We start from the raw sequence: 144179 nt of genomic DNA, 5'->3' as shown, positions 1-144179 counted from the left end.
GAAAAGCATTTGTGAATCGCTTTCTTTCCGTGAAGGTAAGGGAAAAGCCGTTTGTGGTACCGTTACCCATGGAAATGGAACACTTTGAACTAAATATAAACATTTGAATTGGAAAAATTATTTCCCAGCCTAAACCACCAACATTTAGAGTGATCCTGAAGATAAAAGAGTTTCAAATGGGGGAAGCTTCAGAAAAGACTTGAAAGTTTATTTATTTATACACTGTTCTCTCTCTCCATGTTTACATATACATGTGCAATTGATACTTGAACAACACAGGGGTTAGGGTACTGACCATCCCCCCCCACAGTTGCAAATCTGAGCATAACTTTTGACTCCCCAAAACTTAAATACTAATAGCCTTAAGAGATATTATATTGTGTTGGGAAAAAAAGTCCATGTATAAGTAGACCTGTGTAGATCAAAGCTATGTTGTTCAGGCGTCAACTATGTGTGCATATACATACATATATTTCACTGTAATGTACAACTCTGATAGTGAAAGTCCCTGAAACTCACCTTCTCTCTTGTCCCAGAAAAAAAGGGCGTAGTTTGATATATATATATATATATATATATATATATTTCATTCAGCTATCTTTTTTTCCAAAGAAGCAGTGACCTAGAACCTCTTTAGGATGCCATGATGAGCAGTGTAGTCAATTCTAAAAGATGACTCAGCTTTCACCTGTAATAAGAGATCAGGGATTTTTGGTTCTTAACTAGCTTGTATTAATTTCTTTAAGGCCTTAATTTGATTTGCTGGTCAAGCTTCTCTTGGATCACAGTTAATCTAAATATGACCTGGCTCATCATCACCTTTTCTCTTAAAGTAAAATCATCCATAGTGAAACCTCCTGAGACTTTTAAATTTTTTTATTTTTTAAAAAGATTTTATTTATTTGAGAGCAAAAGGGAGGCGGGGGAGAGGGAGAGCAGACTCTTCACTGAGCAGGGAATCCAACGCAGGGCTCGATCCCAGGACCCTGGGATCATGACCTGAGCCGAAGGCAGACACTTAACCGACTGAGCCACCCAGGTGCCCCTAAGATTTTTTAAATGATAGTATGTCATGAATTTACAATGTTTTGGGCCTGAAGCTAGTAATAACGGTAACTTTAAAAATTGGAACACTTCCTACTTGGCTTGGTAGGATTTGGACCTAAATATACAGAGTAGGAAGTTTCTAATTTAGAAGTTAAGCTACTGTTAGAGTTCATTTTGTGTGTTGTCTTCACTGAACCATAGGGTACCCAGATATCTGATTAAATATTTTTTTGGACGTGTTTGTGGAGGTGTTTCTAAATGAGATTGACATTTGAATGGGTAGACTGGGTAAGGCAAATAGCTCTCCCCAGTGTGGGTAGCCATCAACCTAATCTTTTAAAGGCCTGACTAGAACAAAAAACTGAGTAAGGAAGAATTTGTTCTGACTGTCTTTGAGTGAGGACGTTGGTCTTCCCCTGCCTTTGGACTCCGACTGGAGCTTATTCTATCAGTTCCCCTGGTTCTCAGGCCTCAGGCCTTGGACTGGAACTATACCACTGGCTCTCCAGCTTTCAGATGGCAGATCTTGGGACTTTTCAGTCTCCATAAATGCATGAGCCAATTCCTCATAATAAACCTGTGTGTGTGTGTGTACCCATACCCATATACATATATTTACTATTGCTCCTGTTTCTCTGGAGAACCCAGTCTGATATCGCTGCTTATTTTTTATCTTTTGAAATTATGAACTAGTTTAACAATACAAAAATTATCACAGACTCTGTGATATGATACACTAAGGACACAGCATCACTTCTGTGGTAGTCTTGCCCATAATGCATAATCACAGCCTAAGAATGAGACAGTATCAGACAAACCCTGATTGTGAGCCATTCAATGAAATAACTGACAAGTGTTGAGGTCATAAAAGACAAGGAAAGACTGAAAAACTGTCAAAGACTACAGAACACCAAGGAGAAATAACAACTACAAACGTACTGAGGGGAGCACCTGGGTGGTGCAGTTGGTAAATTGTCTGACGCTTGGTTTCAGCTCAGGTCCTGATCTCGGGTTGTGAGGTCCGGCCGCCTGGAGACCTGTGGGCTCTGCACCCAATGGGGTGTCTGCTTGAGATTCTCTTTCTCTCTCTCTGTCCCTCTGCCCCTCCCCACTCCTAAGTAAATAATAAATTAAAAAAGTACTGAGGGATTCTGGGTAGGATCCAAGAATAGGAAAAGGACATTAATGGAAAAAGTAGAGTGATTTCAATATGTTCTTTATTTTAGTTAATAGTTTTATAATGGTATTATATCAGTTAATTTCCCTGTCTCATCATTGTCCTCGTTGCACAAGATATTGGTATTAGAGGTGGGGGGATGTATACTGTGTTTGCAACTTCTCTGTAACTGTAAAACATGGTCAAAAATAAAAATTTTTAAAAAGAATACATAAAAATATAGTAAATAAGAAACACCTATATACTTACAACTCAGTTCAGTCAAGTCTTAACATTTTTCCTATTTAATTTAAAAAATTTTAAAATTTATTTCAAGATTTTATTTGAGAGAGAGCATAAGCTGGGGAGAGACAGAGGGAGAAGCAGGCTCCCTGCTGAGCAGGGAGCCCGATGCGGGACTCAATCCCAGGACCCCGAGATCATGACCTGAGCCGAAGGCAGACGCTTAACCAACTGAGCCACCCAGGTGCCCCTGATTTTTTTAAAGAAAAAACATTTTACATAAAACTTAAGACCCTTTGTATTCCTCCCTTTCCCCTTCTACCCAATTTTTCCCATGATCACTCTCTTGAATTTGATGTTTATTCACCTTAGACATATTTTAATATCATCTTTACATGTTAATATATGGTTTTATTTTTGGAGACAAAAACCAATGTAAATACGAATTAAATTTTAATACTACTGAACTTTACACTAAAAAATTGTTAAGATGGTAAATTTTGTGTTGTGTGTATTTTACCACAAAAAAAAAAAAAAAAGTTGGGGGGGAACTCAGTGTAAATAGACAACAAGAGATGTTCTTTAGAAAACAGGAAGTCCCCTTATTCCTGTAGCTTGTTTTGTTTTATAAGAATTATTGTGACAAGAGCATCCTTCTTCTAAACCAAATTCTTAGCTCAAATATTTAGTGTTTATTTTGGGGGGTAGGGAGAGGACACTGTACAATTTCCTACACTCTAGTTACAGGTTTATTCCCAGACAAAACCTTATCAAAGCTCATGTACCTAATTCAAGGAGAACGGTGTTTTGGTGTAAAGCAAAGTTCAATGTTATTAAGCCTTTACCGATGCTACATACTCTGCTGGGAGCTTTCACATGCTTGGTCATTTAATTTCCATGACAACTGCCTGAGTTGTGTATTTTTATCCCAATCTTAACTTCTTGTACAGTTCAGATTACCCAGATCTGCCTTCAGAGTCCAGAGGCCCTCTGGAGGTAGGCTGCTGAGAACCAGCCCCAGCTGATTATACAGCTGGTGGACAGTGGCAGTAGATGAGGGCTGTAGGTCTCCCATATGCAAGCATTCAAGAGCAAGCAGGCACAAGAACTGCACACAGCCTCCTTTTGTAAGCTCCGTAACTGCGCCATCCGACAGAGCAGCTACTAGCCACATGTGGCAATTAAAATTAAAATCAAATTAATAATTTGGTTCTTCAGTCACACTAGCCACATTTCAAGTGCTCAGTGACTGCCTGTACCTAGTGGCTAGCTTATCACAGGGCAGACAGAACATTTCCAGCATTGTAGCGAAGTTCTGTTGGACGGAGCTGCCTTAGAAGGTCTTTATGCTGTGTCCTTTTGTGTATTTGGGTAGCACTCTGAACAAAAAGTTTCCTTAGAGGCAGATGGGACAGTAGTCTAGCATCAGGATTTGACTTTCTTGTCAGGATCAGGTGACAAGATTTCCTTCAAAGCATCTAGAAAGAGGACTGGTGTCGATCTCCAGCAAGGGCACCATTTTGAAAAGTTTAGACAGCTGGGTTGGATAGATTCTTATTCCCACTTCAGCATAAACAGAATATATCTGTACAATACTTATAGCCCACCATGAACACCCTTTGACTGATGAAAAATCATTTGTGGCAGCCATTAGACTAAGCAACAACGCCCTGGCGTTCAGCAGATAATTGACTGGATTTTCTGTTCACGTAAAAGAGGGATAGAGAGGGAGGTGGAGAGGTAGTGGGAGGAGCAGAGGAAGAGAGAATCCCAAGCAGCCTCCACGCCCAGCACCGAGCCCTATGTGGGGCTCGATCTCACCACCCTGAGATCATGACCTGACCCCAGATCAAGAGTTGGATGCTTAACTGGCTGAGGCCACCCAGGCGCCCCTGTATGAGCTTCTGCGTAGTCATTCAAATGCTAACTGCGCCCAGAGTGTAGGTTAAAAATAATAATCCCCTTTGTGTCACAAGTGCCTAGGTTGAAGTATCTTGAAAAATAGCGGGCACTGTTAACAGCCTGTGTATATTTCTGTCTCATTCAGTCCTTGCAACAGCCCATCTCATTGGCATTGCTGATATTAACGTCATTTGGGTCTGACTTTAATTCCCCAGGGGCCTGTGGCCAGACTCTTGCATGATGGAGACGGTTGCTTCTTTATTTGAGAACTAAATGCAGATTATTTATACAGTCGCCAAACAGATAGGCATGTAGCCTTTCTTGTTTTATTTCCTAATGTTAGGGCTTATACTTACCTTGGGCCAAAACTGGTAGTGCCTCCCACAACACCAAATGCGCGGAATCCATGTAGTCTTCTCCTAGCTCTCTGTTAAAATACTTCCTGTACTTTTCCAGTTTTTATTAATTTAACAACTGTGTGCCTACCAATTGGGTGCCTGTCAAATTCCAGATCACTTCTAGCAACAGCAAATCCGTTTTTAACTTGGCTGTGCTTCATCTACAAAATAGAGATAATCTTTTCTTGTAGAGTTTTGGTAATGATTAGAGATTATATATGTGGAATGCATGGTAAATCGTTTTTTTTTTATTCCGTAGTTAAGGAAATTGAAACTACTTCCTCTTTCATTGGCACTGCTTCTCTGGAGAAGATGTTTTTATTTTATTTTAAAATTTCAAACATAGGGGTGCCTGGGTGACACAGTTGGTTAAGCGTCCAGCTCTTGGTTTTGGCTCAGGTCATAATCTCAGGATTGTGGAGACTGGGCCCCTGAGTCTGGCTCCGCGCTCAGCGAGGAGTATGCTTGTCCCTCTCCCTCCCTCTCTGTCCCCACCCTCACTGCTCATACTGTGTGCTCTCTCTCTTAAATAAATAAATAAAATCTTTTTAAAAAATTTCAAACATAGACTTGTTTCCAACTCTGTGTATCAGAATCCTGTGTGCATTTAATAATTATACTTGTGTTTATATGATTATCTGACCATCTCCTTCCCCTGGGCTGGAGTGTCCACAAGAGAAAGGTGGATCCTTGTGGTTGTCAGGCAGTTTCTACATCCATCAGCTTGGTGCCTGGTCTGTGAGCCCCTCCAGGATTCTGACGGTCATAAGGAACCACCGTAGTTATCATCCTTTCTCAGTGTTTCACTTGGGAACTGCACTGGAGACTTTCCATTTCTAGTACATTTTCCAGTCAGGGTAGAAATGCCTGGAAGGGATCCTTTTGGGGCTAAGCAGAGGCCTGGTGAAATGAATCCCATCCAATCTGGACATTTAGTTCTTCCTTTGCCATTATTTTGAATTGGGTAGATGGTTCTCTTGGTGGAGAGAGTTTTCCACAAGAAATCTTTGGGGTGGAGGATGGGGAGGATGTAGACTACTCCGCAGGTGCTTTTAGTTATCTCAGAGGAAACAAGAAACTACAGAGCCTAGTTGGCATTTTACTACAGTTCCTTAAAAGACTAGCAATAAAATGCTCAAAATGCAAAGGTTTTGTCCCGGTTCTCTGGGGTGTTGCAAAGGAAGGGGGCGGGGGAAAGTGGGAATGAGGTATAGAAATCTAGGGAGATGTGCTCAAGGTTGATAATCCAGAAGGACCCCGAGAGTTCAGAGGTAGAAAGACTAGCATGCAGCTCCCAAACTAACCCAATGGGAGAAAATGTGGATAGGAGGTGGCCTACATTGTTTTCCTTAAGTTCCGCGAAATCAGAAAGATGGTATGCCGTAACTGGAGAATGAATAAAGAGTGAATGTGGATAGAAGCAGAAAATGTGAATACCTATTACAAATAATGACTAACTTCATTTTAATTAGAAGGGAATTAGGAGAAAAGAAGAATGGGAATAGGTGAGCCTAGGGTGGGGGCTTGGAGGAGATGCAGCTTGGATGTCTTGCTGCCTTTCTCTGGCCATTATCATTAGTCATCACAGAGCTCCCACTGGCAGACATTGCCCGTGGGCCCAAGCTTCCTGTCCTTGCTCCCCCTCCTACCTGTAAATGCTTTTTACATGTCTGTCCAACCTTTTCTTCGCACAGATAAAGCTTTCTCTCCACTTCCCTAAAGATAAATAAAATTAAGCTACAGTAGGTTCCCCACCTCTGGCTCAGATCTCCCACAGCATCTTTTTTTTTTTTTTTTTTTTTTTTAAAGATTCCATCCATTTATTTGAGACAGAATGAGAGAGAGAGAGAGAGCACATGAGAAGGGGGAGGGTCAGAGGGAGAAGCAGACTCCCCGCCGAGCAGGGAGCCCGATGCAGGACTCGATCCAGGGACTCCAGGATCATGACCTGAGCCAAAGGCAGTCGCTTAACCGACTGAGCCACCCAGGCGCCCCCCACAGCATCTTTGAGTAGAGCTGTTGTGTGTTTGCACAGTGGTCTCCATTCAGTTATGAACCACTTGTGCGTGCCTCCTTTGGAAGACCGTTTGTTACCCAGAATCCACTGGTGGTGGCGGTCCTACCAGCATTGGAACTGGTTAATGAAAATGACATTGGTTAATGAAAACTATAGGAAATGATCAGGCAAGGCATTTCCAGATCTTTCAAAGTTAAAGAACTATTTTTAGAACAGCGCAAGATGATTATGGAAAATCAGAAGATAGAAGACAAAAAGAGGAAATATTTTTTAGAGACGACCAAAAGAAAGACTTCAGGGTTAGAAATCAGATCAGTGGTTGCCAGGAGCTGGGAGTGGAGAAATGATATCTATTGCAAAGGGAGGAGAGGGAGCTCTTTGGGGGCTAGAAATAATCTCTAAAACATGGTCCAGTAAAAATGTAGTTTGAGCTACAAATGCAAGCCAGTAACTTTTAATTTTCTAATAGGCACATCAAAAAAGGAAAAAGAAACCAGTAAAATTAGTTTTACCATATTAATATTTAACTCACTATATGTAAAATATTATAATTTCACCATATATTAATAAGATCTTTTGTTGTTTTTTTTTTTTTAACCAAGTTTTTGAAGTCTGGTGTGTATTTTATACTTACAGTACCTCTAATTTTTGGAGGAGCCACACTTCAGGGGCTCAGTAGCCGCATGTGGCAACTCTAATGGGCAACATAGTTCACTGTTTTGGTGGTGGTCACACAACTGTGTCATTTATCAAAAATCATCAAATCGTATATACCTAAAAAGGGTGACTTTCACTGTATATAAATTACACCTCGATTAAAAAAACAGGCACTTTCCTGTTAGGCAGAATGAGCCATACAGGTTCCTTTCATGAGCATCTATTAAAATTATTCCCTTAAAATGAATCTCAGAAATAGAGTTTGGCAATTTTAAAAAAATGAAAGTGAAGAGCATACATCAGAACCACCCAAGGCAAGTACTTCTCATAGATTTCAGATGTGTGTGTATATGTGCCAGTTTTTCCATTACAAAGTTTAGAAAGAGTGAAAATTTAATTAGACAGTGCTGCAATTTTAAAAACAGATTTGCATGTGTTTGACAAAATAAAGATGAGCACAGACTGTTTTGAGAAAGACCCAATGCTAATTCTAGGAAAGAGCTTGTTGTTTTCCCTTCTGTTTCATAGCTACTTCTCTTGCAATGGTATTAAAAACCGCTTGTCTCTGGACGCCTTTCTGCTTCTATTATGTAACGTGCTTTGTAGTAACTATTTTGGCTGTGGATCTGTCTGCAGGCATTTTTAGAGTATGTGTGGGGGTTGGGGTGGAGCTCACGTACCCACTTGAGAGGAAGAGGTTGTGGGGCAGTTGTGGGGTTGTGGGGGAGCAAGTTTAACTTTCATAACTATAGCCAGGAAATATTTTTGGCTGTGCAACAATGTGTCAGTAGTTATAAATACTTTCATTTGTTATTTGGCAGCTATATTAGTGTTTTCTTTTTGCACCAAAAATTCCCTGTTTAAATTTTGTTGAGGCTAATGTAAACATTCACAATTTACAGTTGAGTAAGTCTAAGAGAAGTAGGTGAAAAGGATATCTTCTAAATGGCCGTGCAAAGCTCCGATATCTGGGCTGAACAAGATAAAAAGATTAAAAAAAAAAAAAGCTAAAACTCATTAGGTCTGAAAAGCAAATTCTGTAAGAGTGGGCTGGGAAATACATCCTGATAGTGTATAGAGAGCATGGAGTGTGATGTGGCTTTAAAACTTCACAATCTACAGAGTACATTTAGGAAGTGGACCATGGGTCAGGAACCAAATAAGCTCTTCTCATTTTGTTTCAACTTAGTTCAGTGTCCTGTGCTCAAGAAGCAGTTAATTTAAGTCTGCAGTTCTTGAGATGGCAATTCATCTACAGCAGGACTGAGCAAACTTCAGTGTGCCTTGAAAATGCATAGCCCTGTGCCCAGAAATTTCTAGTTTAAGAGACTAGAAATGGGGCTCAGTATCTGTACTCTTCCCATGTACTTACAGTAGACTCCACCTTGAGACACACTGATTTAGACCAGACGCTTAGACTTTCATTAGGTTTTCTCTGTATATTAGATACTGATGAGTGCAAATAAAAGGCAGGTCCCTGTCGGGGACGTGCTATAGCTTGCAAAACAAGGCGGTATTCCAAGCCATGCAGCCGGTATGAAGTGAAGGAACTCGGAGCAGGAGGGCAGGGACATCGACAATTGACTCAATGATATAGGCAGGATTCAGATTAGAGGAGATGAGACTGGGTGTCCAGACACCTTGAAGGAGATAGTGTGGCGGTCAAATGGGGAATGACATCACCTGGGGAAGGAGCTTTACGTAGACACAGACTGCTGTTTTGGAGTTCCGAAGAAATTTTAACAGGAAGAAGGATTATGGGCATTAGGAAGCAGTCGTGAAGGAAATGTAATTGATAGTGGTTCCTAAACTTGGGTGTGCACCCAGAGGACTGGTTAAAGCACTGAGTGCTGAGTCCCACCCTCAGAATTTCTGAATCAGTAGGTCTGGGTTGGGGCCCGAGAATTTTAATTTCTGACAGATTCCCAAGTTCTGCTCAGGCTGCTTCCTCTGGGGCCATGCTCTGAGACTCACTGCTCTTAATGAATTTGGTAACTTAATCTGTCAAAAACCCGTAGATGAGGATTGGAACACATTGTGGGGGCAAGTTGGAGGACGGGATGGTAGCCACAGTGTTTTGTGACCTAGAACTCCTACCAGATAGGCTATCTTTTCTCCCCTTTCTTCTGAGATTTACTCTCAGAGCAACTGGTCCAACCAGAAATACTCTGAATGTATAGACAAGAATGTGGTCATGGAGAGTAATTTGAGAACTATAGTCCTAGTCCGAGTATGGCCAGAGTGCTTCTAAACTCTGATTAAAACTGTGTTTCTATGATTTTATTAAAAAAAAAAAAAAAGTATGGTGTATCATACTTTAGTACCAGTGTTTACTAAAAGACATAGTAACCTGCTGTTTTATGGAAGTCTCAACTCTTAACACTGAACTCATGAGCTTAATCCCTCAAACTTGCTTCTCCTCCATTGTTCTTCACTAACAGCATCATGATCTGCCCAGTTCTTCATGGCCTGTGCTGGGAATCATCCTGGACATCATTCCTTCTCTTTCTCACTTTCAGCTCTGCGTCCATTCATTCACAGAGTCCTGGTGATTCCATCTCCTGTTTTGTCCACCCCATTGCCGTCTCTTTGTCTGTCAACCAACTCTTACCTGTACCTTCTACATCCTCTCTCGTTCCATTCTGATTCATTGTCTACATGGAGCCAGAGAGAACTTTCTAGAAACAAAAACTACATCAGGTCACCCCTGTGGTTAAGACCCTTCAATGACATTTCTTTGTATTTAGGATAATCTTTAAATTCTCAAAATGGCCACCGTCAACATCTCCAGCCTCATTTTGAGTCACGCCCTCTTTGTTCTGTAAACTCCAGTCCTACTGACTATTTCACGTCCTGAACTAAACATGTTTAAAAGCATTGCCCTTTGCTCAGGTGATTGTGGACCTATATCCCAAGGATGTCCACGGAGAAGAAGGTGAATGTGGCCCTAGTCCTGAGAGAGCTTTTGTGTAATTAGAAAATGGTGGCCCTGCAGGCAGATACAGCCTCTGGGCCCGAAGAGACCAGATTTCAGCCTCCACTCACCAGGGCAGGGCACCCTGTGCAGATCACAACCTGCACAGCCAGAATGGTGACCCTGATTCAAGATGTCAGGTGGTTTGCTTCCAAATTAAAATAGGTCTGTTTGTCCTATTTAGAAGCAGAATCCTGGACAACTTCTGGAAATCCCTGAAAGCCTAATGATTTAGTAATGATTGCAAATGTGAGAAGACTTTTACCATGAAAGCTATAGAAATTGTTCTTTGCATGAGGAGGATAACGTGTGTGTCTTCCCGAGCTGGCGTGGCTACATCTGTGCTGCTTCTCATCGCTGTGTCTCATAGTTGAAGATCAGGAGTGATTTATAATCTAGAATGTCTCTATCTGCTAACCAGAGAAGCACAACATTCTTTCATAGGGCATGTTTGCTCTTGTGAAAATTACTTGAAGTGTTTGAGACCTGGCAGGAGAAGAAATGGGAGGGGACCTCGTTCTTGCTAGGCATGAATCATCTTATAAACATTTAAATTGAACATTTTATTAAGCAGTTTCATTGTTGGTACAGAACGATTCATCAATCCTAGATTGATGTACACGTTAGATATCCACACGTCCTCTGCCGGGATCCTAGCATAAATCTCTCTCTGAACAAACACTGGAAAAATATCATTATGATAATTTTGCCTTTGATTTGAGGGCAGTTTTGTTTCTTTTTTTTTAAACTCGGTGTTGAATTTTTTTTTTTTTTTTTGTCATTTTTCAGAATTATGGAAGTGCCTAAATATTATAGGGGCGGGGGAGGGCCGTAAGGGAAAGTATGAAAAACAATCACGTATCTTCAGTACCTTGTCATTTCAAACACTGATGGGCTCTCTCTGAGAGAGGTCATTGCCAGGTCTCTCGGTAGGAATAGAATTTGAATCTGGCAGCAAATAATTGCTCTGTAAATGTTTGCTATGATATTGAAATTGCAAATATGCTGTCTCTAATCAAATTAGCTTATCACGTTCGTTACTGGGTCATAAAGGCAGTTGATGACTGTTGTCACTGAAAAGAATAGAACGTGGCCGGCCCATTGTTGCCTAGAAAACTTATTCTTCAAGGTAGAGCTGCAGCTGGATTTTCCAGGCCAGTTGCACTCTAAACTCCGCCTCATGGGATGCCCTGTGCCTTTGTGATCCTGGGTCATCTCACCCCGGCAGTTGGCCAACCTGCTGCTGCCACAGCTCAGTGGCTCTTGTTAGGCCTCAGCCCCCCATGATCGTTTGCTGGGGCTGCCAAACAAGGTACCAAAATGAGGTGGCTTAAACAACAGAAATCTATTCTCTCACAGTTCCGGAGGCTGAAAATCCAAAATCAAAGCGTTGGCGAAGTTGGAGCCTCCTGAGGGCTGTGAGGGAAGGAGCTGTTCCAAGCTTCTCTCCTTGGCTGGTAGACAGCCATCTTCTTATGTTTTCATATCGTCTTCTGTCCGTGCTTGTCTGTGTGTTCAAATACCCCCCCCCCCCCCCCCGGTTTTTTTATTGGGATACCAGTTATATTGGAATACGACCCACTCTAATGATCCCATTTTAACTTGATTATTTCTGTAAAGACCCTATCTCCAAATAAGGTCATGTCCCGTGGTCCTGGGGGTTAGGACTTAAACATAGGAGTTTTGGGGGAGACACATTTCAACCCATCACACCACCTATACTTGAGCCTCCATATACATTAGCCTCAGAAATCTAGCTGCACTTAATTGTGGAATATTCTATAAATCACCAAAAGAAATCTGTAAACTGCTAAATTTTAGCTCCTCTTTTTCCAATCCAGCATGAGTGCCTTAGTGTGGATGGTGCTGGTTCTGTAGTTCATGGTGGCCTTCCTTCTGTTCATTTCAGGAGTCATTAGATCCAAGTGTTAGGTAAAGGAAAACCAATATGACAGCAGCATCTTTAGCAAGGGGGCTTCAGCTGCTCCCTTTCTACCAGAATCCGTGGCCTATAAAATGTCCAACCCATTCCAAGTTCTGAGGATCTAAGATATAACACATTGATGTGTAGTGTGTTTTTACTTGACGCCTGTTTTAATTACACCATCTTTGCATATCCTTTAGTTTCCATATAAGTCTGGTTTGGCTGAGTGGTTTTGACACTCACAGCTCTCCAATGCTTTGACTGTTTATTCCGAGAGCTTGCAGCTGAATTTTCTGGCAAGTCATTGTGATACTATCCAGTGATTACTTCAGAGATGGAGGTTTTTTGAGCTGAAGGATGTCTTCCTTTTCTCCTCTGGGCCTTTTCCAGTTTCTGGAAGATCAAGGCATCTGCCACGCCTCTGTCTCCGCAGACACCCAGCCCCTGTCATGTTTGTTTACCCCATCTGTATTTTTAGGTTTTCCCCATTTCCCCGTTCCCAAGCGTGTCTTGTTAGTGTGACTGTTGTGTACCTTCTTAGGCTTCTGGGCTTTGAGTCATAACCCATACTTCATTTCTCCTGGCCTAAGAGACCAGGATGGATGGGAACTTGTCTCCCTTTTCTACTAAATGAGGTAGATTTTGTCTCCCTGCAAGTCTGTTCTAAAATACCAGCAGTCTGGGGGCTTCTGGGTGGCTCAGTCGTTAGGCGTCTGCCTTCAGCTCAGGTCATGATCCCGGGGTCCTGGGATCGAGCCCCATGTGGGCTCCCTGCTCAGCGGGAAGCCTGCTTCTCCCTCTCCCACTCCCCCTGCTTGTGTTCCCTCTCTCGCTGTGTCTCTGTCAAATAAATAAATAAAATCTTAAAAAAAAAAAAAAAATACCAGCAGTCTGTTAGTAAAACTGCATATCCTGCAGGAAACAGAATTTGGGGCTGGTTGGATACTGCATGGCATCATTGGTGTCCATACTTCTATAAGCTTGTAGAAGTGTGGAAGCCACCAAGGTCAAAGGTCCTTTCTGACTCTGTGTGAAAGTCTCCAGTAATCTTCACTATTAAGATGAAGTAGCAAATTATTTTTTTTAAGATTTATTTATTTTAGAGAGAGAGAGAGAGAATGAGCAAGCCACGGGGGTGGGGGAGTGGGGCGGCAGAGGGAGAGGGAGAGAGAATCTCCAGCAGAATCCCTGCTGAGCGTGGAGCCCGACACAGGGATGCAGGGCTTGATCTCACAAGCCAGATATCATGACCTGAGCCAAAATCAAGAGTTGGATGCTTAACCGACTGAGCCACCCAGGCACCCCAAGGTAAAGTAGAAAATTATAAAAATTTTTCTAAATACTAATACATATATTTCCCTGAGATAAAAGGTCAGTTCTCTATTCCTTCTTTATACAGCCGACGCTCCCTTTTTCCTTCCTGTGCTCCCCGAAGAGTGAAAAACTTCTAAACTGGGAGTTTCTCACAGGTGAAGGTCCTTGGTCAGCTTAAGGATTGCTGCTCTGTTTTTGCCAAGTCTCTTTAAGAAAGGCACCTCTTGGGGTAATTCTCAGTGGAATTGGAACAAACATATGCATCTTTCCTCCACCTGACCTCTTGGTGTTAAAAAAGATTTGAGGAATGAGAGTCATTTTCTCTGCCATCCTCATGAGGGATGGGTTTCTTGGCTGAAACAGGTTTTCTGCCACTTGCTACCCAACCCCCATGCCATGGGCCACATGTTTAACCAAACCAAGAAGCAATAAGTATATCAACCATCTCAGCTAGCCTTTAAAACGTTGATTTCTATTCTAGAAGTTTGTCTCTGACTGGTTTCTTTTTCTTCATGGAGCCTGGAGCTGATGTTGTACCCAAGCAAAGGAAGGCCTGGGACCTCATCTCTCCAGAGGTCCTAGATTTGGATCATTCCAGTGCCAAGAACCAGAACCTCTTTGTGGCTACAATTGGATGCTTCCTGATTGCCATGCCTGGCTTCCCATTGGAGGAAGTCCCAGAGACTCCCAAGAAGCTCCAGAAAGGAGCCCAAGCTTTCCAACATCCGCCTGGTAACCTGATGGTTCTGGCATTTGACCTCTTCAAAGAAGACAAGCCTAGGGGATCCCCATGAATTCCAGTGTCCCAGGGGACTAAAATACTCTCCAGGGACAAGGATGTTTTAAATATTTCACCTAGAGATCTGTAGTGTCAGGTAGTGGTCCTTTGGCCCTTGACATCAGTCCTCTGGGCTAGTTTTCCACTTTGGCTTAGAGATTGTCCTTGAGTAGTTATATCTCCCTCCTACCTCCTCTCTTTTTAGGGAGCGGGGCGAGGAAACTAACTCCCGCTCCTTCCTTTGGGTAAATAGCTACCCCATCTTCTTTGCAAGCTTTGTTAGAGCTCTGTGACTCAGGCCTCACTCCACAGGTCTAAGACATTTCAAGTGGCCGCTGAGGTTTCATTTCTCTTTCTAGTCCCTGGTAAGATGTTTTCGCAGAGATTTATCTCTGGCCTCTCTTTCCCTCTTGTCACTGTAGGAAGACTTCCTAACCTCCTTTAGCTTTTCGCCTGCACACTGGAGCCTCCGGCAACGTGCAGACAAACTCAGGAAGCTCCTGAACGGTGGCGCTCATATACAGATGACAGTCCGGGGGCATGTGAATGGTTGGTTCTGCTCTAGCTGTGAGACGGGCTTCTCTGTCTCTTCACCGTCAGGGTCCTCGGCCAGTAATGCTCCAGTTGTCACAGTTGGGCAAGCATTTAATACAAGTTATTTTCTGCTTTCCATTCTCCTTTTTCTTCCCTATTTCCCTCCTTCCTCTCCTTTTCATTCTTCCTTCCCTTATACTCTTATTTCCATGGTTTTTAAGCATAATATGTAAGGTAGGGGATTTTTCCTGGGGTAGGGGTCTGTCGTGAGAAAATATTTATGGAACCAGCGAAGGGTGCTGAGCTCTTTGTAAAGATCAGATCAGCAGAAGGGGCATACATGAGAGGTTTTCAGTGGCTCCCTGGCAGGGGCAGAAATGGTAGTTACATATGCATTGTTTATTTGAATCCTTAAAATACATGAGGCCCACGCACAAGGCACGTCGCGCACATCTTCGCAAATCATTTTCTAAACTGCAAACTCAAGGAGCTGCTGCTTTCTACTGAAAAAGATCGCAGGCCTGTGCCCTCGTGGTAGAAATTAAGGGAGGACATGGGACTTCTGTCACCTTCAGCAGTAGGATTCTTTTATTTCATGAAAAACAGTACTGTTAGACCTCTGGGGATGGTTCTTCCCCGCCCCCCTCCGCCCTTTCAGTTTAGTTGTGTTGCACCCATATTCTATGGAATTTCTCTTATATTCTGATAAAAGGTGGTTTTTCCATCTTTGTTTTCAGCTTTTTTTTTTAATTGAGTATAACTGACCACAACATTATATTAGTTTCAGGTGTGCAACATAATAATTCAATATTTGTATGTATTGTGAAATGATCAACTCTTAATAGCTTTCCAGTATGCAATACAGTATTATTAACTATAGTCATCATGCCAGCAATTACATTTCCATGACTTATTTATTTTATAACTGGAGGTTTGTACCTTTTGACCCATTTCGCCTACGCCTCAACTCCTTGCCTCTGGCAACCACCAATCTGTTCCCTGTATCTATGAGCTTGGTTTTGTTTTGTTTTTTGGGGGGGGTTGGATTCCACATATAAGTGAGATCATATGATATTTGTCTTTCTCTGTCTGACTTATTTCACTTAGCATGATACCCTCAAGGTATATATACATAATGCTTTCTTTATCCATTCCCCTGTTAATGGACACTCAGGTAGTTTCCCTGTCTTGGCCATTGCAAATAATGCTGCAGTGAACATGGGTGTGTGTGTGTGTGTATTTTTGAGTTAATGTTTTCAGTTTCTTTGGATAAATACACAGAAGTGGGATTGCTGGATCCTATGAAGTTCTATTTTTCATTTTTTGAGGAACCTCCATACTGTTTTCCATAGTGACAGCGATAATTTGCATTCACAGCAAAGCTGCATAAGGGTTCCTTTTTTCTCCACATTTCGCCAGAATTTGTTATTTCTTGTCTTTTTGACTCTAGCCATTCTTACAGGTGTAAGGTGGTATCTCTTTGTGGTTTTGATTTGCGTTTCCCTGATGATCAGGGATGTTGAGCTTCTTTTCATGCACCTGTTGACCATCTGTATGTCTTCTCTGGAAAAATTTCTGCCCATTTTTAAAATCAGATTTTTTTTTTTCTTTTTACTATTCAGCTGTATGACGTTATATATTTTGGATATTAACCTCTTATCAGATACATGATTTGTGAATATTTTCTCCTGTTCTGTAGGTTACCTTTTCTGCTTGGAAGCTTTTTAGTTTGATGTAGTCCCACTGATTTAATTTTGCTTTTATTGCCTGGAGGATTTTTTTTAAATTATAAGATGAGTAGATGGCAGCCAAACTGCAGTGGGGAGTGGGTGAAGCAGTAGGTGGGGACCATTCGTTTCAAGGATGTAATCGTGAAGAGTCAGAGCTAGGTCTGTAACTTATGAAGGGTAAAGGGAAGGATTTGGGAATTTTTTGCTTGTTGGTTTTGGTTAGGATTTTTAGGTCCAGATTTTCGACATTTTATTGGCTGAGCACAAGGGAATAGGTGAATGGAAGAGATTGAAGATAGAAAAGAAGGAGGGAGCAGTTGTTTAAAAGGCTGGGATGAGATCAATAAAGGTGGCAAGTTTTCTTTCTTTTTTAAGATTTTATTTATTGATTTGAGAGCGAGACAGCGTGAGCACCAGCAGGGGTTGTGGCAGAGGGTGAAGCAGACTCCCCGCTGAGCAGGGAGCCCAACAGGGGGCTCGATCCCTGGACCCCACGATCATGACCTGAGCCGAAGTCAGATGCCCAAGTGACTGAGCCACCCAGTCACCCCAAGGTGGCAAGTTTTCTTATGACAGAAGGCAGCAACAGGCAAGTAAGGTAGAGGAGAGCTCCCCAGGAGTCTCTGTACATTAGGGTATAAAGTAATCTACTGAGATGAAGCGTGGGCAGCAATAGGAATAGATTAGGGGAGAGTTTTGTAGGGATTCTTAGAGACAGCCATCATGAAGAATGTGATAGGGAGGGAACTAATGATGAATACAATACTAACGATGGCTGAGTAACACTAAGTGCCCAGTCAAGATGAGATAGCAGGCATTGGAAGCTGAACCAGGCCACCAGCAGTATTGCTATGGCTGAATCGACACAGCCAGGAATCTCATAAGGAAAAAGACATTTTTGATACTATATTACTTTCTAATTTTGAAGCAATAGTTCTACCTGACGTAGTAAAATATGAAAAATCCTGATTATATTGGTCATTTGGTAGCCCTGCCCTAGTCCTTCAACGTATAGCTCTTTCTCTCTTGATGGGTGTGAGTTGCCAGAACTTTTATTAAAGTGAAAACCAAATCTGGGTTGATGATCTAGGACACAAAAGAGCCGAACAAGTCCATTAATGTACCCTTCTTTCCCAAAGCAGTACTCTACAGCATGTTTGGTGGTGACTCATGAATAATTTTGTGTTGATGGATATAAATGGTTATTCATTTATTTATCCAAACTTTACTTGAGCACTGTGTCCTGAGCTAAGCTTGGTAGAAATGATTAAGGGTGGGACCTTAGTTCTTAAAAAGCTCAGTCCAGTAGAGGTAACATTCCATAGACTTAGTTAAGTGAGCCTGCCTGCCAAGTATAGCATCTAGTAGAGATAACCAGTGGTTCTATATGGTACCTGGTAATAGAGGTTTAAAAAAAAAAAAAAAGTGGGCGCCTGGGTGGTTCAGTTGGTTAAGCGACTGCCTTCGGCTCAGGTCATGATCCTGGAGTCCCGGGATCGAGTCCCACATCGGGCTCCCTGCTCGGCGGGGAGTCTGCTTCTCCCTCTGACCCTCCCCACTCTCATGCTCTATCTCATTCTCTCTCTCAAATAAATGAATAAAATCTTTTAAAAAAACAAAGTGCCATGGGAGTGTTTGATGCCATGGTCATGAATTTTGCTTGGGTAATCCGCCACGACATACAGCTTTCATGTACAAGATCCGGGTGTTTCATTAGGCTTTAGTGTAAAGGACAGCGGGTGATGATTTTGTAGTTCTTGCTTCCTTCCTTTGGTGGGTAGTGGAAGTACTTGTCATGCTCAGGCTTGGGAGTGGGCAGGTTAGACACCTCTGTAAATGGCCACTCCATCCTTCTATGGAGTAGGCCACAGCTCTTGACTCCTTTCTTTTTCCCAAACACCGTATCAAATTGTGGTAGCTTTTCCATCAAAACATACGCAAGATGATAAAAGTGGTGATATCTTTTTTTTGAAGATTTTATTTATTTGAGAGAGAGCACAAGCAGGGGGAGCATCAGGCAGAGGGAGAGGGAGAAGCAGGCTCCCCGCTGAGCAAGGAGCGCTATGCAGGACTCGATCCCAGAACCCTGGGATCGTGACCTGAGCCTAAGGCAGCCGCTTAACTGACTGAGCCATCCAGGTGCCCAAAAGTGTTGATATCTTGTTGGGGTTATATTATGTAGGTGTTTGCATTCATCAGGATGCCTCAAACTGCACAGTTAAGACCTGTGCATTGCATTCTGCGTAAATTCCGCCCCCCCCCTTCCCTCCCTCAAATACAGACTCTTGACCTTTGTACATTTCTATATGTTGTTTGTTCCTACATGGAAGCTCTTCCTATACATTCACGTGACCTTCCCCCTCACCTCTTACCAGGCTTTGACCAGTATCACTTTATCATTGGGGTCTTCCCTGATTATCATATTAAAATTGCGACTCCCTGCCATTCCCTCTCTGCACAAAGAGCCATCAGTGTGTAATTAAGAGCATAGGCTCTGGAGTCGGGCTGTCTGGCTCCAAATCCTTTTTCTAAGTTATATGACTTGGGTGACCTTTCTGTGGCTCAGTTGGTTTTTTGTTTTTTTTTTTTTAAGATTTTATTTATTTATTTGACAGAGAGAGACATAGTGAGAGCAGGAACAAGCAGGGGGAGTGGGAGAGGGAGAAGCAGGCTTCCCGCGGAGCAGGGAGCCCGATGTGGGACTCGATCCCAGGACCCTGGGATCATGACCTGAGCCGAAGGCAGATGCTTAACGACTGAGCCACCCAGGCGCCCTCTGTGGCTCAGTTTTATCACTTATAAAATGGGGATAAATATTGTGTCAGTAGGGTTATGGAGAGGATTCGATGGATTAGTACATGAAGAGCACTTAAAACGGTGCCTGGTACATAGTAAGTTAATGTTAACTTAATTCCCCTTCCTTGCTTTGTTTTTCCCATATGTCATCTACTATATATTTAAACTATCTGTGTATGGTTTCTTGCCATTGGAGGAACAACTTTTCTTCTACTCTTTTTTCTTTTTCTTCACTACTCTATCCTCATTACTTATAATTGTGCCTGATATATAATAGGTACTTAAATAGTCAGTGGGTGAATGAGCAGATAGGAGAGGGTTCTGTGGACTTTCAGGAGGCTGTGGGATGGGTTGGGGCAGGGGTTGGTGCACACTTTTTCTGCAAAGGGCCAGATAGGAAATACTTCAGGCTTTGTGAGTTACAACTACTCAGATCTGCTGCTGGACGAGAAAGCAGCACAGATGATACATAAACGAACGACTTTATTGACAAAAACAGGCAGGGGGCCAGAGTTGGCTTACGGGCTGCCGTTTCCCAGCTCTTGGGTTGGGACATAATTCTTGGTCTTGCTTTCCTCATTCTCTTTACCCCTCCTCTAAGCCATCTCCCACTGCAGCATTTAGTGCTGGTCATTCAGAACTGAAATAGAAGTAGTTTGCAAAACATTGTATTACCCATTAATACTTGGCTCAGTATTCATTAACTGTACAAAATTTCTGTATGTCTTTTTACTATTTTAATAGTGAATAACAATGTTAAGAATGTATTTTGTACTTTTTTTTTTTTAAGATTTTATTTATTTATTTGACAGAGAGAGAGATAGTGAGAGCAGGAACACAGCAGGGGGAGTGGGAGAGGGAGAAGCAGTCTTCCCGATGAGCAGGGAACCCGACGCGCGGCTCGATCCCAGGACCCTGGGATCATGACCTGAGCCGAAGGCAGACGCTTAACGACTGAACCACCCAGGCGCCCCTATTTTGTACTTTCAACTCTGTCATTTCAGGTCTCTGGTTTTGATTTTTTTTTTGTCCAACAGCCGAGGACACATCTATACCGCTGATAATGGCCAGACACATAAATGCTGTTAATGAACAAGTGGACATTCCACTTACCGAGCAGCAGACACTGTAGCTAAATCCTAATTGAAATAGAAGCCAACAGAAATTATCCACTAGACAGTTTCATTGTTAAAATTATTATAGAGTCTTATTTCTCCACAAAACTGTTCCCTAGCCCACAATTTCTACCACTCTTCCCAATCAATTTGGTATGCTGGCAGGATTCTTCCATTTTTAAATACAGTACATTTTTGGTCATGTTGTATGAGTGACAAACTATGACAAGTTAGCATGAACTGCAAAGCCTTTATTGCTATAATGAAATCAAAGTGGATCAGAAATTATGTGTTTTGCTGCTGTGATGCATTGTAATTAGGCATATAAGTTCAAGTATATGACTGCCATTGATATGAATTTTATATAACCAAAATGTTTCTTGTTTCACTTCTTCTGAATTTAACCGTATGTCCTTATCAGCGCTAATGGTTTTCCACTTGCTGTTTAATTATTTTCATCATGGGACATGTATGCAGAGAGAACCTGACCCGTACTCCCCAGGTGTTAGGGTTCTCTTACTCCCTGTGTTGTCTCCTCTCTGTCCGTGACCCACGGCTGCAGTTTCCAATCAAAGTAATATGTTCACGCTCCCAAGACACCTGCTCCTTGTGTCCTCCAGAGTGGTGCTTCTCCAGCCACCTCTGGGAAAGGACCAGGTTTTTTCCCCCTTGTTTCCAATTCGTCATGGATTGATTCTTTCTGTAAAATGCAATTTAAAAAAATTGAGCGGGCCAGCAAAATGATCACATAATTGGATATCATAACAAGGCCAAGTTGCTACAGAATTTTCTAAATAATTTCTGTACTTAACTCATAGTTGACCAGTAATAGTGAACCAGTTCACAGACCACATTTTATTTTTTTTAATTTTTTTTATTTTTAAAGACTTTGTTTATTTTTTTGAGAGAGACAGAGAAAGAGTGGTGGGAAGGGTCAGAGTGAGAGAGAGAGAGAGCGAGAGCGATGCAGACTCCCCGCCGAGCAGGAAGCATCAGCAGGAAGCATCAGCAGGAAGCCCCATGCGGGGCTGGATCCCAGGACCCGGAGTCCACAACCGGAGCTGAAGGCAGACGCTCAACCGACTGAGCCACCCAGGCGCCCCCACAGACCACATTTTAAATCACACTACTTCAGAGCAGTCTTTCTCAAATGGTTTTGGCCCAGTGTAAGGTACACTTTCTTGGGACGCCTGGGTGGCTCAGTCAATTAAACATCTGCCTTCGGCTCAGATCATGATCCCAGGGTCCTGGGATCAAGCACCAGGTCAGGTTCCTTGCTCAGTGGAGAGTCTGCTTCTCCCTCCCCTTCTCCCTCCATCCCTCCCCAGCTTGTGTGCTCTCTCTCTCTCTGTCCCAAATAAATAGAAAATCTTAAAAAAAAAAAAAAAAGATACACTTTTTTTTACATCAATATGCAATACATATGCATGCCTGCCTCCTCCCCACTACACTGAAATCATGGGAATGTCAGCTACCTAAAGGCAGAGGTATTTTTCTTTTTTTTTTTCCTTGTCGTTTTCACTGTTCTGTCTCCCATACCTGGCACATGGTAGGCCTTCAATCAGTATTTATTGCATGCAGATGTGTATATATATATATAACTGAAAAGTTTCACAAAACAGTACTTAACCTTTTCTTCTTGTGAGACTCTCTGATGTTTTCTGTTTTGTTCAAATAAACGATGATTGCAATCTGCTAAATTTATTTCACTACCTTCTAATTGTAGGGGTCATGACCCACAGTTGAGCAAACACTCCTTTAGAGGGTGTGTATAGTAGATAACTTGTCCTTTCCCTCCCTCTTAGAGCTCTGAGTAGCTGTGACCCACCCCGCCCTCTGTAGGCCACAATCTGGGTCTTACAGATCCCGGAACTGCTGACCTCTTACCAGCTCAGGCTAGGTTGGTAGACCTGCCAGAAAACTAGGAGACATAGGAATCCCCAGGTTTTTAAGAACTAGAAAGAAGAGATGGGTGGAGGTTAGGTTAGAGTAGATGGAAAAATCAGAAGTTAAAACCTGCTCAGACCCCGTAATACTCCTCCATTCTATTGGGAACTAAGTTTGCAAACTCTTATAAATAAAATCATCACAATGGATTTAGTTTACCTGCATTTTGAAGAGTGTGAAAATTCATTTTGTTAGATTGTAGGTGATAGCAACAATCCATTTCATCCAAATTTATCTTAAAGGTCAGGGTGAGGAGACAGGTTTTTGACACATGCACCTAAGAGGAAGGTCACACTATTCTCTGAAACATATAGGGGACTATGTTTATATACTCCCTATATAAAGAATATATATAGGAATCTGGGAGCTAGAATCATTCCGTCAGAGGTGTGCCTATTCGAGGAGCCACTGAAACACAGCGCCATGCTGAGAGCATGCTACCACATGAGCTGCTGAGGATGCGGCCGTCAGACGTAGTCTCCATTTTCACGGAGCTCACAGCTTAGTCAAGGAGACGAATACTACAAAATTAAGGCTCTCATGGACTCATGCCCAGGGTGCTCTGAGAGGGGCAACAAGGCCTTGGCGGCAAGGATGCCTGAGCTGAGTCTTGAAAGTAAGTGTCGCAGGTGGGGGGATGAGGTAACTGGGTTATGGACATCAAAGAGGGCAAGTGATGTAATGAGCACTGGGTGTTATATGCAACTGATGAATCACTAAGTTCTACCTCTGAAACTAAGAATATACTATATGTTAATTAATTGAATTTAAATAAAATTATTAAAAAAGAAAAAAAGTAAGTGTCCCAGGGCATCTGAGGGTGGTCCAAGCAGGGAGGAGCAGCTTTCATGACCACACAGAGGGAAGAGGGCAGGTGCTGCGTGCTCAGGGAAGGGTATGTTGTGCAGCGTGACAGGCAGGGATGGGTGCCTTGGAGGTAGTAATTAATCTGGGTTAAAAGCTCATGAGAAGGGTCAAGGTTGGCAGTCCTAGTCAGGGCTGAGTAGCTGTTTGATAAATACCTTTTGAGAACAACATGGGTTTGGGGCTTAAATCATACTTCTTGAGGACCTTGGACAAATTCATAACTTCTTCTTGCAGTCATAATAGCTAATAACAGTAGATAAGGAGAAAGGGACATTCTTTCACTTTCTCAGAAGATCTTCAGATTTACCGATATTTAATACAATCCACTTTTCAAATAGCAGCGGTGTCCTTTTATTCAAGAAGTAAAGGATCTTGGCTTATTGTGTGCACAATTTTATCAATTCCCTTGAGGTTATCCTTCCTAAATATTAATAGCTTTGAGCTGAGAAACTCATTTCCTTTTATCTTGTCCTGTTTTCCCTGGCTGTTTCATTTATCTGAATGCTTACCAGCTGGGCCCCATCATCTTTTGTAGCTCTTCATTTTAGTGAGCAAGAGAAGTAACTTTCACTAAGGTGCAGTCATTAATACTTGCTCTTTATGCTCTGCTTGACAAATTCTCTGTGAGAGGCCGTTTCTGAGCATGTGTTTTTGTTTATGCAGGTGGTTAAAATAAGTATTTTCTTATTTGCTTTGTAAATATTTGGTGAGCCCTCGGTGTGCTTGAGGTCATGATAGAAAAATAAAATATTTAAGACAACCTATCATGTTCAAGGGTGTTTGAAAATCCTATTTTCTAAAGATACAGATGAAAAAATATAAATATTTGATTATGGAAATATATAATATAAATATTATGATTATGGAAAATCTCAAATATATAAAAGTGTACAAAGAATAGTATAATGTTACCCCACATACTTATCACCCACCTTCAACAATCATGGCTAATCTTGTTTCATCTATATCTTTACCCTTATTCCCTTCCCTTTATTATCTTAAAGCAAATTCCAGAGGTATCATTTTATCAGGGAATATTTTGCTAATCATCTCTAAAAAAAAAAAAAGTAAGAACTCTTAAAAAATAACTATTATAACTTAAAAATTAAAATAATTCCCTAATATCATCAAACAGTGTTCAAACTTTCAATTGTATCATCAATATTACACCTACTTTACAGTTTGACAGATTTTAAAATGTATGTTTTAACATTAGATATCACCCCTGCTGCCAACAGCCCCAGTCTCTTCTGTTTTCAACACTTGCCATGCACCTTGACCTCCACTTCTTCCTTGCCTTTTCAAGTGATTCTGAATTAATTTTCTAGGTATGTTAGAGCAGATTGGAGGTGAAAAGGATTTGAACTAATATAGTAGAGAGGAGAAAGTATGTGATGACAGCTACATAGCAGAGAACCAGAAAGCAAGGAGGATTGTGTAAGAATCATAAAATGTTGTGGACATAAGGACTTAGTAGTTGAAGTTTAAAGGGAGAGAGTTTTCGGGTTGAAACCTGAATTGCTTATTCAGAGCTGTTATTTTGGGATCAAAAGAAACAGTGAGTGGGGAGAGGAGTTCTATCCTTGTTTACCTTGGTAACAAGTTCCAACCTTGTCTTGGGTGGAGCTTGTAGTCCTAAAAGGAAAGATGGCCTCTTATGCTCTAGCACAGTGATTGAGTGTGCACCACGATCATCTGGACAGCTTGTAAAAACCCAGATTGCTGGGCCCTGCCCCTAGAGTTTCTCATTCAGTAAGTTTTGGGTGTGGCCCAAGGATTTGCATGCTAACTAGCTTCCAGGTGATGCTGCTGCTGGTCCAGGAACCACACCTTGAGAACCACTGATAGTCCTAACTTCTCTCTTTTGGTCTTTCCATTTTTTTGCTGCATACATTGGGAATCATTGTATAATTGATGAATGTCCCTCCTAATGAGCATCTGGGGGGGGGAGGAATTGATGAGAAGTCTGTGGGTAATTTATGTGAAAATACATTATTTTCATAATGGCCACATAATAATATGGCACTCTACCCAATCTAGTGGAATGTTTGTAAACATTCTCTCAAATGGAGGGATTCCTTCTTTTAAGTGAGTTGTATTGGTCTCGGCACTAAATTAGAAGTTCTCTTTCAAACCTAAACATTTTAGCTAAGGAAAGCTGAGAAAGCTAGGACAGATGTCATTTTTGCCCAAGTTTAGAACAAACTTACTAATTTTCTTAGTCTTTTTTTTTTTTTTTTCTTTCTTCACAGAGAGACTGGGCAGCTAGCCTGCCCTAAAACATCAGTCAGTCAGCAACCCAGCAAAAAATTGTGGTTTTCTGCCAACTCTTTAGCTACCACGCCCATTGTTGGAACTTTCCTTAATATTCTATCCCGTACACATCTACTCTAAATGGGTCCTGACCAAGCTTGAAATATACCCAAAACATGCTTCTATTGGGTCTTTCTTTTTATCCTTTACTATAACATATAATATATGACTGTTTCCCCAGGAGATTGCTTTTCTAAGACTTCTCTAAACTTTTTTTTATTGAGCCATTGGAATAGGAAACCACCAGACTGAGGACTCCTGCAAACAGAGCTGATCTCTGTTTACATTACCCAACAAATAGGGCTTTCTCAAATTTGAGCTATGACCTTAAACCCAAACCCCACTCCTTTGTTGTGGTAGTTGTATTTTCTGGTACTTTTTCCCTTCAGCAAGTCATTCAAAGAAGTATATTATTAGCTATTTAGAATTCAGAAATGAATTTGCTATCATATGAGAATTACTAGTTGTTGAAGGTTTAATTTTCTAAATGGTTTTGTGCACCCAGAAGGCCAAATTATAATCAGCAGGTTTCTGGGTAAGCAAAGAATTAGAACAAAGGGACTTGGATATTCTCAGTCTTTTATTTTGGGGGCGCCTGGGTGGCTCAGTTGGTTAAGTGACTGCCTTCGGCTCGGGTCATGATCCTGGAGTCCCGGGATCGAGTCCCGCATCGGGCTCCCTGCTCAGCGGGGAGTCTGCTTCTCCCTCTGACCCTCCTCCCTCTCATGCTCTCTGTCTCTCATTCTCTCTCTCGCAAATAAATAAAATCTTAAAAAAAAAAAACAAAAAACAAAACTGAGTCTTTTATTTTGGACCTCAAGTCTATAATTGGGTTATTCATTATCCTTGATTTATGACATCATTATAAGTCCACGCATTTTCTACTTATTACTAATCCACTTACTTAGTTCATTTTAAAACTACAATTTCATCTTTAATTACTAGCAGTCTTCCTAATTTTTAAAATTTGAGATGAAATTTACATACAGTGAAATGCACGCATCTTAAGTGTACAGTTGGATGAGTTCTGACAAACGTATAAACTTGTATAGCCAACTACTCAATCAGCATATTGAAGAGGAGGTCCCCCAGGATCATTTGCCACTTCCTGTAAGTAACTGTTTTCCTACTTTCTATCACTATAGATTGCCTGTTCTCGATTCATATAGAAGGGATCATATAGTATATCATCGTTGATGTCTGGCTTCGTTTGTCAGCATAATATTGCCTGTGTCAGCACTTCAGTCTTTTCTATTGTGGAGTAACATTCCACTCACTGTGTTTGCAGTAATATTGTATTAAGTATGGAGGGATGTCCAGGGGAATCTTCGTCTCAGAAATGTTTCTGGGGATGTAGGAAAATCTTTTTAGAGCATAGGATTTTCTGAAGTCTTTCCATTTAGGCTTTCTTTTTTTTTTTTTTTAAAGATTTTATTTATTTATTTGACAGAGAGAGAGATAGCAAGAGCAGGAACACAAGCAGGGGGAGTGGGAGAGGGAGAAGCAGGCTTCCTGCCAAGCAGGGAGCCCAATGTAGGGCTCGATCCCAGGACCCTGGGACCATGACCTGAGCCGAAGGCAGCCGCTTAACAACTGAGCCACCCAGGTGCCCCTAGGCTTTCTATTTTTAAAAATACTTTGCCCCAGCCATGAAAGTTGACATAGTTTTATCAACACAGATGCTCATTAAATTAGGCTGCCTCTAAAATAACTCAAGGCATGGGCAAGTCAGAATTTTAATAAACAATAAATATGGAAATTCTGTTTTAATATTAGTACTTTACCACTTCAGTTTGCTGTTCTTACTCTTCCGTGTAGTCTTTTGAAGTCCATTTGGAATTTATTGAGACTTTGTTGCTTTGCATATATGGACTATCCTGATGAATAACGGATATTGCTATTGCTATTGCTGGACTTTTTTCCTACCTTGTACCTACCTTTGCTATTCCGAAAGAGGTTTGAAAATGACAGGTGGGACAAAACAAAACAAAACAAAGGACAGGACTATACACTTAAATCTAGCCATATCAAAAATTACATCAAATATAAATGACTTAATTAATGTAATTCTCCTTTAATTGTGTTGGGTTTTGCCTTATATATTTGGAAGTTCTGTTATTAGTTGCAAAAACATTTGCAGTTGTTATGAATTGATCATTATAAAATATCTCTTTCTAGTAATACTTCTCAATTGAAAGCCATTTTTCTTATATTAATATAGCCACTCCTGGGGCGCCTGGGTGGCTCAGTCGTTCAGTGTCTGCCTTCGGCTCAGGTCATGATCCCAGGGTCCTGGGATCGAGCCCTGCATCGGGCTCCCTGCTAGGTGGGAAGCCTGCTTCTCCCTCTCCCTCTCCCTCTCCCCTGCTTGTGATCCTGCTCTCACTGTGTCTCTCTCTGTCAAATAAATAAAATCTTTAAAAAATATATATATATAGCCACTCCTTTCTTAGGCTTACTCTGTATATGGTATTTCATTTTGCATCCTTTTATATTTCTTTAAAGTATACCTCTATTAACAGCATATAGTTAGGTCTTTTTTTTTTTTTTTTTTTTTTTTTGCTAGTCTGGCAGTCTCTGGCTTTTAATAGTGTTCATTCTGTTTCTATTTAATATAATTATTTATATGATTGAATTTAAATCTACCATCTTGCCATTTGATTTTTGTTTCTCCCATCTGTTCATTGTTCCATTATTGCCTCCTTTTGAATTGAGGATTTTATTAGTATTCCATTTCATTAACCTAATTGGCTTTTTACTAATACCTCTTTATTTTGTAATCTTAATGGATTACATTGTATATTCTTAACTTATCACTGTCTACAGTGATTAAACATCTTTGTTTATAATGTAAGAGGTTTATTTACCCCTTTCTTCCTTTTGAGCCAATAAGACTTTGATATTCTTCATGATCCTAGCTACTCTCCATCCCATGGACTGGGGAGTGCCCACAGGTAAAAGATATATAAACACGAATCTCACTCATTATGGTTCCCTTTACTCGAGACCTGAATTCCCTTCAGTTTCTACCAGCTTTTGTTCACTCTCCAGTTTCTTCAAAACTGTTTTTATATTTTATCCAGTGTTTCGTATTGCTATTTGTGGGGTAGTTTGTCCTATAAAATCTACTCCACCGTTATCAGAAGTGGAGTTCTCACTGCGCCTGGGTGGCTCAGTCGTTAAGCGTCTGCCTTTGGCTCAGGTCAGGATCCCAGGGTCCTGGGATCGAGCCCCGCATCGGGCTCCCTGCTGTGAGGGAAGCCTGCTTCTCCCTCTCCCACTCCCCCTGCTTCTGTTCCCTCTCTCGCTGTGTCTCTGTCAAATAAATAAATAAAATCTTTAAAAAAAGAAGTGGAGTTCTCATTTTGCCATTTTTAATAATGTACTAAGCACTCTTCTGAATCCATTACCTAACTCAAAAACCTGACAGTAATCTTTATTTAACTATGTAACTCTTCCTCTCAGTCTATCCCCCCATATCCCTGACCTGAGGTAGCCATCATTCTGAATTTCATGTTACTATTTCCTCTTTTCTGTTTGTGTAGTTTTGTTGAATCTATATGTATTTCTAAAATATATTTGTATTGTTTTAATTTTAAAAAGTCTCACTGAATTTATTGGAGAGTTATTTTTATTTGCTATTCTACTGCATAGATTTATTCATACCACACATTGCTTTAGTTTGTCTTGACAAGTGTATGTAATTACATTGTGTAAATACACCAGTTTATTAATCTTCTCTTGTGTTGGACATTTCGTTTGTGTCCACGATTTTGGCCTTGCGGAGAGTCCTACCATGAACATTTGTGTGTGTCCATGATTATGTGCCTTGGTGTAAATATTGTTAGAGCAAAAATGAATATGTTTAATTTTAGATGACAATGCCAAACTTATTCCAACTGGTTAAGCCATTTTACATTCCCTCCGCCATTCTGTAAGAGATTCTTTGAATCAACATCCTCTGTAATACTGGGTAATGTCAATTTTTTTTTTTTTACCAGTTGACTAGGTATATAAAATGGTATCACATTGTTGTCTAAAATTCCTTGTGTTGATGACATTAAGTCTCTATGTGTTTATCGGCCAAAGATATTTTCTGTTATACATCTGTTCATGTCCTCACCTCTCCCCTTTTTAAATCAATTTGTAGGAATTCTATCCTTTGAATACCACTGAACCAGACCACCTCTAGTGACTACATTTAATTTATGAAACAGATCTTAGGCCTTTGAATCCATCATTCTCTCATACTACCCTATTTGATTTGCAAACCCTTCTAAACTCTTGACCCCCTTTTCCTGCTCCATTTTTCCCCTTTAACACCTACCACCTTTGCAATATTAAATACATTTTTATTGACTGTTTTACTGTCTTCCCCTTTCTATTACATGCAGGCTGCTACATGATAAGTATAGAGATTGAGATAAGCATTTATAAACATTTATTGCAATTTAATATTGTCATTTGTTAAAGGACTGGAAATTAAAAAACAACTTTGAAAACCACAGTCTAAGTTCTCATACCTCCATGTCAGGATGTTTGAAAGGCTCATTGAACAGAACGAGAAGAAGTATATAACTACCTGTCATAGGTGAAAAAAGTGTTCATGCTATACACAAATACAGTTGCTAACAAAGATGAATATTTGTTTTTCTAAGTTAATGAGGTGGTGAGTTTTTCTAATATGAGCATTAGCCATTGTTATAGCTGAGCCTAGCTTGTATCTCTTTGTGTTATTTTTATATTTATCATAGTATCTAGAGCTCTTTGAAGAGCTACTTTTAAAATGAAAGGGAATGCAAGCCACTTAATTATATGAAATTCAGGGACTGCATGGTCTCCGCTTAAACCTTTATATTCTCAGTCGTCACTGAGTTTTGAGTTTTCATCCTGAAGTGTGACTATTAAGTTTGCTTCCTACCTCTCTGGACTGTGCAAGTAAATATCTGAGAACTACCTAAGTTCATAACGTTGCTTTGTTAACTCCCTTACTTCTGGGTGGCTGTAAACACCTGCCTTGAGTACTTTTGTGCTGTAGTTTTCCACATAAAATGATACGATATTTTACAACTTCTGAAGTTGAGTAAAGTTCTGGGAAATCTGAGACGAAATCTCTAAAAACTATAAAATCAAAGTAATGTTTCACAACTTTAATATGGCATTTTATCAGAATGAATGCAGAGTAGAGAACTGATACAAGAAGCTGTTTATCAGAGCTGTAAATATGTTTATAAAAGTAAAGTGGTGAGATCTGGCTGCTTGGAAAATGTGGGCAAAGTTTTCTTTTAAAGAGCATACCCTTTATTTCCCAGCTATTTGCTATACCACAATATCTGCAAAGTAGCTAAGGTCTTATTTAGGCCTTTTGGGAGAATTTTCATGGGTGCTTAGTCTGGAACTTGAAGCGCATTAATTTATATTGGAAATCACATAGCCTTGAGCTTTTCTTGTTCATAATTAAATTTTTTGGAAGAAAAATTCCAATATATTTGTAACAGATAAAAGAATGAGTAGATTGTGTCATAATTTCAGCATAAACCTATTTTTCAGATAAGATGAGATAAACAGAAATTTAATATGTATTATAGTGGAGGTCAGACAGACCTAGGTTAAAACCTGGCCTTTACCATATATATTTATGTGCTGTGTTTCTATGCAAAAACCAACAAACATCTTTGATACCACCTATCTAATAGAAACAAGTGTATCCATTTTATTGGGCTGTTGTCATGATTAGGGATTATGAATAATTTATGTACATGTAGAGGGACCACTGTAGACACTTGTACATGGTAGTTGTTGTTATATTACAAAATACCGTGGCTGTGTGTGTGTTCACTATATATACTAGTAAACCCTTTTCTTAGCTAAGTCCTATGGTAAATCCTTATACAGAGGGGGAAAAAAAAACAAAAAACAAAGGCAAAATTGAAAGAGCAGAAATTGGGTGGGGCTGGTGCAGGAAGAAAAAAAATCTCACCTACTGAGCATTCCTGATGGCCCTCAGGAAGTTTCCACAGCCATCCCTGGTGCCCTTCACGGAGGCCTCGAGCTCTGTAGAGTGCATCATGGAAACTGTTCTACTGGACTTTAAACACCTTGCGTGCAATAGCTGAAACTTATTTATTTTATTACCTGGTAGAGCATGTGGTCTTGCAGTACGGTAGACGGCCGGCCACAGCGTGTTAAGTGACTCAGGTAATTGAGCTCTGCTACTGCAGAAATTCTCTCTCCCTATCTGACGTCTAGGTGGGGTTGTAATTTGACGTTGAGCTATCCCACCTGCCAGGAAGCATGTGTCATTTAAAGGCTATAATGGTAACATCATTGTTTTTTCAGATCTAGGTTGGAATTTGCCCTTGACAGATACCAAAATGATGAGTGACGCAAGTGACATGTTGGCAGCGGCGTTGGAGCAGATGGATGGGATTATAGCAGGTAATCTGCGTCCTCTGAAGGACGGACTCAGGACATTTACACTGCGCTCTTGGCTTTTCCATTCCGACTCTTTTATTACCTTTCCACTTTCTTATTTTCATTTATTGGCTGCCTCTAGATCCCCTGTGGTTTCACCTTGGTCCCTCTTCTCCATTTTATACCAGTATTATTCTCAAACTTTATTTTAAAATGTCAAATTCCATTTGCATCCTAGAGTTCTGACTCAAGGATAAACTGCATCTCACGTGATTTCGGTGCAGGTAGTCTGTGGGCCACACTTTGAGGGATACTGCTCTACCCAGTATCCATGGATATTCTGATCTGTTCCCTTGAATTCGACATTTACTGTCCCACCAATGACTCTCACTTTTATTTACTTTCTCAATTCTCTGCTAAGCTTTGGGTCTCTAACTGCCAATCAGGTATCTCCTTTGAAATAGCCTAGATGCACATCCATGTCATCAGGTAAAGCTTTGAGCTCATTTTCTTTCCTCAGAAGCCTCTCTAGTAGTCTTTATCTCGTCTAATTTCATAACCTTCCATCCACGCAGTTTCCTAAATAGAAATTTAAGTCACTCTAGACCTTTGTCCCTCATAGTCCCTGCTTAGTCAAGTTTTATCACTTCTTTCTCCCTTTAAATTCAACATTCCCTTTGATTCCCTCTAAAATCTGTCCTGTCTGTGCTTACCTCTGCCCTGCTTTATTCTAGCAACCCTCTCCCTTGATGTTCTTGACACTCTTGCTTTCCCGGTCTACTCCATCATTTTCTAGACTACCGCAATTTCCTTTCTGAAACACAGATCTGGTCATATTCCTCACTTGTTAAGAATCTTGAGCGATTCTGTGTTGTGGAAGTGGAGCAAAAACAGTGTAGACCATGACCTCCTTGTTTTCTCATCATGACCAAAGGGACTGACCAGTAGGTGAACCCTTTCATGCCCTTGTGGTCTCCCAGGGGTAGTGGCTCCCTAAGGTCTCATGTCACGTTTTGTGTTTTGTCACAGGAGAAGTACCTTTATGTATTTAGGAACCCATGGTCATGAAGAGAGGGTTGAAGGAGCTAGTGGGTGGGGTTGTCATCCACCTGATGGTCAGGGTCAAGATGCTCTTGGCTTCTACTGCTCCTCCATTCTAGCTATTCTGGCCCCTGTTGCTTATCTTCTCTGGTCATAAATTTGACCCTACTCTGTTTTAGTGGTTCGAAGAAACCACAGGGGTTTTCCTTGTCAGAGGTTCTTCCCTTGAGGGACATGGCATGTCATAGTTTGGCCTCCTTTGTTGTACTTGTATATCCCAAGACCAGATTTTAATTTGACCTCCTTTGTAGATTAGACCACATCTTGTGTACCGTATTCAGTTCTTGGAATACCAATTTCAAAGAGGTTATTGGTAAAACTTAAGAGGAGGCGAACATGAAGGTGAAGAATTTAACAGCCTCATCTGGTAAGGAAGGAACTGGTTAAGTTTAACCTGGAAAAGTATATTCTTGCTCAAGGCATGAGAGATACTTTCACACAGTTGAAGGACTATTAGGTGGAAAAGAGATTGGACTTACTGTGTCATAGTTTCAAAAAATATAACCAGAGCCAGATCTAAGCTATTATCAGAGGTTACAACCTTAAACTCTTAGTGAAACTCTAGTCAAGAGAAGTGGTATTTCTGGACAGTAGTTGAGGGTTGACATTTTATATACTCCACTAGATGAGTGTATTTGTTCCTTAACCCTGGTAGGGCTTCAGGACCAACATTAGAGTTATTCAGAAAATCAAGATTTCCTGGGTCCCACCTCACCCTGAGTCGGTCAATAGGTTAATGGGTAGGACCTGGGTTTATGTTCTCAAATTAATATCAGTAGCTCTCCACCTAAGGTAGGAGGGAGATATGACTGCACATATTTGAGGAGTTTTTCTATATACACACCTCTCCCCTATACCCCACTTCGTTTTGTGATGGAGACTTAACAGAGTAGAAGGTTATTGTGGGCACATCTATTTTTAATGTATTATCGGGTGATCCTAATGCTTAAAACTGCTGGAATAGGACATTATAGTCTGCTTTGTTTTTAATGCTCTTTAGTTCTTCCCTTTCCCTAGCATACTCTCCTCAATTTCTGTTTTTCTGGATTCTCCTCTCAGCCTTACATGGTTTCTGAGGGGATTGATGCAGAGGTTATGTGAAGCATTTAGCATTGGGCCTAGCATATCAATGGTTACCATTATTATGGTTTGGCAGATTTTGGTCCAGATCATTTGGTCCAGTTTTAAGGAAGGTCAGTGGAATGGACTAACTGAAAGAAAATTCCTCTCCCCATGGTTGGAATTGATCAAAGCTGTATAGCCAACTGGTGAGAGAATTTACACATCGGTTCGCAGTTTTCTTCCAATTATAAGACCCTCAGATTAATGAGGTGGTAGTCTAAATATCATAATTATTGACACTTAAATATGAAGTTAGTACATATATTAATAGTATGTATATTTGGCAGACCAGAAAATAAAAATCAAAGAGATGAAGAGGTATATATGAGTGCTTTCTGAACAGGCTCTGGGTGAGTTATGTAGATTTAAGTCATAGAATGCTTTCCTTTATAAGTAATAGGAAAAAAATGACTGTAAAACTATTTTTTAAAGCTGATATTAGCAAGAGCATTTGATGCTATGCTGCAAATAAAATCATGGGAGAAAATGTTAATACATACACACTCATTCATATATACACAAATGTATACATGTAATTCATTGAACTTCTCCAGAGATGAAATTCTGGTAAATTAACTGGGAGTTGGTCCTGTTACCCTTGACATTATGTTGTGCAATTTCCACCTCAATGTGCAAACTTTTTTTAAAGGAATTTCTCAAAACTTTATGGTACCTAAATTTATATTTTGGGAGTACTTGGCTCTATCCAAGCTGATCTGCTACCTTCTTAGCCCTTATTTCCATGAAGTCAGCACATCTTTCACCAAAGCCCATTCATTATATTCTTACTGTACTACACAGTTGGCCTCCCAATTAGGTATTTGGCGATTGATATTTACCATCAATTATGTGGGTTTTATTTTTTGCACCAAATCACTATGACTTGGAAATGATTGAATTATTTTCTTTTCCTTTTTGCTTGTTTTGATTATCCCTCACTGTGACTGGACTTGCTTGCCACCCTCAGCTTTAGTATATTATCTAATATAAATCCTGTTGCTCTCTCTGTGATTTTGTGGGTTTTTTTGCTTTTTTTTTTTTAAACCCAGGTTCTAAGGCGCTGGAATATTCCAATGGGATTTTTGATTGCCAGTCTCCCACCTCCCCGTTCATGGGAAGCCTTCGAGCTCTGCACCTTGTGGAAGACCTGCGTGGCTTATTAGAGATGATGGACACAGATGAAAAGGAAGGTTTGAGATGCCAGATCCCAGATTCAACAGCAGAAACGGTCGTCGAATGGCTTCAGAGTCAAATGGTAGATATCGGCACGTTACAGATCCCATGCTGTGAATCTTTTGTTGCTTATTCCAGAATTTAGAACATAGAGTAGCTGATGAGAACAAGAAAAAAAAAGTACAGGGCAACAGGTTTGCTGTGATTTTTATCCCTTAATGCATCCCAGTTCCCTTTAAGGATAATGTTAATGTACATTTCATGGGTTCTAGCACATCACCTCATTTTGCCTATAAAGGTGGACTGACTAGCTTTCAGATTTTGCTTGGATGACCTGCTGTGGCCCAAAACAAATTGTCCTGTAAGGGAAAGAACCTTGCACGTAATAAATGCTTTCTCAGTACTATTGGGAGGTCCTATAAAAAGGACCCAATAACAATTCAAGTATGAAGTACAGTGAATAGACGCTTCCAAAAGCAGCGACGTGGAGGTCTGCAGCAGTATTTGATACAAGATGCCATCTAGCAGTCTATGGGGGCCATGCCGGTTCTAGTGCGTGAGGGAAGCTGTAGAATTGGGCTTTAAATGGCGTTCTTCTTCATTGAACAATGAGGCCCCTTTCTAGGCATCCATCTCAAAGATGGATGGTGTGGCAGATCTGCCCTTTCCCCAAACACAGTGGTAAATACCACGGTTTTAATACGTGTAGAACAAATAAAATCTAAAGAATGACACTAAAAATATTCAAAGAAGATAGAAAAAGTGTTCATTCTGTAATACAGTAATGCCACCGAACAATACACTTAAGAATGGTAAAAATGATAAATTTTCTGTGTGTATATTACCACCACCAAAAATGAGAACATTAATAGTGTGATAAAATTGATGGTTGGATTGTATCTTGGCATTTACCAATGCAGGCGCTGGAGACGGCAGGCCTGAATTTTGATTTTGGCGCTGATCTTAGAAGCTTGTATAATTTGGGGGAAATTTTTTAAATTGTTTGTCTCAAGTTTCCTCATTTGTGAAATGGGGACAATAGCTTCTGCCACATGGGCTTGTGAGTCCCATGAGCTAATTTATGAGTGCTTGTCAGTGAGCCTGGTGGATGAGTCAAAAATGTAATACACTGAAGAGTGGATTGTAGAGAGTGGAGGGAAAATCATGGGATTCCTTTGCAAAGAGGGAAAGAGAGTGTTGGCTCCAATTACACGTTACTCGTACGTAATTCACTTTTTTGACAAGAGTATAGACATTTTTCAGACTATGGAGAAGTTTTCACAATATTTTGGAAAGACTTATTACTAGTGGCATAATTAAGATTTCATTTATGTTTAATGATAGCCAATTTGGGAGTTCACGTACTTAAGACTGATACTGATCTTCTCATTAGTGCAACTGGGCATTTGCAGTTCTAATTACTTCGCCTGGGCCAGGGAGATCCCCTGGTTTCCTGTCGGATGTCACTTCTTCCTTCCCTACTGATTTCTGCTGCCTGTGTTGTTGTTTCATATGATCAGAAGCTGGATGAGAAGAAAGAAAATAGTCACACTAGTCGTTTGTTACTGGAGAAGGGATATTAAATCTATAAGAATGAATTTGTTTTAATAAAGTAGCTATAGCTGTAGCCTTCTAAACACCGACAAGTTTAAGACTCAGAAGTTCCTCTCCTGTGGTTAAAAAAAAAAAAAATCTATTGACTATGCCGTATTTGGTCAAGTACTGAGGTAGAATTCTTTGTTTTGATTGTGAAATGTTATCCTGTTAATACAAATATTAATGATGGAGAATTACATGCTTTATCAAGCTCTAAGTTTAAGAGGGCAAATAGAAAAAATATGTCAAATTGTTTGAGCCAAGCAAGCAGTTTCCGTTTGCTTTAGGTCTAACTCCATGAGTTGCCTAGAACATTCATACAGTGCTTTTCCCAATAGATGAAGTTGAGGATCATGACCTTGATCAGGGCATGAAATATCCCACAAGTGTCCGGTTATTTGGCGGTTTTAATATGAGGCATTCTCAAAATCAGGAGAAATGACAAAAGTACAGTTTTCAACAAAGTGAGTGGAAATGCGATGACAGAAGTCCAAACCAGGCATCGTGGCTGATGAGATAAAGTGAAGTGTGCCTCCCTGGCTTCTGACCTGATAAGTCTCAATACATTTCTGTCTTATTCCTACATTTAAAAAATTAGTGATATTAATTGCAAGTGTATCTTTTTCAAAAAATTTTTAGGAGAAGTTTCATAAAAATAAATACCCATAATTTAAAGAGTTCAGAAGTGAGGCACGTTTTCTCCAGGCCCCTGACTCTCCTCCACGTGACCCATTCCAGGCCCGCCATCCTCAGATCCCCCGCTGCTCTCTGCCCAGCTTCTCTTTTCATGTGTGCCTCCAGGGAATGTTTGTTCAAGCCTTGGCAAACAAGGCACATCTTAAGATTGTATTCTGTACGGGGTCACAAATTATCTGAGTTATGCAGTGTCTCACTGAGACGTCCTCGCTAACGTGGAGGAGCCTCCCCCCTTCTGGCACCAGGCTTCTGGTAAACTCCCATGAAAAGCATCCACAGATACAAGACAACGAATGGAGCGAGTCAGCAGAATTCTTGGGAAAAGCCAGCGCAGTGTGATAAGTGAGAGATGCACTTTTAATGAAATCCCTGGTGACCTGTGTTGGTGAGGACTGAATGGAAAGAGATGTGTCTGTTCTTTCATGAAAGTGAGTCAAGAAACGCTAAGTGGCAAGAAAAACAGGGACAGCCTTTTTTCTTGATCTCGTGTTATCCTTCTCAAAGTAGAAGATTCTCTTGCTGTATCTGCATCCTGTCACATTGCTGGCTTTCGGGAAATATTGCAGAAACGAAGAAATAATGGGTGAGCGTATGAATATTGTAAGCTACTCGAATAGAGCTGGGCCTTAGCTTCTAGGGCTCTTCTAGTCTTCATCCTTCTGTAGCTCAGAGGGCTTGGGAGTATCCCTGCGACCAGGATAGCGTAGTCTCAACATGTACCCTTCTCCGCCCTGCAGAAGCTTCAGGGAACATGGTGGTGTGCATGAAAATGAGGTGAGGAAGGGCCAGAACACATCTCCCCTACTCAAGTAAGGTGTCTAAGAGAACCTTTTAGGAGACACTAAAGATAGCCATCAAACTCTGCACTGGCCACAGAGGCACAAATAAGGGCTACGCATGCATCCGCTGGATCATGGCCTAGCCACTGGAGCTTGGCAACAGATAACCAAATACTTCCAGGGACGCTCCCTCAAGATATTTCTAATGAGATTGGCAGATGAAAGCACTTGGCATCTGCGGCTCTTACAGGCCTTTGGGATGTAGTTCCATTTGTGGAGTAGTGCATCCTAGAAGTTGGCCTGCTGCTGGGATCCTTCTCACCCCAGAGCATGTGTTTTTGCTCCCGTTGGCTATTGATTGAAGAAGGTGCTTTCTGTTTCTGGAAAACAAGCACTGAGAAAATTAAAACCCAGAAATAAGAGCCATAGTCTGATTTTGACCATGTCTGCAATCTCGACTTGGAAAGTACAGAACATATTCAGGCTTCTCCTGAGCTTCGGGCTTCAATGCACTTTCTGCTGACATTGAATAAATGGGCATTTTTTCTAGGAGAGCATCACGCTTGGGCTTTTTGGGTGTGTTGAAGTGTATATGAGCTTGATTTCTCCCTTTGGTTTTCTTTTTGAGCGGAGATGTTGAGATTTTGGAATAAATAGAGGGCTTCCTGAAAAGGTTGTCCCCGTTGCCCTGGTCTCGTATTTATTTTTTAGAGCCATAACAGAAATTTCAGAGGGAAAAATAAATGGGGTGTTTCAAGATTGATGGAGGCAGAGGTGCGATAATACGTAGGGGCACCAGCCAACCAGAAGGGATGCTCCAGTGGCTCCCAGTGGTAGTGGTGTTGCCCCGAGATAATTATGTACAGCACCAGGAGAGAACCTCACCACCCTGATTCCATCACACTTGGTGAGAGGACAGGGGAGCCTGGTGGCTTGATTTCCGGCACTGTTGAGAATCACGTTCGTTGATTCTTTGGACAGTAGCATATGAGTAGCGTATGAGATTCCTTCTTGTGCTGTTAGACCCCAGTGAAATGTGACTGTGATGTTCATGGCTTTCCAGTTTTTCTCCATCTCTCCTCCTACTGCAGTGTCTAGTAGAGGGCAGGCAACGAATTTCTGCACCCAGTGGTGGAGATGTAATGCTGATTAGGATGCATGAGGCCCTTGTAGGAGAGAGTTCTTTGGGTAGCTGGAGATAACATTTAATTAAAAGAGCATTAGCAGGCTTCGCCTTCCTTTTTCTTTCTTGATACGGAATTTTGAAAAATGTAATCATGAAATCAAAAACTGGACGGCAGTTTTTAAAACTAATTTAAAAAATAAGTGTATTGACTTCGGTGGAGAGTGTGTGTGTTGGGGGCGCGGTGCGTGTGTATGTGTTACAACACCAGTCTGACTATTTCTTAACATTTGTTGTCCTTATAAAATTGAACCAATTTTCTTTTCCCCGTTTTAATTTAGCTACTCACCACTCTAATTTGGGAATGTTATATTCAAACTGAGTTCTGTGTTACAACATAAGTAAGTGTAATTGTCGCAAATCACTGCTTGTTGGTTGATTCAGGATTTAGACAGGACAACAGAGCTCAGGAAAGAAGGATAAAGCAAAACGAAGGTTGGGGGGGAGAGGGGAGACAACTGGAGACCAATGCAAACCAACAGAACTAAGAAAATTAAAGGAAAACATACCGTGATGCTTTAGGTAAAAATAACGGGCAAAATGTTCCTGCCTAGCTTGAAGTAATAACTGTTGATACCGTGTGATGGGTATCTAAGGTCTCTACTTTTATAAATAAAATGAAATTTTGTGTAATAAAATGTTTTTTGAAAGGGAGGCACAGAAGGTAAGATGCTAACATTTATTACATCTTTATACTTGATAATTAAAAGGAAATTAATATAAATAGAAGCGCTTCTATTTAGGTGATAATGGGTGAGGTATAGTGTGCCTTTAACATTGTATGGAGCATCTGCCATGTGAATCCAGGCAATTCATATTCCCAGGTGTGGTTGCTCGCTAACTTTAGGATTCTATAATTCTGTAAGGAATCGAGCTTTTTAGACATTTTCCCCCTGTCATGCCAGGAAAATCTGGCAAACACTGTGAGTTCCTCAATTACAGTATCACTGTTACCATCGAGCTGGATCCCTTGCCCTTCCTTTTCCTCCCTAGTGTCCCATATCCCCCTCCACACACACACTATTAGTTGGATGCTATATACTATTAAAATCCCGAAGTTGATGCCACTTTTGACTTAAACTTCCAGTTGGATCGAATGTGGTCAATAAGGGGTTGCATCATGAGTTAAAGTAGGAAGAGTTATTTTGAAGGCATCTCTGGGATTTTGAGTAATTTGGGCTGGTGTTCAGTGCTTTGGATGTCAAATCGACTCAACAAGAGTTGATACTCAATGTGTTTTTAATTCTATGCTCACGATTTTGTAAGAATCTTGGGAGAATCAAGAGAAATGTAAGATAGTTTTGCCCTGAGGGACCATTACGAAGAATAAGTGACCAACTCTCATAAGATCACTAGTAAGCCATCCATGGCAGAATATGATGAAAAGCTAAATGGTGAAGGATAAGACAAGACACAGAACGGAAGCCAGTGTAGGGAGAAAAGGGAATATGGCACAGGTAAGAAGGAGGAGGTGGGAACTGGCTGTGAAAAATGGATTTGTAGAGGCAGAGAGGAACGGAGGGGGGCGGTGTGAATATAGTGGTGGACACAGAGCCTTGGAGTAGATTTTGGAGAGGGGAATGGAAGAAAGTTCATTAGGAGGAAGAAATTGAGAATGGTAAGGGTAGAGGTGATAATTATAAGGGAAGCAGGAAATCAAGGTTCCAAAGGTTATATGGAATAATGAGCTTTTAGAAGGAGTTAAGACTCAATTTCCCCAAGATTGGCAGGAGGAAAGAGAAGGAGGATGTCGGAGGCGATATTTACTATGCTTTGGAGAAGATAGTACATAAGGGAGTTCATGCAAGACAGTCTCAAGTATAGTCCATTAAAAAGGCTCTGAGAACACCTCCTAAACATGGTAGGAAGAGGGACTACGGGCTTGAGGTCAACCACTGAGTACATGTCAGGTTGTAGGGAAAACACGAATAAAAGTCTTGCTGAGAAGCAAGAGGGCCAAGTTACAACCAAGCATTCATCTTGTATTCATCCAGCGTTTATTGAACACTATCATTCATTGTTCATTCTGCAGTCATTTGGTTCGAACTCAACTGTGTGTCAGATGCAAAGGCAAACCTACTCACTAAGAAGACAGTTTGTTGGACGAGAGGAATATATATGTAGCCAAGTCTAACCTAATTCGTTCAGTGTGATGCCTGCCGTGATGAGCGTTCATCCGGAATCTCTAGCTGGCATATGAGTGAACAGGTAATTCAAGGAAGACTTCACAGACCAAGCCCAGATTGAGCTGGACTTCAAGGAATGAGGAAGGATGAGGAAAGGGCGGGAAATACTGTCCATGCAGAAGGAATAGAATTCAGAGAGCATGCCATGTCTGGGGAGGTTTTGAGTGGTCTGGTAGGTAAAGCATGGGAGTTGGAGGAAAAATAGAGGTGGTAGGGTATTTGCCTAATGTCATTTACCTCTCGCTAACATTTTTAAGGCAAAGGTAACAGAATTGGCAGAAATATAAATAAATGTGTGAAGAGACTAGACCTTTACTTGCTTGAATAAGTCAACACACTACTTTAAAAGTATGTAACTACTCCACTGGTGGCTCTTAACTTTTGCTTTATTTTGCTATGGTGACCTGTGGTGTTTTAAAAAAAAAATTTGCTCAAGCATTATGAGCTCTCATAAATATCACTAGTCTTGAGAAGTGCGAGTATGCTCATTGTGAGTCAATTTTTAGTATTTTGATTTTAAGATCATTTTGTGATACTGATTTTGGGACATCTGATTTCCATATCGTATGCAGTAGCTTCGTGAAACCCTTCTAGGACTTGCTATAGCAACACTTTTAATCTTTCTATAATTTCCTTCAGTCAGAAGAAATAACAACTTTTGCTTTTTATCCTCGGTGAACAGAAACCTTTTTTTTTCTACCTAATGAAATATATCTGTTTATAAAACTTCGCTTATGTGGGGCTTTAAAAGCAGATGCATGCTAACCTTCATAATCAGAATGAGGAATTTAAAGCTGTATAGGGCCAGTCTGAGCACTTCCTTAGATTGAGAACATGTATTGTACATCCTGGCTCTGTTCCAAAAAACTGTCCTCAAGAAGTTACATAAATTTCATTTTCATGGTAGTCCCCGGTGTTGGAGGTCTTTCAGGCCACTCTGTCCAACTCCTCCTAGTACTTGTAATTTAATTCTGGGTACTTCACTTTACAATATGAACAGAATTATGCTGTGGTAAATGTGCAGGTATGTGGTCAAGCAGCTGATGTTAAAAACTTTATCCACTCTAAATACACGTTGCAGGCTTCCTTCCTCAATTAGCTTCTAATTCTTTTGTGGCTTCATGGGGAATATATCCAGTGCATCTGAATTTTTAGAAGCAACATCCTGAAATTTCCTTTTGCGTTAAAGCTCACGTGAGTGTGTGTGTGTGTGTGTGTTTTCTCTTCTCAACACATGCCTTTTGTTATTCCCAGAATTTATATGGGAAACTGCATTATATGGAAAGGTAGAATAATAATAACAGTTATTTCTGGAATAATAGATGTCACATCTGCCGTGTCCTGGGCGGTAAGGATGAGTGTGTTTCTCTGGTTTTAAAACCTGAAGTTTTTGCCTTTTTTTTTTTTTTTAAGATTTTATTTATTTGAGAGAGAGAGACAGACAGAGATAGCGAGAGAGAGCATGAGCAGGGAGGAGAGGGAGAAGCAGGCTCACCGCCGAGCAGGGAGCCCAATGAGGGGCTCGACCCCAGGACCCTGGGATCATGACCTGAGCCGAAGGCAGACGCTTAACCGACTGAGCCACCCAGGCGCCCCTGAAGTTATTTGCTTTTTTGATTGAACTCTGGATGGCCCCATCTAACCAGTTTGAGCTCCACTGGGGGGGGGGGGGGAGTCATTGTGGACTGATTCCTAAGCTTCCAGGGCAAGAAAGAAAGGCTTCAAAGACAAAGGGAAGACTTGCCCTGTGATTTGGTCCTGAGTAGCAGGGAAGAAGCTGGTGTGAGCTGCCCCGCATCCCCGATGCAGGCATTTGCAGTCCTGGATTTGAAACTTGGGAGGAGAGGGGAGGGACGTAAGGGCATCTCAGGACATTCCCACTGTCCCCACTCAGAATTAGTAGCACTGAGCATTCAGGGGGTAATTAGGGATTTTGTGCCTGAGCACACACTCGCAAAACTTGGCGTGACCCGGCTGTGCATCCACGGCCAATGAATGTTAGTAACCACTGTTCCTTTTAGGTCATGATTTTCTGCTTGATGAGAAGTTGTCTGGCTTGGTGATAACATGCCTAAATGCGTAGCATGCCTGTTTTACCTATTTTGAGGTAAATGAACCAAGTCGCAGTCTCATATTTTCGATTAGTGGCAGCAAGAGCTGGGCTGAATTCCATTCAGGTTCCTTGGATTAAAAACGTATGCCATCATACAATACATCACCAGTTTTCGATGCAGTGAGGTGTTGTATGGTGACTAACGTAACATAATAAAATAAAATTTAAAAAAAGAAAAGAAAAGAAAATCCATTGCAAGATTCTGGGGGAAAAAAAATATGCCATTTTATTTGCCCACAGTAGTTTCAGTTTTAAAGAGAGTCAAGCCTTACCCATACTACTTCATCTTTTTAAAAAAATTTTTTTATTGTTATGTTAATCCCCATACATTACATCATTAGTTTTAGATGTAGTGTTCCATGATTCATTGTTTGTGCATAACACCCAGTGCTCCATGCAGAACGTGCCCTCCTCAATACCCATCACCAGGCTAACCCATCCTCCCACCCCCCTCCCCCCCAGAACCCTCAGTTTGTTTTTCAGAGTCCATCGTCTCTCATGGTTCGTCTACCCCTCCGATTTCCCCCACTTCATTCTTCCCCTCCTGCTATCTTCTTTTTTTTTTTCTTTCTTAACATATATTGCATTATTTGTTTCAGAGGTACGGATCTGAGATTCAACAGTCTTGCACAATTCACAGCACTTACCAGAGCACATACCCTCCCCAGTGTCTATCACCCAGTCACCCCATCCCTCCCACCCCACCCCCCACTCCAGCAACCCTCAGTTTGTTTCCTGCGATTAAGAATTCCTCATATCAGTGAGGTCATATGATACATGTCTTTCTCTGTTTGACTTACTTCGCTCAGCATAACACCCTCCAGTTCCATCCATGTCGTTGCAAATGGCAAGATCTCATTCCTTTTGATGGCTGCATAATATTCCATTGTATATATATACCACATCTTCTTTATCCATTCATCTGTCCATGGACATCTTGGCTCTTTCCACAGTTTGGCTATTGTGGACATTGCTGCTATAAACATCAGGGTGCACATACCCTTTCGGATCCCTACTTTTGTATCTTTGGGGTAAATACCCAGTAGTGCAATTGCTGGATCATATGGTAGCTCTATTTTCAACTTTTTGAGGAACCTCCATACTGTTTTCCAGAGTGGTTGCACCAGCTTGCATTCCCACCAACAGTGTAGGAGGGTTCCCCTTTCTCCGCATCCCCGCCAGCATCTGTCATTTCCTGACTTGTTAATTTTAGCCATTCTGACTGGTGTGAGGTGGTATCTCATTGAGGTTTTGATTTGGATTTCCCTGATGCCGAGCGATGTTGAGCACTTTTTAATGTGTCTGTTGGCCATTTGGATGTCTTCTCATACTACTTCATCTTTTCAGACAAATGGACACCTGCCCGGGAATGGAGAGGTGTATCAAGAAAGGCTAGCACGTTTAGAAAATGATAAAGAATCTCTCGTTCTTCAGGCAAGTGATTTTAAAATGCTGTTCTTTCTTCATGACATATTCACAAAGGCCATTTTAAATTGGGATGGCATATTCAGATGCTTCTAGGAGCCACTAATAGAAATAAGTGTGTAGGCCATCTGTACACAATAGGGAGTGGTGGGGACTGGCAGCACAAGGGTGTGCTTACCCTGTCTAGAGTGAGCAGCCCGGACTCTCTGATGACAGACACAGTGTCATCTAAGCTGATTTTCTGATCTGATCTGTCATCTTATTTGATCTGATTTTTTTTTAATATACAGCACAAATTGTAATTTTATACTATAGATATTCATAAACCTGAATATTTCTGAATCTGAATATATTTAATTTTTCAACTTTAAAAATGATACCATGAGCCAAACAGAACATGAGTGAGTAATGGAGTCTGGTTTAATGGCTAAATTTGAGTTTTCCTCTTCATAATGTTTTAAATGCATGACAAATATTTTTATTTTGGTATTTTGAGCTAACTAAATTGCAGTAGATTTACTAAACTGGTGATCATTGGGGAAAAACTCACGTTTTCTTTTTTTTTTTTTTAAGACTTTATTTATTTATTTGACAGAGAGAGAGCGAGAGAGGGAACACAAGCAGGGGGAGAGGGAGAGGGAGAAGCAGGCTCTCCGCGGAGCGGGGAGCCCGATGCGGGGCTCGATCCCAGGACCCTGGGATCATGACCTGAGCCGAAGGCAGACGCTTAGCTGACTGAGCCACCCAGGCACCCCGACTCTCATTTTCAATAAGCACCAAGGATAAAAGACTAATCCAGTGTCTCCTTGTGGATCTTTGAGTTACATCTTAGATTTGAACACACTTGTGGATAATGTAATCAGGAAAGATCTCATGGAATTTGAATTCCCTGGGTCCTTTTCTTTATTCTTCGTGAAGTATCAGACTTGAATAGTCCTTGACAGCTTCTCTTTCAAACAGAACTCCATTTCCTCTCTTAATCTCTAATACTACTTCCCACTCCCATCCCATTCCCCCCAAAAAGGATGATCTGTGCACATGCTCTCTTGCATATAATGGTTGAAATGATGTTAACCTATAAATACAAGGTATTGCATATCCCCAGTCAGCCCTAATCACCTTAAAAATTGGAGGCCTCAGATCCATAAGCATCACTTAAATAGGATTGTGAAGGACTGCTGTCTTACCCACAGCATTTCTTTTCTTTACAACCAAATGGGGAATGACATCATTCCAGTTTTTGTTCTATTTAGAGAAATAAATGTTTGTAGTGGGACCCAAATTCTTCCTAATCTATTGCAGTATTTTGCTCTTAATACAGGTAAGTGTGTTAACAGACCAGGTAGAGGCTCAAGGAGAGAAGATTCGAGATTTGGAGTTTTGTCTTGAAGAGCACAGGGAAAAGCTGAATGCTACAGAAGAAATGCTGCAGCAGGTATGTTCAGAAGCCTGCACTGAGGTGGAATTTTCTTGCTGACCTGTTTGAAGTGCTGCATTTGTATGTTGTGTTCACTCTGATGCAGGAATAAAGTTCATGATTCACCTAGACTGGCATATTTTAAGCAAAAACCTAGAGTAGCAGGGTCTCAAAACACATGCACACAACAGAAAGTAATTAGAATCTGGAATAAAATATTGATAGTACTGTAGGTAATTTTAATGTTCTTCTTTAAACTTTGATATGGTTTCCTAACCCCCAAACACGAGCATATATTTTATGATTAAGAAAAAAGATAAGTACCATATATGACTTCTACTGGGAAAAAAAAAAAAAAACAAAAAAACCAAACTTGTAATGTACACACACACACACACATACACACACACACACGGTGCTTGTGGACGAGAGGACCTATAATATAGTGGATAGGGTACGCACTGGAGGGAGGCTGTTTCAGTTTGAGTCCTCACTCTGCCATTTCCTTGCTGTATGACTTTTGGCAAGTTCTTAACCTCTCTGTTCCTCACCTTCCTCATTTGTTGAACAAGGATAATTCGTGAGTTATCTTTAGGAGTTTCTACTTTATAAGGTTGTTTTGAGGATCGAGCCACTTAAAACATGTCATCATCAGTGTTCTCTTCAGGCTTAGCAGCATTTCAGGTTTATATATGTGTGTGTATCTATATAATGTACGTCTCCCCAGTAAGCAAGCGTACATTTAGTTCTCAATGAAGGTTAACTGAAGCAAATAATTTTTTCAAATTTTATCTGTTTAGTGATTAATCTTTACCACATTCCTGACTTGATAGTTACTGCTTTGCAGTTGTGAGACACATCCGTATGTTTCTGTTTATAATAAAACAACTTTTGAATGTATCTCTTAAATTGTAATAGGAGCTTCTGAGTAGGACATCCTTAGAAACTCAGAAGTTGGATCTGATGGCTGAAATATCTAACTTGAAGCTAAAACTGACAGCTGTAGAGAAGGACAGATTGGATTATGAAGATAGGTTCAGAGACACCGAGGTAAGTGACAACCCCCCCCCCTTTATATACATATGCGTGTGTGTGTGTATATGTCATACACATATTTCCAGAGCAAGTTGAAATTCCTTGTAGGCGTGAGGGAGAGGCAGCTAATTACTACATGCTCTCGTTCATCCGTGCTTCTTTTTAAGAATAATCTTTCATTACATTGACTTTTTTTTACATTGACTATCACTAAATGCTCATGGAAATATTTATTGTGAGACTGTTGATGTGAAATTTTTTTTTTTTTAAAGATTTTATTTATTTATTTGACAGAGGCGCAGCAAGAGAGGGAACACAAGCAGGGGGAGTGGGAAAGGGAGAAGCAGGCTTCCCGCTGAGCAGGGAGCCCGACACGGGGCCTGATCCCAGGACCCTGGGATCATGACCTGAGCTGAAGGCAGACGCTTAATGACTGAGCCACCCAGGCGCCCCTGTTGATGTGAAATATTAATCCTTTCATTAGTCTTTAGAATTAACTTTCGAATTTATGACATTTGCAGCTTCTCTCTTTTCATCTGTCTGTCCTTCTGTCCATCTATAGTGGTTTTCTTCATTATGAAAATAATGGGTTTAAGTGTATCATTTTACTAATAGCTCTCTTTAAGTTATACTGATTATTTGCTATATAATAGGTAGGTTTTAAAATACATACAGAGAACATGCTTTCATTATGTAATCATAAAAATCAGATTTTTAGAGTTTATTTCATTTGGCCTTCTACTTTTGGTCTATTCCACACATAAATCATTCCAAATAAATAAAGCTCACTATACTTTTGTGAAAAGTACCCATTTCTGTGGGTACTTTTGTACTTTGTACTTTGTACTGTTTTATTGTTAATCCGGGTCTTTTATTTGCTTATTATTTGTTGTTGGGGAAACAGAGCCTATCCATTTGAAATGTTTATTTGGAAAGAAATATGAAGAGCTGCAGGACTTTGTTATCTCCTAGGGGCGTCTCTTCTTTTTTCTCTCTTTTGTTTCCTCGGTTGGCATATGGAGAGTTCTCATACTGTATTAGAAAGTGGGTACAAGGAAGGGGAGAGGAGAAGAAATCATTTAAGTATTTTTCCCCTCTATTTTCATTTCAAGCCAACTCTGTTGGCCTTTTCCATTGTATACATAAAGTTTAGGGGGAGTCTTAACCTGCAGAACTGGTTAATTTGGATCCAAGATGTTAACCAAACAATGGGACTAAATCGAAGTGGATGCGTTATGATTTTTTTGTAAGACTCCAGAGCAATATTTACACCTCTTGAGTTTGTCTGTGTTTTTAAAAAAGATGTTATTTATTTATTTGAGAGAGAGAGAAAAAGAGTGCACTCGCGTGAGTGGGAGGATGGGCAAAGGGAGAAGGAAAGAGAGAATCTCAAGAGACTCTGCGCTGAGCATGGACCCTGTCATGGGACTCTATCCCATGACCCTGAGCCGAAGAGCAAGTCAGAGGCTTAACTGACTGAGCCACCCAGGCACCTCTGTCTGCATTTTTTTTTTATAAAACTTTTTTTTCTGGTGCTTCCTTGCTTCACTCATGCATTTTCAATCATAAGCAAAGTGATCCTGTCATCAAACTTTCAATAAACTCAATCCTTGGTCATTTTCTAATAAATATTCAATACTATTGGTAAAAAATAATATGCATACCGAGAGATTATAAACTATAATCTGATCAACTTTGTTACATATAACAATAAATAAAATAGTCCTCAAAATTAAAACTGAATTGAATATGCTCATTTTCCTATTCTTGTTCCCTTAATAAAAATAAAATGTTTGGGGGGCGCCTGCCTTGCTCAGTCAGTAGAGCATGCAACTCTTGATCTCAGGGTCATGAGTTCAAGCCCCTTGTTGGGTCTGGAGCCTCCTTTTAAAAAAAAGTTTCCCTGGCTGTTTCATGAATCCAAAATTCTTTGTCTTAGAACTTTAGATTACTTGGAGATTAATTTCTAAGAAAATATTGGAATGGAGAAGAAATATGGGCACTTCCTAAAGATTAGGGGTAAAAACCTTGAAATCCTGGAATTTTGAAGACTTGCCTGTCCCAGGAATGGCTGATAGAAGATGCTTAGCATTATTCAACAGTGCCCCCTTCTGGTAAGAGTACAGATGCCAGAAATTGAGTTTTCTGTAGAGCCTGAGTTTCTCTGAGAAGGAAAAGGGAACAGTAACAGGGATTTTCTTTTTAAAAAGAACTGAAATTCTGATAAGAAATTAGTTAGAAATAATTTGAATTCCATTTTTTTAAAAGTTTTGTATCAAGGAGCTATTTTCACATTTTCCAGCTTGAGTTATTAGGGGAAAACAGGACTTTTTTCAGGTTGGAGATTTACATTCATAGTTACAGTGTTGCCACAAGGGATATTTGGGTAGGGCTTTTTTTTCTTTAAGAGAAAAATTATTTCAATTTATAATTCTGTTTTCTTCAATTACTTCTTTTTTGCAAATTGTAACTATTTCTTTTTTTTTTAATACTATTTTTATTTTATTTATTTATTTGACAGAGAGAAAGACAGCGAGAGAGGGAACACATGCAGGGGGAGTGAGAGAGGGAGAAACAGGCTCCTCACTGAGCAGGGAGCCCGATGTGGGGCTCGATCCCAGGACCCTGAGATCATGACCTAAGCCAAAGGCAGTCACTTAACTGACTGAGCCACCCAGGCGCCCCTGCAAATTGTAACTATTTCTAAGAGAAGTGGTAAAATAAAACAATACCAAATAGGAATTCAAAGCTGCTAGCCATGAGAAAGTGGAAAGATATATATTAAAAAGACCAGGCAGATGAAGGAAGATCACTAAGAATTCATAGTATGCAAGGATGATTAATAAATGGAAGGTAAATAAACAGGAGAAACTGACTTTTTCCTTAGACTTGAATTCTGAACACGTCTAGAATGTTATTAAATGATGTCAAACAGTTCCTGACCTCAAAGGAAAATAGATATTCCTTTACTGAGACGCTGTGTTAATAACAATTATAATAGGGGTGCCTGGATGGCCCAGTCGGTTAAGCCTCTGACTCGATTTTGGCTCAGGTCAGGAGCTCATGGAGCTTCGCCTAAGGCTCCATGCTCAGCGGGGAGTCTGCTTGAAAATTCTCTCCTTCTGCCTCTCGCCACGTCCGTGCACATGTGTGTGCTCTTTAGAAAAAAAAGGAAATAATTATAATAACTAATGAGTAATTATGATACACTACTGTTAAGTAATTATATAATTAGGAAAGGCATCCCTTTCCCTATGTGTGAATCATTACGCATAGAAGTTTAGTAAGAAAGGTTTATTTCTTCTAGTGTTGTTTGTTTCTTTTTTGTGGCATTTTTGTATAATTCTGTCATCTGTTAAGTTGTGGCTCAGGAATAGAGGACTTGTAAAAATGAGGAATAAAAACACATTAACCTTTGGTGGGCTCTTGATGGCTTGTAGTAAAAAATAAATCCTCTCCACAGTATTTGAAGTTGGTATTGTGTGGCATTCTGATTCCCTTTTCCTACTGTCTGGGCTCTGGACAAAAATATGTTACTATTTCTCAAAACACTTAGACAAGTTTTACAAGCAAATTATTATTTTTTTTAAAGTGGAAGTAGGAAAAGCATCTGGCTGTATTTGTATTATGAAAACCTTAAGATTATTTTCTTTTTCCTATTCCAAATATAACATTATATTATGACAGTGTATTTGTAAATTACAGGGCCGTCATCCACCCTCAAGTTGAAAATCCTTGGTTTAAAAGATTCACATTTCAAAAAAACAAAAAAAGATTTAAATTCCATTCCATTCTCCCAGACTGGGTTGATGAACAATCTATATTTTTGTTAGACAAAGGAAGAAATCATAAAAATGTTTTTTATAAATAATCCACATATCACTGAAAAGGCCCTAAAAGTAGATGGCTTTACTAAAGAAAATTTCTCTAGTTAATTTTAAAAGATGGAATCTATATGGTGATTTTTAGTCCAGGAATAGCTGATGATTGATGGTACATGATTAGCTACCTTTCTTAATCAAAATTGAAAGTCACCTTTTAACTCTTAATCATAGGAAACAAACTGAGGATTGCTGGAGGGGTGGTGAGTGGGGGGATGGGGTAATAGGGTGATGGGCATTAAGGAGGGCATATGATGTAATGAGCACTGGGTGTTACATAAGACTGATGAATCACTGACCTCTACCTCTGAAACTAATAATACATTATATGTTAATTAATTTAATTTAAATTTTTAAAAATTACCTTTTATTTCCATAATCCCATCATTGTAGGCCAGAGGCCTTGAGAATTTAGTGTTTTAACTAGAAAGATGCTTTGGGTCTCAGGGAGATACACGTTTATTTCCATTTGTCTGATCCAATTCGTACAACTTGAACTTAGACGCTGTTGACTTCATATCTCCAAGCTGCTATTTTGGCATAGATAGGTGTGTTGCCACTTTCCTAATGTATTTCATTGTTTCTTCCTTGACAGGGGCTAATGCAAGAGATCAATGATTTGAGGTTAAGAGTCAGTGAAATGGACAATGAAAGACTTCAGTATGAAAAAAAGCTGAAATCAACTAAAGTAAGTTTTCTCAAAGGCAAAAATTTGTAAACACATGACTCACTTACCTATGATCGATAATATAAGTTTTCAACTCAATAGATGATAAAGAAGGTATTTTACAAGTGAATGAAATTTTCCCCCAAGCTGGAGACCTTCTTGAATTTGGACACCACTATTCTGAATAAAAATCGGGGCTTTAACTAGTCTAGTAAAATATAACCTGTTATTTCTCTTAGTTAACCTAACCTCCTTTATAAACCGATACTATTTTCTTGGATATTTAGGCTTGTCTTTTTCTATCTGTGGTTTCTTTCACACCTCTGTCTCTCTACCAGTCTTTAATGGCCAAACTTTCTAGCATGAAAATCAAGGTGGGTCAGATGCAGTATGAAAAGCAGCGGATGGAGCAAAAATGGGAGTCACTGAAGGTGTAGTAGACTTTGGGTACTGGGGTCCTGGGCCTGTTTGCTTTCTGGCTTGTGCTGTTTTGCTGTGATAGTGTTTTTAGTAGCATGTGCATTCATCGTGTGTGTGTCATCTATTTTTTAAAAATACATTTAAAGCTGATGAAAGGGACAGTGAGATCCCTAATGTTTTCAGAAACATATGAAATAATTAATGAAAAATAATGAAAGTATTCATTAATAAATTAGATCTCACCCTCTTAGCGTATCTGAGACCCAAGCATATGGTAAAATAGTTGCAAAAATGCCACCTGTGGGGGGAAAAAAACTATATCGTGGCAGTGAGTTGAAATTACTGCTTAAAAGAAGCTTCTTGCCAGTGCTACTGAAAAAAAAATTCCTTGTACTTGGGATCCACGCCTATCATAAGTAAAAAGTATAGGGCCAGCTTTCTTGTTTCATTGGAGATCTTCTCATAGTACTAACATAATACATACATTTAGAGACTGAAAATAAAATGTTTATCAAATATAAAAGTACATTTATTAGCACTGCATAGCTTTATTTTCTGTGTAAATACAGCCAGCAAAATCTCAGTGCTAAAGCTAATTCTTCACCAAAATTAAACTGAAAATTAAAACATTAGTAAATAGAACCCTGGACTGGAATCTTTAATAGCTAGGTAGTAAAAAAGAAGGGGGGGGGGGTTTCAAATCTGTTTGTTAAATCTTTTTTTCCATTCTTGTAGGAGCCTCTGTTCTTTTATTTTGGTGATAAGGATGAATTACTTAGTCCCATGATTTGCCTAACATTGTTCATCACCTGCTACCTTACCCATTAATTAAGCTCTGCCTTGTCCAGGGAACATGAGTGCCATCTCGAAATACTAAATAAATCTCAGTCAAGTCTTAATACATATTTTCCAATTTGCGTTTTATTTTGCTTTTAGGACACTAAGTGTCTAATTTGATTATCATCCTTGATTAACTTGGGGAGATTTTTTTTTTTTATTTAACATAAGATTTAAACCTTAGGGCTACCCTGGTCCTAATTATACTTGAAAAGATTTTGTTTTAATTCGGTCACAAAGAAACTTGAAACACTATGCCAGAATTATTATACATTGACCTTCATTAATTGTCTTGCTTCCTGCTTCCCATTGCCACTGTCTGGTTTCTGAAGTCTGCATCTAGATTCCTATCGTTTTTTGTTTCATTCCCAAAAACTAATTATTGATTTAAGAGTTAACATGCTCCCTGAATAGCCTCTTTTAGTCATAATCTACTGTTTTGAAATGAATTTATCATTTGTAGGACGAACTGGCATCTTTAAAAGAACAACTGGAGGAGAAGGAATCTGAAGTAAAAAGGCTACAAGAAAAATTGGTGTGCAAGATGAAAGGAGAAGGGGTGGAAATTCTTGACCGAGGTGGGTACATACATTTGACATTGTTCTCTTACTTTGTTAGAATCCTCCCTATGCAGCCCTCTCTCCCTTACTCCTTTACATCTTTTACATCTGCAAAAGAGCCCAGTGTTAGCAATGTGTCATTTCAGAGAAGGGGGAAGGCTAGCAGACATCAGCTAAGCCCAGGACAGCAGGGACTCCTCGGAGACTCTTTCCTGTGCCTGGGTATCTATTAGCTTCCTCTTCAGCAGCTGGAGAAGGGCAACTCTGTACTTTATCGGGTGTTTATTTTAGATTACTAAGTTGTAAATTCTCCCAAGAGAGTTCTTGTTCAGATCGTGGTACAAGGGAGTGACAGAGAGCATTAAAAGGAACGATTATTATGTCCCAGGATTATTTCCCTCTGAACTGAACTTGAAACAGCACGAAGTAAGAGATTTAGAAACCTTTCCTCTTGAGAGAAGAGAGGAAAAGACTTTGCATCTTTGGAAAATCAATGAAAATTTCTTATAATGGATTGAGCCCTCGACCTGCTAGAAAGCAAAAATAGGCTAATTCTGTTTTTTGAAAACGTGTGTGAATTTATCAAAAATTTTTCTCGTAATTGAGGAGGTTTGTTTTGAATATTGTATGGACTGTAATTTTTAATGTACGTTATACTTGATAGAAAATAACTTGAATGGAATGTGTTTTTTATGTTATATTTGGAAATATAAATGCACGTAACACCTGACAACGCTAGGTTCGGTTTAACCTTTCCTTGCTATTATAAATCACTGTGGTATGCAAGCTACCAAAGCAGCTTCTGACTCTTTTGAAACAAAAAATTCCATTTAGTGTAGCTTTAGTACACTTTTATATATCATGTGAACATTGGTAACCTCACAGTCTGAACAGTGAAGGGGTTGAATTAGGTTACCTGTGATGTCTTTCTTGGCTCTAGAAAACCCTGGCTTTATATCCCTGTAGTTACAATTCCCTATGGATCAGAAAGCTCAACTCATCAACCATTGAAGGAAATGGATTTTTTTTTTCCTTTGTGTATTTTGGCATATATAGAATTGTTGTTGTGTGTTTTTTTGTTTTTTAAGTAAGCTCTACATTCAACGTGGGGCTTGAACTCACCACCCCGAGATCAAAAATCACATACTGTACCAACTGAGCCAGTCAGGCACCCTTAGAATTGTGTGTTTTTAAAGGACATCCACAGTTAGGTCGTGTTTTGGGGTTTTAAGAATAAAATGGAATTATCGGACTTGTGGGCCAGAGGATGTGGTAGATTAGTGGTGCCCAAAGATGGACACTGGTCTGTGAACTGCTTGTCACCAACGCACAGCCAGATAAATACAAGGGTCGAGAGCAATGTTTAGAGAGTTCATGGCAATCTGATGTTGGCAAAACATCTAACTGTGTGATTAGTGGACTCATTAAACGGGGGATACCCTGTGTCAGCGTCGTTGAATTTGAGTGGTGAGTTTCATGTGTCCTAAGCAGTGTGCTGGGCACGTTCAGGAGGGCCATGTGTTGACCTGTAACAGAAATGTAACAACAACCAAATCATCACTAACGGTATTTTCACCACGTAGAGCATGAGGAGTGCTTGTACTCCATAGACCTAATTTTAATATACAAGAAAATCAAGGTTCACAAAGATGAAGTGGCAGAGGTAGGAGCTCAAATTTAGGTCTTTGGATGAATGATATTCTCTTTCTAACCTTACACAGAGCATAGTGTATTGTAGTACTATTCCTAAAGTCACAAAATAGTGTTTAATACTCAGTTTTTATAGGGTTAGAGTTTCTTTATTTTAGGTTAAAGACTAAGTAATATTGCTTTTAAAATATTTATTGTTGTAAGTATATACTAACTTCCCATTCAATGGGTTTTCCTGCACAGATGAAAATTTTAAAAAGAAGCTCAAAGACAAAAGTAAGGTTTTTGGTGTATTTCCATCAGCCTTTACATTCACCAAAAGTACTACTTGGACTGTTCTTTGCATGTGTTTTAAAACATTTCTCTCACCAAAGATGTGAAGTTGCTTCATCGATAAGCTCTCCATTTCTTCAGAGTGTACAAAATAGAGTGTACAAAACAATAAAAACAAAGAGTAGAAGGTCATTTTGCTAATTTTCTGATTCAGCCCTTTGGCTCCACAGGATACAACAGAGCACTCAGAGTAGTGGAAGTGAGAAGCATTTTCTTTGTAGTTCAGGAGACAGAGGGTCAGAAGAGAAAGTTACTTTTCAGTGTCTTGTAGCCCCCTTTTTCACTGATATCTACATTAGGAATTAGACACACCCTCTCAGTGTTACAAAAGAGATTGTACCCAGGCTGATTAACAGAACCCAGATTATATAATATCATAAAGATAAGTCCTTAATTAATAGGTTCTTCCCTCCAGATATTGAATTCTTAAGTCAAGAGAATTTGGCACCAAAAAAAAAAAAAAGGCAGTTTCTACAGAATATACCTTAATTGAAAATGTTATATCAGTGGTGAACAATGCACCACTATTTTAAAAATTATCTTAAGTAGTAGTTTTTTGTTTTTTGTTTTTTTTTCCCTCAGAAGCAGGTAACCTTAGCTTGTTTGAGTTTTTTAAATTTGTGATTTCATTTTAGGTTGGATGTTACATCTTAAAATATTGGTTCTTTTATTATTAAAGTAATGTGCTTTTGTATTTGACTGTCAAATTTTAAGCAAAAATCACATTTTACCTTACTTTGGCTTTTACATTTTAAAATAGTGTTGGAAATGATGTTTATAGATGAAGCAAAGTACTTATTATCCTTCTGTATGGAACCTACAACCAGCTTCTTAGCATGACTACTCCTATAAATGCCACATTCCATCAGGCTCTTGCCATTCATGTCTCCATCTTGGTTAAAACTGAGTATCATTTTCTCTGCTTATGTCATCATGTACACTCTTCATTGCTTTCCCCCACTGCTCTCTAGGTTTTTTTTTTTTTCTTTTTTTTTTTAAAAATCCGTGTTTTTGTGGTTATAGCACTGAAATTTCACTTTCAGTGTTCTCATGAAGATTTTGTTGTTGCTTCAAGAGAGGGTAATTAGCTCTCTCCCTTACTGTTTACTTTCTGGAGTGATGACCATTCAGGTGACATGGAAAGTGTTCATTTTTCAGATTTTCCCCAAAAGAGGATATGGATGGTAAACGTTTCCTTAAAACATTTCAGTCTGAAGACTCAGCCTCTTGTTATTGTCACGTTAACGAAACTGACTTCTGATGTGATGTTGTGATATTTTCAGATATTGAAGTGCAAAAAATGAAAAAGGCTGTGGAGTCTTTGATGGCAGCAAATGAAGAAAAGGTATCTAGATGAAATTAAAGTATTTATGTGGATGTGTACCACCATTTTGATCATTCCCTGCGTTTTCTGGAGATATGTCAGTTTGGAAGAACATACCCTACACCCTACTGAGGTGGAGGGACAAGCATTCTCCCTTTCTGCCCTCGTGTGCCCGCTCTCGGTGGTGGCAGTTGTCATTGTGACTGTGTGTAGAATGGGGACCAGCAGCATTGGCTCCACTGAGAACTGCCTCCCCCTCCTCCCCATGAACCTGGAAAAATGTACAAGCCCTCAGATCATTTCTTTATATTCAGGTGGGAAATGAGAGAAAGGATACCATCCATAGGGCATGCATTCTGGGCCAACGTGAACTCTGAAAGGGGTTGCCCTTGACGACCTCAGCTTCATGATGGGGTTGATGTTATTCCTATTATTTCCTTGACACTCCTGGATTCTTTCACATCAGGCATTGTCTCTGTTCTCCTGAGAGGTGAGCTAGGAGAACAGAGGCATGGGCACTGGGAAATCACATATGGCCCTAGGCTCTGTTTTAGCTACGTTGGCCAAACGCCAAGGTCTCCAGGTTCTTCACTCCAGTTGCTTCATTCTGCTTAGAGCAGGGAAACAGTGACCTCTAAAGCAAGGTGTTTCTTCACGGCCTACCTGATCAGCCATATATCCAGCTGGCATCAACAGTCATGTTCAGCTCCTGTCATCAGAACTACTCCTACCGGGCGCCTGGGTGGCTCAGTCGGTTAAGCGACTGCCTTCGGCTCAGGTCATGATCCTGGAGTCCCTGGATCGAGTCCCGCATCAGGCTCCCTGCTCAGCGGGGGGTCTGCTTCTCCCTCTGACCCTCCCCCCTCTCATGTGCTCTCTCTCATTCCCTCTCTCTGAAATAAATAAATAAAATCTTAAAAAAAAAAATTAAAAAAAAAAAAAAAAAAAAAGAACTACTCCTACCTCATGTTACTTAATGAATAGAACAAGAAGGCATTTTCCCAAGAAAAGAGTCATTTCAAGGAAGTAAAAAAAAAAAAGCAAATGCCAAAGAACTTTGTCTTGATCTTTTTCTCTCATCCTGTTTCTTTCTCAAATTCTTGTCTTCTCTGTTTTACTTGTCTATATATTTTTGCCTTTCTTTCTCTTTATTTGCTCTTTATTAGGAAATAAACTCATTGTCTCATCCGCCTACCCATATATAGGTTTCTTTTTGCTAGTCTTTCCCACTGTGGAATAAAAAAAGGAAAGTTATTAATGAGCAAGGGGCCCACGTAGCTTTTACTTTTTTTTTTTTTTAAGATTTTATTTATTTATTTGAGAGAGAGACCGAGAGCAGGGAGCCTGATGTGGGGCTCGATCCCAGGACTCTGGGATCATGACCTGAGCTGAAGGCAGACGCATAACTGACTGAGCCCCCTAGGTGCCCCCATAGCTTTTACTTTTTAAAAATAATCACTGAAATTCATTTAGTTTTAATTTCTCTCTCTCAAAAAGCATCAATAACAAACAAATCTCCCAATGTTGACCAAGGGCTTACTAGACGTTCAAACGGCTTTAGGAGCACCAAGGGTGACATAAGTTTTTAGTAGTTCCAGAAGGCTTCGAAGAGGCCATATTTGAGCAAAATCTGAGGAAAAGCAAGAGTTGTTCATCAGGAAAATGAAAGCTTCTAAGGAAAGTATCTACGAGCCAAACCATGTCTCAAAAACCTAGGCTCGGAACAGCCCAGTGCATGCTGGGAAAGTTCAGAATGAGATAAGGTGGAGGGCTCTATGAAGCTGATATTTACACAGGTTGACAAGATTTTTTTTTTAAATTTTGGATTTGAGGGCTCCTGGGTGGCTCAGTTGGTTAAGCATCTGCCTTCGGCTCAGGTCATGATCCTGGAGTCCCGGGATCGAGCCCCATATCGGGCTCCCTGCTCCGCAGGGAGCCTGCTTCTCCTCTCCCTCTCCCTCTGCCCCTTTCCCCTGCTCGTTCTCTCTCACTCTCACTCTCTCTCTGTCTCAAATAAATAAAATCTTTAAAAAAATTTTTTTTGGATTTGAGAATAAGTTTCTAGGTTGAGTAACAAGGTGAATGATAGTGCCCTCAAAGAGTTAAGGGAATCTAAGCAGAGGCTCAAGTAACAGGGGCAAATAATGAGCTTAATTTTAGAGACATTCACTTCGATGTGCTCATGGGACATTTAAAAGGAGATTTCTCATAGAAAGTTGAAAAGTGAATCTAAATTTTGGGATTAATGTATAATTATAGATTGGGTAGGGAATGAACCCCATCAATTTTAGGAGAAATACAGAATTGTAGATTTTCGGGGACTAAACTGTAGTTGATACATAAATTAGCTTTTGCTCCATGACAAATCACATTTATTATTTCTCATACTTCTGATGGTTGGCTAGGTGGTTCTTCTGGTCTGGGCTGGCTTTGCTGATCTCTACAGTTAGCTGGTGGGTGGGATGGGGCTGGATGGTCTAGGATGGTGTGACTCACATGTCTAGTGATTAACAGACTTGCGTAGGTTGGTCCCATCTGGGGTGTCTCTTCTCCAAATGATCTCTCATCTTCTAGTAGACTAGTCTGTGCTTCTTCACATAGTGCTTACAAGGTTTCCTAGAGCAGAGAGAGAGGGCAAGCCCTAATGTGCAAAGACCTTTCAAGCCTTTACTTGCACCACATTTGTTGATACCTCTTTGGCTAAAGCAAGTCACATGTCCAGGCCCAAAACCAGTGAGGGGAGAGCTAGGGAACCCATTTTTAGAATCCACCAGAGTGAGGGTAAAGGACAAAATCTTAAAGCACTAACATTTTATAGTCTGGGCTGGGTAGATAGTGGGGATAGTGGAAGTAGACTATCTATCTGGTCAAGGAATTAAGAAATCAAAATAGAAGAAAAGAAAGAGTGGAAAGAAAAACGAAAAGAAGGAAAGAGTGGGGTCAATCAAGTACCAGAGGTCAAATTAGAAAAAGGATGAAAAGTTCTCTTTATTTTTAATAAATAGAAAGTCTGTGATGACTAATTGACGAAGCTTTAGCTGAGTGTTTTGAGGAGAGAAAAACCAGATTGTGATTGATGACAGCTGATAAAGACAATAGGTATAAATCTTTCTTTCAAGACCTGCCCCATAAGTTGGAGAGGAGAATAATTAAAGTTGATTTTTTTCTTGGTTTTTTGTTTTGTTTTGTTTTGTATCTTATTACCTTGTTTTGTTTTTATTTTTTAAAGATGGCAGCTGAAGGATAGGATCTCTAAATTTAGAGGTACTTTTTCTCTATCTCTGATGTACGTAGGAAAACTATTCTAGATATTACCAGTTCTACTAAAGTTTAGAAGTATTCCTTGAATAATGTAAATAATTCATGTCTCCCTATTCTTTGTGTTGCAGTTACTTTTACTGTTTAAAGTCATAATTTAAAGGTGACAATTTATTTTATTAATAGGATCGGAAAATAGAAGATCTTCGACAGTGCCTGAATAGGTACAAGAAAATGCAAGATACGGTGGTACTGCCCCAAGGTAAAAAAGGTAGTGTAGCTCTGTAGGTTTTTCTACTTTACTGGATTTTAAGCGGCTGTGAACTTTAACATTTGGTTTCATTTTCCTGGATTATCCATTATTCCAAATTAGTTCATTCGTTCATTCATTCAACAATATCATTAGGCATCTGTTCTCTACACACTTTCTTGGTGTGTAGGCCGATGAGAATACTGTAGATTGGTTGGTCAGGGAGAACCTCTGTGTGGAGTTCATGAGATAGCATTCCAGACAGAAAGAACAGTGTGTTGAATCTCAGATCTGTACCTCTGAAACAAATAATGCAATATATGTTAAGAAAAAAAAAAAGAAGAAGAAGAAGGTAGCGGGAGGGGAAGAATGAAGCAGGGGAAATCGGAGGGGTAGACGAACCATGAGAGACGATGGACTCTGAAAAACAAACAGGGTTCTAGAGGGGAGGGGGGTGGGAGGATGGGTTAACCTGGTGGTGGGTATTGAGGAGGGCACATTCTGCATGGAGCACTGGGTGTTATGCACAAACAATGAATCATGGAACACTTCATCTAAAACTAACGATGTAATGTATGGGGATTAACATAAGAATAAAAAAATTTAAAAAAAAGAAGTTAGTGTTGGCCAGGTCAGGCAATGTGAGGCATTCAGCTCTGTCAGCCCAGAGGGATCCACTGAAGGGTTTTCACAAGTCCGCGGCATCTACATAACAAATGGACCATAATGGGAGAAGGGAGCAGTACTGGAAGGAAGAGAAGCCAATCAAGAGACTCGCAGGATTCCAAGTGGAATGATATGATGGTACTGATTGGAAATATATTTTGGTGTTTGAATTAACACAGTGGTGTGATGAATTAGATGAAAGTGAAGAAGAGGAATGAATCAAGAAAGATTGACTTTTTTTTTTTTTAAGATTTTATTTATTTATTTGACAGAGATAGAGCACAAGTAGGCAGAGAGGCAGGCAGAGGGAGAGGGAGAAGCAGACTCCCTGCTGAGCAGGGAGCCCGATGCGGGACTCGATCCCAGAACCCTGAGATCATGCCCTGAGCTGAAGGCAGCCGCTTAACCACCTGAGCCACCCAGGCGCCCAAGATTGACATTTTTGACTAAAGCAAACCAGGTGGATGATTATTCCATTTACCAAGATAGAGAAGCCTAGTGAGGGAGCATTGAAATGGTTAAGGGGGGATTGTGTTCAGCTTTGAATGTGTTAAGTTTAAAAAAAAAAAAAAAGGCAAAACCATAAGACATCTAAGTAAAAATAATCATGCTTTGATGGGGATTGAGGAGTGCACTTGTTGGGATGAGCACAGGGTGATGTTTGGAAGTGTTGAATTACTATAATGTATGCCTGAAACTAATATTACACTGTATTTTAATTAGAATTAAAAACTTAAAAAAATAGTCATGCCTTTTGATGTATTATTATTTTATCTATGCATGGTCCAGTTGGCCATCCTCAAATGTGGAAAATCCCTGGGGGTCATTTAAAACAAAAGTGTTGAGAATTTTGAAGTTTTCTTGTTCATTAGCAGTGCATAGGTGGGGTTATTTGCTCTGAAAGTAAGCACTGGTAATAAATCTTTTCAAAGGTACTTGTGAAATACTCAGATTTTGGAATTTCAATTTTGATGAGTTCAAAAAGAAGGAAAATCCTATTTTGGATGAGGATTTCTGAGGGAAAAAAAAATGGATCTTCATCTTATTGTCCACAGGGTTTAGTGTATGTTAAGATTTTGTAAATACCCAAATGAGCAAGCAAATGAACCTCTACCAGTGTTCTGACAGCAATTCCCATCACTCAGCATTTTCTATGCCTTCAAGAGAGTGTCTCTTTTTAGACAATACTGTAAATTCACAAGTAATTAATTTTTACATAGTCATAGCATTTAGAACAGTGTTTGATTTTATAGAATCTCAACATTGTAATTCTTATATTTAAAAATCAAGGGAAGGGGCGCCTGTGTGGCTCAGTTGGTTAAGCAACTGCCTTCAGCTCAGGTCATGATCCTGGAGTCCCTGGATCGAGTCCCGCATCGGGTTCCCTGCTCGGCGGGGAGTCTGCTTCTCCCTCTGACCCTCCCGACCCTCCCCCCTCTCATGTGCTCTCTCTCAAATGAATGAATAAAAATCTTTAAAAAAAAAATAAAAAATAAAAAAATAAAAATAAAAATCAAGGGAAAACATTAATTTCTGTGATTATAAAACATGTAGAAAATAGAGAAAAGTGGTAAATATTGTTCATAATTGCACTGGCGTGATCACTTTTGTCAGTTTCATGGGGGGTTTTTGTTTACTCTGTTTTTGTTTTAAAGTAGACTCCATGCCCAGTGTGGAGCCCAACATGGGGCTTGAACTCACGACCCTGAGATCAAGACCTGAGCTGAGGTCAAGAGTTGGACACTTGGGGCACCTGGGTGGCTCAGTTGGTTAAGCGTCTGACTCTTGGTTTTGAGCTCAGGTCATGATCTTTTTTTTTTTTTTAAGATTTTGTTTATTTATTTGACAGAGAGATAGAGAGCACAGATAGGCAAGAGCGGCAGGCAGAGGGAGAGGGAGAAGCAGGCTCTCCACTGAGCAGGGAGCCCGATGTGGGGCTCAATCCCAGGACTGTGGGATCATGACCTGAGCCGAAGGCAGCCACTTAACTGACTGAACCACCCAGGTGCCCCTCAGGTCACGGTCTTACGGGTCGTGAGATCAAGCCTTGCCTTGGCTCCGCACTCAGCTGGGAGTCTACTTGAAGATTCTCTCCCTCTGCCCCTGGCCTGTGCGCGCACGCTCTCTCTCTCAAATAAATAAAGAAAGAAAACTTAAAAAAAAAAAAAGAGTAAAAAGAATCAGACAGTTAACCAACTGAGATACCCAGGTACCCCTCATGTATTTTTTCATCTTTTTTTTTTTTTAAAGATTTTATTTATTTGAGAGAGAGAGAATGAGAGAGAGCGAGTACATGAGAGGGGGGAGGGTCAGAGGGAGAAGCAGACTCCCTGCCGAGCAGGAAGCCCGATGCGGGACTCGATCCAGGGACTCCAGGATCATGACCTGAGCCGAAGGCAGTCGCTTAACCAACTGAGCCACCCAGGCGCCCCTTTTTTCATCTTTTTTGATGCATATAAAATGTGTAGCAAAAAGAGGTAGTTTTTAACCACTGTTGAAAATTATGTCCTGTTCTAATGAAGAGTTTATAAACCGTGATTTCTCACTAGGATTTATATTTACTTAGTCCTTAGAGAATGCTAATAATACCTACATTTTAATGAAATTAGAATAAATAATAAAATCTAAATTAAGCTAAGTCTAGTTAATAACTTTAAATGAGTATATGATTTGCCATTTTGTGTTATTCAGAGAATAGTGTTTTAAGCATCATATTTTGGTTTTAAAAAAGAATATCTGGCACAGTTTTTTCAGCACCTAATCCTTTTCATTGCTGGAGATGTAAAAAAAATTCTCAAAGTTGGCCGCTTTGCTGGATATGTGGTTACATTTGTCCCTAAGGCTATTCTTTCTGCTTTAAAATAAATGGCACAGAAGGATCATCTTAAGGAATCAAAAGATTGCCTTTTTTTTTTCTTTTCCTCTTTTCTTTCTGTTATTTTTTTTAAGAACACAATAGTGGTGAATATTGAGTTGTTTCGTGGTGACTGTGTTGCTGTTCAGAATTAGTTTATTGTACCACTGGTATTCTCCAGCTTGGTTATTTCTGAACTGAAATTTGTAAAGCCCCAAATTCTGAAACAAAATTAGGGAGGGTTGTTGGACTAAATTAACTTCTAATTTTAATGCTGTGAGTCTGCCACCCCCAGGCCTCAGGCCTCATAATTTAACATGTTGTTTCCTAGGGGCCCTGTTGTTATTTTTCTAGGGATTTCAGGAGAAGCTGACTCTTTGATTTTTGAGGATGAGAAAAATTTTTATATTCAGTTGGTATTCTTCTTCTAAAAGTGAAATGTAAATGAAAAGCTGCCGTTGTCGTCCTTTTGCTTTGTCTTTACCCAGGCCAAGATGGCGACTTTGAAGATCTGCTCACTTCCGGTTCCATCTCTACTTTGCTGGATGTGCAGGGTTTTAGTGACCTGGAGAAAAGTCTATCACCTACACCAATCATGGGATCTCCCAGTCGTGACCCATTTAACACAAGTGTTCCGGAAGAGGTATTTACAGACTCTTTTCATAGTGAAGAGACTGTGTCATTGAAGGTTAAAATGCTGTTGACAGCATGAAAGACATGGGATCTTTTCTCAGTGCGACTACTGACTGAGTCTTGGCGATTTTTGTGTCAAGACTCAGAGTCTCATAGGACTTTTTGTGAAAGGTGTGTTTTTTTTTCCCCCTCTCTTTAATAAATAAATACCTTGGGCAATGTCAAAATTGCTTAAATTATTCAGGAAAAACATGGGAGAAAGATTTCATCCTAAATAGATTACAATCTACATAATAATAATCTTTATTATTAAAGAATAAATAGAGAATACAAGAAGGGAGATAAAGTGAGATTATATAAAGAGGTTGGTTTTAGTCACTTCTGATGGTGCCTCTGAAAAATGCTGGAGTAAAATTTCCCTGACTTCTTTAGACTTGGGGAAAAAAGCAACTGGACAGGAATATTTAGTCTTCAAATCATTTACTTTTCTTTCACATCATACTGGTGCCAAAATCTGTTTCCATTATCTATTGACAACCACCCCAAAAATTTGTGGCTTGAATGACATTTATTTTGCTAACAAATCTGTGATTTGGGCAAGGCTCAGCAGGAACATTTCTTCTTCGCTCCACTGGGCATCGGTCAGGATGGCGCAAAGTTTGGGGGCTTGAGTCACCTGAAGGCTACCCATTTGTATATCGCATGGTTGGGGCTACTGTTGGCCAGGACCTCAGCTGAGGCCCTGGCTGGAAATACACATGACTGCTTGGCTTTCTCCTAGCCTAGTGTTTAGATCCTAAGGATGAACATCCCAAGAAGAGGACTAGGCAAGTTTATATCACCTTTTTGATATGACTCAGAAGTCATGGTGCATCTCTTCTCCTGTAGTCACAGATCCACACACATTCACAGAGAGGAAACATAGACCCTACCTCTTGATGACAAGTAACAATATCACATTTAAGAAGAACACGTGGGATGGCATATACCCGTGCAACCATATTCGAAGAGTACAATCTGCCCCTCCACTCTGTGGCTACAGTCATCTACATCTCCCATGCAAAATATACTCATCCCCTCTTCAAAGACCTCTTGGTCTCATTCCATTTAGGCATCAGCATCCCAGGACCTTGTCATCCAGACCAGGTCAAGATGTAGGTGCAGCTCCTCGGGCACGACTTCTTGAGTAGCACTCCATTCCATTTAAAGAACCAGGACATGTTTGTCCCCTACACACCTGACATACAGTGGTGGGATAGGCATCATAACTGCTAGGTATTCCCATTAAAAAAAAGAGGGAAAATGGAAGACACACCGGTGTCATCAGTCCATAGCAGTTCCAAAATCCAACCAGGCCCATGTGGCCAGCTCCTTGACAGGGCCCAGTCCTTTGGGCTCTTGGTTCTTCCTGTGAGTCATCTTTCCATTTCCAGGAGAAGGAACCTGTAATTGCAGATGAGTTGTTTTCTGTAAAAAGTGTCTATACAGGTCAAGGGCCTTCTACCTTCTACTGTCTCTGTCCCTGTTGGTCTAATATGGTGTAATATTTTACTCATTTGGAATTTCTCATGAATCAATTTATAATCCACTCCATCAGGTAAAGCATACCCGCAGATATCTTCACAATTAGCCTTTCCCTATCTTAAGTTTTCTGTAAGGCTGCCATGGAATATCGCTCTACTTTCAGAGTTGTTGATCTTTTTGAAGGTTTCCATGAGACAGCACTACCTCAAGTCTTCCTGAGGTCTTAACCAAGGCACACCTCCCTCTTTGCCCTGAAACTGTTTCTTACTTTTAGTGCAGTGTGCTGTCTAGAGAAATGAGGAATGGGAAAGGTTGTTTTTGTATTTTAACTAAACAACCTCGGCTCCCTTATGTTTTCCAGTTCCTCTTCTGTTCATCTTTTCTTTAACATTTTACTGTACGTGGTGAGAGGAAACCAAGTGGCATCTTTCCTTTTCGTATCTGTTCCTTCTAATTACCTAATGAGAAAATGAAGGTTGAATTGAATGAAAATGAATTCAAGGAGGAAACGAGTAACATTTCTCTCTTCAATGTAGGAGTGGGCTACAAGATGTCATTCGTAAGGAATTAGTGGGTAGGGGAAATTGGAGGAAGGTGGTGAAACGGTACAGACTTCCAGTTATTAGACAGATGAGTGCTGGGGGTGTAAGGTACAACATGATGACTATGGTTAACCCTGCTGTCTGGTATGGTGGAAAGTTGCTAAGAGAGAAGATCCGGAAAGTTCTCATCGCAAGGGAAAAAAAAAATGTGTTTTCTGTTTTTTTTTTTAATTTATACAGTACTGCATGTCCGTGATATCTCAATAAAGTTGGAAGAAAGAGGCAAGGGATTAGTTAAGGAATAAATATTTTAGAGGGGAAAAAAAAAATCCCCTGATTGTTTTATTTATACTGAAGGGAAAAATAACATCCAACAGCCAATGCGTGTGCTTGCTGCCTGTTTACAGAACAGCAGCTGTTACATGTAAGGTAGGCCCAGATAGTCTCATAACCTTGAAAAAAAGTCTTTGCTATGTGAGTTGGAGTTAAAGCTCTAAAGTTCAGAATGAAATCAAGAAAACGCATGAGTTTGTTAGTGGAGCCATTTCCTCCCCCACGATGAGGAACCCGGGGAGCTACTGTGAACTTGAAAACACAGGGATGATGGCTCAGTAAGTTGCCCAAAAAAAATCATAAAAATTCACATTAAAAAAAAAAAAAAAAAAAGATAGTGAAGTAATCTCCTATCTTACAGTAATAGGACTTGTTAAAGAACAAAATTCAACGGAGTAAATTTGAAACATCTTATTGGCTTTATTCAGCAGTTTATGAATCAGGCAAATGAAAGGCTTTTTTTTAGGCAGAAGGAGGCAGGAGCAGGGGGTCATGCTATAGGCATTGCTGGTTGGTTAGTCGGGTTACTTTCCTTATGTGCAGCAAAGGGAAGTCTTGGAGGGGGGTCAGGTAACTTGCGCAGAGCAGGCAAGTGCTGACTGGTTGACCGAGGCCTGCCTTTTCTGGGAGTGCTGAGCACAGAAACTTAGCTAAGTTTGGGTTTGCTGACATGGAGCTTGACGCAAGACACTCCGTCTTGGGCCCAGTCAGATTATTTTAATAGACTTCACATGTTATAACCTCTTAGTGTCAAGGGATGAGACCCCACTCAATAACTGGAACAAAAAATCACAAAGCTAAATGTATTGCTTATTTAGTTAGCTAGGTGAACTTTGTTGGTCAAGGACAGTCTCTTTGATCAAATGTGGGGTGTGGGGGATGGTTGGAGCTCAGGGATTGATGGACTCTCAGAGGCTGGAGTGAGTTGACATCAGCTGTGGATGTGTGGTTACAAAGGCGAGACTGTCGTTGATTGATTGGCGTCTAGAAGTGTGTTCACGGGTGTGAGTCCCTCTCTTCCTGTCTGACTTCAGAAGGGAGACACAGTCACTAATTGGTTGACTGGCAAAGTGAATTCACTGAGGTGAATTTTGTTTATTTTTTTATTTTTTTTAAAGATCTTATTTATTTATTTGACAGAGAGAGAGAGAGCGAGAGCAGGAACACAAGCAGGGGGAGCGGGAGAGGGAGAAGCAGGCTTCCTGCCGAGCAGGGAGCCCGATATGGGACTCGATCCCACGACCCTGGGATCATGACCTGAGCTGAAGGCAGACGCTTAACGACTGAGCCACCCAGGCACCCAATTTTGTTTATTTTTTTATCACAATATCTTTTAAGTGTTTAACTTACTAGTTTATGGTGAGCTCTCACACCGTACTGCTCTGCGGTCGTCGGAAATTATTTAACACCAGAATATAAAATTTCTTTCATAGATTCCATCCTTAGGATACACAAAGCATTTGCTTGGGAAGATGTATTAGGCATATTGCTGCTGTAATATTGTTATTAAACAAAGTGTCTTAAGTGGTATCCACAAAGAACTGGTTTGAACAACATTCTATGTTAGACTAGTGGTAGAAAACAAAGTGAAAACAGATGTGTTTACAAAGCACTTTACCAAAATCTCATCTCGAATCGTGACAACCCTGCAAGGTAGGCATTGCCATTCTCAGTTTACAGAGGAGAAAACTGGTGCCCAGTTAAGTGGCTTACCTAAGGTTAGAACCAAGATTTTAACTAGGGCTTAAAGTTGTCAAGGATCAGCTATTGACTTACTTGATAGTATTTATTATGTTTTATTCAGAACCAAGTTCAAAAATGACCTTCCTCCAGAATGTTTTCTCTGATGAACACTTGTTGATGTTTATATCCCGAGACCATTTTATAAATGTAAGAATAGTGTTCTAAACACAGGTGTATGAAATTTTATTAATAGACCATGTCATTGTCTCACCAGTTTTTTTTTTCCTCTGTGACTTACATCTTGTTTGATGGATTTTTGACTTTCTATAATTACATTACAGTTCCACACCAGCATCTTGGAAGTTTCAATCCCTTCATCACTGCCAGCATCTAAGGGCTTGGAAGCTTCTGAAAAAACAAAATTGCCTCCTCAACCAGAGACTTCATTTGAAGAAAGGTATGTCATTTATGACCCAACATTGCAATATAAATGTTCAACAGAGTAGATCAAGCAAACACCAGGGTGCATTGCATTTATTTACAGACATAGGTTTTACCCCGAGGCAAGAAACAGTAAGGCATGTGCCAAGGGACCAGTGTGAATCAATAACTGCAGTCAGTTCTGTATTATTGAAATGAAGGGTGTGAAGCAAGAAGTCATAGGAGATGAGACTGGGGAGGTGTGATGGTCAGGTTAGAGAGGGATTTTAGAGCACTTGGGTTTTATGTCCTAAGTCATGGGGGGGGGGGGGTGCGTCAAAGGGGCTCAAGCCCCATAGCAACGATCATCTGCCTGAGGCTGTTTGGAAGAAGGATTCAGGTCAGGGATACAACAGTTTCTCCACTGACAAGTAGAATTTTGAGGGAACACATTCTCAATTACTTAATCTTACAATTAGACCAAATAAAAGAAAATATAATAGAATAATTTAGAAGAGAGGGGCACCTGCAAGGCTCAGTAGGTTTAGCAGCTGACTCTTGATCTTAGCTCAGGTCTTGATCTCAGGGTTGTGCGTCCAAGCCCCAGGCTGGGCATGGAGCCTACTTAAAAAAAAAAAAAAAGAATATTTTAGAAGAGAAATAGCTTCCCTAGCACGATTTTTTGTTTTTGACAGTTCTGTTTACTCAGAATATATAAGATCTTTTATATGGTCTTTTACTCGTGAAGCACACACATTCCCTTTTTTTTTTTTTTTTCCTTTTAGCGATGGAAAAATAATCCTTGGTGCTGCTGTTGAAACCGAGCCTTGTGATAGTCTTTCGTAAGTTATGTTACTGAATGTGAAAAATGTCATTGATACCGGGGAGAGAGGAAGCTTCTGTTACACTAACAATAACCACTATGAGAAGCGCATGACTGAGGCCTGAATACATTAATGCAGGTGTAATGGCTGGATGTGGAGGGAGGTGGGGGGGTTGTGAGTTAACAAAGAAATACTTGCTTATCGACCATTGTCTGTTATCTTGTGCCAAGTGTGGCACGTCTTTAGCCTTCCTTCATCAGTTTTCATGTGAAGTGCAATGCCTTGAATTTCAGGTTTGCACTGGCTTGCATTTGACTCTAGCAGAAAAGAGTCACAGAGAATGATGTGATGGCTAGAGAGCCTGCGATGGTTTTTTGCACTCTCCGTGTAGTAAGCTGGCCCAGTATCTATGTTTACCCAAGTTCAAGTCTGGATTAAGTTAGGAGAATCTATTTTCAGAGCAGTACTCAAAGATGGGATCTTTTCTTTTCTCGCCATTATCGTTTACTTTATTTGGTACTGGACATGTCTAGCAACTTATGTACACATAAGTACATGAGAATTGCCTTTTAAAAGTTTGTATATGTATGTTATTCTGCCTCTTAGAGCAGAGATACTACTTTTTTCTGTCTCTTTCTAAACTGGTCACCTATTCCTGCCTTCAATCTCTGAGAAGACCAGCCCTAGATAGTTGAATCTCTGGAAGTTTACGGTGTCACTTTGCCTTTACAAAGATAGCAAATGAATTATTATGGGCAGCAATAGGGATTTTTCTTGTATGCCTTGATCAGAACTATAAAATGAAGTACTTGGCCAGATTCAGAAAATGGATTCCTTTGTGACTTGAAAAATAACACTTTCATCCTTTATTTTAATTACAAGGATTATATGGAAATAGTATGTGAGTATTTTAGAAGTTCCCTGGCATATTAACTATAAAATTAAATTAAAATTAAAAATTAAAATTAAAAAAAAGTTCCTGGTCTAAATGTATACATGAAGGGACGCACCACTAGTCCATGGAAAAACGCTGGTTTATTTTCAAATATTGACATCACAAGGAGAGTCCTAAGTGTTTTTCCAGCTATTCTAACATGTGCGAGACATTCAGAGTTATTGGCAGGACAGTTAACCACCTCTGTTTTTAAAAGAACTCAACGTTATAATTTAGTTAAGCACATAAGTGAGTGCCTGAATCCAGATTTTCTTTTATGACCAGGATTCAACCCACACACAGTTTTAGTTTCTTTCCAAGATATTCTCCTAAGAAACAGCGGCACCAGAGCCACTTATCATTAATCCTAATTACTATTATTGTTATTTTTAGAACTTCAAGTCTGCAAAAGTCCAGCAGCCTGGGCAATCTGAAGAAAGAGTCATCAGACGGGGTTGGTCCTGTGTTTTTTTCTGTCCGTTACCCTGAGACGAAAATACTTAGGGACCTTCACATTTTTCCATCTTAAAAATAAAACTCTTAAGAAGAGCTTGTGGTTTCTATAAGGCAAATTTATTAGATACCATGGCTAATGGCAAATATTAAGAAGCATGAATATGAAGGGTTGAAAGTAGTGTATACAATCAAAACTGAAGATTTCAACCATTATTGGAAATAAATGGAACTGAGATTGTGTAGTTTAGAAGTAGATATAAGGTTATTTTAATTTCTGGAATTGTATGTGACAGAGTGTGAATATATAAAGCCATTCCTGTAACAATCTGAAATATTGTTGTTTTGAACAGGAAAAGGAGTCTGTTCGGAAGCCTTCAGAGGTAATTTTTATGTCCAGATTACAATGTAAAAATGTTTGAGACATCTGATACATGTGATTGTTTAAATGTGTCCAAAAAACCCAAACTCAGAACCTCCAAAACATGTTACATGAAAGAAGCCAGACACAAAAGATCAGATAGTACATGATTCCATTTATGTGAAGTATGCAGAGTAGATAAATCTGTAGAGACAGAACACAGCTTGGTGGTTGCCAGAGACGGAGAGGGAGGAATGGAGAGAAACTGCTTCCTGGGTAAGGGGTTTTATTTAGAACGATGGAAACATTTTGGAACTAGGTGGAGGTGGCAGATGCACACCACTGTGAATGTACTAAATGTCACTGAATTGTTCAATTTAGAATAGTTACTTTTTATGTTTCACCTCAATAAACTGTTGGGGGAAAAAAAAAAAAGCCCAAACTCTCAATCAGGCTATTGATGTTCTTGGTGATCATATTTGGGCTTCCTGAGACCTCACGAAAAGTCCTTAGATCACCCACCTGAGAACAGTTATTTATTTAATATAACCACTGTCTGTATACAGCAACCCTTTTGGTGTTTTGTTTTTTTAAGACCTCATCCAGAAGGGCTCTGGTTCTTCTTTCCTCTAATTTTCAACCATTGCCTTTGTGAAGGCTATATTCTGGTAGACAGGCTACTTCCAGATGCACTCCCTCGACTGTTGGCTCTGAATGCCTTCAGTCGTAATGTAGGTATCCCTGATGAGGCACAGGCCGTACACACAGCTGTAATTACAGGCATCCTCTGTCCTTTTTTGTCTCGCCAGTTCAATAAATGATTAAATGATTTTGACATCTGCACTGAGACATAGGTAATAGTAGCACTAAACTGTGGCATCTATAAACTTGTAGTTAACGATGAGCAGTAAATATGTAGGATAAAATAACCACCTTAAAAGCCTGTACCCCCTCTCCCCTTTGTCCACCTCTGCAAAAAAAGAAACAGAGGGTAGGAGATGTTAGAGGAATGAGAGCATGCAAGCAAAAGCATCTTTAGATCATACTAAAACAATATAATAAATCATGTTACTGTAACTGCAAACTCAAATAAGGAGAAAGCTGAAAAGTAAACAGTTTAGTACTTAGAACCATAACTTAATTACAGTTAAGGTTCTCAATAAAGACCTTGAAATATTATAGACAGCCAAAGTGTCTTCTGAATCGACGAAAAAAATTTAATTATAGCAAGTTTAGTTTTGATGGTAAGTGTATCTGAATTTATCATAGTCTTTGAAAATTGGTGATCCGTGTTGGGTAACTTGCAGGCAAGATAATGAATATATCTCAGAACACCCTTTCAAAAAAAAAAAAAGTTTAACAGTCACTGATCGTGTCCTCATTTGACTATTAATTCCTTGAGAAGAATATTTAAAGTAACTGGAGTAGAATCTTTCTGCTGTTGGTGTAGAAGCTTGGGGCTAATGCCTGCTTTGCAGAGTGATTATATTATGTTGGGCTTCTACTGATGCAGTTACAGTACAAAGACTGTGAACTGTATTATAGCCCAATCTGTGTCATAATTGTTAGAAAAATAAGAAGTCTGCTGGTATTCTGGTTATGTAATATCTTATTTCCATGTCTTTGGGGGAATGAGACAAATAAAATTCAAATAAAGCTTGAGAATTTCTTTTTTTTTTTAAGATTTTATTTATTTATTTGACAGAGACAGCGAGAGGGTGAACACATGCAGGGGGAGTGAGAGAGGGAGAAACAGGCTCCTCACTGAGCAGGGAGCCCGATGGGGGGCTCCATCCCAGGACCCTGGGATCATGACCTGAGCCAAAGGCAGACGCTTAACGACTGAGCCACCCAGGTGCCCCAAGCTTGAGAATTTCTATATCCTAAATATTTCACGTCCTAAGCACGCATGCGGGTTATAGATCAGTGAAGAGCATGTTTTTGTTGCTGCTGCTGCCATTGCTTCTTAAGTAGCTTTCAGAATTGACTTTCTAAACTTCTAATATGGCGCCAGATGTTCATAATCAACTTGTTAGTTCCATGATTCTTTTAAATAAAATCACATGTGTAACAAAGCAGGTGTTGCGCCCAGCGCGTACTCATACTCATGCACAGCAGTGCTGTGTTCCATTTATTATTACTTCTCTCTCAGGATAAAGCTCCAGTAGAAAGCAGCCCGTTTGGGAGCCTCCCTCCGAAAGCTCCAGGACATGATGCCTCCATGGACGACAACCCTTTTGGCACTCGGAAAGCCAGATCTTCTTTTGGGCGTGGCTTTTTTAAAATAAAAAATAACAAGAGGACTGCGAGTGCACCAAACTTGGGTACGTATGGGCAACGTGCCTTTGCCTTAATTCGCTCAGAGTGAGGACAAGGTCGATCTCTTCCCTTCCCTTGTTCATCGGCCTGTGCGTTTCTCTTTCTCAGTAATGGAGGTGAATGAGTTGGGGGGAAAGTTCGAAAGAAACCACCCCCATGGGTTTAATTCAGTGGTCAAGGTAGCTCTGTGTAGGCTGTCACCCTGCCCTCCTTGTTGGAGCAGGAATTAGAGGAAAGACCAAAAGCCGTGACCCTCTCTGACTTCACTGTAAACAGCTTCTCACCTGTTTTGAAAGTGGGCAGATTGGCCCCATATTGACCCTGCTGATGGAGTCTGTGTTGTTGGAAGCACAGCACGGTGCTTGCCTGTCCTCCCGCTGTGTGTATTTTGTGAGTAGGAGTTTGATCTGTGTTTCATTTTGTCATTCTCCTGTGTTCTCTCCATTGGGCTGCGTGTGATTGTGTGCGTTGTTGGGATCTCGGAAGATCGTAAACGAAGTGCCAGTGCACCCACCTTAGGTATCGTACCCCTGCATGCCAGCCCTCGCCAGTGCTGTCCTCCAGACTGAGCTAATCCTTGCTCTTGGCATCCGTGATCTCTAGAAAGCGGGCTGGCAGCGATCAGAAAATGTTGTCCTCTACTCCAGAGAGTTCCTTCCACCTGCTGCTAAAATGGACTCTCTGGGGAGCCTTTGCTTCCCAGCCTAAATGCTGTCTTAACCCCTGCTAATGACACTTCGCGAGGAGCTCTGGGAGGCCCCAGAAGTGCACAGCACCCTTGGAGTCCAGGGCAGGACTCTCCTGCCTCATTTGTGCACCCCAGCTTTCTCACCCTTCAGTCTGTCCTGTCTCACGCTAACTCCCAGGTCCTGGCGGTTCCTTCTCCATGTCTCCGTTATCCCCAGAGAGAAATGTTTTCAGCCAAATAGGGAAGTCTTTAGAAGATATTGCAAATGATTGTTTTAGACTGACCTTTCTTTTTCTTTTTTTTTATCTTTTATTTATTTATTTGACAGAGAGCAAGAACAGGAACACAAGCAGGGGGAGTGGGAGAGGGAGAAGCAGGCTTCCCACTGAGCAAAGAGCCCGATGTGGGGCTCGATCCCAGGACCCCGAGATCATGACCTGAGCCACCCAGGTGCCCCAAGACTGACTTTTCTTAAGGGAACATTCTTCTGACATTTATTGCTTTGAAGATGGAGGTGACGTTTAGTGACACCAGAGGAAGCTTTTTGCGATATCCAAGGAGTCGCCCCCAAAGTGATTTTAGGAGAGGGGAAGCTCAGTTTTCTTTTTTAAAAGTGTGGGGCGCAGGAGGGAAGAGACATCCTCAAAACAAAAAATGAAAATAGGATGCTTTTAAAATGAAGGTGAGTTAGGCAACATTTTCTGGGACACCCGTACCCATGATGGCTTTAGGGTTTGGATGGAAAGCTTCCTTTGGATTTTCCCTGTGGATTTTATTATCTTATGTAGATACCCTATACCTATTCATATGGGTCAGCACAGGTGACTTGTCTCCCTTTGTGGACACATGGGATAAATAAAATCCAGACAACTATTTTCAAGTGTTTTTGCATCTTTCTTAGAAGAAATACATTGTTAATGCTAAGAGCCGAGTGCTGCTTATTATAACCTATAATCACAGCTGTGCTTTGTAGAAAAGTCAACCTTTTATATCTTGCTGAAACACCATTTCTGTGATTTCTGTACAACTTTTACTTTCCCTAAAAAGTGTAGTCTCACATTGAGGAAACAGTACCCTTTGTTGTGTTTTTTAGCGTGGGATCATGCATTAAGGGACAGATAAAAGAATTAAGATAGTTAATGCTGGGAGATCTGGGCTTAGCAAATTTGGATGTTACTCTTTCAAGGCAGAATCAACAGGCACTGGCTTTATATCAAAAGAAAAATTTATGCAGATCCAGTTCATTCTTTTCTCAGTAGGACATAGCAAGTTATAAATAGGAATAACTCTCTTGAAAAAAGAATTGCCAGCACTTGGTAACTGAGGTTTGATGTAAATGCCAAAGGAGAGGAGGGAGTGAAAAGAAAATGACAGAGAGTATGAACTGGAGTAACAGGAAGAATATTAATTAGTATTAAGGGAATATTAAATAAGAAAATTTAAGAGAAGCCTCTGGAAAATTGGATGGATTTGTTGAGTCCAAGATGTTCCTGGCACACCAAATGGGGAATATCCATAGACCTTCAGATCCTGAAGGATCTCTGGGGAGAGAGATTAGGTCCAGAGATTGTGCTACCAGCTGCTTATGTATGAGGGAAGCCGTCATTTAGTGCCGGGCGTGGAGTGGGTGAGCTTGTCCAGAGATCCTATGGGGGGAACCTACTACAGAATTTCGGAGTGGAAGAGGAAGAGAAACCAGGTCCTATAGCAGAGAAGAAACTATCAGCTGACAGATCTGAGAGAGTGTCATAACAAGCAGACGAAGGAGATGATTTTGAAGAATGTGGGAGGGAGTCAGCGGCACCAAGTGCTACAGGAAGATCGAGAATAATTTCATTATGTATTCAAATCACTCAAGGAAAGAATGTGGCAATCCTATCCCACCTTTGAATCTCAAAGAGGTGGTAATTTGTGAGTTAATGAATTTAGGCACAGTATTCTACAGGATATTCTACACAACGTTAATTGATACACAACAGACTGTAAAGCAGAACATACATTTGTGTTCCATTTTTAATATCTGTAGGGTGCTGTTTGTAAATTACTGCTTTACAGACCAACAGAAGAAGAATTTGTTAACCATTGCTAAAACCAAGGAGGTTAGCATCTAGTCCTGTTCAGTCCATATTTAAAACTCACCAAGTATGTATTCTGTTCTTGGAATAGCTGAAACAGAGAAGGAGACAGCTGAGCACCTAGATCTGGCTGGTGTATCTTCCCAGCCAAAAGATTCGCAGGGAAGCAGTCCCTTCCAGATATCTCCACCATCGCCGGATTCCAAAAAGAAATCCAGAGGTATCATGAAACTCTTTGGAAAGTAAGTAACAGTGGAGACAAATGGAGTGGGCTTTGTATTGTATGTTGCTCAAATGTAGAAATAAATGGAAGATTGGCTGGAAACGAGTATGAAATTGTAAGGCTTTGGTGTTTCTTTTATGGAAGGAAGATTGTGATCTGGGATTCACTAACTCATTGGGTCTCGGCTGAAGTGTAAATCCAGATGTCTATTCTGACCATACATAAGCAGTGTTCTGATTCACTTTAAAGTCTAAGGCCTCCTCAGGTCTCCTACAAGGCAATGTGGTGTTGTGTCTTCTGTTCAGACTTAGGAGAAGTCAGTCAACTACATTCAACCCGGATGACATGTCTGAGCCCGAATTCAAAAGAGGAGGGACAAGGGCAACTGCAGGACCACGACTGGGTTGGTCTCGAGATTTGGGACAATCTAACAGGTGAGAACAACTGAACGAATGGACTTTGACATCTCTACCCAAGTGTCAAGGCTGTGAGCACCTGCACTGTTAGTATTGTCCCTGGGCTAAACAGCAGACTCCATTGCTTACTTCTGTGCCGGGCTTGGAAGGGTCTGTCATCTTTAGAGCAGTGCATGTTGGCAGTGGTTGGTGAAAATCATGCAGAAGATGAGGGCTGTGTGAGCCCGGGGAGGAGCCAGAGCTAAAATGTCAGCAACATCTGTGCTAGGATGATTCTTGGACTTAAATTTAACCGAGAAAATCATGACTCTAAGTACTCTAAAGTATAGCTCCAAGAGATGGAAGAACCTAGTGGTTAAGAGTAAGTTCCAGAGACAGACTGCTTGGATCTGATTCCTGGCCTTGCTGCTTCCTATAACCTGGGTGACCTTTGAGCAGCTACATCCATGCTCTGTGCCTCTGTTTCCCATGGTATTAATTAGCCCATTCCCCCAAAAGTTAATCATGAAGATTAAATGAGTTAATACGCGTTAAGTATCTGGTAAATAGTAACTGTTCAATGAAGGTTAATGATTGATGGATTCTGTGAAAGCACCTACAGACATAAATTCTATCAGAATTCCTAAATTTATCAGGACTGTAATGTCTTATCTGTTAAGATTCTTATGAACTTTTCCTACACCCTTATCACAATTTAGGGCTGGTTTGAAATTACTATACTGACCTACTAAGCATGAAGAGGGTGGGGTTGGCAAACATCTAGCACAAATCATTGACACTAAATCTCTGGAACATGGTCCCTCCCACCCTCGAAGAAGACTGGGCACAGGTTTCATCGAGGAAGAAACTGGCTTTCTCCAAACACATGAAGAGTCTCATTTGCCATATGTTCTCTTTGTACACAGAAGAGGAGCTCCTTGTGCTGCTTAAGAAAAAAAAAGTCTTGTTTATCTACACACTTTTTTTCCCCAAAGAGGAACACAATTTACGTGTCAAAGTAAAAAACCAGAAATTTGCTATGATTATATTTTCCTATACTCAATGATGGCATGTTGCTCTCTTCTCATTGATACCCATTGGAGAGAAACCATAATTCTGCTACAGTTAATTCAAGTTAGACTTGATTTCTTTACATCTAACCTAGTGTTTTCTGTTTGGGAATTCAGTCTGCAAACCACATTGATTGAAACTAGCACAGTGACTTGACTTGTTGGTTCAACTTGCTTTTCATCCATACGACATGTTTCTTGCTCAGTCACATCGAATCTTTTGTGGTTTCATTTGAAATGAAAGCCGTGGTCCTCTGAGGTAACTTCCAACGCCAGGACCACCTCCTCCTCCTCCAAATATGTAAGCTGAAAAGTAAGCTTTTCACGGTCAAGCGGGCGTAACCATGGGATTCCTGTATCCATTCAGTATACAGCTGGTCAACCTCGATAAGCCACAGGGTTGGCTTTGAGTTGTTTTTCATGCAGTTGTTCATTTTTTTACAGTGACTTGGATATGCCATTTGCCAAATGGACCAAGGAGCAGGTTTGCAGTTGGCTTGTGGAACAAGGCTTGGGATCCTACCTGAATTCTGGCAAGCACTGGATTGCATCTGGCCAAACCCTTCTGCAGGCTTCTCAACAAGATCTGGAGAAGGTGACTGCTTCTCTATTTTGTTTAGAAAATGGATACTGGGAAAGAGAATATGAATGTAGGATTGTTTTATACTCTGGAAAGGGGAGTGGGTAGAGCCAGTAAGTACTCTTGAAAAACTGTGTGTTTTCTGTTTCACGCTTTTTTTTTTTTTTTTTTTTAAATTTCATGGACTTAACAAGAAGGACCGGGTCTTAATGACTCCTTATGAAACATGTAAGCCACTGGGCATTGTAGTAAGAAATAATTGTATAGACATAATAACAAACCTTAAACTTGTATTTCTCAGAATCATTGTGTGGCTTTAGCATTGGCCCAACTTCTCAATGTTAATGTATGCAATTCAAGTTTACTTTGCAAAAAGGAAAAAGAAAGAGCCCTACATCTTATGTCTAATTATTTATACTTTTCCTAATTATTTAACATTTTGTACAAAAAGTAGAATTCCGGTCTTACCAAGGAAGGAGCCTGCTAGGGAAGAGCACACACCACTAAACTAGTTGCAGTGGTCTTGGCTTGCTAGGGGCTTTTTGTGCAGCAGCATTTTACTAGCCTGAGTCGGTATGCTGATTTAATGTGATTGTTGGGTCTTTAACACCAGCTTCATTTGGGGGGAATTGGCATCTTTTGCCAGTGGCATCCAGCCCATATTGACAGAATGGTAAAGCCAGGGTTTCTGCTTATTATTTCAGGAACTTGGAATTAAGCATTCACTTCATCGAAAGAAACTCCAGCTGGCACTGCAAGCCCTGGGGTCCGAAGAAGAAACCAACCATGGAAAGCTGGATTTCAACTGGGTCACTAGTAAGAGGTTTTAAATTCACATATTCATTCATTCATTCATTCATTCATTCATGAATAAATAAATAAAGCTGCTTTTTCTTTTTAACCACAAATACAACACCAATTTCTCTCCTGTAGGATGGTTGGATGATATCGGTCTCCCCCAGTACAAGACCCAGTTTGACGAAGGACGGGTAGATGGTCGAATGCTCCATTACATGACTGTTGTAAGTGGTTTACTCCTGGGAATTGGGGGGAGGGGGTGTCAAATTGTTCTTCTCTGAAAAACACAGAAATAGTGAGCAAAATACATTGTTTTCACAATGATTCCACCAGAGTTTCAGGGTGTTGCCTTAACTTGAGAAGAGCAGGAATATTTTCTGTTAAGTTGAAGTCAGAGGATTTGATGATTACAGTACCGTGGGAAATTGAAAACACTGATTTAAGCTGTGTGAAACCTAATCTAAACTCAGCTATCCAGGAAGATGGTTTTATGTATATTCAACAATGTAGACACTGAAACACACATTTTGGGTAAATTTTCTAGTATGTGAATTGTATCTCTTTTTTTTTTAAAGATTTTATTTATTTATTTGAGAGAGAATGAGAGAGAGAGAACACATGAGAGGGGATAGGGTCAGAGGACGAAGCAGACCCCCCGCCGAGCAGGGAGCCTGATGCGGGACTCGATCCCGGGACTCCAGGATCATGACCTGAGCCGAAGGCAGTCGCTTAACCAACTGAGCCACCCAGGCGCCCGAATTGTATCTCCTAAAGACGTTTATTTTATTTTATTTTATTTTAGGCTTTATTCATTTATTAGAGAGAGAGAGCACGAGCAGGGGGAGGGTCAGAGAGAGCAGCAGACTCCCCACTGAGCAGGGAGCCTGATGCGGGGCTCGATTCTGGGACCCTGGGACCATGACCTGAGCCAAAGGCAGACGCTTAACCGACCGAGCCACCCAGGCGCCCCTCTCCTAAAGACGTTTAAAAAATAGAATGTAGAGTTCTAAAGCCGTGGCAGTTTTTGAGTTACACGTTCCCAAATGCAGTGACTGCTCAGAAGAGACCATCCTTTTGACCTGACTTCTAGAGACTTGTCTCCTCTCCTCCCTTCCACTTTTGGGAATGTTACCTGAAACCTTCCTTTCTCTCTTCAGCCCCATTCCACTAGGGCAAGATTCATAGAGCTGAAGAAGTAGGGCGAGGTAGACTCTCTCTGATTCCTTCATTATTGTTCCATATTTTTATCCTTCCATCCAAGAGGTAGAAGGACTTTACAACAGTGGGGAGAGAGGGTTTGTTTCCAGGAGAACTTGTTCTAGATTCCATAGTCCTGTTAGTGTACTACTCATTAGATGCTTTTATTTAAACAGCCTTTTGTGAGCTAGGCTCTGGAACCAACTACCATAAGTATCTTCTGTAAATAAGTTGAAAATTTCAAACAGCTAATTTTCCATTGTCAAAGAAATGTGGGGTTCCTCTCATGGGATTTGTTTTCTTCTCTGTTGTTGAACCAAAGTCCGTACCTTGGTAGGCACATAGCATAAACCTGCTTGCAATAACACCAACATGTGGCACATTGCACATTTACTCTGTGCCAGACACTCTCTCAAGCTCCGTACTCCTATTAATACTCAAGTCTCAGCGAGCCTTGAGGTAGCATTGCTGTTATCCCCAGTATTTAGATGAGGGAATGAAAAAATTGAGAAACTGGGTAACTTGACCAAGTTTCCACAGCTAGAAAGTAGTCGAAAGTCACAGGGTGGTTGAACCTAGGATGTTTCCAGATTCCTGCTCTTACTAGCTCAGCCTGAAACAAAGTCAGTAAATACTTGCCCGCCTGTCTAGGTGTAGGTTTGCTCCTGCAGGAACGTGAGCAGATTTAGGCTTTAAAAAAAAAAAAAAAAAAGTGCGTCTAACTTCTGTGGCTATAAAAGAATAAATCGTCTTAGGAAGTTTGACCCCAGAAGTTAGAAGTCACAAAAAACCTGTTTGAACGTGGTATCCTGGGCTGGATCCTGGAACAGAGAAAGGACCTAGTGGAAAAACTCGTAAAATTTGGGTAAAGTCTGTAGCTTAGTTATCATTTTTTGTTGTCTATGTTAATTCCTTAGTTTTGATGACTATATTATTGTTATAGAAGCTGTTAACATTAGGGGAAACAGACTGAAGGGTATATGGGACTATCTTCTATCTTTGGCGGCTCTTTGGTAAATCTAAAATTACTTAAAAATAAAAGATTTTTTTAAATCTAAAAAATATCTGTTTTGATTTAAAAGAAAACAGCCCCTACTTTTAAAATCTCTCAAGCTAAAATAATTTGCCTTGTGTTTACATTGCAATCATTATGTATTTAGATTTTTTTAATCTGATAGACTTAAATTAGTTGAAAATAGCCCACATGGAAAGGTTTTGAATGGGTGTCTCAATCTTAGATTAAAATGTGTTAAATGCCTTCTAACTTAAGGCACTGCCTTTAAGAAATTGATCCAGAAAAAATTCAGGAAATAATTTTGCTCAGTAGCTTTAAGAGTTTAAGCTGATCGTCTAATATTTTTATTTAAAAACTATTTCCGTAATAGATTACCACCAAAACCCCCCCCCACCCCCAAGAAATGTGTTATCAGTGAGGTGTGTCTAAAATGGATGTTTTTCTTGTTTTATTTTCTGGGTGTGTTTGGAAATAGACTGGTGCTTATCTTGACACTGCCCTCCAAATCACCTTCTGAAATAATTTGTTTTGGTGTGTTCGGTATGATTGAAATGTTCCCAATAACCACAGACTGGCGACAGTTATACCTTGAAGGAATTGATGGTGATACATGTTGCTACTTATAACTTCTTCATTTCTCCTTTCTCTTGAACTCTCTCACCAATCAGTTTGCATCGATCGACACAATTTTCCGAAAATTGTTCTCAGTGTCTGCTAGATAAAGCATAATAATCCAGGACTAGAGATTTCTTGAGGCTTGGGGAATAGTATAACAGAGATACTCTTCTGGTTTTCCCCCAAATGGTGATGTGCCTTAGCTCAGAAAACCCAGCTCTGCTCGTCACTGAACATCACGTGCTCTTAGCTCTCTGCCTTATCACATCAAAGGGGATCACTTTTTGCAGTGACCCAGGAAGTGCCTTTCAAACTGTGTTCTACAGAGCTGTGGGGTCCCACGATCCTATCGCAAAATGTCTGGAAGAGAGAGAAACAGGTGAAACTTGGCTTCTGTTGGCACAACATTAATTTATATATATATAGAGAGAGAGAGAGAGAGAGAGAGGTCCTGGAGAGGATTTTGTTTAGAACAGGAAAAAGGTTGTTACCAAATAAGGGGTTTGAAAACACAAGCACTCGAGGCCTGTTGTTAGAGGGGCTCTTCTACTTTTACTTGTGTTTTCTGAAATTTCCCTGAGAAGGTTAGCTCAGTGAGCTCCTCTTTTTGTTCTTTTTTTTTTTTTTTTTTTTTACAGGATGACTTACTATCTTTGAAAGTCGTGAGTGTGCTACACCATCTCAGTATCAAAAGGGCTATCCAGGTCCTGAGGATCAATAACTTTGAACCCAACTGTCTGCGGAGGCGGCCCTCTGACGAGGTAGCACCTGAGGTTGAGATTTACACAGCATGCGCTCCCCGTGCATGTGACTGGCTGTGTGTGCAAAACAAACACCCGTTTCTTCGTGGGGCCTGCAGGAAGAGCTTCTGCTTTCCTCAGAACCTCAAATCCAGCCTCATTACCTTCTTGAGCTTTATTTTCCTATATTCCTCCCATCCCCCCCACCCCCATGATGGTTCCACCTGTGTAACTAAAGTCAAAGATTATTTTTTAATTTCCTTTCCTCCTTTCCTTGGGTGTATTTTATTTTCCTGCCTCCTTAAGCCACCGAGTTAAATATCGCTCTAAAGACTTGCTTTCCTAAAGCACTGCTTTATGAGTGTAAAAAAGTTTGGGACAGTGACATGGATGCCTCAAAACAAAATTCAGATTAACAAACACCTTTTCACCCTTTCTGTAAACACTTAGTGGAATGTGGAGTAAGTCTGCTCTGTAAGGCTGACCTTTTAGAATGTGCAGTTTTAGTGTTTGGAATCCCGTAGTTAATGACTGAAGCTCTTGGTGGTGGTTTGTTCTCATAGAACAGCATCACCCCATCAGAAGTTCAGCAGTGGACCAACCATCGGGTGATGGAGTGGCTGCGCTCCGTGGACTTGGCAGAATATGCCCCCAATCTCAGAGGCAGTGGTGTCCATGGTGGGCTCATGGTAAAACTCTCTTTTAATCTAAAAACTGACTTCTTATCATTTTGTTTCCATTAGTCTAATGAGTTGGATATTATCAGTTTGCTTGTCATAATCCTAGCGTCATCAAACTGAACCCTCCTGTACCATTTCTAGTGAGTCTTTACTTTCTGAGTATTTTTTTTCCCATCTTTTTTATTTGTATCACATAAGGCTAGATCAGATTTAAAACCGTCTCTCATTTATTGTCTTTTATCTTGTGTGACATCTGACTCCTGGCTCTCATATGATCCTGTTCTGAAATACCTGCAACATACAGATTATATTTCTGCACATTGACGTAAGGAGTTGCCTTCCAAAGGCATGCCGAAGGCTCCACTTCAGAGAGCTACAAGCCCTAACTTTGGAATGCGGATGTCAGGAATGGCTCTCCTTCTCACTAGTTTAGGAAGAATAAAGATATATAGCTTGAAGAATGAAGTCCATGCTGTCTGTTTCACTGGGCTATTGCGGGATCATTTGTGATGACTAAATGAAGGAGCTTTGCAAATTATGAAGCACAATGCAGACATGTATAATATATGGTGCCTTAGACAACTGTAATTTTTTTTATAGGTTCTAGAACCTCGTTTTAATGTAGAAACAATGGCTCAGTTATTGAACATCCCACCAAGTAAGACCCTCTTGCGAAGACATTTGGCTACTCACTTCAACCTTCTGATCGGTGCTGAGGCCCAGCACCAAAAGCGTGATGCCATGGAGTTACCAGATTATGTACTGCTAACAGCCACTGCCAAAGTGAAGGTTGGTTCAAGCTTGTTTCTTCTAATAATTTGTTAAAGCAAAAACTAAAGCTGCAATTTGGTTTTGACCTATCCCGTTTTTTGGAGTTTACTGAGTCTTGTGGATGGGTTAATGGTCTGTGCATCTTTAAGAGTAATTAAGAAAATGCATTTTTGCAAGTGTCTTTCTGGGGAAATCTCTGCTCAAATCATTTATTTTATTAGAGTTAACAGTAATGAAGAGTATGATGTTGGCATACAGTCAATATATTGCCAATGCAGAGAGTCCGTGACTTGGGCTCAAATATTAATTGCAGTTGTTCTATAGATAAATCCAGTATAAGAGGAGGATTTTTTCTCAGACAGATTCAATTTGTCTGGCTTAAAATTGACCAGTCTTGCAAGTTAGAAAAAGATACTTAATAAACAATTCAAGATAGACCAGGAGAGGGGCGCCTGGGTGGCTCAGTTGGTTGAGCGACTGCCTTCGGCTCAGGTCAAGATCCTGGAGTCCCTGGATCGAGTCCCGCATCGGGCTCCCTGTTCGGCAGGGAGTCTGCTTCTCCCTCTGACCCTCCCCACTCTCATGTACTCTCTCTCACAAATAAATAAATAAAATCTTTAAAAAAAAAAAAAAAAAGACCAGGAGACAATAGCTATTTCCAGATTTACCCAGATTCGTGGGTCAAACCAAATTCAGATTACTTTTCCTTCTTCTTTTTTTTTTTTTTTTGGTTTATCATTTCCTCTTTTTTTTAATTTAAAATTTTTTAACTTTTTTTTTTTATTATTATTATACGAGATAAAACACAGAACTTGTTCTCTTCTCTGAGGGATTTATTGTTCCCTGTGAAGCCTGAGAAGGCGGCCACAACACTCATGGCCAAAGAATAACAACCCACATTTGTCTTTTCAGTCTTTTAGTATCCTCAGGACTGAAGTCTGTCAATGTCCATTTGTCTGTCCAGAACATCCAAAAGTCCCATGCTTGTTCTGGTGTCCTGGGGACATGGACAGAAGATGACAAATTCACAGGTAGTAGTTTCAATCAACACGAAAGACCTTTCCTTTGGGGTCTGAAAGGATGACTACACCCCAACAAGCAGTGCTGATGCTGATGACCATCTGCATAATAGTCCCTGGACCACGGGGAATCCCAGCTTCATGGGCTTCCGCGCCACCCAGTACACGTACCCTCCCACCCCTATCAGCCCCACCCCTGAAAGCACGTGACAGCTCCAGCAGTTATTAAATAGAGGGGCTTCTGCTGGAGAGGTCGGCGCTCCAGGTGCAGGGAGGGGCAGCGACTCGGCAGAGTTGGTGGCCTCAGGGGGCGCAGGGACCTTGATCGGCTGCAGAGGCTGGGACAGGAAAGAACCCATGTTCAGGAGCTCGGCTTCAGCGATGGGAGTCTACTTTTCCTTCTTTTAAATCATTTCTCTCTGAACTCTTCTGAGGCTGTTATTATCTCAGCCAACTTAATGGGGAGTTAGGGTTTATCAGCTCCTCCACAGATTTGTACCAAGTTCTTTATATACATAAATACTGATACATTTCTCTTTTTATTTTTTATTTTTTTTAACCACCTCTACCTGCCCAACACTTTCTCTTTAGCTTCCTTGCTCCCTTAAAATCTGTGCTAGATTTAAACTTCTGAGAGCTACTGTTCTATTTAAATTCTCAGCATCAACCTGATCACCATCTGCTTAACAGATAGTCTCAGGGACTGTTCGGTGACTAAGATGGAGTTTCTCTTCCAAGTTTCACTGCAAGTTCTCTCTCCAAACGAGTGAGGATTCCTTTAGCTGCCACCAGTTACATTATGGATAATCATAGCTTCACCCAAAAGGAAAACACAGGACCATTTTCTTTTCCTGATCTTAGATGGGGAAACCTTGCAAGATTGGATTCATCCCTGAGAAATATCGTTGCATTAAGTCCTGTTTAATCAAAACTAAGGCTCTTGGCATTTTTTGCTTATCACAGTGACTACCCAGCTAATTGGTGTGAATAAGGAGAACAAGCCTAATATTCTGAGATTCATAATTAGGATCATTTATTATATTTGGGTGCATCAATCATACACCCAGGATGCTTTTATTTTTGCCACACCAATTTAATCATCCAATTGCTTTTCTCTGTGGATGGAATGAATAATTGAATTATGCATGTTATCAATCCTTTGCCATATGAATTTTGTTAAATCCCTGGATGTTTGCTCTTTGTTTAAAGCCAAAGAAACTTACCTTCAGCAATTTTGGGAATCTGAGAAAGAAGAAACAGGAAGATGGGGAAGAATATGTTTGTCCAATGGAATTGGGACAGGCTTCAGGAAGTACTTCTAAGAAAGGATTTAAACCTGGATTGGACATGCGCCTATATGATGAAGATGATTTGGACCGGTTAGAGCAGGTAAAGGCAACACAATATACCTATTTTATTTAAAGTTCCTCCAGCGGGGCACCTGGGTGGCTCAGTTATTAAGCGTCTGCCTTCGGCCCAGGTTGTGATCCCAGGGTCCTGGGATCGAGTCCTACATCGGGCTCCCTGCTCAGCGGGAAGTCTGCTTCTCCCTCTCCCACTCCCCCTGCTTGTGTTCCCTCTCTCTCTGTCTCTCTCTCTGTCAAATAAATAAAATCTTTAAAAAATAAAAATAAATAAAAAGTTCCTCCAGTAATGAAACACTAAATGGAAACTTGGTGCACTGTGTCTACTAATCAGTTTTTCCTCAAATACCTGAAAATAAAGATAATAATAAAATAATGTGAACAACTTCCAGGTTGCTTACTATGTCCCAGGCACTGTCCTCAGCACTGAACGTATATCAGCTTTCACGGTGACCCTAAAACATACAGAGTGTTGTTATCCTCATTTTAGAGGGAAGGAAACCGAGGCACAGATAGGTTAAGTAACTTACCCAAGATAGAAGAGCTGCTAGAAGAACTGGGGTTCCAAGCTGCCAGGCCGGCTCCAAAGTCTGGCTCTTCACCTACGTTATACTGTCTCTGTATTATGGAAATCTGTGTATTAAATCAAGTCAGAAATACACAGCTCATTTAGTCTTTTCAATGCGAAGTCCTGGATTTGAATATTGTCCCTTAGTCACCGATCCTTTGATGTCATTGTCAACATCAGAGCATTAGGCTAGATGTGCCAGTAAAATGTCGTTTGTCTCATTTTTAGCATCTGGTTGCTGTAACAAAAGGAGGTATCATCAGAAGTGTTCTGTTGCTCCCAGCCCGTTCAGTATCACTTGCATTATTTCCTTTTAGACTTTTGCTCATTTTGCTGTACTTTCTTTGAAATTACACAAATGAGTCGGTCATGTGATGGTGTGTTCTTTGCAGATGGAGGATTCAGAAGGGACGGTGAGACAGATAGGGGCGTTCTCTGAAGGCATCAACAATCTAACAGTAAGTCTGTAAAACGAAGTTAAAATGTTATTCTAAAGGGGCGCCTGGCTGGCTCTGTTGGTGGAGCGTGCGACTCTTGATCCCTGGGGTTGTGAGTTCGAGCCGCACGTTGGGGGTAGAGATTACTTAAAAATAAAATCTTTAAAAATAATAATAAGATAAAAAATAAAATGTCATTCTAAAAAGATGTTTAAAAATAACCCCAAAGGACTGCATGTTTAGTGGAGGATGTGTTGTGCCAAGCTCCTGGCTCCCAGGGTGCGTGACCCCCATCTCCTTGTTTTCCAGCACATGTTAAAGGAGGATGACATGTTTCGAGATTTTGCCGCCCGTTCCCCCAGCGCCAGCATTACTGACGAGGACTCCAACGTTTAAGCCAAGCACTTGGTTGAGCATGAGGAGCCCCTCGTCTTTTCTCCACCTGATTTCTCAAACAGCTCGCAGAAGATCTAACAAGCAGCAGATTGTATACGGTTTATCATTCCACCTTCTCAGAAGTGGAAACGGGAAGTGGGGGGGGGTGGGTACCTATTTTGAAGATGCCATGAAAAATGAGACACTGGTGAATGAGAGTATAATTGTCCTCTATATTTAATGTAAAAATATGTGATATATTTAAAGTGTTGCATTTAATTCGAGTGTTTTACCTAGCGTTTCACGTTCACATTCAGCAGTATGCAGGATTTGGGAAGCGGGAAGCAGTGCGTGGATGATCTTGTCACGTCTGTGTGACAGCCCTGTGGCCGTCAAAGCAGGACATTACATGCTTCCAAAAGCAGTATGTGGGATTTCTTCATGCGTTCAGTGCGCCCGCTAAATGCCAGCCGCACCTCCACTTTCCTCTTATTGTCCTATTTTATATATTTTTCTAAATACGTGTATATATTTAGTACATAGAAAATAGAACTTTTATTTTGTGACATACGGAAGATGGTGAAAAGCAAATACAGTGATCAAAATGGTCATATACCAGCTGGTCCTTGGAAAGGTTGGGATGATCTCTCCTTCTCCACAACTGAATTTTAATGATATTAATATTGATCATCCCAACTAAATTAAGATATATGAAATACCCCTTCTTTGATCACATATCACCCAATGTTGAAGAGTTAAAAAAGTTTCAACCTCCATCTTGGATCCTTTCACCTCAAAAGGAAGAACGCCAGGGATGTTTAAATACTATTAACGCAAATGCATTCAAAAGTTCCCCCCAAATTTGTAGAAATGATTTCTGAAGAAACCAAACCTAAACAAAAACCTTTACAGTATTAAGCTGCTTATTTTCCTTCTTGCTAAATATATCATTATGTCAAAATACTAACAATGTACCTACTGTTATTGATTGTACATTTCTCAGGCTATCAATGAATGGGATTTTGTTAAGCTGAATATTCGTCTGAACATTTTGTCTCAGAGTTCAATAACGCTGAGGCTGCAAAATGAGTTTTAGAATGGCTATACTGTGATGAGAAAATGTAGTTCATGTTTTTCTATAGCACAGGGCCCAGACAGCATCTCTAAAGGGGAGAGCCGTGGCAAAAACTTACTGTGTTTATCATTTTTTTTAGGGGAATTCAAAAAAAATCCTATTTTTTATTCACTACTACATCACTTCTCACGATAGCCAACTTGGCAAAGACAGGTTTTCATAAATTGGCATGGGGATGGGCAGTTCAGTATGTGCCAGTGGATTTGCTTATAAATTATATTTAAATGTCAGTGGTGTGATCTTGCAAGCTATTAGCAGGTTACTTTCCAACAAGGGCCTGTAATACCAAATTACTGTTTATTCATGACTAAAATGATCTGATGCTAATTAATAGTCTTTTGCTCCCTACCATTCATCGTTTGGTAACTGTATTGGGCTCTTACATATTAGTGCTTTATTTTAATGTGAACATATGTCACCATTTGAAAAACAATTTCTTATTCAAACCTGGTTAAAAAAAAATACCAGGAGACTGTTATAGATGCCAAATATTCTTTATTCAGGGCAGTGTAACATAACTGATGATACGTGATAAAGTTAAAATTTTTTTGATGATATATATTTTATTTACAAAACATTGTACACTGCTGGTATTATCATATGAAAAGAAATAAAGTCAATTGATAATTGTCTCCTGTTTTTATGGTCTGATACTTTATTTTCCTTTGTTCAGAATACCCAGTTGGCTTTATTTCTGATATATAGAACAGTGACACAAACGCTTTATAATTTGCAAACTCCCATAAATTTATTAGGGGGAGGGTTATAGTATGTATCAACAGGTAGAAATTTGAGGACTCTGAGGAATTTCTGTACAAAAGGAAACAAGCAGCTGGGCTGGGTGGTAAGGAATCACGGCGGAGGGATTATTAGAAAAGCAAAGGGAGGGCGCCTGGGTGGCTCAGTTGGTTGAGTGACTGCCTTCGGCTCAGGTCATGATCCTGGAGTCCCTGGATCGAGTCCCGCATCGGGCTCCCTGCTCGGCAGGGAGCCTGCTTCTCCCTCTGACCCTCCCCCCTCTCATGTGCTCTCTCTCTCTCTCATTCTCTCTGTCTCAAATAAATAAAAAAATCTTAAAAAAAAAAAAAAAGAAAAGAAAAGCAAAGGGAAATGACTCGCCAGCAAAGTTGAAGAAGTTAGTTTTAGAAGGAGGCGTATGGTTCTTCAAAGAACTCAATACTATTTTTAATTTAAGTAAAATTTGAAAAGCAGAAACCTATCTGGAAGAGATTGCCCAATATTAGAAGTAGAGTGAATATCACTAGAGAAGAACAGATGTTTTCAGTCAGAGTTAATCATCTCTAACTTAATAAACCAGCAGGAAATCTGTATGAATACAACACACCTCGTTGGCAAACAGGGACACCTAACATGTTTGTTTAGCTGTGTGTATATATGCTCAGCTACACCACTCTTTTCGTCAATGTTGAGTCGGTAAACTGGGACCGCATTAATAGACGTGACTTCGTGGTAAAAACTTTTACTCTGAAGAAGTCATTCTGAATGAGCTTCACATGTTTGATCTCTGGAAGCAGTATTGATTGGGTGCAGACAAAATGGGGCAAAACTCATCGCAACAGTTGCCTCTGAAGGACAGCAAAGAGGTTTCCAGCATCTGTGATGTCGTCAGCGAGGCTATAGTCCATGCAGCTCAGAAAGTGAAGGAGTATCTTGGATTTGAAGATCCTCTGAGCAATCTGTGCCCGGCTTCCAACACTCTGAATGAGATCTTCTTAATCCACTTTGTCTCTTTCTGCCAAGACAAGGGAGTGGACGAGTGGCTCACCACCACCAAGATGACCAAGCACCAAGCTGTACTGTTTGGGGCAGACTGGATTTGGACCTTCTGGGGATCCGAGAAACAGATCAGGCTTCAGCTGGCGGTGCAAACTCTGCAAATGTCTTCTCTCCCTCCTATGGAATCTAAGCCCTGTGACTTCTCACCTCCGGAATCCAGGGCAGAGGAGCCCTCCAGGAAAAGTAGATTTGATAAGCTGGAAGAATTCTGTAAGTTGATAGGAGAGGATTGTCTGGGCCTGTTTATCATCTTTGGGGTGCCGGGTAAGCCCAAAGACATCAGAGGAGTGGCCCTGGACAGTGTCAAAGGTGAGACCGTGCGGGGCCAGCTGCCAGGACGGAAGGCCGTGGCACAGTTTGTCCTGGAAACTGAAGATTGTGTCTCCATCAGAGAGCTGCTTGGAAACTGTCTGAGTAAGACAGACGGGCTGAGAGAGGTGGGCAAGGTTTATATTAGCATCCTCTGAACTGGATGTGCCCAGTGAGACTGGCCTGTAAGGCAAAAAGGAAGCATATTTTATTTTAGTCGGCAAGCTCATCCACTTGCATCATCCCAGTGTGGGATTTTTTTTTTTTCTATCCACCCTCCATTGAGAGAAAATGATCACTTGGGTCAAAACATATAATGTCATGACAACAGGAAAAAACCCAGCCCATATTGCAGGGAAAATTTATTCAATAATAAAAATGGGAGGAGAGGATAATAAAGTCAGCCTTGAAGTTTGATTTGCTAAAAAAAAAAAAAAAAAAAATGCGTCTTTGTTTAAGAAGTCTAGAACCTGGAAGTGTAAAATATTTTACTGCTGTGGGTGGAAGGCAGGCGGGGTAAGGAGGTACGTGAGACTACAGAACAGGTTTAATTCCATTGACAATGCCAGTTTCAATTCAACTCAAGCAAAACCTCATTCCTCCCTCTTCCTCTAAGCTCTGCCCTTGCTCCCACCTCCTCCCCGGCCACTTTCTCTGTGCACAGAGACTCTTGGTAGGATTCACTTTGGGACTTGCTGGAGTGTCTGCTTCCCCTATGCTTTAAACACAGTGGCCCCTATAGCAAACCCTTGTAATGATGATTAACATTTGTTTAGCAATTGCAGTAAGTAAAAGGTATTCACTTATAAAAACCATCTTTGCTTTTTTAAAAGCCTGGCTGGAATTATAATAGTGCTATAAGGGAGGAAAACTAATAGAAGCAAAAAGTGCTTAAGAATGTAAATGAAAGATTCATTCACATGATTGGTAAATGCTTATTTTGTTAGGCCCTGTCCTGCACCCTCCCAATCCAGCAGTAAAAAGAACAAAGTCCCTACTCTTGGCCAGTTTCTCTTTTAATGGTGGAAGATTGACAATAAACAAATATATGAATATATATTTAAAATGCATCTTAAAAAATAGGTGTTATGTGAAAATAAAGCACGGATGAAGGGATAGAGGGTGAAGGAGGTGCTACTTTATTTGGGGTGGGTAAAGAAGACCTCTGAGAATCAGGGTATAATTGACCAGAGATCTGAATGAAAAGGGAGAGCATTAGTACAGATAAATCTGGGAAAGAATGATCTAGGCTTAGAGAGCTGCAAAGACAAAGGGGCCTGAAATGATGTGTGTGAAGTATAGCAGAGGAGGCTGGTGTGAACGGAGCCGAGTGAGCCACGAGGAGAGTGATAGGAGCCGAGATCATAGAAGTAGCCAGCAAATAAAATAAGCAGATCATACTTGTGAGGACTCGATTTTATTGTGTGATAAAGGGACTGATATGCCTTGATCAGACTTAGAGTTAACCTCACTTGAATGGTGGGTGGCCACTAGGTTGTAGGGAGGAAAGAGTGAAATCAGAGCCCATGGGAGCAGCTGGGAAGCTATTATAAGAGAGAAAAGGGTGGCCTGGATCAAAGTGGTACAGGAGGAGGGGTGAAGAGGTCAGATCTAGGAAGAGTTGAAGGTAAAGCAAACAGCACTTGCTGATGATTAGATGAAGGGTAGGAGATATATCACAGAATGCTGTATTTCCGAACGTCTTAAATATTAAGGATGCAGGGGAAGAAATAAAGGCACACACTTTGAGTGTGCCTGGAAGGTACCCAAACACCCAATTAATATTTCCTTGGCCAATAGGGACCCCTATCTGTAGCAATGCTGTGTAGAGGAAGCTATCAAGAAGGTGGTTAGTATAGTAAAAACAACATTCAGTTTGAAATCAGATGTGGGTTTGGGTTGAATTATCTTTTTTTTTTTTTTTAGATTTTTTTTATTTATTTGAGACAGAGAGAATGAGAGAGAGAGAGCACATGAGAGGGGGGAGGGTCAGAGGGAGAAGCAGACTCCCCGCCGAGCAGGGAGCCCGATGCGGGACTCGATCCAGGGACTCCAGGATCATGACCTGAGCCGAAGGCAGTCGCTTAACCAACTGAGCCACCCAGGCGCCCTGGGTTGAATTATCTTAAGAGCAGAGTCTGGTGACTTAACTCTTCGTCTTTTTACCTGTAAATGGGAATGAGTTCAACTAATACAAAGAAGACAATGCTTGTGATGACACTTTCCATACTAAATTGTAAGCTAAGGAAAATTGTGAAGACTCTAGTACAAGTTGTAAATATTCATGTTCTAAACAGCTGGAAGATATAAATCAAAGACTTACCATGTCTTTTTTTTTTCATGAAAATAAAAATGTGAAGCTTTTGCTGATTTAAAAAATACCATATTTTTAAAAATCTGCATTCTGCTGTAAAAAATTACGGAAGTATAGAAAGTTAAGCCTTCAGGAGTCTCAGCTCCTCTCTCCATACCCATCCTCTCCAGTTTGCTGTTTGCCTTACAGAATGTGTACTGCATATTAGGAATATTTTACACAAATGGAATCCTATGATCCACAACCTGCATTTTTTTTAGAACAACTATATGTTGTAGACAATATTCCATGCTAATAGATTTATATCCTCTTTAAGGCTGACATCAATGGTTCTCAGTCCTGCCTACAGATTAGATTCACTTGGGGAACTTAAAAGCAAAAAGCAAAAACAAAAACTCAATACATTTCAGAGTGAAGGCCAGGACCATTTTTCTTAAATCTTCTGAGGTAGTAATTCTAACCTGCAACCAGGATTAGGTTTCCATGTGTCCAAGTAGTACTCTATGTCTTATGTACACATCATAGTATATTTAAGCCATACTGTTTTGATGGATATTTAGATTGCAAGGTCCATTCACATACCTGGATATTGTCTGTTTGCTATGCCTGTAAGACAAACTATTCACTCACATTTTTTTTTCTTTTTGTTCACTCACTTTTTATAAAGAAGTTAGTTTTGTCTAAAAGTAGCTCTCTGACAGAAAGTCACTGCACTAATCTGGGTTTTAGATATAATAAAAACCCGTTATAAAAACCCTTAATATTTAGAATTGTTCCACACAGCACTGGCTACATAATTTGTTGGGCCATAATTCGGTCATGAAAGCTGAAGAAAAGCTTTTTTTTTAAGCTTTATTTTATTTTATTTTTTTTAATTAACATATAATGTATTATTTGTTTCGGGGGTACAGGTCTGTGATTCATCAGTCTTACACAATTCACAGCGCTCACCATAGCACATACCCTCCCCAATGTCTATCACCCAGCCACCCCATCCCTCCCACCCCTCACCACTCCAGCAACCCTCAGTTTGTTTCCTGAGATTAAGAATTCCTCATATCAGTGAGGTCATATGATACATGTCTTTCTCTGATTGACTTATTTCGCTTAGCATAATACCCTCTAGTTCCATCCATGTCGTTGCAAATGGCAAGATTTCATTTTTTGATGGCTGCATAATATTCCATTGTATATATATATACCACATTGAAGAAAAGATGTTTATCATAAGTGAGCAACTACACTTTCAAGAACTTTTCCAGTTGAAAAATCTTGTAATTCTTAGTGACTCTTAGGTACATGCTTTACTGTTTACACTGCATGAAACATATTATTGCCTGATGACAGCTTTACAAATGAGTTAACTTTTAATATAGAATGAACCTTATTGTTCTTGATGCCTGGGAAAACAGTAAGTATTTCTCTAGTTCCTCTGGTCATATCTGTCCACTAATGTCTTAGGGAGACAAAAAGACAACACAGGAAGGCAAGGTGAGGACCTAAGTCTGAACTTCTTGCTCAGAAATTGAGAAATCTCTGAATATAAACTAATTCCATAAGGATTCGTACTTTTTGTCCCTAAATTTGTATGGTATAGGTCTTGTACTTCATCGTACTAAAATATACAAACTGGAGAGAGCAAAAATCACTCTGTATTGACTGTGAGCTTAATTCCAATGGCCACCATTTATATTCTGCCTTCTGCAACATAACTACTTAATCACAACAGCCCTGAGGAAGATATTATTGTTCCCATTTTCCATGAAACTGAAGCTCAGAGATGTTAGGTGGATTTTCCCCAGAACACAAAGAAACAGAGCCTGGATTCAAACCCCACATCCATCTGACTAAAAGGCTGTGCTTTTAATCTTAAAAACAGAGGAGAGGGTAGAACACCGTGTGAAGACAGAAGCAGAGACTGGAGTCATGTGTTACAAGCTAATGATTGTCCGCAGACCATCAGAAGTGAGGAGGCAGGGAGACATAAACAGACTATCTCTCAGAACTTCCAGAAGGAACTGTTAAACTTAAAACCGTTAGTTATTTTACCAGCAAAAATGGGTTTACTAGGGATTAGCAGAGAATTGCAGTTCAGGACAAAGCATTGGCAAGTCTAGAGAACAAAGGAGAAGACTGCTTTATTACAGAGAAAAGAAGGGAGTTGGGAGGGACTGTTACCAATGAAAAATGCATGGGAGTAAACTGGGTGCCTTTTCATTGGCTGAATCGTGACAGTCTCTTATTGGCTGGGCTGTTGCTGGGGTAGGAGAACAACTTCCTTCTGCTGGGCTTAGTACAGCAGTATCCACTTGCAAGACTTGCTAGGTACTCTCTGTTCCTTTGGGGTCTGTACTTGCTGGCTAGTGGTAGGACGTGAGAGCTCCCCCATCTGGCCTCTAGACTTCATTTTAAATGATATTTCCTTTTATTAATTTTCACAGAACCTACCCTGCTAAAACCTGGATTTGGGGTTTTTAGCATCTAGAACTGGTGGGAGAATAAATGTCTGTTATTTTATGTCACTCAATTTGTGGTACTTTGTTACAGCAGTCCTAGGAAACTAGTACACCTAACACACTGTACTGCTTTGGAACAATTATGGGATGGTAAAAGGCCAGAAAAGATGAGAATGGTGATTATCACAAATACTTGTCCCTATCTGCCAGTTATCTTCTCCCCCCCCCCCCCAATACTGATTGATGTCCATAGCACACTGAATGCTTGCATACACACTACTCTGGGACATCTGCATCCCCCTGCTCTACTTGGTATGCTTACCAAGAGTCAGTCGTGTTTGTTCCCAGTTATTCTTGTTACTACAATTTTGTACTTTGGTTAAATATGATAGTACCTATTAAAAAAATAGAGGATAACTTTATTAATGGTTGTACGTTAATTCATCCCAGTGTAGAGGTTGTCAAAATGGGTTCCAATCCAAGATGCCTTGAGGTAGGAAGACCTTGAACTCACCTCCTCCACAGACACAAATATCTACACCTTTTTATAGAAATAGAGGAGGGTAGAAAAGAAGAGATCTCATTTAAAGAATGGCCATTATTTTCGAGGTCCTGATGAGTTCTAACTTTTTGTAATTCTAACCTGATCTACAAAGGCATTAATGACCGTTAGAGCCTATGCACACAGGGTGCTCACTGTATGCTAATAGTACACCCAGAGCTTTGTCTGTATTTACTTGATTAGTCAACCCAGGCAAGAAAAAATGAAGTCAAGTTTTAAACACAAGTAGTTTGGCTAGAACTACTCTCAGATACTGTCTCGCCCTTAAGAGTGTATCACTTGCACCAGCTCAAGACTTCTTTAAACCGACAAAGTGTGGAAAAGCAGCAGTTGCACAAGAGGAGGGCCCTAAGGTAAACTGCCAGACTCCTGGGTCATCTGAAATCCCACCCGGATCACATTTGCCCTCTGTAAGCCACAATTCCCCCACCCCTTATGGTTCTCGTTGAACTCACTGCTTCGATTTTTTTTTTTTTAACTTTTTTGTTTTCTTTTCATTAGTTTTTTCTTTTTTGGGGTTATCTTCTTGCACGTTTGACTCCCGCGCTGACTTTGCAGGCCCACCTGTTTCCTGTTTCTCCACCCTAGGGGCGGGGCAAGGCGGGGCGAACGTGCGCGGTAGCGGCCTCAGCCCCGCCCCTGACTCCCGACTGCGCTTGTCCCATCCGCCTTGCGGTCTTCGCAGCCATGGCGGCTGCCGCGCTCCCCGCGTGGCTGGCCCTGCAGCCGGGGGCCAGGACCCTGCGTGCCTTCTGTACGTCCGTGTCTCTGGCCACGCGCTCTGCGATACCAAGCCCGCGTGAGTGTCTGTCGCGTCGCCTCCGGGCTTTGGGGGAGGTGAGGGCGGAATACCGAATCCATGATGGCCGCCGCGGTGGCGGAGTCCGCACCGCCTGGGGGAAGCTGGGACGTCCTCTGCCAGCCTGTCGCTGGCCCTCCCAATAGAAAAGCCGCAGGTGTGGGTCTCTTCTCTGCGCCCGTGTCACCGGCTTTCTAGTCGCCGATTTCTGCTTCTGGGTGCTCTGGGCGCGGTGAGCTTGCTCCCCCCACCCCCTTACAGTGACCCGCGCTTTCTGGTGCTCCCTTGCGCGGCCACTGGCACAGGGTCACTCTAGTTACTGGTGCCCGGTCGTGTTTGTTGGGCAGTGTTAAACCATGGGTTTTCTCGAACGTTAAGAGAAGCATACAGCTGTCCTGGGACAAACTGCCGCTTTGAATTCCAGCCCTAACTATGCCACCAAATGGGATGACCTTCATTCAACAGGCATTATTGAGATGACCTTCATTCAAGATACTGTTCTTGCCTTGGAAGAGTCTATGGACAAGACAGATTTGTTAGCGGAGTCACACTGTATGCAGTGTGAGGTGCTGTAAGGGAAGCGTGAATAGAGTAACACAGGGGCATTGACGAAGAGCCCACGGGAGTCAGGGAAAGCCGTGTCAAAGAGGGGGCGTGTCCAGTCATTCACCAGGTGCTCTCCACGCTACCTTCTGTAACATCTCTAATCTTCGTATTAGCAACAGATCAGTCTAGGCCACCGTCTCTCACTTCTGCAGTAGTTTCTTTACTGGTCCCTATTTCTGCTCTTGCTCTCCTGTCTTGAATTCTCACAACCAGACTGAAGTATTCAAAAAGCGAATCTTACCTTGCCACTCCCTTGTTCAAAGTCTTCGAATGATTTCTCATTGCTTTAAGATAGGATAAATTCCTAAATTCCTTAATTTGTCAGAGTGGCCCTTTATAGTCTTAATGCTTGTATCTTGTAAGTTTTTTATTCATTTTGTAAATACTTAACTCCTACTGTGTGCTGGGTAGTGTTCTAGATACTGGGATATGGCAAGGTCTCTCACCTCCTGAAGTTTACAATCTTTTGGGAAGGTCAGACAAAACAATGTCAGTACAGTGTCAGGTGGTGATTAGTGCTTTGAAGAAAAATAAAGCAGGTATTGAGAATGATGGATTGGAGGGGTACTGGCTACAGAGTAGGAAAAGATTGGGTAGACAGGAAAGCCCTCCTTGGGGAAGTGACATTTGAGCAGAGCCCATGGTATATACCATGCCAAGATCGGCGGGGGGAAGGGCATTGTTGGCATAGGGATCTGCAAGTGCAAAGGCCCAGAAGTGAGAACAAGCTTAGGGAGGTGATCAAGGAACAGAAACAAAGTCAACTTGGAGGTAAGTGAACATAGGTGAGTGGTAGTCTAAGGTGTTGGAAAGATAAGTAATGATCAGATCTCACAATGGCTTTTAGGCATTTGGCTTGGATTTTATTATAAGTTTGGGATTATACTGGAAGGTTTTGAACATGGAAGTGATATAATGTGATTTATACTTCTTTAAAAATTATTTATTTATTATTTAGGTTGGGCTGGAGCAGAGGGAAAGGAACAAGCCCACTGTGCTGAGTGTGGAGCCTGACACAGGGATTGATCCCATGACCCTGAGATCATGACCTAAGCCGAAGTCAAGAGTCAGATGCTTAACCGACTGAGCCATGCAGGCGCCCCTGATTTATACTTTTAAAAGTTCACTGACCACTGGGGCACCTGGGTGGCTCATTCGGGTAAGCATCTGCCTTCTTAGGCTCGGGTCATTATCCTGGGGTCCTGGGATTGAGCCCCCATCGGGCTCCGCATTGGGCTCCCTGCTCTGTGGGGAGCCTGCTTCTCCCTCTGCCCGCTGCTCTCCCTGCTTGTGCTCTCTTGTCTGTCAAATAAATAAATAAAATATTAAAAAAAGAAATCACTGACTACTGTGTGGAGAACCAACTTTAGTGGCGTAAGAGTGGAATCCAGGAGATCAGTTTGGAAGCTTTTGCAGTAGTCCAAATGAAATGATGGTGAGTTGGGCTGAGGTAATAGCAGAGAAGGTGGCGTGGTTGGATATGGGATATATTTTAAAGGTATAGCTGGGAGGACTTACTGATGGATTTGATATGGGGCATGAGGAAAAGTCTCCCGAAGCAGGTTAGACTCTTATCCGGAGTAATCGGATAAATAGCAGTATCATTTACAGGGATCAGGAAGACTGCAAGAAGAATATCAAGAGCTCTGTCAATGATGTTTTATAGTTGAGGTGCTTATTAAATATTTGCAACCTCTTTTCTCAGTGTTCTTTCTGTTCTAATCTTAAATTTCAGCCATATTGAACTGTTCCCATTGATTTTTCCATCTCCTTTTCTCTGTAGAAACTTTCTCACTTGCCTGTTCCCAGGGCTACCTCTTGCTTATCGTTAAGGTTTAGGCTTAACATCCAGTTCTTCAGGGAGATTTTCTCCAACTAATGACTAAGTTTGGTCCCCCGCTATATGTTGCCATTAATATGACGACTATTTATTGAAATTACTCGTTAAATAGTTATCTTATTTGACAGACTACATTCTGTGAAAGCAAGGTCTGGGTTTCTCTTACTCATTGCTGCCTTCTCTGTTTCTGGTACACAATATCACTCAAATGATTTTTGAGTGAATAAATGAATTACTATCAAGGGATGAATAAGAATTTGTCAGATAAAGAAATGAGATGGGGAGGCAGAAGGGGACAGAAGCCAGACAGATAGAAGGGATGCACATTCCAGCAGAGAGAACAGTAAGTTTGGAGACAGTCCAAAGGCTCTGGTACTGGAAGTTTAACTGTGAAGGGAGATGAAGCTAGAGATAAAAGTGGTTCAGAGTGTGAAGAGTCCTATATGCAATGCTATTGTCACCCTGACTCTTTGATTCTTAGTTTTCTTGGCTCTAAATGACCTCTAAGGATAATAACAGTACTTACAGTTACTGTGAACAATAAGATTGAGACAATGAAAAGCACATAGCACAGTGTCTGGCGTGTGAAAGTGCTGAATAATTATAGCTATTGTTACTGTAATGTAGCAAAACAGGCATAAGGTAATATTTTGAAAGGTATATACTGTATGTAAATAATTTACTCTCTTTTTTTTTTAAGATTTTATTTATTTATTTGACAGAGAGACAGCAAGAGAGGGAACACAAGCAGAGGGAGTGAGAGGGGGAGAAGCAGCTTCCCGCCAAGCGGGGAGCCTAATGCAGGGCTTGATCCCAGGACCCTGGGATCATGACCTATGCCAAAGACAGACACTTAACGACTGAGCCATCCAGGCCCCCCTAATTTACTCTCTTATATGGTTGTATGATTTATTAGGAATGGCTATGATTTGTGTTGTTACTGGCATTATTGTAGCATTGGCAGTTCTAATATGCAAAATACAGAAGGAGAAACAAGGGTTTTGTTTTGGTGGAACCAAATAATTCCAAATACGAGAAGTGTATTTATAGTTAAAACATTTCAAATCAGTTATCTTTAAAGATGTAAAATACTTATTTCTAACTAGATATTTTAATTTGGGAAAGTGAGTTTGACTATGAACCTTAAAATTTATTGAAAATATTTCTTTAGATGATGAATTCACTGTATCATCAATCACAATGCACTTTACATTTATTTTTTTTATTTTTAAGATTTTATTCATTTGCTAGAGAGAGAGTGAGCGAGAGCACAAGCAGGGGGAGCTGCAGGCAGAGGGAGAAGCAGGCTCCCCTGCTGAGCATGGAGCCCGATGTGGGGCTAGATCCCAGGACCCCGAGATCATGACCTGAGCCGAAGGCAGACGCTTAACCGACTGAGCCACCCAGGTGTCCCTGCACTTTACATTTAAATAACTCTGGACTTTTAACTATTTCTGACTTTTCATTAAGATGATTTAGTCCCAGAGCTTACAGAAAATGGATTATTGTTTCATTTTTGTATTACTGAATACCTGAAATAATCTGAGAGTTATGGGATCATAATCAGTGTTGAACAACTGTACATTATTCAGCTCTCTATAACTACTGTGTTGTCTTTTAGGTACAGCAGACAGAACATCCAGATATGAAAGACCACTGAGAAGAAAGGTAAACAATTAATGTAGTCTATACTATCTTAATGATTTCTGAAGTTCTAAAGTGAGGCATATATTCATGATTAGGCAGAAGAGTGCTGCCCAAGAAAGCTTCACAAGGGGATGTGTACTTGGTGACTGCCAGAGCCTTGGCTCTAGTCTTTGACTGGTTTTTGTCAGTACCCCCAAAAATGGATCATCTTTAAGAGATGGACTCACTCACACATGCCTGGGAAATAAGTGTATATTAAACTAGAATATAGAATTTTTTTTTTTTTTAAGATTTTATTTATTTATTTGACAGAGACATAGCGAGAGAGGGAACACAAGCAGGGGAAATGGGAGAGGGAGAAGCAGGCTTCCCACTAAGCAGGGAGCCCGGTGTGGAGCTCAATCCCAGGACCCTGGGATCATCACCTGAGCCGAAGGCAGACGCTCAATGACTGAGCCACCCAGGTGCCCCTAGAATTATTTTTGATGATGCTTTTAATAATCATAAAGCCTGGGATGTGTGTATTAATCTCACTAGTTTGGTCTCACCCTGTAGGCAAGTCAGTGGAAGAATCCAAATCCTAAGGTCACTTGTTGAGGATGGAGTCAGAACAGAGACAAATTATTAGATGGAAGTTAAATGGTACCAAATTGTAATTATCTAGAGTAGTTGTTTTCATAGGAATATTACCTTCTTCCAGGGCGTACAGTACACTGGTTTTGATATTGCATTGTTGGTCATTGCCAGATTTTGCTTCTTCAAACCCTACTTTTGTATTCTGGCCATCCCCTTCTAATGAATACAGTTTTTAAAAAAAAAAAAATGTGTATGTTAATGTGATTGACTAAACTGTCACATAGCTGTTCTCTGGAACTAGGAGACATAATTTCTCATTATGTACGTATTCAGTTAGTTTAACTCATTTACTTATTTCCAAGTTCTTGTTATTTATTTCTTATTTCCTTTATTTCAAATTTTCAGTGTCCCCTCATGTACTGACTTCCATCAGAAAAGTTCTAAAAACTAAAGACGGTCACCAGCTTACAGTGGTTCAGCTTACAATTTTTCAACTTTATGGTGGTGAGAAAGCAGTACACATTCAGTAGAAACCGTGCTAGGAATTTTGAATTTCATCGTTTCCTGGGCTAGCATGATGTGGTGTGAAACTTGCACAGTGCCAGGCAGTGGCAGTTAGGCATAGCTGCCAGTCAGCCACGCAGTCATGAGGGTGAATACCCAAGACACTTAATAACAAACCTGGACCCATAGAACCGTTTTGTTTTTTTTTTTACTTTCAGTACAGTATTCAGTAAATTGTATGATATATTCAACACTTTACTATAAAATAGGCTTTGTTTTAGATGGTTTTACCCAAATGTAAGCTAATGTAAGTGTTCTGAGCACATTTAAGGCAGGCTAGGCTAAGCTATGCTGTTCGGTAGGTTAGGTTATTAAAAGCATTTTTTTTTTTTTAAAGATTTTATTTATTTATTTGAGAGAGAGAGACTGAGAGAGAGAGCATATGAGAGGGGGGAGGGTCAGAGGGAGAAGCAGGCTCCCCGCTGAGCAGGGAGCCCGATGCGGGACTCGATCCAGGGACTCCAGGATCATGACCTGAGCCGAAGGCAGTCGCTTAACCAACTGAGCCACCCAGGCACCCAAAAGCATTTTTGACTTACGGAGTTTTCAACTTACGATGGGTTTATTGGGACACTCAATCAATGTAAACACTCACTGTTCCAGTAAACCCATTGTGAGTTGAGGAAGATCTGTATTTCAGAATGCGTTGTTACTTGGACATAAGCCCATCATGAGTTGAGGAAGATCTGTATTTCAAAATACATTGTTACTCTTTCATAAAATATAAAAAATTTGCTGAAAGTCTAAATCCACAGAAATTTTTAGTGAAGGAAGTGTGCTGTTAAAGGGGATTCTTAACAGAGGGTTTGTAGAAACAGTGCAAAAATATTAGGTAGGTTTGGTGTTTTTTCATTTGAATAGCAACAGCTTTATAAGAGGTCAGATTTTACGTAGGTTGCAATTCTGCTTATGTTTCTTTTATTTTTTTTTTTATTTTTATTTTTTTTTTTAAGATTTTATTTATTTATTTGACAGAGAGAGAGAGAGAGCGAGAGCAGGAACAGAAGCAGGGGGAGTGGGAGAGGGAGAAGCAGGCTTCCCGTGGAGCAGGGAGCCCGATGCGGGACTCGATCCCAGGACCCCAGGACCACGACCTGAGCCGAAGGCAGACGCTTAACGACTGAGCCACCCAGGCGCCCTGTTTCTTTTAATTGTAGCTCTTTTTGCTTTAAAATTAAAGATCGTGTTCATATTTAAAATACTAAACTATTTTATATTCCGTAGGCACTACCTCCTAGGACAGAGAAAATGACCGTTGACCAAGATTGGCCTAGTGTTTATCCTGTTGCAGCACCATTTAAACCCTCTGCTGTACCTCTTCCCATTCGAATGGGTTATCCAGTAAAAAGGGGGGTGCCCATGGCAAAGGAGGGAAATCTAGAACTTTTAAAGGTAAGATAAATTGCTGATTCATTGGCTAAGACTTATATCTAAAGAAATCCTGATCCTCTTCCACTCCTACCCTGCCTTGTACTTCAGGGTTCATTATGTAGCAGCAGCTTATTGTATTTTAGTTAAAAATTTTTTTTTCGGGTAATAATGGATGATATATTCTGATTGTCCATGGTGAAGAAGACTCAAAGAGTCCTGGGCATTTGAGAATATAATCAGTTGGTCCTATGGCTTCCCTTTTGGTTTTTCCTTTTCTATTGTATTTTTTCTGTCTTGTATCTTTCGAGTGGAACTAGGAAGAGTGAAATAACCTAATTTGAGATTGAGAATTGGGGGCTGAAATGTACTTTTTTTAAAAAAGATCTTATTTATTTGAGAGAGAGTGAGGGAAAGGAAGCGCGCACGCAAGAGAGCACCAACGGCGGGGAGAGGCAGAGGGTACAGGGCTCCATCCCATGAACTGAGCTGAAGGCAGACGCTTAACCAACTGAGCCACCCAGCGGTCCCTGAATCTACTTTTAAAAGAAAGATTTTAAAACTTTCTATCCAGAAAAGTACAACATTATTTAATATTGTTATGGTCCTTAAACTTCTTTATTTCTTGAAGCAAAATATGTCATATTAAATGCTTCAGTTGGTAGCATCTATAATGATTTATGAACTATAAGCTTTTTTTTCCTTAAGATTTTATTTATTTATTTTTGCGAGAGAGATTGCGAGTGAGCGGGGGGGGGGGGGGGGCTCAGGGAGGGGAGGAGCAGAGGGAGAAGCAGGCTCCTTGCTGAGCAGGGAGCCCGATGCAGGGGTCGATCCCAAGACCCAGGGATCATGACCTGAGCTGAAGGCAGACGCTTAACCGACTGAGCCATCCAGGCACTGTGAACTATAAGCATTTTTAAAGAAAATATGAATATGCTTAGCCTGAGAATGCATATCTTAGATGGTTCATGTTACATACGTATATAAGTATAATTGTCATAAACTGTGTTTTCCACTTTTTTTTTTATTGAAGTATAGCTGACACACAATTTTACATTAGTTTCAGGTGTACAACGTAGTGATTCCACAAGCCTGTGTGTTATGCTGTGCTCACCGCAAGTGTAGCTACCATCTGTCACCATACAGCACTATTATAGTATTATTGACTGTATTTTCTATGCTCTACCTTTTATCCCTATGACTTATTTATTCCATAACTGGAAGCCTGTATCTCCCACTCCCCTTTACCCATTTCTTCCATCCCTTCATGCCCCTTCCCCTCGGGCAACCATCAGTTTGTTCTCTGTATTTACCGGTCTGTTTCTGCTTTTTGTTTATTTTGTTTTTTAGATTCCACATATAAGTGAAATCATATGGTGTTTGTCCTTTTCTGACTTATTTCACTTAGCATATATATGACAGTCTTGAAAAACAGAAAAAATTTTGCTAAAAGATGATGGTAAAAAATGAGATGGTAACGTGGAGAAGGAGTTGTCTGCTGCTAGAGACGGGTAAATGAAATTTGGAAATCTGAATGTTTCAAGAGATATAAGGAAACAAACATTGAGGAAACTAATCTTTTCTTTAAATGAAAGAAGAGAACTTAGTTTAGGGGCGCTTGGGTAGCACAGTTGGTTGAGTGTCTGACTCCTCGTTTCGACTCAGGTCATGATTTCAGGGTCATGAGATCAAGCCCTCCATTGGGCTTGCACTCAGCGTGGAGTCTGCTTGAGATTCCCTCTCTCTCTGCCCCTCCCAGTCGTTTGCGCTTATGTGCGCACTCTCTCTCTCTCAAATAAATCTTTAAAAAACAGTTTCTGGAAAAGTATGAATCCATTTATGTAAAATTGCATATGTATATCTATTTTTTAAAGAGATGTCTAGAAGGATGTTAACCAAAGTGTTAAGACTGTAGGACCTTGAATAGTTTTTATTTCTTCTTGTATTCCAGGAAAATTAGAATGATTAAACAATAATCTCTCCTTAAGTGCTTTCAGTTTTATAAGGAAAATATGTATACCTGTAGATTTGTGGCAGGAAGAGTACTATAAAAACAGCATTTATTTTTCCCCACTATGGTCATCAAAAGATACATCATGAATCTATATTTCAAGGAATTCATTACACATGTGACATAAATTAATATTGTAAAAACTAAATTTTATTATAAGGTTTATTGTGCTTAGGATTTAGTTTTATGTAAAAATTCTTTTTTATGTTTTTGAGACAGTAGGCTAATTTATCCTTTAAATTTCTCTATTTTAGATACCCAATTTTCTGCATTTAACTCCTGTAGCGATTAAAAAGCACTGTGAAGCTCTTAAAGGTAAGTGGTTGTTTTAGTATATGAACTTAATATTGACTAACAGAACTAAAGGGAGAAACAGATGGTAATACAATAGTAGGGGACTTCAATACACTATTTTCAACAATAGATAGATCATCCAGACAGAAAATCAGTAAGGAAACACTGGATGTAAACTATATGTTAGACTGGATGGGTTTAACAGATGTTTACAGAACATTCCATCCAAAAGAAGCAGAGTACAGATTCTTCTCAAGCACACCTGAAGCATTCTCCAGAACAGATCATATGTCAGGCCAAAAGACAAATCTTAACAAATTGTAAAATACTGAAGTCATACCAGGCACTTTTTCTGTTCACAATGGTATAAAACTAGAAATGTATTATAAGAAGAAAACTGGAAAATTCACAAATATATGGAGATTGAACATGTCCCTAAACAACCATTGGTTCAAGGAAAAATATCAAAAGGAAAGTTAAAAAAAAAAAATCTTGAGACAAATATAAATGGAAGCAACATACCAAAACTTATGAGATGCAACAAAAACAGTTCTAAGAGGGAAGTTGATAGCGTACATTAAGAAAAAAGAGATCTCGGGCGCCTGGGTGGCTCAGTCGGTTAAGCGGCTGCCTTCGGCTCAGGTCATGATCCCAGAGTCCTGGGATCGAGTCCCACGTCGGGCTCCCTGCTCTGCGGGGAGCCTGCTTCTCCCTCTCCCTCTGCCTACTTGTGTTCTCTCTCTGTCAAATAAATAAATAAAAATCTTTAAAAAAAAAAGAGATCTCAAATAAACAACTCCGTATACACCTCAAGGAACTAGAAAAAGAACTAAGCCCAAAGTTAGTAGAAGGAAGGAAATAACAAAGATTAGAATGGAAATACAGACTAAAAAGGCAAGAAAAAAGATGAACGAAACTAAAAGCTGGTTTTTTGAAGAGATAACAATATACACAAACCTTTAATTAGACACATCAGGAAAAAAGAGAGGACTCAAATAAAATTGTAAATAAAAGAGTAGACGTTACAGTTGATTCCTCAGAAATACAAAGCATCATAAGGGACTACTGTGAACAATTACATGCCAACTAATTTGACGACCTAGAAGAAATGGATAAATTTTTAGAAACAGACAACCGACCAAGACTGAATCATGAAGAAATAGAAAATCTGGGGCGCCTGGGTGGCTCAGTTGGTTAAGCGTCTGCCTTCCACTCAGGTCATGATCCTGGAGTCCCAGGATCGAGTCCTGCGTCAGGCTCCTTGCTCAGCATGGAGTCTGCTTCTCCCTCTGTCCCTCACCCTGCTCTCGTGCTCTCTCACTCACTCACTCTCTCAAATAAACAAATAAAATCTTTAAAAAAAAGAAATAGAAAATCTGAACAGACCCATTACTAGTAAGAAGATTGAATCAGTAATCAAGAACCTCCCAACAGGGGGGCCTGGGTGGCTCAGATGGTTAAGCGTCTGCCTTCAGCTCAGGTCATGATCCAGGGTCCTGGGATCAAGCCTTGCATCGGGCTCCCTGCTTGGCGGGGAGCCTGCTTCTCCCTCTCCCTCTACTGTTCCCCCTGCTGTGCTCTCTCACTCTCTCTGTCAAATAAATAAAATCTTTAGAAAAAATAAAGAACCTCCCCAAAACAACAAAAAAATCCAAGATCAGATGGCTTAACCTGCAAATTCTAATCATTTAAAGAGATAGTACCAGTATTTCTCAAATTCTTCCAAAAAAGGGGTGCCAGCGTGGCTCAGTCGGTTAAGCGTCTGCCTTTCACTCGTCGGGATCCCGGGGTCCTGGGATCGAGCCCTTCATTGGGCTCCCTGCTCAGTGTGGAGTCTGCTTATTCCTCTCCCTCTGTTTTCCCCCCCACATACACTCATGCTCTCTCCCTCTCTCTCTCAAATCAATAAATAAAATCTTGTTTAAAGAAAAATTCTTCCAAAAAAGAAGAGGAGGGAACACTTCCAAACTCATTTTAGGAAGCCAGCATTACCCTGATGACCAAAACCAGACAAGGATACTATAAGAAGTATTACAGGCCAAATTCCTTCATTAACACTGATACAAAAATCCTCAACAAAATATTACTAAACCAAATTCAACAGTACATTAAAAAGATCATGTCAGATCAAGTGGGATTTATTTCAGGGATGCAAGGATGGTCCAACATAAAAATCAGTCAATGTGATATATCACATTAACAAAACAAAATTAGAAGAAAACATAGGCAATAAGCTCCTTGACATGGGTCTTGGCAGTGATTTTTGGATTTGATACCAATAGCAAAGGCAACAAAAGCAAAAATAAACAGGTGGGACTACATCAAACTATAAAGCTACTGCACAGCAAAGAAAGCCATTGACAAAAGGAAAGGGCAACCTACAGAATGGGAGAAAATATTTGCAAACTTCGGGTCAGAGGTTAATATCCAAAATATAAAAAGAATTCATGCAACTCAATAGCAAAAAATCCCAGACAATCCAATTAAAAAATAAGCAGAGGATTGGAAGAATTAATATTGTTAAAATGTTCATACTATCCAAATCAAACTACAGATTGAATATAATCCGGATCAAAATAGCAACAGCATTTTTCACAGAACTAGAAGGAAGAATCCTAAAATTTGTATGGAACCACAAAAGTTCCTGAATAGCCAAACCAATCTTGAGAAAGACCAAAGCTGAAGGTATCACAGTCTCAGATTTCAAGATATACGACAAGCTATAGTAATCAAAACAATATGATATCAGCACAAAAATAGATACCTAAGTCAATGGAGCAAGATAGAGAGCCCAGAAATAAGCCCACACTTAAATAGTCAATTCATGTATGACAAAGGAGGCAAGAATATGCAATGAGGAAAGGACAGTCTCTTTGATAAATGGTGCTGGGAAAATGGGACAGCTATATGCAAAAGAATGAAACTGGACCACTTTCTTATGCCACACAAAAATAAACTCAGAATGCATTAAAGTATACATAAAACATAAATGTGGACCTGAAATCATAAAACTGCTTAAAACATAGGCAGTTATTTCTTCGACATTGGTCATAGGAATATTTTTCTTGATATGTCTCCTTGGGAAGGGAAACAAAAGCAAAAATAAACTTGAGACCACCAAAATAAAAATTTTTTGCACAATGAAGGAAACCATCAACAAAATGAAAAGGCAACCTACTGAATGGGAGAAGGTATTTGCAAATGATATATCTAATAAGGGGTATATAAAATATATAAAGAACTTATACAACTCAACACCAAAATAACCCAAATAATTTGATTTAAAAATGGGCAGAGGACCTGAATAGACATCTTTCCAAGGAAGACATACAGATCGTCAATGGACACATGAAAAGATGGATCAACATCACTAATCATGGGAAGATTAGTGCAAATCAAAACCACAGGAGCTATTACCTCTCACCTGCTAGAAATGGCTATCATCAAGAAGGCAAGAGATACCAAGTGTTGGTGAAGATGTGGAGAAAAGGGAAACCCTTTTGTACTGTTGGCTAGAGATATAAATTGGTATAGGCACTACGGGATATATATATATTCAAAAGAGGGGTGCCTCAGTGGCCCAATTGGTTAAGCGACTGCCTTCGGCTCAGGTCATGATCCTGGAGTCCCCTGCTCAGCAGGGAGTTTACTTCTCCCTCTGACCCTCCCCCCTCTCATGTGCGCTCTCTCTCTCTCTCTCTCATTCTCGCTCTCTCAAATGAATAAATAAATAAATTCTTTAAGAAAAAAAAAATGAAAACAAGGTATTGAAGAGATATCTGTACTCCTATGTTCACTGCAGCATTATTTACTACAGCCAAGAAATGGAAACAACCTAAGTTGGTGATTGGATAAAGAAGTGGTGTGTGTGTTTAATATTATTTAGTTATGAGAAGGAAGGACATCCTGCCATTTGTGACAACATAGATGGGCCTTCAGGGCGTTATGCTAAATGAAATAAGACGAAGACAATTAGGTTATGATTTCACTTACATGGGAAATCTAAAAAAGCTGAACTCAGTAGGAACTGAGAGGTGAGGGGGAAGGGAGATGTTGGTCAAAGAATGCAAACTTCCAGTTTTATGATAAGTTTTGGGGATCTAGCCTACAGAATAGTGATTATAGTTATTAATACTGTGTTATATAACTGAAAGTTGCTAAGAGAATAGATCTTTAATATTCTTACCACAGAAAGAAAGGGTAATTACGTGACACTGGTGTTAGCTAGTGTTATGATTGTAATCATTTTGCAATATACATAAGTGCATCTAATCAACATATTGTATACATTAAACTTACACAATGTTTTATGTCAAGTATATCTCAATAAAGATGGAGGAACAAAACCTCATTTTTAATATATTAAATCGCCTTATATTCTGAGTCATTGCTAGTTTCTCCTTTTTTTAGAAAAATTTTCAAGTTTTCAGTGAATTGTTAAGATGTCAAATCTGCAAGTTTTTTTTTTTTTTTGCAGACTACTCTACAAGTGGCTATGAATAAAAATAGAACCAGAAATCATAGTCCTTGTTCAGGTAGGTTAGGGACTTCATTGTTACATTATAGGTAGCACATACATAAAAAGACTGAAGAAAATATTGTAGAGTATTGCCAGTAGATACAAATCAATATAATCCAAACGAGATAATGTAGAAAGATGCTGAGTAGAATAGTCAGTGGAGTCAGTAATGGGATACTTTGCAGAGAGTTTTCTTGAAATTGTTTAAAATAAGAACTTCATAGTGATACATAGATGTGGTAACATCAAGTAGCAGAAAGCTGATGATGAAAAGCAATAATCTTATATTTCTCCTTTCCCACCTGGCCCCTCATTTTAGAAGTGTTCTCTTTTAATCATTGTTTAGGTCTGATAATTACTTGCTGAGAGTGTATTTGCTTATTTTTCCATATAGTCTCTTTCTATATAATATTTATATTCTTTCTCTATATTTTATATATGTTTAGTTATATTAGTATATATTTTTTTTCGTATACATGTATAAGATGGAAGTAATCACCAGACCACGATTATATCTCCAGTTCTAAATTTATTGAGTTTGAACAATATTTATTGATTCCTAGATAAAAACAGATTTTACTCACTTATTCCCTTCTTTTTAAGATTTATTTATTTGAGAGAGAGAGAGAGAGATCAGAGGGGAGGGAGAAAGGGAGAGGGAAAGAGAAACTCAAGCAGACTGCGCTGAGTGCAAAGCCTCACAGGGGGCTCGGGATCTCATGACCCTGAGATCATGACCTGAGCCAAAAACCCAAGAGTCGGATGCTTAACTGACTGCCACCCAGACACCCCTGACTCACTTATTCTTTCTCCTTCCCACATGCACAGAGGTAAAGGCAAAGAACTTTTTTTTTCATAGTTTTATGAGTGTTTTCATACATATACATATTCTGACTCAATTTCCGATCTAATTTGCATTGGACTACATACAGAAGAAGGACATTGGAATTGTTTTAGGTTCACAGCTGTTAGTGATTGGTTGTGTAGTTTAATTCAAGAGTTAGTACCTTTGGATGAATTCTTAAATTCATGCTAATTAAGAAGGAGATGTATAAATGCTCAGTACACTTGTTAAGGCTTTTCAGGAAAGAAAATGAAATCTAAAAACTCTTGACAGGCAGCCTGATATTGCTAGAAGGAGAAATAGTATAGTGATCATGATTATGATGAAATTTGAGCTTTTGGAAGGGCCTTTTATTGAAAAACATAAGGAAGAGATAAAGAAGTCCTAAAAAGTAGGAAGAATGACCTTACTCTTGAAATGAGGGAAGAACAATCTTTCCTATCTCCTTTCATGTGTGTGGCCTTCTTTTTGGGTTAGTAGGATGCATTTCTGTCCTTTTAGATTGTATGTTTCTATTTTCACTGGTGTCTGGTGATAGACTGACGCTGATCATTATTCCAAATTTGTACCGTTTGGCACAAACCATGTGTCACTTTTTGATCCTTTGTGAAGCCAGTTAAGGAATGTATTACACTGTGATACATCTCATTTTTCTCCTTTTTAAGCATTATTTTTAAATGTGCATTTATAATATAGAAACTGGGTTTTTTAATGAGGTATTTCTAAAATACTTCATAATTCTTAAATGAAAGGCTTTCATATAGCACATTCAGAAGAGTAGCATTATAATTTAAGTATTTAAGTAAGTGCTTTAATCTTTCTTTAATTTTGTCTTTACACTTTTGCCAGCCTCTAGATTTAGATTGTATCTTCCAAATAACTCAAAGGCTTTTAAAACTATTTCTTCTCAATTTTCTTTCAAAGTAGGTCAGTTCAGATTTTATATCTAACTTGCAAGTGGAAAATCTGAAGCACAGGAAAGTTAGGTAATTTACCCCAACTTTAATAATCAGTGGTACAAGTTAAGTAAAAACCAAGGTCCTCCGAAGTCTAGTCTATTGCTCTACCTATCAGATGAATAGGGGTCTATTATGTACTTTCCAGTTGGCTGTATTTTTTAGACATATAATCCGGTAATTTAAAAGTTGTAATTATCATCTGGTTATTGAAATGACTTCCTCAAAGTTATAAAAAATAAAAGACTCAGTACAAACCCAAGAACTCATAAAATTCTCCAGACTCGTCTCTCTTATAAAGTGCTTGGCAGTGTTGCATCTTATAGTGCAGGATATTGGAATTATTCCATGATGGGAATAAAATTTAACTTCAGTAATCATGCCCTTTTCATTTTATTTAAATGTCAGAATGTTCTTAATTGCAGAGATACTTCTTTCCCCTCAAAGTGTGTGAGTATTGCTCTCTTAAGCAGTGTGTTTAGGGAATGGTGTGAGCTATACTTAATTTGCTAACATATATTTAGTTGTAGATCTTGGAGAGTCTCTGTAACCCAGAATGACATTTTGCTGACTGATATTAAAGCCTAAAAGAGAGCTAAATATAGTACCTACTGTAAGAAGATTGTTACCTCTAGGAAGTGTTACTGACAAAGTACCTTTCACTGCCCCTTACATCATCACGTGGAAGAGTTCCCGCATGTGCCTGTGGCCAGCCTCTCCTGCAGTCGTGCTTTTTGGAGAAAGCACAGACCCCGTGAGGTTTAATGTGTTTGACCTAAGAAACCAATTACTTTTAGGTATTCTTAGAATGAGGTTTTTAAGGAGTGAAATTTCCATGGTGGGGACGTGATAGTGCCAGAAGTTTTCATTTCAAGCTGAGAGCCCTCTACCACACTAACTTTATAGGAACAGGGCAGAAGGAAATCAGCTACCTTCTTATGTAGTCCCTCAATACAGATAGCTGTAGGACATGCTGGGAGCTCTTTTCCTTTTAAGTCCCATCTCCCCTAACCCCCACCACTTGAGGCCCGAGTTTATATCTCTGTGCTGTGGGGATAGATTGATGCGCCACTTTCTTGTTCACAGTGCTTGGAACTTTCTGTTGGTGGCCCAGTTCTCAGAGCCAGTCCAGCCTCCCCTCTAGGCTATTCTTGTTGCCTGAATATGAGGACAAGTCTGTTCCTCTTTCCATTTAGCCCCATTGGCACAGAAGTCACATAGAGGAAACATGAATTACTGTAAGGATCTATTTAATAATGCCCTAGACATTTGTACCTGTTCAGTTTGAGGCCCTATTCAACTCAATTTCTGAGAGAATGTAGACCATATCTCACTTTGTTCTAAGAGCTTTTTCAGAGCTTCTTTCAGTTCCCCTCAGTAGACCTTTGGTAACTTTCATTTGGAAATTAATTACTATTAACTGTTGCTTTTTTCAAAAACAGTAACGCTCTGAGCACTATGAACTGTTTGCTTTCAGTGGTGAGGGGGACTTAAACTGTCCCATAGTGGGGTATGTGCAAAGCTATAATAAGCTTTCATCAAGTCGTAGTTCCTTTTTAACCTTACTTACTGCTCCCCACCAAACTCAAGCTACCTAAATCATTCATTTAATTACATTCCCTAATTAGGATTCATCTAAGAAGAAAAGGGATAAAGGATGATGATGTGTTTGTGAAGTGCAGAAGGGAGTCTGTTCTTTCATTTCATGTAACTCTAGAGTCATCTCCCTCAATAATTTGATTTTGTCTGGTAGCACACATTGCAATGAGAATTTACTGGGCAAAACTATACTTGAGATAATTTTTCTTAATTCTCAGATTTCTGCACTGAGTGGCCAGCTGCACTGGACAGTGATGAGAAATGCGAGAAGCATTTTCCCATTGAAATTGACACAACCGATTATGTTTCAGCCGGACCATCTATTCGAAACCCCAGAGCACGAGTAGTAACCTTAAGGGTAAGAAATATTTTTTTAAAAGTAAGAATTATTACAATACATTATTTCAAAATAGCATTTTGTATGTATGATTATAAAACTGATATTATCATAGAAAATTTGTGAAATACGAGTTTTAAAGTATTAAATAAAATTGCCTATAATTCTACCACTTATAAATAACCTTGACTACTGGAGTTCATTTTAGTATATATAGTCAACCTTTGTGTATATTAATAGGATGATACTATATTTGATTAGTTATCTCCTCTTTTTTATTTAACAATATGAATTAAAAATTTTCCAAGGTTATTAAACATTCTTTAATTTTTTTATTGAAGTTTAGTTGACATACATTATTACACTAATTCCAGGTGTACAACCTAATGACAATTATATACGTTACAAAATACTCACTATGGTAAGTTTAGTTACCATTAGTCACCATACAAAGTTATCACTCTGTAATATTATTTTAATTTTTTAAAATTATTTTTAAGTAATCTCCATACCCGTGTGGGGCTTGAACTCACAACCCCGAGATCAAGAGTCACATGCTCTCCTGACTGAGCCAGCCAGGTGTCCCTCTTTAATATTATTTTTAATGGCTACATAGAATAACATGTAAATCAGGGTCTGTTCTGTGCTAAGAGAATGTTTGAGGTTGGGGGTGAACATTGGTATATAGTAAGAGACTGAAATCTGAAAGTTTGGGCTTTTTGTTCACTCTTTTCAGAGATTTCTTAGGAAATAAATGATAATAGTGGTTTTATTTCCCCTTTCTAAGTATCTATAGCTTGTTTTTTCTTTTCTTTTTGTCTTTTTCATTAGATGAAATTTCTAAAATAATGTTTATGTAGTCCCTTATGCTGTTCTGTACTTCAGTGGGTGTGCCTCTGGTTTTTAGCCTCTAAGTATAAATTGGTATTCAGCTTGAGATAATAGCCTCTATTATGTTAATGATGTGTCCTGTTCCTATAGCATTTTTGAGATGATCTCCTTTGAATTATTGTAGTAATGAATTATACTGTTAGGTTTTCAATTACTGAAGCATTCTGAACCCTGATTATTTCATAGTACATCATTCTTTTACTTTACTGTGGGTTTGCTTTGTTAGCATTTTATTTAGGATCGTTTGTCCTCATCTCATGTTGCGTTGGAGAAACATTAAATCCTCGCTCTTTCTCATCAAGAGCATGCCACATACCATTGCACTTCCAGGTGTCTTGTTGTAGTAACTTCCACGTTAGTATTTGAAACCACTGTTAGTTTCCTCCGGTAAGAGTCTTGATCCACATGGCGTAGCTTTCTCACAGAGCAGTCATAGAGCATTTACCTGATGGGTTTTTTTTTTTTTTTTAACTAAAAAGGTTTTAGATTTATAAAAAAGTTTCAAGGATAGTTAACACCAAATTTCTCGTGTTAACATCTTTATTATTGTGGTACATTTATTACAACTGAGCCAATATTGATACATTAATAAAGTTCATACTTCATTCAGATTTTCTTTTTAAAGATTTTATTTATTTATTTGAGAGAGCATGCACTAGAGAGAACATGAGTTGCGGGGGCACGGGAGAGGGAGAGGCAGACTCCCCACTGAACAGGGAGCCCTGTTGACACCAGGCTCTATCCCAGGACCCTGGGATCCTGATCTGAGCCAAAGGCAGATGCTTAACGGACTGAGCCACCCAGGAGCCCCTACTCAGATTTCTTTAGGCACCTCTTGGCTGTGGTGGTTTCTCAGAATTTCCTTGTTTTTGGTGACCTTGACAGTTTTGAGAAATACTGGTTATGTATTTTATGGAATGTACTTCATTTTAGATTGGTTTGATGTTCTTCGCATGCTTAGACTGGTATGTATTTTTGGGAGGAAAACTTCACCAGTAAAGTGCCATTTTCATCACATAGCAAGGGTAGAGGCTCCTAACATGCCATTACTAATGGTGAAGCCTTGATCACCTGGCTGAGGTACTGTTTGCAAGTTTTCTTCACTATGAAAGTACTCTTTTTTTCTTTCTTTCTGAACTGTACCCTTTAGAAGGAAGTCACTATGCATAGCCCATACTTACGGAGGAATTAACAGTTATGCTACACCTCCTGCAGGGAGAAATATCACATAAATTGTTTGTAATTCTTCCATATGGGAGATTTGTCTGTTTTCTTCCATTTATCTGTTTATTCAACCATTTATATCAGTATGGACTCATAGATTATTTATTTTAGCATTTGGATTATAATCCAATAATACATTATTTTGTTGCTCAAATTGTTCCAGTTTTGGCCATTGATAACGCTTTCAGTTGGCTACTCTGTTACTTTGCAGTGCCCCATCATTTGTTTTTTTAAATACTTTTTATTTTTGGGCACCACAGAATGCTCCAGGCTTAAAATACACATTCCCTATCCCAGTCCTAGAATCAGCCGTTTCTCTGGGGAGCCTTGACTAATGTACTTTTGATTCATCTATTCTGGAGGATGACTGCCCCCTTTTTGAGATGCCTTCCAGGACCCTCAAAAAATTAGTTTTTGTACTCCATGTAGTGTGTATTTCAAATCAGAACAGTCCATGTGTGGGGCGCTTGAGTGGCTTAGTTGGTTAAGCGACTGCCTTCGGCTAGGGTCATGATCCCAGAGTCCTGGGATCAAGTTCTGCATCAGGCTCCTTGCTCAATGGGGAGCCTGCTTTTCCCTCTGCTCATGCATGCTCTATCCCTCCCTCTCTCTCTCTCTCTTTCTCAAATAAGTAAAATCTTAAAAAAAAAGGACCATTCCATGTGGACTGCAAAAATATGTTGACAGTCTCTGCAACCATTTTTACACTATAAGGTAACAAATAGATAAACTTCAATTTCTAGAAATTTTTCAGGGATACATCAGTGTTTGATTTGTAATTTTCTTTCTTTGCTACGTTTTGGTATCAGGATTATGCCTTCTTTATGAAATAAATTTACGAAGCTTGTCAGCCTTTTTTTATTCCCTAGAATAGTTTAAATAGCAATATATTTATGTGTTTAGAGAAATTTAAAATATTTAAAATCACAAAAGACAATACATGTTTAGTGTATAAATTTTAGAAAATCTAGATAAAAGTAAAAAAAAAAAACCTTAATATCCTGCTTGGCCAACACTCCACAGGTTAATATAAAGTACCTAGGGAGTGAGGCGCTGGGTTCATTCAGTCAAAGGAGTGTGTGACTCTTGATCTCAGGGATGTGAGTTTGAGCCCCTTGGGTGTAGAGATTACCTGAAAATAAAAAAAAAATTTTTAGTACTTCGGGGTAATTAATATCTGATATATTTTTAATAACTTAGTAAATGTTGCCTCCTGTTAATAATAATGATAATAATAATAACCGTTGTTGAGCTCTCTGTTAGGTGATAAAAAAATCTCTGAGCTCAGAATCAGGAAATCTAGATTTTTGCCTTACTTTTTGTGGGCCTTAGTCTTCAGTACCAGAATAGACATCTGGTTCCCTCCTTGTTCTGTTTGCTTATTTTATTTTATATAGAAATAATCCGATTGCATTATTTGAAGTATACCACAAGATACCGCTTACCGTATCAGGCCACCATCCTCTCTTGTCTCCTTTTTGTCTTATGCTACGATGTGATACCTTCATCACTTCTTTGTGTTCTTTTCCCCTGACTCATGTCTGCCCTTCTTGGACTCTTTTCACTCTACCCACTGACGGTTGAAGCTCAGTGGTGGTGTCCTGAATGGTGTCATGTAGTTCAAGGGTAAAAGTAGGTAAAATAGTGGGACTAAAGCATGTGCATTCCGGCATGACTTTTTAAAATTTTTATTTATTTGGGGGTGGGGAGGGAGAGAGAGAGAGAGAGGATCCCAAGCAGTCTCCATGCCCTGCGCAGAGCCCAGTGTGAGGCTTGATCTCATGACCCCAAGATCATGACGAAAATCAAGAGTCAGACGCTCAACCAGGCACCCCCTGGCATGATTTAAAGTAATAATTGTGAAGCCAGTCAAATATTATAAAGTATTATATAAAGAGATACTCAAATTTTTAAATTCAGAGAAAGAAAGATGGTATCATATTTTTCTTGATACTCATAAAGGTAGTTCAGAATTAAAAACAACTTAATATTTGTGTAGGACTTTTCTTTAAAGATGTTTTCTTCTGTTTATTCTCATTTATTCTTGACAAAAGTCCTGTGAGTCCCTTCTGTTTGTAAATGAGGAAACAGACAATAAGATCAAATGATTTGTTTAAGGTTGCTTAGCAAATAAAGTAGCAAATCTAGAAATCAAACCTAGGTCTTGTCTTTTGTATAGAACTATATAGTTCTTTAACTAACTGTACTGTGCTTCTAAATAGAGAAGATAGTTGACACAATTAGACATTTCTCAGTTTATGTAGCTTTTAATTAAAATATGGGCATTTGAAAATACATACACATAACCATGACCTCCTATGATTTGAAATGTCAGTGTTGTTTTGGGGATAATGTTAATAGTATGGTATTGATTCTTTAAAATGTAGCAAATTGAAAAAAGAAACGTCCAAGCATTCTTTTGAATTCTGGGAAAAGAATGGTCGTGAATGCTGCTCAACTTCAGAGTCAGACTATTAGTCTAGGTTAAAGACTACAGTTTTGCAGTGCCGTTCAGTGCTAGCAGGTGGCGTGAGTGTACCACATAGCTCTTTCTAAAATATTTGAGTTTCTGGCATAAACTCAATATAATTTTTGAATATTAAAATGTTAATGTGAATGTAAGTTTTAAAGCAGTTACAGTAATCAGCATTGCTGCCATTTTTTGGACTACTTACATAAAAGGCTAGAACACTTAAATTTTTTAAATGGTGAATTTTTAAATTTATTGATGAACACAACTACATTGAAGGGAATTTTAAAAGGAAAAAATCATTCCATTCTCTTATTCTAATGTAAGAACTATCGTTTCTCTGTACTGTATCTGTATGCATGCATATGTACAAATATTTTTATAATTATAATGTAGACTCATTTTACTATTTTCTTATAAGTAATTCTTATTGTTAATAATCAGAATTATAGTAATTCTTATTTTATCCCTCAAGCTGATAACCTAGTTGTTGATACATGTTCTTTCCAGGGGACTGTGGTAATTTGCACTGCCTGCACATAGGACCATTCTGTTGGGTTGATACTTAATAGTCAATGTTTTTCCTGCATATGTTCTTTAAAAGTGTATTTCTAATTATTTATTTCCTATATTTTCTGTAGTTCAAATAAAAATTCATGGTGCTTAAAAAAAATAATGTATCCTTTCTTTTTTCCATTTATGTGTTCATTCAACAAATACATGTCGTATGTTATTTAAGTGCTAGGCCATTGCCAAAAATAGGACAGATACCATTCTTATCCTCAAGGGCTTGCAGTCTAGTGGGAAAAATGGAAAAATAAATAAGCTCTTATGCTATAATGTCTTGAGGGAAGTGCAGGGTTATTGAAGCTAGAGAGAAGTGGATGTGATTTTAAAATCTTTTTTTAAAAACCTTTTTTTTTCTTCATATAGTTATGGATCTTTCTTATTCTTTAATGCTGTCCATGGAAAACAGTCTGTGGTTTACCTTATCTAACTGTATTCTAGTACCTAACCTATTTTTCTGTGTCAAGCCTAGTCATCTTTTAGATACCTTCAGCCCGTGCCATAATTCTCTGCAAATTAAAAAGTGTGTTCATGTAGTCCAGCATTTTCCAAAATATACTTTAGGGAAGACTGATTCCATGAACTGTCCCTTGAAAAATAGAATATGAGGTCAAATAAATTTGGGAATTGTTACATGAGAACCCTGCATCTTGAAATTTCAGAATGCTCATTAGCATATTACCTCTTCTAAGAAATCCTTCTATAAAGAACCCAATTTAACTCCATATTTTCTGAATGTATTCAACAAAAATAGCTTTTTTAGAGAAATAATTCTTCTTGGCAGTCTCTGGGACTAGTATTAACATTTTGAGAAATGTTGAACTGAATTATTTCAAATGTTTTGATCCTTCATGAATGCTGTATTCCAGCCTCCATGAGATACCTGTACCTTTTAAAATAAATACCCCTAATCTAGTTGCAATGATAAAGGTCTCATAATTGCATGGTGGAAATGTGTTAAAGCCTTTTTGTTTTATCCATTTATTCTTATATTCCAGCTTTACTAATACTAATTGAGTTTAATTCTTCGTGCTACTCATAAGCTGTAATTTCATTTATTTAAGAGATTTGTTATTGGTTCTTTCAGGAAAGGTGCTAATGCCCAGAACTTACGAAGAACTCGAAACAGTTTACTCTGCCTCTCTTTTTTTTTTCCATAAGTAAGATAAGGCTTCATAATGCATGCCAGTTGCTAACTCTGTATAGACAAGAGTGCAGCTGCAGCGTGGCAAAAGTTTCTTTTTCATTGGTTTAACGCTAATATAAATAATATCACTACTGTTTTTTTTTTTCACTAAACAAACTATCTGAAATAATTCTTTTCAAATAACTTTTTCTTGTATTTTTAAGGTTAAACTTTCCAGTTTGAATTTAGATGATCATGCAAAGAAAAAACTTATTAAACTTGTGGGAGAGCGATACTGCAAGACTACAGATGTACTTACTATCAGAACAGACAGGTAAAGAAAAGTTCAGCAGAGGGGCGCCTGGGTGGCTCAGTCGGTTAAGCGGCTGCCTTTGGCTCGGGTCATGATCCTGGGGTCCTGGGATCGAGCCCCACGTCCGGCTCCCTGCTCAGCAGAGAGCCTGCTTCTCCCTCTCCCTCTGCCGGCCATTCTGCCTACTTGTGCTCTCTGTCTGTCGAATAAATAAATAAAATCTTAAAAAAAAAAAAGAAAGTTCAGCAGATGGTCATTGTCTTGTTTTATTGTCTTCTAGTCCCCTGGCAGTCCTTTTCTTAAGAAATGATATTGAAAATCAGGGTAGCCTTTTATATCAACTTTCATTAACGTATTAGGTCAGTGAAGTTGTCCAATTTATGTGTTTAATATCTTCACACTAGTCTACTGTTGATATCCTCTTTATGGACATGGAGAGGCTTGCCTAACTGCCTTGTTAAATTATTGTTGTTATTTTTCAGTATTGATTCTAATATATCCATGCATATAAGACCCAGGGAAGATGTTAGAAGAGAACAAAAGTATGATTTGCTAGTGATTAAGGTTTAAACAGGTTTTTACAAAGTCAAAGATCTTACAGTTCAAAATTTAAATGATTAAATACGGAAATTTAATTTACCTAGGCAATTTTGTAAATAAGTATTTTAGTGAATTTACTTCATAAAGACAGTATTAAATTTATAAATTAGGTCATTTGAGGTGAAGATGGGTTATTGGTATGTTTTTACAAAAGGGTTATTTTATTTCTTTTTGTAGAAGGGGGAAGGGCAGAGGGGAAAGGGAGAGAGAGAATCTTAAGCAGGCTCCATGCCTAGCACGGAGCCCGACACGGGGCTTGATCTCATTACTCCAAGATCATGACCTGAGCAAAATCAAGAGTCAGACACTTAACCGACTGAGTCACCCAAGTGTCCCAGGGTTATTTTATTTCTATCTTATCATATTTGGCTGTTTCTAAATTATGTCAAAATATAAAGACCTGCCTTTAGAGAAAAGCAAGTGGGAGATAAATCTTCTCTCCCTTCCTATTCCAATTTCAAAGCATTTGGAGGTGTCAATATCAATTAGGTTTTATATCCTCCTTCTTAGTGGTGGGAAGAAGCATGGCATATACAAATGATTGCAACAATGTGGGGTGGAAAGAGCTTGGGGGAAAATAGATTGGAAATATATTAGTAATATTCTTCTTTAGTTTGTGCAACTTAAAAATACCTTTAAAATGTTGCTCTTTGAAATTCTATAAATATTTGACAATTTTTTTTCCCCTAAGTTTTCAAGTGTCAGTGTGTGTGTGCTTTATGGTAGCAACTATTTAGAGAACTATTAAACCTAAGTATAGAATAAGAGTACCATTAAAGTCATTTGTTACATGGTTTTTTTTTTTTAAGGTTTTATTTATTTATTTGACAGAGAGAGAGGGAGAAAGGGAACACAAGCAGGGGGAGTGGGAGAGGGAGAAGCAGGCTTTCCATGGAGCAGGGAGCCTGATGCGGGGCTCGATCCCAGGACCCTGGGACCATGACCTGAGCTGAAGGCAGACGCTTAACCTTCTGAGCCATCCAGGCGCCCCTGTCATATGATGGTTTTATTTTATATTTAAAGAAATTGGAATTAATGATTTCCTTTTCTATATTATTTTATTAATCTAAAAGCTAAACTTGCTATCTCATATTTATGTAGAAGTTTTATCTAATATTAGGTCTTTAATTCCATTTTAAATACAGCAACTTCAATACAGCATTGAATAGTGTAGCTCATTTTTTAAAAACTTGGCTCTGGAGAAGTCAAGATGAGCATTTTGATTAGCATCTGTCATCAGTCTATCTCTGTTTTTAAAATGAACTCAGTAGATACACTCACACTGTCCAGCAGACTGTTAGCCCTGAGATTGTAAAGGGCACCTGGATTGGACACAGTCATATTAAAAATAGTATAAAACTATTACCAGATACAAATAGCTCCATTAGTGATGAAAGCAAAGAGAATTAAAAAAAATACATACAAAATAAATCAAAGCAACACCAGTTTTCAATAACCTTAAGTGGTGACTGACGTAGACTTCTCTTAGTCCAAGAACACAATTTTCCTAAAGGTAGGATATTTCCTAAAGATAGGGAATACCTGAATATAAGTTATCCTTTGTATTTAGTATTTGTGTATTTTGCAAATTATTTTATGTACTGAATTTTTAAAATTTTGACTTCCCTCTCTTTCTCTTACAGGTGCCCTTTAAAGAGACAGAATTATGATTATGCAATGTATCTGCTAACAGTTTTATACCATGAGTCTTGGGTAAGTGATTGTGTGTGAATGTTTAATAATTTTGTCAGTGTAATTTGAGCCACTAAACTACGGATGTATGAAATGTTATAAATAACTTCTACTGACATTGAAAATGAGGACCTTGAAATAGATTATACAGTCCATCTCTGGACCTTACAGAAATCAGATGACTAAATGCCTTTAAAATTCAGTTTCTGTCTTTGGTTGGAAGATTTAAATTTTTTTATTTTTTTTTCTTTCGTTTGACTTTGGCTGAAAGTTATCAAAGTTATGGAAGAGAGTTCATCTGTATAACTTGAGAATTTAGAATCCATCCTGCTGTTCAAATAAACTGTATAACAAAGCCCCAAAACTTTAAAGAAAGGTATTTTAAATATTTATTAAAATTTTTAGTTAATATATAGCCTTTTGTATGAACATTTCACTACATACATTAGGGACAGTTAAGGGCAATTAATTATTTAAATAGTATTAAAAATATTCTTGTGTCTGACTGGGTTTATTGAGTTTTAATAGAAGCAATAGGGAAACAGACTTTTTCACTGAGTACAAACTTTCTAAGAGAGTCCTCTAAAGATGGAGTAGGCTACTTTTTTTTTTTTTTTTTTTAAGATTTTATTTATTTGACAGAGCACAAGCAGAGGAAGAGAGAGGGATGTGGGACTTGGTCTCAGGACCCTGTGATCATGACCTGGGCCGAAGGCAGCCGCTTAACCAGCTGAGCCACCCAGGCGTCCTTGGGCTACTTTTAATAGGTAGAGAACGTTCCATCCGTTGGGTACTTAGTGGGATTATGGTGGTGAGAGGATCACTCTCTTTGGATAGGTAGTTGGATTAGATGCCCTTGGGAATCTCCTGCCATCCCAGAGATAATACAATTGAGTGAACACATGCGACCATTCTCCAGACTGCTCACAGCATTCCCTTCATATGAATAGTAAAACTGTAGCACAAGAGCATAAGTGGAAAATAAAAGAAAATAAAATTCTGTTACCAGGTTAGTAAAGAACAAAAAGTAGCTGATAGCTTTTCTTCTTCTGAGGTATTCTAATTATCATAATTCATCCGGATTTTCTAGTTCCTGGCTTCAGGAGCAACATCATAATAGCAGTTAATCTCTCTTTCCTGTCAGTTGATTTTATAAATGCCTTTTTGGCTTAACATAATTAAGTTCTCTTTTGAACCAGCAACATGGCTGAATTAGCTACAGCTCTATGGCTGATCCTGAAAGAGTTAATATCAAACAATAAAAGCCAACCAGTTTTGAACCTCTTTTGCCAGCAGCCTGTAAAATGAATTTGCCCCAAAGGAAATGACAGGCATAACTAAATTCAGTGAAAGTTGACTTACTGGATTCTTTCTGTGGTTCCATGACATAGAATCCAAACAAGTTTGGATCAACGTAAGTGGTCTTTGATCTTTAATCCTAATTACTTTGATGCCAGAATAAGTAGCCACATACATCTGTCCTAAACAGATATAGTTAAAGAATTTCTATATTAAACTTGGCTCTTGATCCTTTCTAAATAAGTACCATCAGTGTAGAAGCTTTAAGAGAATGCAGATGAGCCGTGAAATTTTGCAGAGCTGGTGGAACAGAATTTTTATTGAATTGAAGTTCTTTTTTCCTTCACTTCCCTTCCTTGGAAATTCAGACTTGAAATTGATGTTACCACCTGGTATTTAATCAAATATTTTGAGGAGCCCCCTTTTAATCCATTTCTTTATTTTTTAACTAGTTTCAGAGTATTTAATACCTACAAGTAAGCTGCTCTTGATTTTCTGGCTTTTTAACCTTTTTGTGGAGGTTACCTCTAAGTGTTGAGGGAGAAAAGTAGTTGGTAGTTTTATGTATCACACAATTTGGAAACTTCTATGAAAACGTGCTCATCTAGACCTCAGGATAAGGAATTTACTAGTGTGTTCTATTCTAAACAGTTTAACTTTGGAAGTATCAAAGTAGACTTCGAAAAGCATAGATTTCACATACCATAGACTTCAGGCAATGTGTTAAAGAATGGTTATGGTACTGCTAGGAGGTGGTAAGAGACAGACACCCTAGACCATTTATCCTTTGGCAGTTCAAAGCAAAGAGAGTTTTAGAAATTTGTTTCAGTATTTCAGTATGACATGTTGTTAGCACAGGAGTGAATTAAGCTTTATCCTGTGGAACCTGATAGACCTGGATGGATATGATGGATTTGAATTCCATTACTTCTTACTTATGTAGCTTTGGCCAGCCATTTGGCCTCTGAGGTTCAGTTTTCTTCTGAGGGTTTTTGGATAGAATTTGCATGAAATTTCTGGCAAGTAGTGGGCTCTCAGTAAATGGTGGCTATTAATATTGTTAATACTAAAAGGAAGAAAGATTTATCTTCAGATTTCAAATTCATTTATTCCCATTTAACTTGACAGAGATTTTAGGTAATCAGATCTGTGCGATGTTGTATTTGAATTTTTAGAACAGGTATCCTACTGAGCATTCTGACATGACTGATAATAACAAAACTTCCTAAATTTTAACATTGTTGAATGATATTCTTTAAACCTTCCACAAGTAATTTGGTTAAGCAATGATCAGATGAAACATTTTGCAAAATGATTTGCACAAAAGATAGACACTGGGGCAAGAAAAAAGCACTTAAAAATGTAGAGATCTGAAATCAAATTCCAAGGGTTCTTGAATGATTTTGATATTTAATTACTAATAGTTCCTTTTTTAAATTTGAACTTTTGACTGTCTTATTTGGATTCCATAATAGTCTTATTGCCATTCAAAAATACATCTAGCTTTGGGGTGCCTGGGTGGCTCAGTCGTTAAGTGTCTGCCTTCGGCTCAGGTCATGATCCCAGGGTCCTGGGATCGAGCCCCACAATTGGTCTCCCTGCTCGGCGGGAAGCCTGCTTCTCCCTCTCCCACTCCCCCTGCTTGTGTTCCCTCTCTCGCTGTGTCTCTCTCTGTCAAATAAATAAGTCTTAAAAAAAAAGAATACATCTAGCTTTGTAATAAATAGGTTCTTAAAAGTCATGTAACAAAAACTTCTGAGTCAGATAATTTCATAATCAGTAAGAGTTCATTTTTGAAGTAAAGAGATCATTTTAAAGTAAAGAGTTCAGGGGCGCCTGGGTGGCTCAGTAGGTTAAGCGTCTGTCTTCGGCTCGGTTCATGATCCCAGTCCTGGGATTGAGCCCCATGTCAGGCTCCCTGCTCAGTGGGGATCCTGCTTTTCCCTCTCTCTCTATCAAATAATAAAATTTTTTAAACAAAGAGTTCATTTTTAAAGGGGACCTTATGGCAAATATATCTGATAAAAATGAAGAGTCCTTTTGCAGCTCCATACTCACCATTTAATTTGTTGGTTTATGAGTTCATTGTGATGTGTGTGCTCACGTACACATACATTTCCAGGTTATATTAAAGAACTCTTGAATGATGTTTGTAATGTTGTTTACTCTTCCCTGCATTCAACAATGATTTTGTTCTTGTGTACCAGGTACAGTGATAGGTATTGCTCGGACTATGAAAATGAAAGAGCCTCTGCCTTTAGGTACCTTTATTTCTGGAGAGAACCAGTGGTTATAATACAGTCTGTTTCACTCAGTAACAAAGGTAGGAACACAGTGCTGGGAGAGGCACCATCAAGGATTAATTCTCCCTGGAAGCTTCTCAAGAAGTGGTGACTGGTTTTGGAAGATAAGTAGGAGTATGTATTAGAGAAGTGGGTGAAGGACTCTCGCCTTGTGGATGTAGAGAGCAGGCAGAAGTTTGGTGTGGCTGGGGTGTAAGACTGACAGGGCAGAGGTAAGGAGGTGAGACTAGAAAAACAAGTCAGAGCCAGATTGTGAACAGGTTGTATAGCTTATTTACAGACTGTAGAATTGTATCCGGGGGCAAAATTGAGCCGAGGTAGCATTTTACTAGTTGTTTGAAAAGGTACCTCTTTCACTTTTTTAATGTTTATGAAATAGTAAACCATCCATATGGCAGGTGTCAAGTGTGCTTTCATTAAAATGAACTGTTTATTGATTGATGGGTGAATATTTACTGGTTGCCTATTATTTGCTTGGTGTTGTTGCATATGGGGATTAATATATAAGGAGGAAGACTTTGTCTTTTCCATTGAGGAACACTAGTAGAAATAAGGTTTAGTAGTAAATATTACAGAAGTGTTGTTGTATAGTTTATTATTTTTTAATTTTTTCTACTTAATATCCTTCAAGGCTTCAGTTGATACCTGCTTTGAGCCTATTTTTTTGTGATATAATTGGTGTATAACATTATATTAGTTTCAGGTATAAAGCATAATGCTTCAATACATATATATTGTGAAATAATCACAGTATGTCTAGTTAACATTCATCACTACGTATAGTTACAAATGTTTTTTTCTTGTGTTGAGAACTTCTGAAATTTACTCTTAGCAACTTTCAAATACACAGTACAGTGTTAGTGACTATAGTCACCATGGTGTATATTACATCCCCATGATTTACTTTATAATTGGAAGTTTGTACCTTTTAACCATCTTCACTCACTTTGCTCAATCCCAACCTCTGGCAACTACCAATTTGTTCTGTTTCTGTGAGTCGAGGTTTTTTAGATTCCACAGATGAATAAGATTATATGGTATTTATCTTTCTCTTTTTTCACTTAGTATAATGCCTTCAAGACATTCATGTTGTCACAGATGGCAGGAGTTCCTTCTTTTTTATGGCTGAATAATAGTCCATAGTGTATATGTATGTATGTTTACACACACACACTTAATTCTTTATCCATTTATCCATCAGTGGACACTTAGATTGTTTCCATGTCTTGGCTACTGTAAATAATGTTGCAGTGAACTTGAGCGTGCAGGTATCTTTTCAGGTTAATGTTCCTTTTCTTCGGAATTATACCCAGAAGTGGAATTGCTAGATCTTATGATAGTTCTATTTTTAATTTCTTGAGGAACCTCCATACTGTTTTCCACAGCGGCTGCACCAGTTTACATTCCCACCAACAGTGCACAAGGGTTCCGTTTTCTTTACATCCTTATCAATACTTGTTATTTCTTGTCTTTTTGAGAATAACCATTTTAACAGGTGTGAAGTGTTCTTTCTTTGTGCTTTTGATTTGCATTTCACTGATGACTGATACGGAGCATCTTTTCATGTGTCTTTTGGCCATCTGTATGTCTTTGGAAAAATGGGTATTCAGATCTTCTCATTTTTAAATTGTTTTTCTGCTTGAGTTGTTATGAGTTCTTTATTTTGGATATTAACTCAACAGATGTATTTGATCCTCTTATTCTTTGTGTAATTCCTACTTCACATAAATAGCAAGTTATACTGTCTTATCTTCTATGTTGGTTACTAGGGCCCTTGACTACAGATGATTGTGCCATGGACTGTTTTCCATGTGTGTTTTTGTTGTTCCATGTATATGTTTTGTCTTTCTAACTAATCATAAGGGCCTCATTAGCATGTATCCAATCTTATTCTCTTTTGTTCTTCAGAGTATCTAGGTCAGTGCTAGATAAGAACACTAAATGTTTAAAACAGCTGTTCATTCTTTTAGATTTCCATGGACTTTTGAAGTAGAAGGTTTTCATCTTCAAAAGTGCGGTGACAAAGTAACCAACTCCCTTTTTAGTAATATAAAATGTAGCCTACTTGTTAGATGTTAGCAATAATTAGCTTACTGGTATAAATTAATAATTCTCTATTAATAAAATTATTAATAATCAATCATAATTGTGCCCAGTTTATAAGAAATATCTTTGTAACAGTTTGAGATACTTAATTTTCATGGATGTATGATTTATTATGTAGGTTTGTTTTTCATTTGATTATGTTTTTTCAAATACTTAAAAAGTATTCTTAATTCTTCATTGTTTTGGAAGTTCTCCACAAATGTTTGCTTCTATGAGTTTATTTCCTTTTTTTTTTTTTTAAAGATTTTATTTATTTATTTGACAGAGAGAGACACAGCGAGAGCAGGAACGCAAGCAGGGGGAGTAGGAGAGGGAGAAGCAGGCTTCCTGCAGAGCAGGGAGCCCCATGTGGGGCTCGATGCCAGGACCTTGGGATCATGACCTGAGCCGAAGGCAGACGCTTAATGACTGAGCCACCCAGGCGCCCTCTATGAGTTTATTTCCTGATGCTAATTTATATTTGACAATGTCAATATCCTCTATATCCTAGAAAAATAATGGCTGCTCTAACAGGGTGCATCTCTTTCATGTGAAATGTATTTATGCATAAACTTCTGTGTAAACTATGCATAAACTAATACTACAGTGTTTATTAAAAAAAAAATAACTAAACACATTAATTGAATTCCCATGATGAGTGTGAGCATTTGTGATAGACCAATAACAATAAAGAGTGCTTACTTGCTACCTTTTCCTTGATTCCAAATAGCACATCTGGCCTTTGTTTTATTTATTTTATTATTATTATTGTTATTATCATCATTATAATTTTTAGAGAGGGAGCAGAGAGGCAGAGGGAGAGAAAAAGAATCTTAAGCAGGCTCCATGTCCAGCGCCAAACCAGATGCGGGGCTTGATATCACAACCCTGAGATCATGACCTGAGCCAGGATCACGAGTCAGACACTTAACTGACTGAGCCACCCAGGCTCCCCTTGGCCTTTGTTTTATAGTGTTGCTCTGAGAGTCACCTGTGTCTCTGACTTCTTTTTTACCTCTGCCTTCCAAATGATCACCTTGGATGAAAATAAAAAGGAAACCAAAAAGAGGGTGAGGGATGGGAGAGAAGCTCCATTTTTTTTTAAATTAATTAATTTGTTATTTTTTAATTACCATATAATGTATTATTTGTTTCAGGGGTACAGGTCTATGATTCATCAGTCTTACACAATTCACAGCGGAGAAGCTCCATTTTTAAAAAGTGCTTTAAAATGCTGTCTTTTTTCTGAACACAAAAGCGTTTAATGTGTCCACCCATTTTAAATTAGTACTGACTTTGAAGATCAGGAATCACATTTATCTGTTACAACCTCTTCATGATATAAATTGAGAAATCAAGATTTAGAGATACATACTTTGCTCAAGGTTACAGAGTTTGTTAGCTGAGGGACTCAAGACTTGAACTGCAGCTTCAAAGTTTCATATTCTTCCCATGGTATCATATTTAGTGTTGTTCAACTTTGACTTCCATTAAAAAGATTATGAAATAAGAGATGAAATCAAACCTGAACTGTAGCTGCTAGTTTACTGTCTTCTCAAACTGAACAGTTGACAGTTGAAAATTTATTTCCAGGGGCACCTGGGTGGCTCAGTCGGTTAAGTGTCTTCCTTCAGCTGAGGTCATGATCCCAGGGTCCTCGGATCGGGCCCCGCATCGGGCTCCCTGCTCAGCGGGGAGCCTGCTTCTCCCTCACCCTCTGCTGCTCCCCCTGCTTGTGCTCTCTCCCTGTCAAATAAATAAAATCCTAAAAGAAAGAAAGAAAGAAAATTTATCTCTGTAACCTGTTTTCAGCTGGGGGTTGCATTAGACTCACCTGGCAAGCTTTTTTAAACTACAGATATGTGAACACTACAGAATTAAAATCTCTAGTGGTAAGACTCGGGAGGGTTTCGATTCAGTCTCCACAAGTGAGTCTGATGTAAGTTCTGATTGTGAATAATTTCCCCAGTCTTTGGGTCTTGTTACTAAAGAAACTAATTAGAAGGCTGGTGTATCTCTTTTAAGACGGTTTTTGTATATGTATCTAGTATCAGAGCGAAGGGTGCGGGATGGGAATTAGAATGAGAAGGGCAAGAAAATTTGTCTGGGTACAAACAGACTTTTTTGACTTGATGTTTCAGGCAGTAGGCAGGTGTTTTAGGTTCTTGGATGATGGTACAGTGAAGATGACACTTATATCTCTTTGCTGTCAGGCTGGACGTCATATTACATCCTTTAAAACTGTTTTCTCCTCTTGATGCCTGCTGCTGCCACCCTAATGGGAGTCTTCATCATCTTTTAACTGTAATAGCCTTATTGATTTTCCCCCTCTCATCCGTCTTCTGGATTGCTGTTAAAGGAATTGTTTCTAAAAAGCAAGTCTGTTGTGTCTTACTCCTTTATAAAGTCCTTCAGTGAGTGGTGTGCTCTTACCCAGGATAAAATCTGAACTACTTAGCCTGTCTGTTCACAACAATTTGCCACCTCATTACCAGTTACTCAGGAAATATAGGCTGTATATTCTATATCTCAGCCATAATGAACATAATGTGTTCTTTTATAACTTTGTATATGCTGTTCTTTCTGCTTATGATCCGTTTTTCAGATTGATCAGCCTTGCAAATTCATAGGAATCTTTTTAATACACTTCCGATGTAACCTGTCTTAGAAGTTATCTGTGCATCCTTTTCCACTCCTCCTGTTAGCATTCTTACTACTTTTATGGTAATTGTCCATATGCCTGTCTGGCTGGCCCTGTTAGACTGTGAGATTGCTGAGGGCAAGGACTGTACATTTCATTTATCATTGTATTCCCAACCCCTAGTACAATGTCTGGCCAAATAGCATTCAGTAAATTTTTTAAAAACCAATCTGAATTAACTTGAGTTCCTTGACATATTCAGTTAAACATTTGGCCGTGGTAACTGAAAGAATTGGCAGGGTTTTTTTTCTTTTTTAATCCATTATGGATATTTACCTCTCTTTGTATTTTTTATGATTTTTCAGATAACTTGGATTTTTTCTAATGGTTAAACTGTTTTTCCTCATAAAGCACAATGCCTTACTTGTAATCATGAGAAGTGGAATATTACTATGATTCATGTTCTAGGTAAAGGGAGCTGTAAATAAGATGGTGGAAGGTAACAACTTTGTGTGTTCAGTGGAACAGCTATTTCTTTGCCTTCTGTTACATCAGAATACACTGACCAGGGGCGCCTGGGTGACTCAGTCATTAAGCGTCTGCCTTCAGCTCAGGTCATGATCCCAGGGTCCTGGGATCAAGCCCTGCATCGGGCACCCTGCTCCGTGGGAAGCCTGCTTCTCCCTCTCCCACTCCCCCTGCTTGTGTTCCCTCTTTTGCTGTCTCTCTGTCAAATAAATAGATAAAATCTTAAAAAAAAAAAAAAAGAATACTTAAAGGGGAAAAAAGGTGATAGGTTCAATTAAATTATTCTTTTGGTCTTTATATTCTTTTTTACAGTGTCTCTGTTCCTTGGAATATGTTGTTCTACCACGAACAAGCAGTGTGATTTGGGCAAATTATTTAACTGCTCTGGGCTTCATTCTTTTGGTCTGTAAAACAGATAGTAATAGTACTACCTCATAGGGTTGTTTTGGAAGTTAAGTGAATTAGTGTATGTAAGGTGCTGACGTACATAGTAAGTAAGTATTCTAATAGCTATTCAGACTCATCCCATGCTACTTTCCTCACCTTGGCCTTCATTCGATTCCCTGAATGTACTGAGCTCTTTGCTACCTCCAGGTCTTTGTGGATGCTGTTTTCTCTGCTGGGATCACAGTCTTCTATCTGACTGGCTCCTACTCACCTCCAGGTTTCCTACTAGACTGGCAGTTCCAGGATGGCACAGTTGTGTGCCTGGCACAGTTGTGCAATAAATATTTATTGAGTGAATGAATAATTGAACCAATTGTAGAAAAGAAAACAGATCATGTGGAATGGAAGATTGCTTGTAGTCAGAGCAGGTTCTCTCATTGTAGGCAGGGAAGAAAAGAGAGCCCAGACATATGTGTATATCTTATATACACACTCACACTTACAATTAAATGCTAAAATTATGAATGTTTAGTGGTTAAAGTATTAAAATAGGAGTCTACAGGTTAATCAAACTCTTTGCCTAAATGGTGATCAATTTGAGCTTAGTGGTATTTTTAATTGCCACCCAGTAATTTGAATATGCTATTATTTATACTTTAAAATTAATACATTGAACTACACTTCAAAAGAAGAAACTCTTGGGGTGCCTGGGTGGCTCAGTCAGTTAAGCGTCTGCCTTCAGCTTAGGTCATGATCCCAGAGTCCCGGGATCGAGCCCTGAATTGGCTTCCCTGCTCAGGCAGGAGTCTGCTTCTCCCTCTGCCCCTTACCCCACTCATGCTCTCTCTCTCTTGCTCTCTCTTAAATAAATAAAATCTCTGAAAAAAAAAAAGAGAGAGAGAGACTGGTTGATGGGTACATGAGAGTTTACATAGTGCTATTCTCTTTTGTATGTGTTTGAAATTTTCTGTAATAGACTTCTTCAAATCACAAAAACAAAATGTATTTAGCCTCATAGAAAATGATTAGCTTAGGGGTGCGTGGGTGGCTCAGTCAGTTGAGTGTTAGACTCTTGATTTTGGCTCAGGTCATGATCTCTGGGTCATGGGATCGAGCCCCCAGTTGGGCTCCATGCTGCACTAAGTCTGCTTGTCCCTCTTCCTCTGCTCCTCCCCCTGGTAGCACGTGCCCTCTCTCTCTCTCTATAAGAAAGAAGGGAGGGGAAGGAGGGAAGGAAGGAAGGAAGGAAGGAATTGATTAGGAAAAAAAAAGAAAATGATTAGCTTATAAATTGGATTTTGTTCCACTATCAGTATTAATTGTATTTGAATAATGAGGTATTTTTTGGTTTTGCCAGCCCTGTTTTTTATTTCATCTGAAGGGGAGTTTCAGCAGATGCCTAATACAATCAAGCATATGTACCCTTTTTCTAAAATATTTGGGTATGGAAACATTAGTTTTTAGCCAGGGTGCCTAGAGACATCCTGTTTCTCCTAGTACTGCCTAGCACATAGTAGGTTCTCAGTAAATGTTTTTTGAAAGAGTGCCCAGGAACAGTCACAAACCAAAAGGGAGCTTTGTCTATTGAGCTTTTTCCTTGCAATTTATTTGTTGAAGAAATCTTGGAGTTTTGTTTGCTGTCGGCTTTCCCATCATTTGAATTTTGCTGATTGTATCACCATAGTGTAATTTTTTAAATTGATAGTTGGATCTAGAGGCTTACTCAGATTCTATTTTGATTTTTTTTAAACTGCTGCATAATTAGTATTGTGTTCTTCCACCAGGAAGTACATGGTATCTGATTATTTTTGTGAATTTAGCACCATAACTTTTTTAAGTTAGAAATTATAGAAAAATTATATTTTTGATAGTGACAATTATAGGTTTTTAAATAAATACATTTATTTAAGAAACACTGATCCAGACTAAATTCCCCAAAACCTGTTATTGCAAACTTAAAAAATAAGTTTTAATTTTTATTTGTATAAGACATTGTCTTATTCCATTTAGGCTGCTGTAACACAATACCACAGACTGGTCTGTTTATAAACAACAGAAATTTGTTTCTTGCTTTTCTGAAGGCTGCGATATCTAAGATCAAGGCATTGGCAGATTTGGTGTCTAGTGAGGGCTCACTTCCTGTTTCATAAACAACTGTCATCTTGCTGTGTCTTCACATGGCAGAAGGGGCAAGGGCTTTCTCTGGAATCTCTTTCATAAGGGCATTAATCTCATTCATGAGGGCTTCACCTCATGACCTAAACATCTCCCAATGACCCTACCTTCAATGCCACCACTTTGGAAGTTCATTCTAACAAGAATGGCCCGGTGAGGGGGCGGGGGCGCGGAGTGGGGAGATCCAAGCATTCGGTCTATAAGAAATATGTAAGAGTTGTCCTCCCAAGATTAGTTTTAACTTGTTAACTAGAATCCCTGGGAATCTTGGAGTTAATCAGTAAAATATAAAAAAGATTTCAGAATCTCATAGTTATAATCCCATAGTACAGATCTGATATATGTAACAATATAGTTTTGTGTTGCTCTGTTTTTGCATTTACTAATTCTGACTTCTGCTGTATCTAGACTGTTATTAATCCCATCCAATGATTTATTAATGTCTAGCATGCAAGAAAGTTACTCGACATTTGAAACATTTGAAAAGAAGAAAAATGTAATTAATAACCAAGGGAAAACAAATAATAGCAGAACTCCAGATGATCCAGATAATGAAGTTAGCAGAGAAGAACTTTAAAATGACTAAGAATAAATGTGTTAAAGAAAAAAGAGGAAAAGATAATCAATACGAATGAAATAATGAAGAACTTCAACACAGAATTGGTATCCATAAAGAAAGAGCAATTAAACGAACATCTGGAATTGAAAAACACAATATCTAAAATTAATAAATCACTGGATGAGATTAATAACAGTCTAGATACAGCAGAAGTCAGAATTAGTAAATGCAAAGTAGAGCAACACAAAACTGTATTGTTACATAGATCTGTACTAAGGGATTATAACTATGGGATTCTGAAATCTTTTTTATATTTTACTAATTCACTCCAAGATTCCCGGGGATTCTACTTAACAAGTTCCAACAAATCTTGGGAGGACAACTCTTACATAGATGCTCCAACTGCAGTCATCCATCAGAAAGAATTTCCTCTTTTTTTGTCTTAGGCAGAGAGGTTCAGGGATTTATCATTTTAATCCAGTCATGATTTAGCTAGACCAGGGCTGGGCTGCAGTTTTTGTAAGATTTAGTCCAGCTCTGATTTGTTCCTTTTTCTTAGGCATAACCTTCAAGGCTTTTGATTGGGAACTTGGTGAATCAGCTTCCACATCTGCTGAAGAGTCATTTGTATTCTTCAGAAATTTTGAGCTTAGCTTGGTAACTCTAACCTTGCAGCAAAATCTGGCAGGTGTTTTAAAAAGGAGATTGGTTGTGCGTTTAAAACACACTTCCTCCCTCTAGTGGGACTTTGTCTCCTAAACACTATGAGATTATGGGGGATTTTACTGTGCTTTTTAGAGACCTGATTCTGACTCCCCAACTTCCCCATAAATAACCCCAGAATGAAAACCAGTCATGTTTGGGGCTCTTCAGTTCCAGTCTGTTTTACAAAGCCCTGGGGAACAGCTCAAACTTCACTTATTTCTCTTTTCCCAGGTAGAATCCTGCATGAGCCAAGTGGCCAGTCTTACACAGAATTGGAAAATGCCCTCAGGAAAGAAAATGGGGATTTTCAGAAGGATCCTCCTCATATCCTTGCAGCCTAGAATTCACATTCATCTAGGCATCACTGATTCTCTGTCTGATATCTTTTTTTTTAGATTTATTTATTATTTTAGAGAGAGAGTGAGAGTGGGGGAGGGACAGAAGGAGAGGGATAGAGAGAATCCCAAGTAGACTCCCGGCTGAGGAGGGAGCCCGACTCAGGGCTCGATCCCAGGACCCTGATATCATGACCTAAGCTGAAATCAAGAGTTGGACATTTAACTGACTGAGCCACCCAGGCACCCCAAGGATTTTATATTTATACCTCTCAGAAATGAAAAATACTCTAACGTGACAAGCACTATGGACAGTATTACTGCTTTTATATCACTGACAAAGATTAGAAAATGTTTTAGAATAGCTTTTTAATATGTCATTTATAGACCAGCATTTCTTTCAGGTAGTTCTGTTCTCTCTTCACTGACAAGCTCTATTTGGTTGATCCTCATCTTGTATATATTGACTAGAAAACTTATATATTGACTAGAAAAGATTGCCCTCAAAAAAGAAATATATTGTTAATAATTAGCTTTTATTTTTCCTGCTTGAAACAGACATTCTAAAGATGTTGTAAAGATATTTTCTTACTCTTAATACAGGACTTAAAAAAAATAAATTTCTTTTTTAAATTGTTCTTTTTTTTTTACAGGAATGCTATTTTGTGTGTGTGTGTGTGTGTGTGTGTGTGTGTGTTTTCTAATCTATGATTAGACATAAAAAGCCTATACCCAAAGGACACTGCAGGAAAACTGGAGATAACTTATTTTTAAGAACAGGCAATTAACTGGGAAAATTTAATCAGTGATAACATTTATCAAAAAGACGTGAAGTAACAAGCATCATGAAAAACATTACCTTTATATCAGTGATAAATAAAGACCTCTTGTTTCTGTAACTATTTTATCTAACATTATAAAAATCAGTGATACGATTTTGTGAGTGTGAATAACTGCAGAACATTTGGACAGTTTGGTATGTGTTTATATTTACGTTGAAAGTTTCAATTTACTGTTTGATAGGGGTAGTGATGCCCTTGACATAGAAAATATTTTGTAGGTAGGCTAACAAGGATTTGAATCCCACTCTCTTTCATTCATCTTAATAAGCTGTGTTATTAGTAGCAGGCATTTATTTAGTGTTTACTATGAGCCAGATGCTCTAAGTACATGGATATTCCTTATCTCTTTTAATCCACAGAAGAATCCCTGGAGCCACTTCTAGAAACACAAGCCTACATAGTAGTAAGTGATGAAGCTAGGATCTAAACTGAGTTCCGTAAAATGCCAAAGCCCATATTAAATATTGTATCATACCACCTCCCTGTGTGATCCTGAGCATAACACACATATACACTCCCTAACTCTGAAACCCAAAAAGCTTTGGAAATTGCTAGTTTTTTATAACCTATTTGGTGGCAAAATGAGACCTGAATGGATGAAGAATTATTTATAGCCTTTGTTTATCCCGTTTAGTGTGACTGCATACACGTTGCTGCAAAAATGGTAATGTATTTGATTTAGGGAGTCCGGCGGTGGCGGTAGACCTTCTCTGGAAATGTTACAAAATATATGGTATATGCACTGTATTGATTTTCTAAAATACAAAAAATTCTGAAATCTGAAACATTCGCAGGTGGCTTTGGCCCCCTACTTAACTTCCATAATACTTAATTTTCTTTCCGTAGAGATGTTAACGTCTAATCCAGTAGGTTTTAATGGGAATTGTGTGAAATAATGTATGTAAGCATTTCAGGTCCATGGCATGTAAGTATTTAATTTGTTGGTATTGTTACTATCATTATCTTGGAATTTATATTCAACTGTGCAGAGTTTGGATACTAAAGTTACTAGAATTGTTGAAAACATGGGTTTTGTTTAGCTTGCAGCTGAAGCTTGACACTGCTTTGTGTCTGTATAGGATTAGTAGGAAGCCATGCCTTCTACAGAATGTAGTTACTTTCACTTACCGCTGACTATTTGAAATAGTACTAATTTTCTCCTGTAAATGTACGTTATCCCTTAGTGCAGGATTTTCTAACCTTTTTTGTGTCACTACACAGAAAATTCTTTAACTGAGATGAATGAAGGAGGAGGGTGCTCGCGCTCCTCCAGGCTCACCTGGCCGCCTGAGGGCTGAGGGAATCAATATCATGGTGCACCTGTAACACTTTGGCAGAGCAGTCTAGAATTGCATATACCAAATGTAAGCAGAAGATAAATGAAATGTTGGAAATTACTAGTGAATTTCCTTTGGTTACCTCTTTCTCTTAAGTGTCCATTTCAGAGTAGGTAAGAAAATCCACAAAACCTGGGTGAAAGTTAAAATTTTTAAAATAATCTCTTAATTGCTTCTCTTAATTGTTTTCTAGCAGTCAAGAATGAAGTAGATTAGGAATTTTTTTTTAAAGTATAAGACAGATTGACTGTTTTACTTAATGCTTATATAATGTATTTGTTGGCGTCTTAAAGATACTTCATTTGTCAGAATGATGAAGAAACTATGACACTGTCTTAGCATTTAAAGCCCTACCAAGAGTAGATAGGACCAAGGATACATTTAATTTAGGGCATTTGTTTTTTTTTTTAAGGGGCTGACATTTATTTCTTCCCCAAATATTACAGAAAAATTAGGTGGGGTAGGATAATTTTGTCAGTTTTCTTTTTAATGTAAAATTCGGAGTTTGGCCATTAGAAGTTATTTGCAACAGGCTTGTACTCACAGGGCACAAGAAGTTGTTTCACATTATCCCCCCACCCCCCCCCCCAGCCACGCCTATAGCCTCACTACCAGATTAAAAAAAAGGGGTATAGAGCTGATTCTCAACCAGGTAATATATTTCTAGAACATTAGTTGAGACATTTTCCTCAGCCATAAATTCAGGATCGGGAGGTGGAGCAAACAGTATGTAAGGAGTTGTGAGTACAGATACCCCACTTTGGCTAAGGGATTTGAGGGTCAGGGGAAACACTCCACATCCTTTTGGTTTATCTTGAAGGAAAGGATACTCAGTTTGAAGGATTAAAAGAGGATTTCTTTTTCTTGTGGTTCTCTGTGGTGGAGGCGACTCTTTCCTGGCCTCCAGTGACCCCGAATGGGGTTAGCTGAGTCCATGGCATACCCAGTGGCCTGTTTGCAGTTGGCAGGGTTCCTCTTTACCCTTTGAGGGACAAATTTCCAGTGCTTTTTCTCTTTTCATGGTCTCTAACAGTGAGGTTGGACCCGGGAGGGAGGCAGAAGCGGACACTGTCTCACTTAATTCTAAGCAGACTTGGAGCTCTCTCTACTCAAGTTGGGGTCTCTTTCAAGAGGAGTTTTCAGAGACAAAATATTTTTGACAGCCTTACGAATCTGTCTTTCTTTTAATACTTCAAAAATGTTATAATTTGAGGGGTTTACCACCTTCAAAAGTTTTAAGAATATTGGATGATTCTATAATAGCATATAGCTCAGAATATGTTATGTGTTAGTTTGGAAAGAATGTGGCTGGCATTCAGCACTTCATTGAACCAGGACATATTATTTATTAACTGCGTTCCTTGATTTTTCACAGAACGTTATATCTTCAACTAAATCATAAATCTGAATTATATTACTATAAAACCTAACAGTGTTCCCTAGAATAGCATAGTAGTAATTTTTGTAAGAAAAAACAAGTAGTAACAAAAACTGTTTCCATTATAAGGAACAGAAAATAAGGATAATAACAAAATAAAATTCCAGAATATATGGAGTCATTATGACTAAAAATCATGTATTACACATATATTTTATATTTTTTATTTTATTATAATAATTGGTGTTCCTTGTCATCCCCACAGGCATGTTACAAAGATAAATACAGTCTCTTCTCAACTCTTTATTATTTTTAACCTCAGAAATGTGAAATGTTGATGTGTTAGAGTTTAGGGATTAGAAAGCTGCAAAAATGAGTTTTCTGTATCTTTTGGGAAACAGTATTGGTTGTGAGTGAAATTTGCAAGACAGATAAAATAGAAATTCTGTGGGTAGAATTAGTGAGTGGTAACAGAGTAGTCACATCGTAGAGTGTGGGGTTCTGAAACAGTTGGTGCAGGTGAATAGCAGTGCTGTAAGGGAGGGAAATCAAAGTTTACATGCAGAGTGTCGACAGGGACTCTCCACATTTTGCAGATTCTCTTTCCCTAAAACAAAAAACAAAACTTTGTTTTTCGGATAGTATTTCTCAGATTTCAGAACTCATTTTTTCCTTTCAGAAAACCGAAGAATGGGAGAAAGATAAGACTGAAGCAGACATGGAAGAGTATGTATGGAACAATAGCTCCTCTGAAAAAAATATCCTGGAAACACTTCTCCAAATGAAAGCTGCTGAGAAAAATCTGGAAGTAAATAAAGAAGAGCTCCTTGCTACAAAAGAAGTTGAAGAATACAAAAAGTCTGTTGTTAGTCTTAAGAACGAGGGGGACAATGAAAATACCCTTTCTCAGTACAAAGAATCAGTGAAGAAACTATTAAATCTAATGTGATTTATTTAGAAAAATCTCCTTGATTTGTTAATTTTATGATATATCTGTAATTATTATCTCATATAAATTTGAAAAATTTGCCAAAAAAACCTATTGTTTCACATGTTTAAGATTTTTTTTATTAGTTTCAGATGTAGAGTTTAGTGATTCATCAGTTGCATATAACACCCAGGGCTCATTCCATCAGTTGCCCTCCTTAATGCCCATTACCCAGTTACTTCCTTCTCCCATGCCCCTCCCCTCCAGCAACCCTCAGTTTGTTCCCTAGAGTTCAGTGTCTCTTATGGTTTGCCTCCCTGTCAATTTTCATCTTACTTTATTTTTCCTTTCCTTCCCCTATGTTCACCTGTTTTATTTCTTAAATTCCACATATGAATGAAATCATATGGTATTTGTCTTTCTCTGACTGACTTATTTCACTTAGCATCTTCTTTATCCATTCATCTGTCAATGGACATCTGGGCTTTTTCCATATTTTGGCTGTTGTGAACATTGCTGCTATAAACATTAGGGTACATGTGCCCCTTCAGGTCACTGTGTTTGTATCCTTTGGATAAATACCCAGTAATGCAATTGCTGGGTCATAGGGTAGTTCTATTTTAACTTTTTGAGGAACCTCCATACTGTTTTCCACAGCGGCTGCACCAGTTTGCATTCCCAGCAACAGTGTAAGAGGGTTCCCCTTTCCCTGCATCTTCGCCAACATCTATTGTTCCTGACTTGTTCATTTTAGCCATGTTGACTGGGGTGAGGTGGTATCTCATTGAGGTTTTGATTTGTATTTCCCTGATACTGTCTGTTGGCCATTTGTATGTCTTTGGAGTAATGTCTGTTCATGCCTTCTGGCTATTTCTTGACTGGATTTTTTGTTTTTTGGGTGTTGAGTTTAATAAGTTCTTTATAGATTTTGGATACTAGCCCTTTATCTGATAAGACATTTGCAGATATCTTCTCCCATTCTCTCAGTTGTCTTGGCTTTGTCTACTGTTTCCTTTGCTGTGCAAAAGCTTTTTATCTTGATGAAGTCTCAGTAGTACATTTTTGCTTTTGTTTCCCTTGCCTTTAGAGATGTGTCTAGCAGTTGTTGCAGCTGAGGTCAAAGAGGTTGCTGCCTGTATTTTCCTCTAGGATTTTGATGGATTCCTATCTCACATTTAGGTCTTTCATCCTGTTTTGAGTCTATTTTTGTGAATGGTGTAAGGAAGTGGTCCAGTTTCATTCTTCTGCATGTGGCTGTCCAATTTTCCCAGCACCATTTGTTGAAGAGACGGTCTTTTTTCCATTGGATATTCTTTTCTGCTTTGTCAAAGATTAGTTGATCATAGAGCTGAGTGTCCATTTCTGGGCTCTCTTATTCTGTTCCATTGATCTATGTGTCTGTTTTTGTGCCAGGACCATACTGTCTTGATGACTACAGCTTTGTAATAGAGCTGTAATACATGACAGAATTGTGATGCCTCCAGCTTTGGTTTTCTTTTTTCAGAATTACTTGGGTATTCAGGGTCTTTTCTGGTTCCATACAAATTTTAGGATTGTTTTGTTCCAGCTTTGTGAAAAATGTTGATGGTATTTTGATAGGGATTGCATTGAATGTGCAGATTGCTCTGGGTAGCATAGACATTTTAACAGTATTTGTTCTTCCAATCCATGAGCATGGAATGTTTTTCCATTTCTTTGTGTCTTCCTCAGTTTTTTTCATAAGTGCTCTATCGTTTTCAGAGTACAGATCCTTTACCTCTTTGGTTAGGCTTCTTCCTAGCTTTCTTCTGGGTTTTGGTGCAGTTGTAAATGGGATCAATTCCTTGATTTCTCTTTCTTCAGCTTCATTGTTAGTGTATAGAAATGTAACTGACTTCTGTGCATTTATCTCATATCCTGCAACTTTGCTGAATTCCTGTATCAGTTCTGGCAATTTTGGGGTGGAGTCTTTTCCACATAGAGTATCATGT

The 144179-nt window shown here is 39.4% G+C and overlaps 3 protein-coding genes across 7 annotated transcripts; all 3 read left to right on the top strand.

Annotated features, from left to right (window-relative positions):
- Positions 1 to 32057: 32057 nt before the first annotated feature.
- Positions 32058 to 91052, top strand: PPFIBP1 (PPFIA binding protein 1). 4 transcript variants are annotated; one of them, XM_044915441.1, is made up of 28 exons: positions 32058 to 32150; positions 35399 to 35604; positions 45423 to 45509; positions 46822 to 46935; positions 47836 to 47967; positions 52429 to 52521; positions 54221 to 54335; positions 56211 to 56243; positions 57584 to 57645; positions 61069 to 61153; positions 65141 to 65295; positions 69709 to 69824; positions 70573 to 70629; positions 71939 to 71999; positions 72352 to 72381; positions 74512 to 74683; positions 75165 to 75197; positions 77533 to 77683; positions 77970 to 78098; positions 79574 to 79724; positions 80414 to 80525; positions 80643 to 80731; positions 83973 to 84095; positions 84638 to 84763; positions 85355 to 85543; positions 87754 to 87933; positions 88869 to 88934; positions 89223 to 91052. In XM_044915441.1, exons 1-28 carry the CDS (start codon positions 32087 to 32089, stop codon positions 89307 to 89309), a joined length of 3018 nt encoding a protein of 1005 aa, XP_044771376.1. In that variant the 5' UTR covers positions 32058 to 32086; the 3' UTR covers positions 89310 to 91052. The 4 variants fall into 4 exon arrangements, with proteins under 4 accessions (XP_044771376.1, XP_021546074.1, XP_044771377.1 ...); XM_021690399.2 differs by lacking the exon at positions 56211 to 56243 and having other exon boundaries at positions 32066 to 32150; XM_044915442.1 differs by lacking the exons at positions 56211 to 56243; positions 75165 to 75197 and adding an exon at positions 52839 to 52931 and having other exon boundaries at positions 32066 to 32150; positions 61069 to 61144.
- Positions 91053 to 91979: 927 nt separating this feature from the next.
- On the top strand, positions 91980 to 92687 carry REP15 (RAB15 effector protein). Its single transcript, XM_021690796.1, has one exon. It carries the CDS (start codon positions 91980 to 91982, stop codon positions 92685 to 92687), a length of 708 nt encoding a protein of 235 aa, XP_021546471.1.
- A 5811-nt stretch (positions 92688 to 98498) lies between these two features.
- On the top strand, positions 98499 to 142306 carry MRPS35 (mitochondrial ribosomal protein S35). Of its 2 annotated transcripts, none has more exons than XM_021690575.1 (8): positions 98499 to 98660; positions 102728 to 102774; positions 105118 to 105285; positions 107530 to 107590; positions 115706 to 115845; positions 122327 to 122436; positions 124659 to 124728; positions 141961 to 142306. In XM_021690575.1, the coding sequence occupies exons 1-8, from the start codon at positions 98549 to 98551 to the stop codon at positions 142228 to 142230; spliced, it is 978 nt and encodes a 325-aa protein (XP_021546250.1). In that variant the 5' UTR covers positions 98499 to 98548; the 3' UTR covers positions 142231 to 142306. The 2 variants fall into 2 exon arrangements, with proteins under 2 accessions (XP_021546250.1, XP_044770843.1); XM_044914908.1 differs by having other exon boundaries at positions 98511 to 98660; positions 102734 to 102774.
- The last annotated feature ends 1873 nt before the right edge of the window (positions 142307 to 144179 follow it).

Source organism: Neomonachus schauinslandi, chromosome 5 (genome assembly GCF_002201575.2).
Source record: "Neomonachus schauinslandi chromosome 5, ASM220157v2, whole genome shotgun sequence".
NCBI lineage: Eukaryota > Metazoa > Chordata > Mammalia > Carnivora > Phocidae > Neomonachus > Neomonachus schauinslandi.
The sequence above is the reverse complement of the archived record's forward strand: the minus strand, read 5'-3'. Positions and strand labels throughout refer to the sequence as shown.

Coding starts and splice junctions, on each gene's coding strand:
- PPFIBP1 (XM_044915442.1), top strand. CDS start 32,087: ATGATGAGTGACGCAAGTGACATGTTGGCAGCGGCGTTGGAGCAGATG. Junction 45,510..46,821: donor AAGAATCTCTCGTTCTTCAG/GCAAGTGATTTT, acceptor CTCTTAATACAG/GTAAGTGTGTTAACAGACCA. Junction 52,932..54,220: donor AAAAATGGGAGTCACTGAAG/GTGTAGTAGACT, acceptor TATCATTTGTAG/GACGAACTGGCATCTTTAAA.
- REP15 (XM_021690796.1), top strand. CDS start 91,980: ATGGGGCAAAACTCATCGCAACAGTTGCCTCTGAAGGACAGCAAAGAG.
- MRPS35 (XM_021690575.1), top strand. CDS start 98,549: ATGGCGGCTGCCGCGCTCCCCGCGTGGCTGGCCCTGCAGCCGGGGGCC. Junction 102,775..105,117: donor AAAGACCACTGAGAAGAAAG/GTAAACAATTAA, acceptor TATATTCCGTAG/GCACTACCTCCTAGGACAGA. Junction 105,286..107,529: donor GAAATCTAGAACTTTTAAAG/GTAAGATAAATT, acceptor TCTCTATTTTAG/ATACCCAATTTTCTGCATTT.